The sequence below is a fragment of the Neovison vison genome, chromosome 3 (assembly GCF_020171115.1).
Source record: "Neovison vison isolate M4711 chromosome 3, ASM_NN_V1, whole genome shotgun sequence".
Lineage (NCBI taxonomy): Eukaryota > Metazoa > Chordata > Mammalia > Carnivora > Mustelidae > Neogale > Neogale vison.
This window is the reverse complement of record NC_058093.1, coordinates 13,007,084-13,151,262: the sequence shown is the minus strand read 5'-3', so window position 1 is coordinate 13,151,262 and position 144,179 is coordinate 13,007,084. Positions and strand designations below refer to the sequence as shown.

The 144,179-nt window shown below is 38.9% G+C and overlaps 3 protein-coding genes across 22 annotated transcripts in view; 1 reads left to right on the top strand and 2 right to left on the bottom strand.

Annotated features, from left to right (window-relative positions):
* Positions 1-29,215, bottom strand: part of CFLAR (CASP8 and FADD like apoptosis regulator) — a 46,095-nt gene extending 16,880 nt beyond the window's left edge. For 3 of the 14 annotated variants that reach the window (XM_044241286.1, XM_044241298.1, XM_044241297.1), the window contains exons 1-7: positions 29,033-29,215; positions 26,110-26,158; positions 25,442-25,807; positions 8,203-8,704; positions 5,761-5,866; positions 4,102-4,237; positions 3,202-3,287 (exon numbers count right to left, since the gene is read on the bottom strand). In XM_044241286.1, the coding sequence (XP_044097221.1) occupies positions 3,202-3,287; positions 4,102-4,237; positions 5,761-5,866; positions 8,203-8,483 (609 nt within the window). In that variant the 5' untranslated portion in view covers positions 8,484-8,704; positions 25,442-25,807; positions 26,110-26,158; positions 29,033-29,215. The other 11 variants (XM_044241299.1, XM_044241289.1, XM_044241293.1 and 8 more) reach the window with 11 other exon arrangements.
* Positions 29,216-56,998: 27,783 nt separating this feature from the next.
* Positions 56,999-65,589, bottom strand: NDUFB3 (NADH:ubiquinone oxidoreductase subunit B3). The gene is made up of 3 exons (XM_044241285.1): positions 65,493-65,589; positions 59,352-59,493; positions 56,999-57,286 (listed from the first exon to the last, which is right to left on the bottom strand). Exons 2-3 carry the CDS (start codon positions 59,489-59,491, stop codon positions 57,130-57,132), a joined length of 297 nt encoding a protein of 98 aa, XP_044097220.1. The 5' UTR covers positions 59,492-59,493; positions 65,493-65,589; the 3' UTR covers positions 56,999-57,129.
* A 286-nt stretch (positions 65,590-65,875) lies between these two features.
* FAM126B (family with sequence similarity 126 member B) lies at positions 65,876-143,665 on the top strand. Of its 7 annotated transcripts, XM_044241279.1 has the most exons (15): positions 65,876-65,949; positions 66,719-66,752; positions 69,435-69,482; positions 91,229-91,328; positions 100,104-100,181; positions 101,104-101,205; positions 106,287-106,466; positions 110,297-110,377; positions 111,953-112,068; positions 118,466-118,561; positions 122,927-123,043; positions 126,900-126,987; positions 130,469-130,628; positions 131,380-131,547; positions 135,804-143,665. In XM_044241279.1, exons 5-15 carry the CDS (start codon positions 100,131-100,133, stop codon positions 136,400-136,402), a joined length of 1,758 nt encoding a protein of 585 aa, XP_044097214.1. In that variant the 5' UTR covers positions 65,876-65,949; positions 66,719-66,752; positions 69,435-69,482; positions 91,229-91,328; positions 100,104-100,130; the 3' UTR covers positions 136,403-143,665. The 7 variants fall into 7 exon arrangements, with proteins under 7 accessions (XP_044097214.1, XP_044097213.1, XP_044097217.1 ...); XM_044241278.1 differs by lacking the exon at positions 69,435-69,482; XM_044241282.1 differs by lacking the exons at positions 69,435-69,482; positions 131,380-131,547.
* Positions 143,666-144,179: the final 514 nt, after the last annotated feature.

The window sequence follows — 144,179 nt, the reverse complement described above, 5'->3', positions numbered from 1 at the left end:
AAGGATGAGTCTGTACCATTTGTGACAACACAGATGGACCTAGAAAGTATTAAGTGAAATAAATAAGACTGAGAAAGACAAATATCTTAATATGTGGAAACTTAAAAAAAATGAATGAACAAACAAAAAGCAGGATCAGACCTATAACTACATAGAACACACTGATGGTTGCCAGAGGGGAGGGGGGTGGGAGGATGGGCAGAACGGCTGAAGGCTTCCAGCTACGGAGTGAGTAAGTCACAGGAATAAAAAGCACAGCCCAAGAATACAGTCAATGATATTAGCTTATACGGTGACAGACTGTTGTAGCTACACTTATGGTAAACATAACATAATGTATAAAATTTGTCACATCACTACACTGTACACCTGAAACTAAGGTAACATTTTGTGACAACTACACTAAAAAAAAAGAAAGAAAGAAAAGAAAAAAGACAGTGGGGATTTCTAGACCAGACAAACCTGTATGCTTGAGCAAGTTATCTTAACCTCCATGTCTGTTTCTTTATCTTCAAAATGAGGATAATAATAGTAGCCATCTTACAATTTTTTGTGAAGATTCAATGTACACAAAGCACTTACCACAGTGCTAGTTATTGTTTTTCTATAATGTCTAGTTATTGGGTTTCTTTAATGCCTAGCTGCGCATAGGCCATATGTGAGCTTGGTTCTTAAAAATCAGTTACCAAAAAAAAAAAAAAAAAATCAGACACCAAAAAAAAAAAAAAATCAACTACAATTCTGAGGACTAGAATGAAATTAATCAGAAAACAAAATATTGAACCGACCCTTTCTCTTCTCAGATGACAGGTCCTTTGTAAGGTACATGTACCACATACGGCCAACCATCTGATAGGTTCAGCTTTCAAATGACAGTTCTCCTCTGAAGCTACCCTAGCCGAGAGAGAGAAGTATACTATTCATTAAGCTGTGTCTGTAGCTGTCTTTGTGTCTAAATGAAAGAAAAACATGTAAGTTGCTTTTGGTCACTAATCACAAGTGACTTAGCCAGAAGCTGACAGTACTATACAGAATTTGGAACGCCACGTGGATGTGCCTTCAAATAAACATAGCTACTAAAGAAATATTAACGTCAAATCAAAGCTCGATTTAAAAAGCATCGTGTTGCAGAGTGACGCAACTTTCGTATTCTATAATATGTTGTATCATGTGTCATTTAATGCCACTGCGATTTTTAAAGCACTTTGCATTTTTTTATGTACCTCCTAATTTTATGAGAAATTCACTGAATCCATATGCCACAGTGCCTGCAGACTAATAAGCAAATTAATGACCAGGGTCATCGATCAATAGAGCAAATTAAAGGAGAAATTTAAATACAGAACACTTGGGTTCCCAATAGGCTACATAGACAGTGAATATAATTACTTTCATCAACAAAATTGAAAGGCAGTAGTAAAAATATGGCAAGCTTTTAACCCAGAGTGGCAGTATAATTTGTATCAGATATACGCTAGTAGAAAAAGCTCAGAAAATCTGGATCTTGAATCCTAAACCAATTTTGATTCACGACTTGGTATCACAGAGATTCAGAAGGACAAAAAGGAAGTGTATTTGATTCTTTTTAAAGAAATGACAGATACATTTAAGTTACGGCATGACTGGCACAGAGCTGATTAAACTCAGCATGGTACACAGGGAAGAACAGGGGCTGGGCCCAGTTCTGGTGGTCCACAGAGGTGGGCCATCTCCTAATGCAATTTAGGCTTAAAGTCTCCTTTTTTGTTCGATGAGGGGGTTGGACAGTATAATCCTTAATACCTAATTAGCTCTGAAATTCTAGTGCGCAGCGCTATCTCACAGCTCACATTCTTCGTGGAACTATTTCTATTCAGGGGTAGTTAATGTTTTTCTCACACATGTTTGTGACAGCTTTTGTAATTTGACCGTGAACTTGTACTGTGACCTAAGACCTAACTACACATTCCACAAATCTTTATGAGGATGAGGCTATCCTACTAGGATTAACTTCTCAAGATAAAAAACTAACCAAGGATAATTTTGAGAATACACTACACTCACTTAATAACACAACAGCCCGAAGTTACTATGTGATATTTACGGTCACAAAATCAATTAATCAGTAATAGAACAGAGTAACAAAAATTCTTCTGCTGAAATTGTTAAAATAAGCCCAATAATAAGCAAATGCACAGAGAGGTAAATATGAGATTTATTTATTTTGAATCACTGCTGTAACAATAGGTTGGAAATGATCTAAATATACATGCCCAAGAAAGGGTTATATACAGATATGATTATATAGACATATCAGAAAGTAGATCCATATGAACCCATTAAAAACAATGGCCAAATAGAGGGGATCCCAAATGGTTCATTCATATGGAACAATTTCCAAGAATTCTCAACGCAGGATAATGGGCCCAGTGTTCTCCCATTTGCACAAAAAGAAAAAAAAACAAAAGTGAAATGGTATGCGTAGACTATTTCTGGAGGTTTACAGAAGAAAGTGGTTCACCACAGCGGTCTCTGGGGAAAGGAACTGGGATAAGAGAAAACATACTTTAAGAATCCTTTTAATACACCTTGAAATTTTTGTTCATGAGAATGTGCTACTTACTTATATTTTAAAAAGCTAAATTTTCTAAAGAACAAATGAACAATGATTAAAAATGTTGAGCTATGTATGTGTAGGTACACACACATGCATCAAAAAAAGACTAGAAGGAAATCTGACAAGATATTAACAGTGATTATCTTTAGTAGGACAGAAGTGATTTATTTTCCATCTCTTCTATTTCTCTGCATTTTCCAAATTCTCTCAATGAACATAGGTTGGCTTTGTAATTATAAGAAGGTACACATGTTTTTTTTTAATATTTTATTTATTTAATATTTTATTTATTAAAATATTAAAGAGATCAGAGATCACAAGTAGGCAGAGAGGCAGGCAGAGAGAGAGAGGAGGAAGCAGGCTCCCAACTGAACAGAGAGCCTGACGCGGGGCTCGATCCCAGGACCCTGGGATCATGACCTGGGCCGAAGGCAGTGGCTTAACCCACTGAGCCACGCAGGCGCCCCCACATATTTTTTTTTTAATGTATTTTTCTACCACATTTTTTTCAGACATTAAATGAAGTACATGCTATGAGAACATGCGTACTTTTATCAGCATTCTGAAACCGTTTCTGGAATTCCGTACATTTGCTCCAGACTCACCCTTAAGTTACATGAAGGATCCTTAAGACTCAAATTTGGGAACGATGCCTGGAGTGCATTTGTATAACTTGTTTCAGGTCCCTGAGCTGTAAGCAGAGGAGAGGTATTAACTTAAGATATAAGTTACTATCAAATGACTATTCAACAATGGCTCAGTTTGGTCTATCATCCATCTTTCAGAATACCCTGAACTTTATCTAACTACCTTACCAAATTCAAAAGATCAGATCAGATGATTCCCCCACTGTCATTAAGAAAGGACTAGAAATGCTACACCGACCCTTCCTTGATCTTTTATTGGTTGCCTGGGGGGAGGGGAGGTCTGCAGATCCCTGGGTCTCAGCTATGACCTTGAGGCTGTGACCCTATGGTGGGAGTAGACTGCTAACAGAGCCCAGGGGGGGAGGCTGAGTCTAAAAGACAATGGGGGAGGGGTGGCATGACAAAGCAGGCCACTGTGAGTCTGGTCCCATTTGTGGAGGGAACTGCAGCTAGGGGATCCCAAGGAACAGGATGCCACCCGGAGTTGAATGGGCGTCAGGCCCAACACTGGAACAAGACTGCAGGACTTGGCACGCACTCGGAATCCCTGCATGTCAACAATGCAGCCAGCCTGCGCAGAAAATCACACTCCTTCCTGAAGGCCGGAAAGTTAAGAACTTATTGGCAGCATTCCGCAGAGGGCTGAGACTCTGCGATCATGGGTATGGGCTGATGAAGTCAGCAGATCTGGGACAGGAAAGCTAGAAAGGGGTGTGATCTCTAGCCACAGACTAGTGGGGGCTGTCGACACTCAGGTTCTGCTCCCTCCACTCCACCAACAAAGGAGTCTTTGCCAACCAAACCTCAGAGGCACAGGGTACTTTCCTTAGGCCGCAGAGAGGCCAAAATCCTACTCACCGGACTGCTTGTATTTCTGGATTTTTGTTTTCAGGTCTACTCTGTGGATGTTCTTCAGGCATTTTTCTAGTAAATCCAACTGATCGGGAGCAATCAGATTTAGTTTCTCTAATTCGATCACGAGATCCAGGAAACTCTGAGAGAGCAACCAACAAGAAACAAATGTCAGGAAGGCAGACTCTGAAGCCCCAAGTGCAAAACCTCAGGCTGTGTGATTGTAGCAGCAAGGAACTGTGACAAGGGGAGCCCCTTCTGTGATCTTCGGCGATCCTAAACCAGACTTCTCTGTTTTATAGTCCCTCCAAGGCCAGGAGCAAATGACACTCCTGGATTTTATTGAGAAAGAGGTGGGGAAGTCTTCTAGTGGACAGCCCCTAGGGAGGTTGGGGATAGACACGTGGGCCATATTATGTCATCAAGAAGTACCACGAGGGGGCAGGCCAAAAAAATAAAATACTCCTGACGTTATTCTCTTCCAAAAGGCCTGACGGATATTCTACTGAAAAACTCTAAGGGCTTTCCTAAAAAAGGGGAAGAAAAGATAGCTGGGGGGCCGTTTCTACTAGAAAAATCCCAGTGATGTAATTTTGAAGTTCCTAAAATATTTTAGTCAATGCTGGACATTCCAACTCAAGCTGACTCAGGAGGTGTGAGGGGGTAAAATTTAAAAGTTAGGGTATAAAGCTAGTCACTTGCCCTGGACAAAAGAGATTCAGAAAGAACTCTATTTCAGAAATAGGCACCGCTTTGGGTTTTACTTCCCTTCTGTTTAACATTTGACTACGGAGGCTCTATGTTTATTTTTTTAAATCATCATCAGCATGAAATTGCTATAAATGATTGGTAGGTAAGTTGATTTGGGACACCAAACAAAAGTTCTATTTTTTTCATTTTCTTTCCTATTCAATGCATTTGATGACGGGGGCATCCGGCCACCCCATCTGCCTAGACTTCAGAAACAAAACTACGATGATTCAAGAACATGAGGAAATTCTCAAGCAACACCTCACCAGAGTCCTCAAGGGCAGGTCCTTTAAGAACATATTGTCATAATCTAGAGACCTGAGGTTTTCCTGGCCTGTCCCTAGGCCAACAGGCTCACATAGGGCCACAGGGAATTTAAACACTTTTCCAGCAATTACAACATCCCTGAGATCTTGACTGCTACCTAGCTCCCAGCCCCAAATCTCTCCTTTTGCCACTCCCTGAATACATGAGTCACAAGAACCTTCCCCCACCCCATCTCCATATGGAGCTTAATGACTTCGCACTGACCTCAGGCTTGCTGAGAGGAAGCAGATGCCGTGGGAGGGCAAGACAGGAGTGGACTCATGCTTCCCACTTGTTTGCACTCAGCACGAGCAGATGGACTTCCTAACCCTCCCAGATGGTCTGTCAAACGGGGGAGAGAAACTGATGCCTAAATCAGGCCTCTGACTTTTATAGAAATAAGGATAAAATACAAGGATGAGAGAAACACCCAGGGCCACCCTATTTCCTCTCAACTGAGAAACCAGTTCTCTTCCTATCAACGGTATTAAGGAAATAACTTCCTCTTCTCACTTCCTGCCTTCACCCTCAACTTGGGCCTTCCTATTCAAGGACACCGCACCTTCTGATAGGCTCTTGGGAACATGAACCAAGACAAAGAAAACTTACCTTATCCTTGGCTACCTTTCTCCGACCAAGATAATCCCTCATGAGGAAAAATAATGAGGACAAATCAGAGTTTTCCAAATTGCCACCGATCTCTGTCATCAGCACCCTGTAAACCAGACAAGTTTCTTTTTTAGTAAATTCAGATAGAATCCTAGTAAAAAAAAAAAAAAAAGAAAAGAAAGAAAGAAAGAAACAAGAGCCTATGCCTCCACTATGCCAGTAACTGGTTAAAAGGCTAGTTCAGGCCCCCATTTGATATATACCCCCATAAAACAGAAAGCCTAGGCCACACCAGGAAGATTAGCTTAGGGAACTCAAAAAGGGAATTTGTCCTTTCCCTGCTTTCAATAGGAGAGAGTACCTTTCTTTCCAACTAACTGCTCTAAAAACAACTCGGAGAATAAAAACTTCCCTAAAGAATCCCCTAGTTTCCCCAGACATGAAGATGAAGTAAGTGAAGAACATATATGACTAAGATGGAGACAGAAATAGAATTCTAAGTGATCTCGTCTTCTCTGCTTTACAATCTCCCAGGGGATGCCGATGCCGCAGACCCAGGGACCATACTTTGAGTTGCGAGCTTCTAAAGGAAGTCATCCCTGGGATGTCCTGGCCACTCCTAAACTCGAAGGGTAAAAGGCATCTAGAGCCTGGGGATTGTGACCATAGGTGTCTTGGTCTAGAGAGCTCCACCTGCGTCAGTCACCTCTGTGCTGGGGGGGGCCACCATCTCACTTCGTCTGGGCTCCCAGGACAACCTGTAGTTGGCATTATGGCCTTGACACTGTTCTCATCGCTTCAGAAGGCTGTTTTCCCCATTATGCTTTCAAATTCTTTTTTTTTTTTTAAGATTTTATTTATTTATTTGACAGCGAGAGAGAGAGAGAGATCACAAGTAGGCAGAGAAGCAGGCAGAGGGGGAGGGGGGAGTAGGCTCCCTGCTGAGCAGAGAGCCCGATGTGGGGCTTGATCCCAGGACTCTGGGATCATGACCTGAGCCAAAGGCAGAGGCTTAACCCACTGAGCCACCCAGGTGCCCCACGCTCTTCAATTCTTGACGATAGAAGATGCTTTGTCCATATGGCTCTAGCGCTTACCAAACACCTGGCATGTGCTGACCCAAAAGAAAGGCCACTGAACAGATGCATCGATGAATCTAGCATCCCAATGCCCAATCTCTCCGCCCAGAGGCTCTGAGAACTGTCCATACTCACCATAGCAAGGAGACGGGAAACGGAGAGTGCCCTAACTTGTTCACTGAAACCCAGTGCCTCCGAAAACATGTCAAGAGCATCACAGACGTCATATGATTGTTGAAGAGGAGAAGACAAGGAAGACTAACCAGAGCAGTAATACTGAACATGTGCATCTGGAGGGGGCTGCATAGTTCTAGAAGTACTTCACGAACTCCATTAGTACAAGTGGTCTCCACCAACAAACTTATGAAATCGGGTTGCGTCTTTTTTTTTTTTTTTTTGCTTTACAAGTGGGAAAAGGAAGACCCAACCAATGTCAGTGGCAGGCTCAGCCCATGTGGTCTGTCATTGGGACTTGAAACAGGCCTCTAGACCTCAAGCTGCAGACACTTCCCAAGGCCTAGACCACTTTCAGCTCTCCTTAATAGAGTTCTTGGTAATACACATCTTCTCCAAATAATGTGTCATTGGTACAACTGAAGGCTGGTGGTCTGGAGAAAAAGGAACCGTTAATTTAAGGTTACAGGGTCTCTTCCTTTCTCCAGAAATGCAGCCTTTCTTGTGGCTTCTGTGCTTCTCTGAACCTCCCAAGAGAGTAGAAGGTAAACAGGAGGGAGGAAAAACTAAAGTAAAGGGGACTCCTGGGACCACTCCTCTCAGAACTGAAGGAGGCCTACAGCTGGTTAATGGGGGGGGGATGCTCGTCCTGCACCCCTGGCCCGCTGAGCGTCAGTGGGCAAGGACCTCAGAGGAACTCACAGAAACGGAGCCCACCCCACTAACTACTTCAGCAGGGGAAAGACCAAAGCGGACTCAGGAGGAGGTCACAGACTCTACAAAGGTCAGGAAGATCACTGTCAGATTGTTATTTCCTTTCTCAGAATTTGCCAGTCTGACATCACAGAAAATAACCTAGGAAAGACCACTGCAGATTGCACGTTCAGGGGATGGCAAGAATTACTATCTCTGAGTCATTCTTCTCTCTCATTCTATCCATCAAGCAAACACATGCTACCCAGCCCTTCCACTTTCTTTATGATCTTCTACCCAATTACTTCAAGCAAACATGGTCTAAGGATTTGAAGATGTCAAAGGAATGAAGTAACATCATAAGACAGTTGAATCTGTGGGTCAAGGAGGTGACAATCCCTGCATTTTCTTACGGTCCTCATTCCTCTTGTTCGTAAGCCGGGACCACCTCACTCCCTCTCACCACGTCCAGCCTTGGGAATTGCCGATCAGTTACCTGTAGTCTGAAATAAGGCCAGGGTGCCTGAGCAGGTGGGCCTCCACGGCCCTTTTGTCCATCTTGAAGATCCGCTTGAGCAGGTCAAACCGCCTCACTCTGTAGAGCAGCTCAGCCAAGCCCATGGCAGACAGCACTCCTCGCTCACTTAAAATATCCAGAAGGTCCCTGACATTAAGCGGAGCAACATCGGCAGCCACGTCCCGACACAAAAAAAGCAGCATTTTCTTCTCGTCCTCATCAAGGGCCTCCTCAACCTGATGGATGACCTCAGTAGACATCGTGCACAGTGTCGTTCCAAAAAACTGCCGAAATAAAACTCCACTCTAGTCAGTAAGAGGCCATGAGGCTGCTGACTTCGTTTCTGATGGTTTTCTTCATGTCTTCCAAAACCCTTTCCAATGGAGTTCTGTGGTTGAAAGGCAATCTTTTACGTCCTCGTTACAAAGTAACTTCTGTCTCCAATTCAAGGTAGAGGTTCTTGCTCGCTGGTCTCTCTAACCTAGAGCAGATTAGATAGACCTTGTTAATGTCTATTTAAGGTAGACAGAAGCAACTGATTGAAACACCAAGCCAGACAAAGAAGATAACCTAAATTTTAGAGGAAGTGAAACCAGAAACAGATTATCCTCCAAAAATCCCACAGGCTTTATCAGAATTTATGAGAATGTCAAACACGGTATGAAGAAAATCACAAATGAGAGTGGTTCATCACTAAATGGTATATGAATAATCTTGGTGGGAGGAGGAAGAAGAAAAAGCCCAGTGACTAAGCAGCTCCAACGACTAGAAAAACTGGTGTCACAGGGTTAACTCTCAACTGAAGTGACACGGACCAGGTAGCTTTGAACAAACACGAGTCTTGACAAGAGACCTTCTACAGGGGATCAGAACTACTTCACCCCTCTCCCAGGCTCCTGCTCTAAAACTCCTCCTGAGCAGAAAGAATCTCTGCAGAGTCCAGGGTCATTTTCACAGCTCATCGGGAATGCTCACTGGACGGGGCCCCTTCAGCTGAACGAAGGCCCTTGTCAAGGTTTGATCACGGCTTCAGACCCTGAGCCCCCGGAAGCGGCAGAGGCCCCTCACTCTCAAACAGCGCTTCCGGCCAGCAATGATCCCAGGAGTTCCTGATGGTATTAGCGGAAGGAAGGAAGTAGAATGGAAACTCTGGGGAAGGTTCTCGCTCCCCGGGCTGGACTTGGGTGGGAACAATGGGAGGTAATGCCATAGATGTATTCTTAATTGTCCCATTGAAGCTCAACCTGTTCTTTTTCAAAATTTACATTGCAAATGGAAGCCGCTGTTTATTTTAAAGTTTCATAGCAATAAATAAATAATACATTTTCATTGCTATATTTTATGTTAAATAATCTCTTGTGCTCTGAGTATCTTGTCTATTTCTATCAGAGAATATTTAAAGTTAAAAGTTTATCTTAGCAAAAAATAATAATAATTATTATTATTATTGCCAACAAAACCCCACTGTAAGTTGCTGTTACTACATATTTATTTGTGTACGTGTATTTATGTACACTTGTACATAACTCATACTTATTTATGAGCTATATTTAATGAAAGGAATACTGAAGTTATTCTATTTATTTATGCACAATTCCAATCCACAATAGATTTGAGGCATCTTGTAATAGCAACACTAAATATAAGAAAATTTTTCCATGAGATGAGGGGAAAAAATTAGGCTAAAAAAATCATTAGGTTAGAAAGTCAAAATGGGATGGAAAGATAGAGAAGACAAAGCAAATATGCAGGCCAGAAAGGCCTAAACAAATGTTAGCAGACTATGAATTTGTCCCTGAGTTTCCTGGCAGTCAAAGCAAAAAGTGGTATATGGAACATTAAGTAGTTCTTGCTGTGAAAGATAAAAAGACTAAATAGATTCTTAGAGTAAACACAACTTCCTAGAGATCCACAGTTCCCCATCAATGAAAATATTAATGAGTATTTTAGTGTCTGAAAGTTAACAAAATCAAATTTATTTTAAATTTTATTTTACTTTTCAAAAATAAAAATATTTTATTTTAAAGTAGACCATCTGGGTCACCCGGGTAGCTCAGGTGTTAAACATCTGCCTTCAACTCAGGTCATGATCCCCGGGTCCTGGGATCGAGTCCCTGAATCAGGTTCCCCACTCAGAGGGACGCCTGCTTCTCCCTCTCCCACTCCCCCAGCTTGTGTTTCTCTTGCTGTGTCTCTTGTCAATTAAATAAATAAATAAATAGTTAATAAATAAAGTAGATCATCCATTTATGTCTTTCACATTGGCCTTCCCACAAACAGGTTAAATGGGTGAGTTCTTAATAAAAACAGACATTTTACCTTATGTCTACTTGCTAATCAGTATTGGCGTGTCTTTGCCAATCCGATGCCCACTCATCCAAACCTCACTTCTATACAGCCATTATGAGAAACTGGAGAGAAATGGAATTTACTAAATGACTGCTCAATGAAAGTAGAAAAAGTGGCCCTCAGACTGCTTTTATTTTTTTTAATCTGAAAACTTAGTAACAACTTTATGCATTCTAGAGACCCTACGTTCATACTTTATTCATAGGCTAACGATAATATAAACTATTTCCATGGAAGAAAGTCAAGTACTTATTCTATTGACCACAAGTCACAATTTTGTCAGTAGTCGTTATAAATCCATCTATAAAATATTCATACCCACCAGAAGGTATAAAATAAGAGGTCATTAAACACAAGAGGAATAAATGAGACATTATCCAAATTCACAAGACTTATCTGAAAAAGAACCAAAGAGAAATCAAGTGTTCAATTCCTTATTTTTATTTATTTTTTTTAAAGATCTTATTTTTTTATTTGAGAGAGAGAGAGAGCACAAGCAGGGGGGAGGAGTAGAGGGACAAGGGAGAAGCAGACTCCCCGCTGAACAGGGAGCCTATCTCCCCACAGTGGGACTCGATCCCAGGACATGGAGATTATGACCGGAGCAGAACGCAGACACTTAACGAACTGAGCCACCCAAGCACCCCTAATTACCTATTTTTTTTAAGATTTTATTTATTTATCTGACAGAGATCACAAGCAGGCAGAGAGGCAGGCAGAGAGAGGGGGAAGCAGGCTCCCTCCTGAGCAGAGAGCCCGATGCGGGGCTTGATCCCAGGACTCCGGGATCATGACCTAAGCTGAAGACAGAGGCTTTAACCCACTGAGCCACCCAGGCACCCCCTAATTCCCTATTTTTAAAAAGAGTAGCCAACTTTGGTGATTCATAGTCATCAATGATATAACAATGCCGTCAAGAAGTTAACAACATTAGATAATCATTTTTTAAAAATATTATCTGCTCAAAAAAAGAAAAAAATCATCTGCTCCGTTTGTTCCCTCCAACCATTATACCAGGACTTTCTGCCAGTCACGCACACTCAGCAAGAGAACTGGCATGCTGTCTTCCTCTGTACTAATGGAGGTATAGTTTGGCAGCAAAGTCCAAATTACTCAGTGGTAGCATCTGGCATATTCAGAAAAAATATGAAAAGGAAAACTACAGATCCCGTGCTGAGTCAGTCCAACCTCCAGGCAAATACCAATATCCATGTCAGGGTGCTGTCAAGGCGGTTACTTATAGCTAAGGGTGGCAGGCACTTGAGAAAGGGGAGCATGGAAGGGAGAAGTAGAGTTAGGGTCCAAGGAATCACTACTGTGTTGGGGTTTCTTTCAATCCCAAACCAAGACATTAACATAAAAATCACTCTCAAACTAGGGAAGCCTATAAGACCTTCAGAGGCAAACTCAAAACCACCCCACAAGGCTGCCTTCATAACCCAGGGCACAGAAGACATCCATTCCACAGGAGGCAAGTTCATGCTTAAAAACATGTCACGCCCAAAAATAAAAATCACCATGGCAGTAGACAACACAAATAAATTCCCATCTGAGGAACCTACATCTGAAAGAATTTAAATAAATATGAAAACTTTCCAGAAAATAAGGAAAATTTCTGCAACAGGCCAAATCAATATTTCTGGATCCATGGCAGTTTTGTCCATCAGGGGACATCTGATAAGGACCTGACACATTTTTGGTCATCAGGCCAGGGATGGTGCTGAACATCCTTCAAATGTACATCCTCCACAACAAAGAATCATCCAAGTGCAGACACCAAGAGTGCCAAGATTAAGAAACCCTGCGCTAGATAATCTGAAAAAACTTGCTGTAATAGACACTCACATGAATTTATAAATTTACTAGAAGTCCAATCAAAAACTTAAAAATAATTTGCCATGGACTGTGGCAAGCTGATTTTAAACCTAAGTGAAAGGGGAGGAGAAGGTTCAAAATAGCCAATACAAGATTTGGGTTTTTTAAAGATTTTATTTATTTATTTGACAGAGATCACAAGCAGGCAGAGAGGCAGGCAGAGAGAGAGGAAGGGAAGCAGGCTCCCCACTGAGCAGAGAGCCCGATGTGGAGCTCAATCCCAGGGAAGGCAAAGGCTTTAACCCACTGAGCCACCCAGGCGCTCTGCCAATACAAGTTTTAAGAACAACCAGTTGGAGGAAATTGCCTTACCAGACATGAAGGTTTTATACAAACATAATATGGTACTGGCACACATACTATAGCAGCCAATACACAGGTGAGAACTCAGAAATCAGCCCACACACAGAGGACTGAGGGGGTCCTGCCAATCAACAGAGAAAGGACACTGACATTCAGAAATGGTGCTGGGACAACTGCTTATTCAATACATACAGGGGGGAAATAGGGATCCTTTCCTCACATTATTGGTAAGTCAATTCCACTTGTACTAAAGCTCTGGATATGAAAGTCTAAATGAAAATCTGTAACCTCCAATTACAAAAAGATTTTGTAAGACGTAAAAAGCAGGCATCCTTTTAAAAATGAAAGAGATTAAGGTGCGCCTGGGTGGCTCAGTGGGTTAAGGCTCTGTCTTCAGCCCAGGTCATGATCTCAGGGTCCTAGGATCGAGCCCCACATCGGGGTCTCTGCTCAGCAGGAGCCTGCTTCCCCCTCTCTCTGTCTCTGCCTGCCTCTCTGCCTACTTGTGATCTCTGCCAAATAAATAAATAAATCTTTAAAAAAAAAAAAGAAAGAAAGAAAGATTAAGCACAGACAGAGAAGACAAATGCATCCTATTTACTTAACAAAAAATTTGTATCCAGAGTAGAGACAGCATTTCTGCAGAGGCACCCAGCTGGCTCAGTCAATAGAGCATGTGGCTCTTGATCCAGGGCTGTGGGTTCGAGCCCCTCACTGGGCGTAGAGATTACTTAAAAATAAAATCAGAAAGAAAGGAAGGAAGGAAGGAAGGAAGGAAGGAGTGATAGAAAGAAAAAGGAAGAAAGAATTTCTGCAAATCAATGAGTATAAGACAAGCAACCCAAAGGGAAAACCGGCAACAGGCACTTCCCAGAAGAAAAAAACCCAAATAGCTACTAACAATATGAAAAGATGTTTGAACCATAAGAGTAGTCAGAAAAATGCAAATTTAAACTATAATGAGGTATTATTTCACATCAGTTAAATGCTAGTATCTTTTACCAAATATCAGAGAAATATAAACTCTCCAATGTTACTGGAGGAATCATAAATCAATACAGCTACTTTAAAGAACAACTGGACAATTACCTGATAAAGATAATAAAATGTTCCAGTCTTTAATGAAACACTATACATCCCTGAAAAATGAATGAACTAGAACTACATGGATCTCACAAACACAAAACAAAACAAATATTTTTTCTGAAGCAGAAAGCAAGTTGCTAAAGCATACATACCATGACTAATTTACATTAAAATTCTAAATGTGAAAAATAATAACTATATTGTTTAGCAGTGTGTGTGTTGTGTGTGTGTGTGTGTGTATGTGTGTGGTAAAAATATGAAAACACACATAGTAATAATAAATACTGAATTCAGAAAAGTGGTTTCCATTATAAAATGAAGAGAATATGACTAGATAAAAATGCACAAGGGAAATAACTGAATTTGTAACATCTTACTTTCTAAGCTGAGAAATAGGTATATAGATGTCAAAATAAATGTACCTCATACCACACACTCTGACCATAGTACAATAAAATTTGAAAACTATAATAGGGGCTCCTGGGTGGCTCAGTGGGTTAAGCCTCTGCTCAGGGTATGATCAAGGGTCCGGGGATCGAGCCCTGCATCCGGCTCTCTGCTCAGCAGGGAGCCTGCTTCTTCCTCTCTCTCTGCCTACTTTGATCTGTGTCTGTCAAATAAATGAATAAAATATTTTTAAAGAAAACAATAATAAACCAAAGAGGAACCTTGTCATTTCCTTTTTTTTTTTTTTAAAGATTTTATTTATTTGACAGACAGAGATCACAAGTAGGCAGAGAGTCGCGCAGAGAGAGAGAGGAGGAAGCAGGCTCCCTGCTGTGGGGCTCAATCCCAGACCCTGGAATCATGGCCCAAGCAGAAGGCAGAGGCTTTAACCCACTGAGCAACCCAAATGCCCCATCCTTTTTCTTTTCCTTTTTTAAGATTTTTTAAATTTTTATTTATTTGACAGACAGAGATCACAAGTAGGCAGAGAGGCAGGCAGAGAGAGAGGGAAACAGGCTCCCCAGAGCAGAGAGCCCAATGCGGGGCTTGATCTCAGGGCCCTGGGATCATGACCTGAGCCAAAGGCAGAGGCTTTAACCCACTGAGCCATCCAGGTGCCCCCTTTTTATTTTCTTTTAAAAAGATTTTATTTATTTGAGAGAGAGAACACAAGCAAGGAGGGGCAGAAGGAGAGGAAGAAGCAGAGTTTCTGATAAGCAGGAAGCCAGACATGGGGCTTGAACCCAAGATTCCAGGGTCATGACATGAGCCAAGGGCAGATGCTTAACCGACTGAGCCACCCAGACACCCCCCTCTATAGGTTTTCAAACTAAGAAATTTCACTTGTCTCTTCCACACCCAGCCTTCACCAGGTCAGTTAACAAGTACTGTATAAAGAAAATGCAAGTGTGTGGGAGAAGAGGAGAGGCAGAGCATGTCCAAGAAAGCTTAGAGGCATCCCAAAGTTATCCTCCAAAAGAACACATCAGATTTTATTTAACACGGTTCAAAAGATGGGGCAGAGTGGGTTAGCAGGGGGTAGCAGGTAGAAAGAGTCCTTTAGACATTCTGAGAAAAGACGGTGTCTGCCGCTTCCCAGCACCCCCTCCCTGAGCTGCCCAGCTCTGCACTCCATTCACCTCCTCAGAAGTCACTTGCTTCACCTCCCTCCGCTGAAGGACAAAGGGGTAATCCAAGCCCAACTCTTTTTCTTTTTTGCCTTCAAATACCCAGTCCTCTTGACTGATCGATATTCTGCCAGTTGCGTTTCCCTCTACTGCTTTAAGCAGTTCACCTTCCCTCACCAGATAAAACTGGCATCTGGGTATGTTTTCGAAAGTTTGTAAGCAATCCCCATTTCCTGCCCTCACTGGAAAATTCTAGTTTGATAATTGTCTCCTTTTTCTTTTCCACACCCACACAAACTCTCCACAGTGCTTCAAACTCCCCAATCTTCACAGGCAAAGCAACTAAACCCAAGACCAGTTCTAGTTTCATTTCTCAAGTAGAAGTCATGGAACAGTTGCTATTTAACACCAAAGACAATGTCATCAGTGTTAATATCTATGACACTGTCTAATAAAGGAGCCGTGTCAGGTTCTAGACACAGAAAGCACTCCAGGTATTTTCAACAGAAATAAATTTAATATGGATGCCTACAAAACTGTTCCAAGGGCTGGGCAGAAAGTGTTCTTGCCGGACTTCGAAGAAAAGCTCCTACAGCACCCCAAAAGATCTCGCCTCAGCCAGGGCAATGGGAACAGCACTGACAGTGCTGGGCTCACCTGCATAAAGCGACCCAGAGACCAGAGAGCAGTGGACCATCCCACCTGCTTCCAACAGCTCCAAAGCTGGTGACTGGACACCGTAACACCGCTGCCCAAATCCCTACCTCACCGCCATCACATGTTTCAACAGAGAAACTAAGAAAAGCAGTCAGCTCTTGGCCTCTACCCACTTCTGTGTACAAATCTTACCTGAGTGCACGTCGTTGGCAGAACTTAGGTCACGTGCCAGCTGCAAAGGAGTCTAGGAAACGCAGTTTGTACCTTTCCATCCTCTAGACAAGGATGAGAACAAGTCCTGAGCACCGGCTGACCTTAACCACCAAAGGAGGATAATCTATGCAATTCCTGTGCATGGACCCCAGGGCCTGACTCATAGCTGGCATTTCATGAGTATTTGTTGAATGAATCAATGAATAAACAGAGTTTCACAAGTTGCTACCAGATAATGACCTCGCTTCCTTTTCACGCCAGACTAGACCTAGAGCATGTGGGAACTCTCTCTGGTCAGTGTCTGCAGTGGTCTTGCCCTTTGCCTCCTGACCACCAACTCTGCAAACACCTCCAGTACAGGACTTGTCCTGGCATGCCAGAAGTCCTGTCTGTGTTCTCAGGACACTCCTCGGTCCCAGGAGTCTCAGGATGGTTGGCCACCCCAGCATCCCACCTCTGGGTGGTGAGCCTCCACCACTCATACACTGAGAGAAGCAAGTCACGCTGCGACGAGGGAGAAAGTCACACCAAACACTGGTGGCCTTCAAGCTGAGCCGGCCCCTTATTGCTGCTCCACAATGGCTTTTACACAACCTTGGTCAGCTCCTTCCCATCTCTGCCTGACCACTCCAAGCTTCATGGCTTTTGTGTACCTTACTGGGGCCATTTCTCATGGGTTGAACTTGCCATTTATCAGAAGCAAGTTCCCACAATCTCGCACCTTCCTACCGTGACGCGGGCACCTGCTGCTCCTCGCCTTGCCAGGACCATCCCCTCCCCCTGTGCCCTCCTGTCTCCATGAGCCCCTACGAATACTCTTTCATCAACCCCTCTCTACCTCCAGTTTATCAACATGTCCAAGTCTCTCCTCTCTTAAAAAGAGAAATAAAACGAAAAAAAGGAAAAAAAAAAAGCCCTTAAGCCTGAGATCCGAGGCCAACCACCCTTTCACTTTATTTCGCTTTACATAAAGCTGGACCCTCACGAAGGGAGTCTGCACTCAGTGCCTCAACTCTTACAATTCTGATTCACTCAATATGCCCTTACTGGGTCCTCCCTCTCACCATATCCCTTACAAAATGACACTCAGTATGCAGCCATACTGGAACTGAGGCCAAAGAACCATCTGTAAACTGATGCTAGGTCTATTTTAAATTTTGACAGTTCGTTTGTTGTGAATTTTTTGCATGAATGTCATTTTTTTTTTCAAAATATTGCACTAAAGTATTATTTGTCCTGATGACTGAGTTGAGCACCCCCTTAAATGTTGTGCCTAAGTCGAGTGCCTCACTCTGCCACCCTGGTGTCCCAGTCCTGACGACAGGGCTCTCGTAAGGGGACTTGGTGATCTAGCGGCCTCATCCAAGTGACTTGGCAGTTCTCTTTTACCTAGGCACTCTATCCCATCGGATGCTGCTGATTAATCACTACTGGAAACTCCTTTGGCTCACCTCACACTACCATATCCTACGCAGTCCGTCCCTAACCTTCTCTGACTCCTCAGCACCCTCCTTCTGAACCTGTTCCCTAAATGAGGGTGTCTGGGTGAGAAAAGTCTGGGTGAGAGATAGATGTTAACCCTAACATCACCCAGACTTTTCTCCTGGCCCTTCTGTTTTTCCTGCCTATGGTCTCATCCCTTCCAAATCAATCTTCTATCAGGATGAACTTTCTGAAGTCCATACTTGAACTAAGCCATTTTCCGAATGCAAACCTTCCAATGATTTCTCATCTCCCCTTGAAGGTTCCAATTTTCTTTGCATTCAAGCCTCTCGTGGTCTTTGCAGGAGCACCTGGGTGGCTCAGTGGGTTAAAGCCTCTGCCTTTGGCTCAGTTCATGGTCTCAGGGTCCTGGGATCGAGCCCCGCATCGGGCTCTCTGCTCAGCGGGGAGCCTGCTTCCTCCTCTCTCTCTGCCTGCCTCTCTGCCTACTTGTGATCTCTGTCAAATAAATAAATAAAATCTTTTAACACACACACACACACACACACACACACACACACACTTTGCACATTCAGTTTCAACCTAACCTCAATACAGAGTTCTTTCCCATGCCTCTCTGCCTTTGCTGGGACTACCCTCTTCCACTTACCTGTCCAGAAAAACCCTTCTCAGCTTTTAGGGCCAGCTGAAGCATCTCCGACTGTGTAAAGCTTCCCTGAGAAGAGTCTACACAGACTTGGCCAGTAACTTCTTTCTATCATCACAGCATGATGGCCATACCTCCCTGGGAGCGGGCATCGGCCCCAACAGGTGACAGTAAAATGTGGCTGACCGAAGTCGGATTTCTCAGTCTTTCTCACACAATGTCAACTTTTCCTCCAAACCATCTGGTATCCGAAGCACATGACAGTCTCTGTAATCAGCAACACAGCCACCAGCATGACTGGTTCCTGACACACCTCAACTACTCAAAGATATACTGAACCGCCCATTCTTTGTGTTGCTTCTCTACCTGAAACAAAGTCATGGGGTGGCAGGAAAACAAGCAAGGCCACAGCATGAAAGCAAACGTAACTTTCCAGGACACCACCAAACTCGGGGTGATGGAGGACAGCCTGCCTCGCCAGCTGCAGGAAGCATCAGGCAAAGCCGGAACTTTCAGGTGTCTGGAGATCCTCACTGAAACACGAAGATCAAGTCCCTCAGAGAGTTGCCCAGGCGACTCTGAAAGGATCAGGGAGAAGGGGTTAAGTGATCCTGGGCAAAAGATAATGTGGCCGTCTCACGGGAATTCCAAGAAGCCATCCTGAACCTAAGAAAAGCCGCCTTCCCCCTCCACGCATGCACAAAATCAGTGGAGATGGGCCGTACGTGTAACGATTCAAGCAGCTACTAGAATGAACCCATCTTTCCTCTTCTACCTGAGTGAGGCATTTTAAACCTAAAAGGGTACATGAAGTGACATTTGGCATAACACCCCCCAACCACACACAGATATTTAATGTGAGGTTTATAAATAATCAGTCTATAAATAATAGATCATCCTGTGGCTCCTGATTTCTGGAATGCTGCAGAAACCTACTCAAACATAGTCTAGATGACCGTGTACCCAGGCTGAGCCATAAACACTTTCCGATTGGAGGTGTTACTGACCATTATTATGCACTGGGAGCTAAAAATAGACATTAAAACATCATTTGGCTTCACAAGGCATGCAATTTCAATTGTAGCAAATTGCCCACAAACAGAGATAATCTCAATTATAATATGACATCAAATTTGAAGGTATTTTTATGAAGTTCTTTAATGGGGCTCAGTCCCATGACTCTCAGGGAAACTCCCACAAATGCCAACATAACATCACCTCCCTTCACCTTCCTGGTTCACAACAGTTGCAGAGATGACAGAAAATGAGGGAATGAAAGAGCCACAGAACAAGAAAGGGTCTGGATGGAGAGGAGAGTATAAATCATTTAATTAGATACACAAACATAAGCAGAATCACCAAGGTCAATAAAAGTAAACCCATTCAATGCAATGGCCCACTCCATCTTTTTTATTTTATTTTATTTTACTCATGAGAGACACAGAGAGGCAGAGGGAGAAGCAGGTCCCCCGAGGAGCAGGGAGCCCAATGCGGGACTTGATCCTAGAGGATCCTGGAATTACGACCCAATCAGAAGATAGAGGCTTAACCAACCGAGCCACCTAGGTACCCAATCCTTTTTTTTTTTTTAAGCCTTTATTTATTTATTTATTTGAGAGTGAGAGAGCGCACGAGCAGGAGAAGAGGTAGAGAGAAAGCAGCAGACTCCCCGTTAAGCAGGGAGCCCGACACAAGGCTTGATCCCATGACCCTGGGATCGTGACCTGAGCCAGGACTGAGTTTAATCGACTGAGCCAGCCAGGCACCCCATGGTCCATTCCAGCTTAACCAATGTTAAATTTCCACGAGGGCAAACTTCTCCTACCTAGCCAAGTACCTAGGAGTATCTCCCCAAGAAGACCTGAGAGTTCTCCCCAACTCGTGATTTAACTCATGACAGATAGATATCTCAATGTTCTCTGGACAGGGCTTTTCTGTCCCAGTCTCTTTGCTCAAGTATTTGCCTCCCTTGGAAAAGCTCCTTCCCTCTTCCCAGTCTCTGCCCATCAAAATTCTATCACATCTTCCAAGGCTTCTCTTCCTTAGGCTTATCTTGATCCCTAAGTCAGGGTCATTTTCTGCTGCTTCTTCCTAAGTTAGGGTCATCTCCCACTGCTTCCCAGCACTGTTTGTACTTTCTCCTGACATTTTTCTTACTCTAGTTGGGTATCTGTCACAGGGAGTAAGGACCTTGGAAACAGGTAGGTTCTCACTCACCTTCATTAGGCTGTGGCGAGCCCTGGTCAGGCCTGCCAAGCCCACCGTCCCAAGAACAGCCTGGCCTTCATTACACAACTCCAGCAGGCCCACACATGTGATACCTACTCATCCTTTCCTAAGCAAGGATGAAGCAAGAAGGAGCTGGCGTACATATCATACCAGGAACCTGGTTGGTAGGTCCAGGAAACAGATTGTGAAAGCAAGGTTTTGCAAACATGAAGGATAACAATGCTATTGTTTAAGACTGGCTTACACTGGAACTGTAAGAGGCCTGGTGCCCCTCCATGAAGGGCTTCCTAAGAGCTGGCGGGACCACATCTTGAAAAAGCAAAATACAACATCTCAAGCCAAACTCAGCAGACAAACCCTGGCCTTTTAACATAAGCTCTAGCTCACTGTACCTTTGGCTCAAAATTTGTAAAACCCTAACATTTACGCATCAGGATTTTCATTTTTGCCAAACCTCTAGGCCAGTCCTCTGCACGTGGTATAATTCTCTCAGGATAGCCTCAAAATTGCCTACATTTAAAGAATTATTGTATCCAACAGGACATCATCAAAATTACTGACACCTTGTATGAGGCGGTGTAAGCTTAAGACACAACTAACTGTCTATGAGCCAGTAACATATTCACTCATGTGACTGAGAAATGGGCACAGGACAGTGTGAAACATTTATTGAATTTATCACTTTATCGGAGGTTTCAATTTCCTCAACAACAAAAAGAAACAGGCAAAGCTGAGTTTCAATGCTGCGGCAAAGCCGGAGTTCAAACACCAGATCTTAGTTCCAAGTAGAGCAAAGGAGAGCTGTGACTTAGCCTCGGTTCTTTGTAGTGACGTCATCTTTATCACCAGCAACCACAATAGGAAAATACACAATCCTCAAGGTTTTCACCAAAAGAATCCTAACGGTCTCAAGAAACAACCCTATCTGTCCAAGGTATGCATTATGCCACACTAAAATAAAATATTTAGCAGATATTTCTCTGCACTGAAGTCCATTTATACAAGACGAGTTTGAACTAAAAAGTCAACCCAGCAAGTCTATTTGCTCAGTTCATACATTGGATTTTCCAAGGTTGACCCATTAGGAGAAATGGGTCCTGTTCAAAATCATGAACTGTGCATAATACTGGAGATATAAAGCCCTTGCCATTCTTCCTATATAGCATTCTTTTTTCTAATTATTAAGGCACTCCTTGCATGCTATAGGAAAATCTGGAGAATGGAGAAAAGTAAAGAAGAAAATAAAAATTTCCCATTTGCCTCAGCCCCATCACTATCTCGGTACCTATTTAACTGTTCTGATCTCCTTCCCACTCCCTCTTTCTAGGCTCCTTGACATTCCTGTTGACAATCCAGCTGAAAAAGATAGATTCCGTAAATGCAGGTGCTCCGTACATGCGAATGAAGGGATTTACTTATTACTGATTTATTTTACTCAACTCTGAATCAAGCTTTGGTCATTCTTGCAAGGAATGTGGTTCATTTGCCAGCTAGTATCCAAGCCAGATTTGTCATGTGTCTACTCTTTAAAACAAGTATCACTAATTTTAAAAACTATACTTTTTGAAAGCTTCAAGTAAAATCTAAAACCAAAAACAAACAAAAGACATATAGTAAGCTAAAGGGAAGATCCAAAATATTTTTTAAAAAGGAGAGAAAAGAAAGCTCAAGAATTTATCAAGTAGATGAGGAAGCTTTGGTTCCCACTTGTAAAATCAGATGACAGATTGAAGACAGTAACCTGAGGAACATTTTGAACCTTGGGGCAAGTAGCTGCAAGGGAATTTTTTAAATTATACTGAAAAATTAAGTATATAGATACTAACGTAAATAAAATGGGTTAATTTCTCCACCTGAAGAAGACACAAACCATCTTGAATATACAGATGAAAGTGGTATCCCATGGGTGAAGTTTCGTTCTTTCATAAGCACTGAATTACCAAAGATGACACCCAACCCAATGTACAGAATAAGAGGAAAACAATGAAGAAGCTGTTGGTCTTTTTTGCACAAAAACCTAAATGGCCAAGTAAGGACAAAGTGACTAAAAGCACAGACCAACAGAGAAAGAAGCAGTTTTATCTGGAAAGAAAATTATATATATATATACATATATTCATATGTACATGGGGTCAAAGGAGAACTGAGGGAGAAAAAAACATTGGAAATATATAAACAAGCAAATGAATTAAGTGTAAATTTGGATACACACATTCTCAAAAACAAGAAGAGTGGTCATTAGGAAAAAAATCTTTCATTAGAAACACTAACGCCAGAGTGGAGTGAAATTCAAGCTAAGAAAACAAGAGATGTTAATAGGAAAAAATAAACATTACTGAGATGCAATTGAAGAAACAACACCATACAAAATACATTTCAAAGTCTGTATTTGTGTGCATAAAATGTCTGGAAAAAAAAACATTAAACTTCAATCTTCCACTATCTTAGGGAATGGGGGACTCCTAAGGGCTTTCTCTATTTACTGGGCATATATTTTAACACAGATAATTATATTACAACCTAACTGAAAAGTTTTTTGAAGAAAAGCATTACAATACAGAGTGTTATTTATGGTAAGTGTAAAGACAGCCACCAAGTGTATGAAAGTAGAGAGGAAGGGAACATATGGTTGTGGGTTATTGAAGTCTTCTAGAGTAAGTGGAGCTGAACATAGAGGAGACATAGGGCATTACCCTAATGATAGTTTCTTAACCTCACTCATGTATCTAGTAAGGAAAGCAAAAAGGAGAGTGAGTACACGCTGCTTGTTACCTGTCATTACTTCTCCAACGTGGTCTTCCTCTCATTCTTGGCCGTCACTGGCCCCTGTCTAGGCTGCCTTGAATCTAAGTTACCCTCGGAAGTAACTTTGCTCATCTTCCCCAGCCACTCTGCAGGCTTCTGGGGGAAGGAATCAACTTCAGATGCATCTCTATGTCCCCAGCACCCAGAACTCAGCCTGGCCCATAGGAACTCAATAAATGTTGGCAGGATTACACTGAATCAAAGGAAAGGCAGTCCCCTCCATAAGCATAATTAGCCTTGGCGGCCCTACAGGGAAGAAATAATCAAACGGAGTCCATTCCTGAGATTGAACAAATGACACCCCTGGCGACTTGGGACTGCGGTAGGCAAGTCCCCCAGGGGGCCAGAAGGGCTAAAAGCGGCTCAATCCATTTCTGGTGGCGAGGGGAGGGGGGATGGGGACCGGTGCCCTTACACCCCGGGAGCCCAGGTGCCGGCAGCACCGGGCGCAGGTGGAGAGAAGAGAGACGGACAGGATTCACAGTCTACTCACGCCCGGGCAGCCCCGGCTCTTCCCGCTGGGTCAGGGACGGGAGCGAGACCCACCCGCGAGGGACCTGCAGCTCCAGGAAACCAGCGTTGCGAGTACTTCGGTCACCGGAGGGCAGCGTCGCACCCATCAACAGGTGGACGCTCCAGGTGGCTTCCGGGACGCTCCTCCTGCTAAGCCCCGGAAGCCTCCTCCAGGCAGCCCACCGGAGACTTAAGACTTAAGAACCCTCGGCCCCCGCACCTAAAAAAAACTCCGCAAGGGTACACCCACCACAGTCCCGAAACTCCCCCCTCGGGTAAGCAAAGGACCACGTGGAGCTCGGGGGAATTACGTGCTGCGTGCTGCCAGCGGAGAAGGAGGGGGCGCTGCGAACGCGTCCCCACCTCCGCGCTGCGGGCGAAGCCGCGACTCCAGCTCGCCGCAGAGACGAAAGCTATTTCCGCCGCAGTTTCCAGCAGGGCCCCCTCGCGCCCGAGTCCCACCGCGGGCGGGCGCGACTCCCGGGCCGCAAGGGGCCCCCCACCGCTGCAGACTCACCTTCGAAAGCGGGTGCCAGGCTAGTAAGTAATACAGTGTTAAAGAGAAGAGCAAATGTCCGTTAAAAACAGAAAATAGAAAACGTTTAGTCGTTAGAAAAAGCCACTGTAATCAGGACGTCCATCCAAGAAGCTGTAAGAAAGACAGGTGTTAACATGAACACTACTCTACGGCAAACGTTCAAAATTCCCCTCCAGTCCTGAGGCTTTTCTTTCTTTCTTTCTTTTTTTTTTTTTCCTTTGTAATTTTGGAGTTAAGCCAAATTTTCTCCCAATGTAACTTTTTTTTTTTTAAAGATTTTATTTATTTGACACAGACACAGCGAGAGAGGGGACACAAGCAGGGGGAGTGGGAGAGGGAGAAAAGCAGGCTCTCCGCGGAGCAGGGAGCCGGATACGGGGCTCGATCCCAAGACTCTCCCAGGACTCTGGGATCATGACCTTAGCAAAAGGCAGACGCTTAAGGACTGAGCTACCCAGGCGCCCCCAATAAAACTTTTCTGTAAAATTATTTAGGGGAACCAGTAGAGGGAAAATACCAAAAATTCTGTCTCTCTACTCTGAAATATCTTACCTAAAGTAGGTCAAGCCCACCAGAGCCCAGTCTTAGTTTTAGATTATCCAGGTTTGTCCGTGTCCAAAATGCTCTCTCACACAGCGCTCTCCCTACTGGGACTGAAGTCTCATAGCCTAAATAAATTTCAAATGTCAACAAATGAAAATAATTGGAGAGGGCTTCAGAGCCCTTACTAACCCACGCCCTACTCATTTCCTGTTCTCTAAACAAAAACAGACCTCCCTGGCCTTTGTTCTATTGCATTCCCCTGCTAATGTTTAAAAAGAACATGTCCTGTCCAAATCCGGACACCATCAAGCAGGAACATCTTGAAATTAACTTAAGTTTCCCAAGTTTTTCGGTTTCTGTTTTGAGGTTTGTTTGTTTGTTCTGAAGAAGGGGAAAGGCTGGGAGCCTGAACGAGTCTATGTTAAGGCCTTACAAAACTCTTACCAGTCATTCCAAACTTTAGCAAAGAAGTTTCCCTGCAGTTTGCTGAAATACATCTTACATCTTACACTGCTGTGCAAAACAACCCGGCACTATATGGCCCGGCTACCGCAGCAGAGTAAAAACTGCAGGCCAGGCCAGCTTCCACCGTGGAGCAGCAACAGTCTTCCTTCTCATCAGCTTTTCGAAAGGCCGCTGCCGAACCTTTGAACAGTCTGCCCCAGAAGTGAGGGCGCCCCAGGAACTCTCAGGATGATTTTCAGCAAAGTTTACACGTCTTCCGGAGCTGCAGAAGAGCTGCCCCCGGTGCGCGGGGGCGCGCTGGACAGCATCCGGGCTGCCTGCGGCCTCCCGGGGCCCACCTGAAATCTGGGGTGGGGAGAGCCTGTTTGTCTGGAGGGTTGTCCTGGGGCCGCCCCTCCCTCCGCCTGCACCTGTCCCTGCCCCACAAAGAGCAAATGAGGACCCTAGGGATTGAGTCATCATCTCCTGGAAAGCCCACCTCTCCCCAACCCCGGCCTGGCGCGGCCCGCCCCAGGCCAGTTCCGGGAAGAGTTATTGCAAGAGAAGCTGGGAGGGGCAGGGGAGGCGACGCCAGGGCCCCTCAGCGAAGGTTCTGGGATCGGGGGAGGGTTGGGAGGGGAGCCAAAGGGGCAAGTCTGGGCACATACCGGTCGTGCTCACCGCGGGGCTCCTCTTAAGCTTCGCTGACAGTGACGCCTGAAAAATCCCCGGCAGGATGGGGAAAAGGAAACTGAAAGCCTAAGCTGCTAGGGGACGTGGCGTCCTCTAGCCCAGTCCCGCCTCCCTCGGCCTTTCTCGTTTAAGACTTCGGGTTTACACTGAGAAGTGTTGGATGACCTACCCTTCACTGTGTCAGGCCCACAGATCGCCCCCCACCACCTGATGAGGAAGGAGAAGGCTAGCTGAGGACAAAGTAGAAGGCGACACCCTACAACCCCCTCCCCCAGATAGGATATATGTGACATTACTCAGACTCCTGGCTGCCCTGAAGATAAGGAAAGGAAAAACCAATAGTTGACTTATAGAGATCACAATTCTACTGGACAAGAGTCTCCCTCGCTTTACAGATGTCTTAGCAATCTAGAAGAACAAAGCACTTCTACCAAGAACCTAGTTTCCGGAAGGAAATGTAGCTGCAATTAAACGTCCCCATAACCAGCACCCCATTGGCAGACACTTGAAGTGGGCGAGGCAGAGTGTAAGGTTCCCCAACCTTCTTCCTGTTACTGCCTCGCCAGAGGGTGCCTCGCGAGAGGGAAAAACAACCTTGACTGGACAAGGGCAAGGCCTCCGGGTATCCTGTGAGTCTTCTTTAGCATAGGAAAATCCTTTTATAACCCTCCTTTTCCTTGGTATAGTGTGAGCTCACCAACCTCATAGTATATCATCAGCCGCCCCTCACAACCCCGGGACAGCAGCACTCTCTGCCCACGGGTCCTGTCCCCGGGCTTTAATAAAACCACCATTTTGCTCCAAACACGTCTCAAGAATTCTTTCTTGGCCCTGGGTTCCGGACCCGCACTCTGCTGAACCTCACCTACATTCCAAAACCCCATCCCTCCCACTCACCAAATGAGTCCCTTTGAATTAAAACACTCCTGTGCCACAGCCTCACTACTCTGTAGGGAAGAACCCCAAAATGTGTCCCTTTAGCATGTGGATTACTTTAGGTGATTTTTAAATTTTTTTAAATTATTTTTTATTTTTATTTTTTTGGCTCTGAACATTTTAGGTCCCTGTAACTGTGTATTAGAACGTAGGTCTAGGACATGCTCTGGGCAGGAAGATGTCTGACCCTAGTCAACTAAGGTATAATATGAACTAGGTGTTTTAGACAGGGAAGAATTTAGCAAAGTCTGTTTGTTAAAATTCCTCTCTAGGTCCCATTGTTTCCGTGCAACCTGCAAACATTTGTTTACCAAACATTTACTCTTTCAACTTCCTGGGAACCATCTTCCTTCCCTTTGAAGTCTCAGACCTCTGACCCCTGCTCCTGACCTCTGGATAGCAGATAAGCCTCAAATGCCTGATTGCCTGATACGAAGGCAAATAAATTTTATATTCTCCTGTTAATTTGTCATGTGTCCATTTAATTCCTAGACCAGACAAAAGAACGCCTAAGGGTAAAGTGAAATTGTCCTCTTTCTCAGTAACTGGATATGTTCTGAACTCAGGACGTTTGTTTGAAGTAGTTGTGATTGTCAGGCAAGTACTGCTAGTGTTTGTTATCAATGCATGGGAATAAGAATAGCAAAAAGGGGCGCCTGGGTGGCTCAGTGGGTTAAGGCCTCTGCCTTCAGCTCAGGTCATGATCCCGGGGTCCTCGGATCTAGCCCTGCATCAGGCTCTCTGCTCAGCGGGGAGCCTGCTTCCTCCTCTCTCTGCCTGCCTCTGTCTACGTGTAATCTGTCTGTCAAATAAGTAAAATCTTAAAAAAAAAAATTAAAAAAAGAATAAATAGCAAATGTAAAAGCACTTTACATTTTAATCTATTTATTCCTAATAACCATTTTCTTGCCTTTTTCAAAATTTCTTAAGTTTTCAATTCAATTTAAGCTCATGGGAAACTTACAAGAATACCGCCAAGAGATTAACTACGGGCATGACAACATGAGGAGCTCAGATGCCCTACTCCCTAGTGAAACTGATGAAAATATTTGTTTTTTATTTTTTTTAAGATTTTATTTATTTATTTATTTGGCAGACAGAGATTACAAGAAGGCAGAGAAGCAGACAGAGAGAGGTGGGGAAGCAGGCTCCCCGCTGAGCAGAGAGCCAGATGCTGGCCTCCATCCCAGGACCCTGGGATCATAACCCTCTGAGCCACTCAGGCGCCCCTGTTTTTTACTTTTTAGAGCCAGAGCTTGCATATGCGTGGGGCCGGAGCGGGTAGTGGGAGAGAGAGAATCCCAAGAGAGAGTCCCATCTTGGGGCTCCATCTCATGATGCCAACTGAGATCATGACCTGAGCCAAAATCAAGAGTCCTACTACACTCTACCAACTGAACCACCCAGACGCTCCTAATGATCATTTTAAAACAAGCAAGCAAGCAACAATCATTTAAAGCCTTGGAAATAGTCCTAAGAGAGAAAAGCAAATGAAAAAACATCTATTTAAGAAAATCTATGGGGCGCCTGAGTGGCTCAGTGGGTTAAAGCCTCTGCCTTCGGCTCAGGTCAGGATCTCTGGGTGCTGGAATCAAGTCCCGCATTGGGCCTTCTGCTCAGCGGGGAGCCTGCTTCCTCTTCTCTCTCTGCCTGCCTCTCTGCCTACTTGTGATCTCTGTCAAATAAATAAATAAATCTTTTTTTAAAAATCTATGAACATTTGATAAGAAAAGTGAGTGAGAATCTGCGGTATTTCGATCAAGACCACCTGACACCCCACCCCAACTCAGCAGAGACCCATCTACTGCAATCAAGAACACAGGGACTCCTCTCCCCACCATCCCAGTGGGAGAAGCAGGATGTCCGCAATTCTCACCCTGCCCCTAGCTGCCTGATACTGAAGCTAAATCCAAGGTTAAGTGCGGTTCAGAGATGGAGGATCCTTTTTCCCAGAGGACCTACCTTGGCCAGGAGTGCTGGAATACTAGGGTCCTAAATCACCCTTAAATCGGCTTCTGAGGTAGTAGTTCTGTTGCAGGATTTCTTTTCCTTCGGTGCCCTAGGTTCTTGCTCCTGCCCATTGTAAGAATAAAGAGGTAGACCAGGGAAAGAGCACCGGGCAGCAAAGCCAAGTTTATTGACGGTAAGAAGCTCACGAATAGGTAGGGAACCTGAGAACTCTTTGGTATTGGCTGTTTTGATCTGATAAGCCCCTCCCCCACACTCCTGTCACCCAATCAGACTTCTTTTATCCACGTGCCCATCTACCTATCAGGTAGATGTTCACGTGAGAAAAGGTAGTGGGCTCCTCCCAAACCTGTGCTTGGGGGACCAAGAGGCCTGTAGGACCCCAGATCTAGCTCCTTATTTAAATATCCCACGGCTAATGAGCTGCTCCCCCCACCGCTCACCTGGGTTAAAAGGAGCCTGGGTGGCTCAGTCAGTTAAGTGTGTCTGCCTTTGGCTTAGGCCATGACCCCAGAGTGCTGGGATCGAGCCCCGCATTCTGGGATGGAGTCCCACGTTGGGCTCCCTGCTCAGCAGGAATCCTGCTTCTCCCCCGGCTCCTCTCCCCTCTCGTGCTCCCTCTCTCATAAATAAATGAAACCTTCAAAAAATAAAATAGCCTCAGAAAAACATCAGTTTTCTTTTTTTTTTTTTTTGTAAAGATTTTATTTATTTATTTGTCAGAGAGAGAGGGAGAGAGAGCGAGCACAGGCAGACAGAGAGGCAGAAGCAGAGGCAGAGAGAGAAGCAGGCTCCCCGCCGAGCAAGGAGCCCAACGCGGGACTCGATCCCAGGACACTGGGACCACGACCTGAGCCAAAGTCAGCTGCCCAACCAACTGAGCCACCCAGGCGTCCCAAAAGCTACGCATAGGAATGGTTCACCAAACCCTGCAGCTATATCCCGGATACTAGATGGTATCTGTCTTGCGTAGTCCTAAACTGGTTCAAGTAAAACAGCTCTAGGGTCCCAAAGGCGCCGCAGCGGATACTGCACGTTCTGCCGCTGCTCTTCAAACCGGATGTGTATTCACTGGGTGTTAGAAAACTCCTGATTCCTTCCCCCGAGCCCAACATGCCTAGTCCATCCTTTTTTCTCCAGTCACTTCCTGGGATCCAATGCATAAATTCAATATTGCATCTATTGTACCAAACTGGGCTAAAGGATCTGATTCTGTGTACTATCTATGTCAGGATACAGTGTATATTGCCATACAATGTAACAAAACTATGCAACAAACTAAGTATCGTACCAGCTAAAATACCGAAAAAACTATGAACAGTGGAAAAAAATAGAAATACCATAACATCCAATAATTCTGATGAAGTTCTTGAACCTAGATGAGGTTCGGTGGGGTGAGGTTCGGAGCCGACAGCTAAGAAAGAATTCTTAAGACGTCTTTGGTGCAAAAGGTGGTTTATTAGAGCACGGGGACAGGACCGGTGGGCGGACGGAGATGCTGCTGCGCCGGGCATGTGAGGAGTGGCTGATTATATACGCAGGAGTTGGGTAGGTGAAGACAAAGGGGTGTTCAGAAGGGCTAATGGGGCAAAGAAGACTATGAGGATATTGAAGGCCTGGTTCTATCAAGCCAAGGCCACTTTCCCTCTAATGAGGCACTAACATAAAGACAGTTGGGAGTCTCCTGGTGGAATGTGACATTCCTGCTATCAAGCGTCCTTGTTAGTGAGATTTAGGTTTAGAAGAAATTTAACTTTATTTACTTTTCCTTCTACCTCAGCCTCCTTCAGTTTTTATGGAGGGGAGAGTGACATTAGGGCTTGAGGAACTGAGTTATATGCCTTTGGAAATTGGGCTATTGATAAAGTAACTTCTTTGTTGTAAATCTCAAGGACATTTGTAAACCAAGGGAGACTCCTGCCTTGCAGGATTGTGATCTCTGCAAGTTAACTATTTGTTTTCCTTCTAGGGTAGTCAGGGGTGCCTGAGGAATGTGACACATATTACTGAGGGGAGTGAGTGGAGAGGGGTGCAAGGTGCCAGCTTTTGCTTTGTCCTCAGCCAGCCTCCTGCTCCCTCATCAATTCCACTGCTGGGTAGTTACTTAAAGAAAATGAAAACACGGGGCGCCTGGGTGGCTCAGTGGGTTAAGCCGCTGCCTGCGGCTCAGGTCACGATCTCAGGGTCCTGGGATCGAGCCCCGCATCCGGCTCTCTGCTCAGCAGAGAGCCTGCTTCCCTTCCTCTCTCTGCCTGCTTCTCTGCCTACTTGTGATCTCTGTCTGTCGGATAAATAAATAAAATCTTAAAAAAAAAAAATGAAAATGAAAACACTAATTCAAAAAGATATATATATATTTATATATTAGTTGCAGCATTATTTGCAACAGTGAAGATATGGAAGCAACTCAAGTGTCCGTCAATACATGAATGGATAAAGAAGGTGTGATACACACATACATACACGTTTATACACAAAATGGAATACTACTAAATCATAACAAAAGAATGAAATCTTACCATCTGGGACAACATAGATGGACCTAGAGGGTATTGTGCTGACATAACTCAGTTGGTAAATATGCTTATCATGGTGAGCATTTCATAGTGCATATGATTGTCAAGTCACTATGCTGTACACCTGAAGCAAATATAATATATGTGAACTATAATTCAATTAAAAACAGAAAATAAAAAATAGAGAAAGCAAAAACAGTATAAATTATTTTTCTCTTCCTTCTAATGGATTTGAGAAGTAATTGCATAAAGTAATATAATTGTTGTGACTATAACAATAGAAATTAAAGTATGTGAAATATATCTGCCATAATAGCACAAAGGAGGTGGGTAGAAGCCAAGATATACCAGGATAAGGAAATTACTACAGATGGTAAAGCAATAGTTGTACCAATGTACTTTGGGATGTGTAACATTAATTGATGCAATACATATAACAAAATACCACAAAGGGGGGAAAGAAGAAATACAGCTCTGTAAGAGTAACATTTCTACGTATCATTGGAACTATCTAGTATAAATCCCAGCTGCTTCTGATAAGTTAAGATGTATATGGTATAGCCGAGAGAAATCACTAAAACAATAACTCAAAAACATATGTTGAAAAATCATTAAAGAAATTAAGATGCTGCATTAAAAAATGTTCACTTAATGCAAAAGGAGACAGTAAAAGAAAAATAGAGGGACAGAAAAGACACAAGGCATATAGAAAACGAAAAGTAAAAGTAAAATGCTCATGCAAATCCAGCTGTATCAATAAATGGAAATGCATTAAATAATCCAGTCAAAAGGAAAGCTTGTGGGATGCCTGGGTGGCTCAGTTGGTTGAGCAGCTGCCTTCGGCTCAGGTCATGATCCCAGCATCCTGGGATCGAGTTCCACATCGGGCTCCTTGCTCAGCAGGGAGCCTGCTTCTCCCTCTGCCTCTGCCTGCCATTCTGTCTGCCTGTGCTCGCTCTCGCTCCCTCTCTCTCTCTGACAAATTAAAAAAAAAAAAGGAAAGCTTGTTAGACTGGACTAAGACTCCAACTAGAACTGTCTATAGGGAAAACACTTTAGACTCGAAGATACAAGTAGACTGAAAATAAAAATATGGAAAAACCATAGGGCGCCCGGGTGGCTCAGTGGTTTAAAGCCTCTGCCTTTCGGCTCAGAGTCCTGGGATCGAGGCCCGCATCGGGCTCTCTGCTCAGTAGGGAGCCTGCTTCCCCCTCTCTCTCTGTCTGCCTCTCTGTCTACTTGTGATTTCTGTCTGTCAAATAAATAAATAAAATCTTAAAAAAAAAAAAAAAACCACAGACCAAGGGAAAATATTTCCAATATAGATCTCGCCATGGACATAAAACTTGAATATATGAACAATAATAATAAAATAAATAACCCATTTTTAAAACGTGCCAACTATTTGAACAGACACATTTACAAAATAGGATACACAATGGCCAACAAGTACAGGAAATGATACGTGATATTAATAGTTATTAGGGAAATGCAAATTAAAAGCCTACCAGAGAGGTACCTGGATGGCTCAGTAGGTTAAGCATCTGCCTTCTGCTCAGATCATGATCCCAGGGTTCTGGGATCAAGCCCAGAATTGGGCTCCCTGCTTGGAGGGAAGCCTGCTTCTCCTTCTCCCACTCCCCCTGCTTGTGTTCCCTTTCCCGCGGTCTCTTGTCAAATAAATACATAAAATCTCTAAAATCAATAAATAAACGCTTACTGGAAGGGCTAAAATCAAAAGAACTAATAATATAAAGTATCAGTGAAAATAGAGACCAACCACAACTTTTTTTTAAAGATTTTATTTATTTATTTGATAGAAAGAGATCACGGATAGGCAGAAAGGAAGGCAGAGAGGGAGAAGCAGACTCCCCGCCAAGCAGAGAGCCCGATGTGGGGCTTGATCCCAGGACCCTGAGATCATGACCTGAGCTGAAGGCAGAGGCTTAACCCACTGAACCATCCAGGTGCCCCAGATCAACTGCAACTTTAAAACAGTGCTAGCAGAAATGCAAAATGATACCACCTGGGAAACAGTTTGGCTATTTATCATAACGTATACTTACCGAATGACCCAACATATGTACTCTTCAGTACTTACTCAAAATAAATGAAAGCATATATCTCTACAAGCTTGTATATGAACGGTCATAGCAGCTTTACTCGTAATAACCCCAAACTGGGAATAACTTAAATATCCATCAACAGGTAAATGGATAAACCACTGTGCTGTATCCATGCAATGGAATACTACTCAGTAGTAAAAAGGAACAAGCAACAGTTTCTTGCAATAATCAATTATTGCATAATCAATTATGTCTGATATGCATGCTGAAGTATTTAGGGGAAATGTACTGAGGTCTTTAAAATACACAAAAAAATAAGATGGGTTGATAAATGGACACAAGGATGTATGAAGCAAGGATAGTAGACTCTAATACAGTAAACCCTTGAACAACACCTTTGAACTATGCAGGTTCACTCTTATGCAGAGTTTTTACAGTACTGTAAGTGTATTTCTCTTCCTTATGATTTTCTTAATAAGATTTTCTTTTCTCTTACTTTTTAGAAAGAATACAGCCTATAATACATATAACATACAAACTCTGTGTTAATCACTATTTATTTTATTAGTAAGGCCTCTGGTCAGCAGTAGACTATTAGTAGTTAAGCTTTTGGGGAGCCAAAAGTTATACATGGAGGCACCTGGCTGGCTAAGCTGGTGGAGCATGTGACTCTTGATCTCAGGGTTGTGCGTTCGAGCCCCATGGTGGGTATAGAGATTACTTTAAAAAAAAAAAGTATTTAAGTGCCTGGGTGGCTCAGTGGGTTGAGCCGCTGCCTTCGGCTCGGGTCATGATCTCAGAGTCCTGGGATCGAGTCCCGCGTCAGGCTCTCTGCTCAGCGGGGAGCCTGCTTCCCTCTCTCTCTCTCTGCCTGCCTCTCTGTCTACTTGTGATTTCTCTCTGTCAAATAAATAAATAAAATCTTTAAAAAAAAAAAAGTATTTAAGAAAAGAAGTTGTGCATGGATTTTTGACTATACAGGTGATTGACATCCCTAATCCCCCAATTATTCAAGGGTCAACTGTAGTATAATCTAGCCGTAAGTATATGGGTGTTTACTATAAAATTCTTTCAGTTTTGTTCTATGATTGAACATTTTTATAACTAAAGGTTTGGGAAGAAAACATAGTGCTGAGTGAAAGAATCCAGACACACAAAAATTATAAATATAGTTTATTTTACAGTACACAAAGTACTGTATAGTTTATTTATATGACATTCTAGAACACAAAACTAATCTATAGTGACAGAAAGTAAACTAGTGTTTGCCTGAGAAAAAAGTGTTGATTGTAAAGGAGCACAAGAAAAATTTTGGGGTGATGGAAATATTCTGTACACTGATTAGATGGTAGTTACATGGGCGTATATATTTGTCAAAAGTCACTGAACCATACAATTTAAATGATTGCATTTATCTATGCAAATTATACACTGATAAGGTTGTTTTTAAAACAAACAGGCGGGGACGCTCAGTTGGTTAAACATCTGCCTTTGGCTCAGGTCATGATCCCAGGATCCTGGGATTGAGTCCCACATCAGGCTCCTTGCTTAGTGGGGACCCTGCTTGTCCTCTCTGTCTCTCTGCCAAATAAAAAAAAATATTTTTTTAAATAATTTTTAAAAAACAAAAACAAAACAAAAAACAGGCAAACAAAAGTGGAGTGGAAGCTTTGACCTTCTAAATAGGTCTAATCCGTTCTGAACATCTCAGGGGAGGATCTGGTTGAGCTATTTCCTGGGGAAAATGCCATTGTCAGTACATTCAGTTTTCCTTTAAATTGCTCAGATTTCTCAGGGATGACTCTTTTAATCTCTCACCTACAAAAGAAAGGCCTGGCTGCCAGAGCTTCCCAAGTGGAATGGAAAAAGTTTGTTGAGGTTTCCTAATCTGATAGGCATACCACATCTTAGTTGGTCACATTTGATCTGCCCCCTTCCCACTTATTGAAACCCTTTGTTCCTTTCTTTCACTTTTCTTCCTTTCTTTTTTCTTCCTTGCTTTCCCCCTTTCTTTCCTTTCTTCCTTTGCTTCTAGGAGCCAACTCTCTCCAGATTAACTTCCCATCTCTCTGGTCATTCCTGGTCTCTTTATAGATAGACTTCCTTTCTTTCGTTTGCTCCTTAAGTGTTGGCTCAGTCCTTGACCCTCTTCTTTTTGTTAACCAGGATTTAATTATCTTTTGTTGCAGTGATCACGCATCCCTCTACTGTATTTCACTAGTTTCCATGTCCATCTGATTTCTCCTTTGGTCCGTTGGAGTTCTATCTGTTATCTGCCTTCATGAAGGACTAAAGGAATATGTTGAGTACAGAGTGTGACAGAGTAAGATAGTCAAGGGCAGAGGAAAGAGAAATCATCAGAGCCCAAGGCCACCGGCTGGTTCAGTGATGTCCCAGGCCTGGAGGGAGATGCTAACACCGATGCGGGCCAAGCCTAGGTACAGATGTGGCTATTTCCATGCTGCTCTTCCTTACTTGCGATGACCTACTTCCATTTGTTGCCCCACGGTGAGGAGCCCTTTCCTAACACAAAGTAAATGTTCAGACACTCTGGTTTTCCTTTTTTATGAATGAACATTTTATGACAAAATGTTAGGAAGCAAAACATTATGCTGAGTGCAAGAATTCAGACATTGATGAGTGCACACAGTTTCAGGGTCTAACACTGAAGTTAAAAATAGGGCTAGCCCCCATGGCTCAGAGCAGACTCCAGTGGAGAAACTGATATGTCCATATGCCCTCCTGGGGCCTGCAAAATTACTTTGACAAGGGGAACTGCCATTGGAAAATAGGCATGCAGTATGCGATAGCTATGATTTTATCCTGGGCACATTAATATGCTCTTTATACACATCAATTCATGTAATTCTATGTCGGAACTATAGTCCTCATTTTACTAATCAAAATAACAGAGGCTTAGAGAGGTGGAATGAGTAAGTAACCCGAGTTCAAACAATTGGCAGGGCTTTTTAGTTCAAAAGCAGGGTCTAACTCTAGAGCCCAGGCGGTCAGGCTTGTTGACTGTTGCTAACTAGAGGTAGCTAGAATAGAATACAGTAGAAATAGAATGCCTGGGATGCCTGGGTGGCTCAGAGGGTTAAAGCCTCTGCCTTCGACTCAGGTCATGATCCCAGAGTCCTGTGATCAAGCCTCAGCCCCACATCGGGCTCCCCTCAGCAGGGAGCCTGCTTCCCCCTCTCTCTCTGCCTGCCTCTCTGCCTAGTTGTGATCCCTGTCTGTCAAATAAATAAATAAAAAAGAAATAGAATGCCCCCTCCTCCCACTTTATATGGAGATAGTACTACCACTGGTCTACCATCTCCATAGTTTTGTCCTTTCTAGACTGTCACATATTTGGGATCATACAGTATACAGTCATTTCAGATTGGCTTCCTTCACTTAGTAATATGCAGTCAAGTTTCCTGCATGTCTTTTCATGACTTGATAGTTCATTTCTTTTTAGCACAGAAAAATATCCCCTTGTTCAGATGTACCACAGTTTATTTATCCATTCCTTTACCAAAGAACATGTTGTTAGTTCCAAGTTTTGGCAACTATGAATAAAGCTGTTATGGACATCTATGTGCAGATTTTTGTGTGGACGTAAAATTTCAACTCCTTTGCATAAATACCAAGAAAAAGGATTTCTGATAGTATGGCAGGAGTATGTTTATTTTTATAAGAAGCCACCAAACTGTCTTCTGTATTGCTGGTATCTTGCATTCCCACCGGCAATGTAGGTGAGTTTCTGTTGCTCCACATCCTTGCCAACATTGGGTGTTGTCATCGCTTCAGATTTTGGCCATTCTAATCAAAGTGTAGTGGCATCTCTTTGTTGGCCTAATTTGCAGTTCCCTGATGATATATGTTGGAGAGCATCTTTTCATGTACTTATTTCCATCTGTATGCCATCTTTGATAAGATGCCCTTGAAGGTCTTTGGCCCATTTTTAAATGAGATGGTTTTCTTATTAAGTTTTAAATTTTCTTTTTTCTTTAAAGATTTTATTTATTTATTTGACAGAGAGTGAAAGAGAGAGATCACAAGTAGGCAGAGAGGCAGGCCAAGAGAGGGTGGGAAGCAGGATTCCCACTTAGCAGGAAGCCGGACATGGGACTTGATCCCAGGACCCTGAGATCATGACCTGAGCCAAAGGCAGAGGCTTAACCCACTGAGCCACTCAGGTGCTCCAAGTTTTAAGATATGTTTTTTTACATTTTGAATAAAAGTGTTTTATCAGATGTGGGGGTTTTTTTTTTGCAAATATTCTCTCTCATTCTGTGACTTCTCTTCTCAGTCTCTTGGCATTGTTTTTCACAGGAAGAAATTTTTAATTTTAGTGAAGTTCATCTTATCACTTATTTATCTTATAAATTGTGTCTTTGGTCTTGTATCTAAAAAGTGATAGCCAAACCCAATGTCACCTAAGTTTTCTCTGATGTTTTCTTCTAGGAGTTTCATAATTTTGCATTTTACATTTAAGTCTATGACCCATCTTGAGTTAATTTTTGTGAACAGTGCAAGATCTATGTCTAGACTTAATTTTTGCCTGTATATGATCCAGTTGTCTCAGCATCATTTGTTGAAAGGACTAACTGGTCCATTGCATTATCTTTGCTCCTTTGTCAACAATCAGTTGACTGTCTTTTTTTAAAGATTTTATTTATTTATTTAACTGAGAGAGAGAGCGTGAGAGAGGGAACATAGGCAGGGGAAGTGGGAGATGGAGAAGCAAGCGTCCCACTTAGCAGAAAGCCGATGCAGGGCTTGATCCCAGGAACCTGCGATCATGACCTGAGCAGAAGGCAGACACTTAATGACTGAGCCACCCAGGAGCTCCCAGTTGACTGTCTTTTTGGGGATTTGTTTCTGGGCACTCTATTTTCTTCCATTGATCTATTATTGCCAATACCACACTGTATTGATTACTGTGGCTTTATAGTAAATCTTGAAGTCAGATAACATCAGTCTCCCAACTTTGTTCTTCTTCAATATTATGTTGGCTATTCTGGGTCTTTTGGCTCCCCATATGAACTTTAGAATCAGCTTATCAATATCTGTAAAGTAATATGAGCTGGGATTTTGTTTGAAATTGCACAGAGTCTATGGATTAAGTTAAGATTGGTTTAGGTTTGGAGAGGACTTATAATTATTAGGGAGCAGAAGTATTATTTTGGAGATAAAGGGATAATAAATAAGTTAATAAAAATCAGCTATAAGCAAATGGGATTTTAGCATAGGTTGTATAATAGATAATATTGTATATTTATCTTAAATTTCTTGGGTATGATACTGGTATTATGATCATGTAGGAAAATGTTCTTGGAGATAAATACTGAGGAATTTAGGGGTAAAGTATCATCATGCCTGCAAATTACTTTCGAATGGTTCAGCAAAGTGTGTGTGTGTGTATTCTCGCACATGCCTGCATGTTTAGAGAGAGAGATATAGGGGCGCCTGCGTGGCTCAGTGGGTTAAAGCCTCTGCCTTTGGCCCGGGTCATGATCCCAGGGTCCTGGGATCGAGCCCTGCATCAGGCTCTCTGCTCAGCGGGGAGCCTGCTTTCCTTCCTCTCTCTGCCTGCCTCTCTGCCTACTTGTGATCTCTGTCTATCAAATAAATAAATAACAAAAAGAAAGAAAGAAAGATGTAACAAATATGTCTGATTGTTACCAGTTGGTCACTCTGGATGAAGGTACATGTGTTCTTTAAACTTTTCTGGTCTTCAGACTTGAAACGTTTGAAAATTAAAAGTTGAAAAAAATACCTATTTGTGATTCTGATATTTTACCAATTGTATTTGAAATAAAATGCAGGATATTTTATACACATCATTTTGTCTTAAAATGTATTGTGGGTATTATGGAGGGCACATATTGCATGGAGCACTGGGTGTGGTGCATAAACAATGAATTCTGGAACACTGAAAAGAAATTTAAAAAAATAAATAAAAATTTAAAAAAATAAAAAAGTATTGACTTTGGAGGAAGGATATAAATATAAACATTTCCTATACAAATATTAGTTAAACACTGTATCAGGAGAAAAATATGTTCTCTGAAGTTTGGTTATTAAAAAGCAAGATACATGGGGCGCCTAAGTGGCTCAGTGGGTTAAAGCCTCTGCCTTTGGCTTGGGTCATGATCCTGGGATCCTGGGATCGAGCCCCGAATCGGGGTCTCTGCTCCACAGGGAGCCTGCTTCCCTTCCTCCCTCTCTCTGCCTGCCTCTCTGCCTACTTCTGATCTCTGTCATATAAATAAATAAATTTAATAAATAAATAAATAAATAAAATAAAAAGCAAGATACAGGGTGCCTAGGTGGCTCAGTCATTAGGAGACTGCTTTCAGCTCGGGTCATGATCCTGGAGTCCTGAGATCAAGCCCTGCATGGGGCTTCCTGCTCAGCGAGAGGCCTGCTTCTCCCTCTCCCACTCCCCCTGCCTGTGTTCCCTCTCTTGCTGTCTCTCTCACTCTTTCTGTCAAGTAAATAAATAAAATCTTAAAAAAAAAAAAAAAGCAAGATATATTCTACAGGGAAGACAGGAATCAGGGAGGTGTCCTACAGGAAGTGACTGTATATATATTTTTTTCTTGTTTATTTTTATCCTTCATGACTAACTTTTTTTAAGACTCATGAACCAGGGACACCTGGGTGGCTCAGTTGGTTAAGTGTCTGCCTTCAGCTCAGGTCACGATCTCTGGGTCCTGGGATCAAGTTCAGCATCAGGCTCCTTGCTCAGAGGGGAGCCTGCTTCTCCCTCTGCCTGCCGTTTCCCCTGCTTGTGGACACTCTCTCTCTCCTGACAAATTTTTTTAAAAAAATCTTTAAAAAATAAAATAAAAAGACTCATGAACCAGGGACCATGATTCCTTTGCTTCTCATCATATATCTAGCACTTAGCACAGTGCTTGGATATAGTGGGCCTCTGTCTAAGCTAGGTAACACTCACTGGTTTAACGAAGTAGTCCCAAAATAGTAGCGGTTTAGTACCATAGAAATTTAATTCGTCATCCCCTTGCTAAACAACGCAGGTATTTCTGGCAGGCAGCTTCCTGCCATGCAGTGATTTCAGAGATAAGACTGAGACTCCTTTCATATTTTGGCTTCATCATTCCCGAGGGATTTGTTATCCTCAGCAGTCAGTCAATAGAAGGGGAAAGAGCGTGAAGAAGGCATACCTGCTTCTTAAAATCCTTGTCCTAGAAATCATACATCTCATTTTCACTCACGTTCCGTTGGTGAATACTAAACATATGGCCATACTGAGAGGCAAGATGTGTATGTCTGTGGGTGGAGGGTAGGGGGTGTCTGGAAAACCACAGTGCCTGAGCTGGCAACCACGTCCCAAGGACAATTCTATAATATGGAAAGGAAGTGGATTTTAGTAGACAGCTAACCATTTCTGCCATAGTGTTTGAATGTTTGTTGAGTGAATGAATAATGTTTCCTGGACTGAGTTATTCTTGCCAATATACGACCATCTAAATCTCAGAATGTGGAGCTCAGATGCAGTTCAAGCAACACCTGCTGGTTCTGTTGATTCTATAGTTCTTCTCCGGCAAGATGTAGTAGGAGGGCCTAGAGTACCCTCCCATCTCAAACAACTTAAAAACCAGACGAACAGGAGCACCTGGGTGGCTCAGTGGGTTAAAGCCTCTGCCTTGAGCTCGGGTCATGATCTCGGGGTCCTGAGATCAAGCCCTGCATCTGGCTCTCTGCTCAGCAGGGAGCCTGCTTCCTCCTCTCTCTCTCTCTCTGCCTGCCTCTCTGCCTACTTGTGATCTCTGTCTGTCAAGTAAATAAATAAAATCTTTTTTTAAAAAATTACAAAAACATAAAGAACCACGACAATACAACCCATAATGAGGATAGCAATCACTCAATAGAATAACTCGAGAAATGTCACAGATGATAGAACTAGTAGACAAGTATATTAATATATGTGCTGCTGAAGCGAGCATGACAAGTATATTAAGATGAAACTATAACCATATCTCATATGTTCAAAAAGACAGAGGTAACAAAGAGGCAACCCATGGAATGGGAGAAGATATTTGCAAATGATAGTACAGACAAAAGGTTGATATCCAGGATCTATAAAGAACTCCTCAAACTCAACACACACAAAACAGACAATCATATCAAAAAATGGGCAGAAGATATGAACAGACACTTCTCCAATCAAGACATACAAATGACTATCAGACACATGAAAAAATGTTCATCATCACTAGCCCTCAGGGAGATTCAAATTAAAACCACATTGAGATACCACCTTACACCAGTTAGAATGGCCAAAATTAACAAGACAGGAAACAACATGTGTTGAAGGGGATGTTGAGAAAGGGGAACCCTCTTCCACTGTTGGTGGGAATGCAAGTTGGTGCAGCCACTTTGGAGAACAGTGTGGAGATTCCTCAAGAAATTAAAAATAGAACTTCCCTATGACCCTGCCATTGCACTACTGGGTATTTACCCCAAAGATACAGATGTAGTGAAAAGAATGGCCATCTGTACCCCAATGTTTATAGCAGCAATGGCCACGGTCGCCAAACTGTGGAAAGACCCAAGATGCCCTTCAACGGACAAATGGATAAGGAAGATGTGGTCCATATACACTATGGAGTATTATGCCTCCATCAGAAAGGACGAATACCCAACTTTTGTAGCAACATGGATGGAACTGGAAGAGATTATGCTGAGTGAAATAAGTCAAGCAGAGAGAGTCAATTATCATATGGTTTCACTTATTTGTGGAGCATAACAAATAGCATGGAGGACAAGGGGCGTTAGAGAGGAGAAGGGAGTTGGAGGAAATTGGAAGAGGAGGTGAACCATGAGAGACTATGGACTCTGAAAAACAATCTGAGGGGTTTGAAGTGGCGGGGGGGTGGGAGGTCAGGGTACCAGGTGGTGGGTATTATAGAGGGCACGGATTGCATGGAGCACTGGGTGTGGTGCAAAAAATAATGATACTGTTATGCTGAAAATAAATAAAAAATAAATTAAAAAAAAAGACAGAGGTAAGATTGAGCATATTAAGCCAAAACATGGAAGATATAAAAAGATCCACAATAAATTCTAGAGGAAAACTTCAACGTCTGAGGTAAAAAATGCACTGTATGAGGGTAGCAGTAGATTAGCTACTAAAGAAGAAACGACCACTGAATCTGAAGGCATTGCAATAGAAACTAGGCTAAGTGAAACACAGAGAGGAAAAACACCAAAAGAAAAAAATAAACACTATCAGGACGCCTGTGTGGCTCAGTGGGTTAAGCCCTGCCTTTGGCTCAGGTCATGCTCTCAGGGTCCTCTGCTCAGCAGGGAGCTTGCTTCCCCTCCTCTCTCTATCTGCCTCTCTGCCTACTTGTGATCTCTCTCTGTCAAATAAATAAATAAAGTCTTTTAATAAAATTTAAAAAATAAACACTATCAGGAAAACTTTTTTGTTTTATTTATTTATTTGACAGAGAGAGACACAGTGAGAGAGGGAACACAAGCAGGGGGAGTGGGAGAGGGAGAAGCAGGCTTCCTGCAAAGCAGGGAGCCTGATTCGGGGCTCAATCCCAGGATCCTGGGATCGTGACCTGAGCCAAAGGGAGATGCTTAACAACTGAGCCACCCAGGTGGCTATCAAGAAAACTTTAATATAATTTTAATCAGTCTGGTATATATGTCATTGGAGGCCCTGGTGAAATATGTGAGGGACAGAAGAAATAATGAAAGAATAAGAAATAAGAAAGAAATACACTTGAAGAAATAATGGCTGAAAACTCCAAAGTAGATAAAAACTTCAAATCCATAGATGAAAGAAGCTCAATGAATCCCAAGTACAAGAAGCATGATAAAAGTACACAAAATACGGTTGCCTGGGTGGCTTAGTCATTAAGCGTCTGCCTTTGGCTCAGATCATGATCCCAGGGTCCTGGGATCAAGCCCCGCATCAGGCTCCCTGCTCAGTGGGAAGCCTGCTTCTCCCTCTCCCACTCCTCCTACTTGTGTTCCCTCCCTCTCTATGTCTCGCTCTGTCAAATAAATAAATAAATAAATAAAATCTTTTAAAAAAGTACGTAAAATAACATGATAAATTGCCTAAGGCCAGTGATATGCTCCTGGATATGACTGATCTCTCAATCTATCCCATAACTTGCCCTTTGGACAGGAACTGAGCTAAAGACACAGTATCTCTAGAACATTGCCAGAATATGAATTCTAGTATCTTCTCCATTCCAGAATCCTTAAATGCATCAGAACAGCCCTAAAATGTGAGATCCAGCCCCAGGCGAGACCAGCTGTCACTAGTGTTCTTCTAGATAGCAGCCATTTGCTGCCCAGAATTGTTTCATTTATCTTCTTTGCCTACCTAGCCTGGTGGTTCCCTTGAGTTTTAATCTATCCTCACATCGTTTTTACTTGCACAATTCATTTGGACAGGATTTTTTGGCTTTGGCTTTCAGTACTCCTTCCAGACCTGATTGGGTAAATGCCCTCTGCCCCAGCCCTTAAGGGCCAGATAGATCAAATGCCAACCTACCAGTTTTCCTGTGAATATTTCAAAGAGTAGATCTTAAAATTTCTCATCACCAGAAAAAAAAAAATTAGCTATGTGATAGGATGATTCTGGTGATCATTTTTTTTTTAAAGATTTTATTTATTTATTTGACAGACAGAGATCACAAGTAGGCAGAGAGGCAGGCAGAGAGAGAGGAGGAAGCAGGCTCCCTGCCGAGCAGAGAGCCCGATGCGGGGCACGATCCCAGGACCCTGAGATCATGACCTGAGCCGAAGGCAGCAGCTTAACCCACTGAGCCACCCAGGCGCCCCTGGTGATCATTTTATAGTATATGCATATTGTAAATCATTATTTCATATACTTAAAAAATACCATGTTCTATATCAATTATATCTCAGTTAAAAATTTTCCAAAAATAACTTAAACTTTCTGACTATGTGGTCAAACTCTAGGTAAAGTTGGGATCTACCTGCGTGCTATGGAAGTTTTATCAAGTTGAAAATTGAGAATTTCAATTGTATAAATATGCAGCCTGAATTAAAATAGGCCTTCAGATCGGTTATGTCCTAAGACAAATAGCTATATTCTTACTGCCTCAGTCAAAATTGAGTGATAACCACCATGGCTAATGACACAAATACTAACTCTATAACAAGATGCTTTTATGTAAATAAAGTTGAATAAAGTATTTTTTAAAGGTTTTTTACTTATTTATTTGACACAGAGAGATCGCAAGTAGGCAGAGAGGCAGGCAGAGAGAGAGGAGGAAGTGGGCTCCCTGCTGAGCAGAAAGCCCGATAGGGGGCTTGATCACAGGACCCTGAGATCATGACCTGAGCCAAAGGCAGAGGCTTAACCCACTGAGCCACCCAGGCACCCCAAATAAAGTATTTTTTGATACCTTTTGTATTACTGCAAAAATTTAATTTTGGGGGCGCCTGGGTGGCTCAGTGGGTTAAAGCCTCTGCCTTCGGCTCAGGTCATGATCTCAGGGTCCTGGGATCGAGTCCCGCATCAGGCTCTCTGCTCAGCAGGGAGCCCACTTCCCTCTCTCTCTCTGCCTGCCTCTCTGTCTACTTGTGATCTCTGTCTGTCAAATAAATAAATAAAATCTTTAAAAAAAAACTATAAAAAAATTTAATTTTGGGGCGATTGTTTGCTTCTGATTGAAACCTAACCTACATACATGGCTATCGGATCATATTGTTCTTTGTTAAAAACACTGGGACACACTTTTGCTGTACAAACAATGTTCAAGTATTACTGTAGAGTTGTATGTGGCTTATGTGTACAATCCTAATATAAACCAGAATGGATGGGGTGAAAAGGAGTGTGGGAATTCAGAGAATATAGCCTGACCTTCAACAAGTTGCTACATGGTGAGCTTTGGAATTCTTATGGCATTGCAGCTAAACCTGTGTGATTTGTGGGTTAGTCAATGGATGTAATTATGCACAAGAAGTTTAGTGAGGATTAATAATCTTCATTTGAAAAGCAAAACTGATGCATAAACATTTTTTAAAGAAGACATACAGATGGGGCGCCTGGGTGGCTCAGTGGGTTAAGCCGCTGCCTTCGGCTCGGGTCATGATCTCAGGGTCCTGGGATCGAGTCCCGCGTCTGGCTCTCTGCTCAGCGGGGAGCCTGCTTCCTCCTCTCTCTCTGCCTGCCTCTCTGCCTACTTGTGATCTCTCTCTGTCAAATAAGTAAATAAATAAATAATATTAAAAAAAAAAAGAAGAAGAAATACAGATGGCCAACAGGTACATGAAAAGATGCTCAACATCGCTAATCATCAAGGAAATGTAAATCAAAACTACAGTGAGAAATCCACCTCATACCTGCTAAAAAGGCTATTATCAAAAAGACCAAAGGTAACAAGTGTTGGTGAGAATGTGGAAGAAAGGGAACCCTTGTACACTGTTGATGGGAATATAGATTGGTGCAACCACTGTGGAAAACAGTATGGAGGTTTCTCAAAAAACTACAAGTAGAACTACCATATGATCCAGCAATTCTCCTTCTGGGTGTTTGTCTGAAGAAAATGAAAACACAACTTGAAAAGATATGTGCACCCCCATGTTTATTACAGCCTTATTTACAATAGCCAAGGTGTACAAACAACCTATGTCCATCAGCAGATGAATGGATAAAGAAGATGTGGGGTGTGTGTGTGTGTGTGTGTATTTAAATAATTCACTAAATATTTAAGTGAATGAACAGAATTAAAAAATATGAAACTGAGATATCTGCCTCTTTTTTGTTGCAACTCTTGTTGACTTGGATCTTCAAGGAAGCTTGAACAAGAATCCCCCATTATTTGCACTCAGGAGTTCTGTTTCTTGTGATTCTGATGAAAGAAAGCAAATGACCATGTGTTAAAGGAGAAATGTTTATTCCACACAATGGTCAGAGAATTTGGTTGCAAGCAACAGAAATTGGTCTTGATCTCTTTTGGTTAATATCTGTATCACCAACTCAACAAATAAGAAAAGATTATACAGCATGTGTCAGAAATCTTAGCCCTAGCTCAGTTCTAAGGTCCTTGCCATGGGTTTGGGGAAGGGCCTTCTAATCCCAGAACACATGCCCAGGTCACCATCACAGGTTTCTTGTGAATAATGTGAGTTTTCTGATAGGCAGCTGGAATCCTGGAAGCCTCTTAGACATTGGAAAATAGGTGAGTCTCCCCATTTTCATTCCCTAAACCTTTATAGACTCATAAATGAGGTGTTACTCTGTGACGAATCACTCCATCACATCACTTGTATTTTTGGATCTCTAATGAATTCATTCACTCAACAGATATTTCCTAAACACCTATCACACAGGTATAGTCCTTGTCTTCAAGGAGGCCATGGTTTAATGAGGGAGTCAGGCAAGTAAGTGAATAATTATGATGCATTTTAAGTGCTATGATAGAAGTATACATAAGGTTTAGGCTATGAAAGATTTCTTTCATTGTCATAAATTTAGAAATTGATAGACTAGACTTATAATTCCTGAAAAACCCAGATGAAATATAAGGAAGCATTTACAGGTTATGAATTAAGGAATTAACACCTTGAGTTTAATCCCTATTTTGTTAAATATATGGATTGTTGCTGGGTTTGGCCAGCAAACCGTGAGGCAGTGAATGAAAAGATGACTCCAGACATCTAAGTAGGTGAAAGGAGAAGGTGAGGGGGGACCAGATGCTCTAGTGGAAAAAGCTCGTCTGCCCTACTTTGCCTCCACTTTCATTGTGAATGTTATCAGTACCACAATTGAAAAAGAAAGACAAAAGGGGGGTGCCTGGGTGGCTCAGTTGGTCAAGCAATTGCCTCCGGCTCAAGTCATGACTGTGGAGTACCAGGATTGAGCTCCACATCGGGCTCACAGCTCCACGGGGAGCCTGCTTCTCCCTCTGACCTTCTGCTCTCTCATGGTCTTCCTCACTGTCTCTCTCTCAAATAAATAAATAGAATCTTAAAAAAAAAAAAAAAAAGGAGGGAGAGGCCTTAATAATCAGGACAGTGACAGCGGGAGTAAAGTGCGATTGAGGAAGCTGTGTTCATGAGACGTGTACAGGCAAGGGGAGTACATGTTGTACGTGATGGCCCAAGATAAATGTTTCTCCCCTGGATGAGTACATTGGGCCATTATGAGGTCCTGTTTTCAGCCCAGAAACGACAAAGGAGGCCCTGTTTTCTGGATACTCCTTCTTGGCTTTTCAATTAGTCTCACCCAGGGAGGCATGTGTTTATTAAATCTTATTTAGCCCGGCATTATGAATTCCCATAAATTGTGACATGTTTCTTTGTTAGAATTTAATCAGCATCTACAGATAAGAGTTTTAGTTTTAATTTTGTTTCACTAGGAAGTCCGGTCTCCACATAAGATCTAATTTTAAGACTTTCTATCTGTGTTAAACCCTCACGCTTTTATGTGACTCTGATGCGGGATTCCCAGGCCTAGGTGCTACCCCTGTCTGTGGACTTGATTCTTCCTTGGTGAAATGATCCCACGTGTGCTATCACAGGCATTCTTTTTTTTTTTTTTTTTTAAAGATTTTATTTATTTTTTGACAGAGATCACAAGTAGATGGAGAGGCAGGCAGAGAGAGAGAGAGAGAGAGAGGCTCCCCGCTGAGCAGAGAGCCCCATGCGGGACTCGATCCCAGAACCCTGAGATCATGACCTGAGCCGAAGGCAGCGGCTTAACCCACTGAGCCACCCAGGCGCCCCACAGGCATTCTTTATTTTCAGGACTCTTAGAGTTACTGTGAACCACAAAGTTGGCCTTCAGTACTACATCCCTGAACAGTTAGTATTTCCCACAGAAATTTGGTAGCAATAAATGAAATAAAATATACCATACGTAAAGCACAAGAAGAGCTACAATCACACAACATTCACTTAGTTGTGTAATTCATTGAAGTGGATAATGCAGGGGCACTTGGGGGGCTCAGTGGGAAGATCTTGGGGTTGTGAGTTCCAGCCCCATGTTGGGTGTAGAATGACTTAAATAAAACTTAAAAAAATTAATGTATGAAGCAAACATTTTTTCCCCAATCTCTTTGCTCTTTTACAATAAGGTAAAAATGTCTAATTAATGCATTTAAATAACTAAATTTAGAGAGATGTTGGATTATTACCAGATCAACAGGAAGACGTAGGCTTAATGCCCTTATTATTTCCAAATTCAGTTTGGGAATTGAGTAATTAAAATTAGAGTAGGTGGAACATTTGTAGGAGATATAAATGCTTTATTTATAATGAGATTTAATTAATTTATAACTAATGTAATTGGTAAAAATCTAAAAGCAAAATATTTTTTAACCATAATTTGCTTTGAAGAGAACTGTTTGGAATATTACTAAAAATTATTACTGGTGTGCTGGCTGGCTTAGTCAGTAGAGTCTGAACTCTTGATCTTGGGGTTATGATGTTAGAGCCCCATGTTAGGGGTAGAGTTAACTAGAAAAAAAAAAAAACTTATTCTTTCAGCTTTAAAACACAGGATTAAAAATGTGTGACTTTTCCAAATGGCAGAAAACCTGATTTACATTACATGTGAAGTGTATGTAGTCTTCTTATTTTGTAATAAATTCTCAGAAACAGAAGTCTTTTGCAAAGACCAAAATTCTTTTCAATTAGTTTTTTAATTTGAGGGCACATATCAAACGTCACTTCATTTTCTTTTCTTTCTTTCTTTCTTTCTTTCTCTTTCTTTCTTTCTTTCTTTCTTTCTTTCTTTCTTTCTTTCTTTCTTTCTTCCATGCAAGATTAAACAGAAAAACACACAGATCTTGAGACAAGAGTTTTTTTTTCTTTTTTCTAAGATTGATTTGTTTACTTTATCTTTTTTTTTCCTTTTTTAAAAAATATTTTATTTTTTTATTTGGCAGACAGAGATCACAAGTAGGCAGAGAAAGAAGAGGAAGCAGACTCCCTACAGAGCAGACTCCCTACAGAAGAGGAAGCAGACTCCCTACAGAGCAGAGAAGAGGAAGCAGACTCCCTACAGACTCCCTACAGACTCCCCCCTGATGTGGGGCTTGATCCCAGGATCCTGGGATCATGACCTGAGCCGAAGGCAGAGGCTTTACCCACTGAGCCACCCAGGCACCCCTGAATGCTATTTTTTAATGACAATGACTATTAGAAGGAGAAATCACATTAAACGCCAATCTTTGTCTTAACATTTTATGCGTAATATGTCAATATTATCATCTATGTACTTTAAAAATACACAAATGTAGAAGTTAAAGTTAAGGCAAAGATCAGGGGCTCCTGGGTGGCTCAGTTGGTTAAGTGTCTGCCTTAGGCTCAGGGTCATGATCTCAGGGTACTGGGATCGAGACTCACTTCAGGATCCCTGCTCAGCTGGGAAACTGCTTCTCTCTCTGCCCCTCTCCCCAGCTCGTTCTCTGTCTGAAATAAACAATTTTTTTAAAATAAAAGATTAAGCATTTAAAAATATGTGCTTATCATGATAACTATGTGTTATCATTAGTTAATATATCAGATCAGAGTGTTCCTCATGTTTCAAGTTTTTACTTAAATTTTAGTTAGTTAACATACAGTGCAATATTAGTTTCAGGAGTAGAATTTAGTGATTCATTACTTACATACAACACTCAGTGCTCATTATGACAAGTGCCCTCCCTAATACCCATCACCCATTTAGCTCATCCCCCTGCGTCTCCCCTCCACAACCCTCATTTTGTTCTCTGGTTAAGAGTCTCTTGTACTCTGTCTTCTTTCCTCTCCCTCTCTCTTTTTTTCTTTCAGATCAATGTACTCTTAGGGCAAGGTCCATTGTACTGATAGTGGGTCCAAGTCCATATTTCAGTCTTCTTGCTTTTTTTTTGTTTTTTTTTTTTTTTTGGTTGGCTATTTTCATGATTAGATCACTGTATTTACCTAGTAATGTTGCTGACAAGAGTTCATAGCTCTGTTACTTTCTTCTTGTCTCTTGTTTTTGCATTATCGGTATTAGCTTCAATCAGCACTTTCTTTGTAAAAATCTTTCTAAGCCACTTATCTACTTCATGAAGATTAGTTGAGTTAAAACTAGTAGATAGTAAATTCCACAAACCAAGCACATACAACGTACAGTCTGTAGCAAGTTGGTGAAAAGTTCCTTTATTCTCTCCTTTGGAGAGTAGAGCTCCTGCTTTCCCTTCAAGATACCCTATTTACTATAAATTCTACGTGACCACTTGGAATCCACCAAATAAGGGAAAATCTCACTGTCAATCTGTACAATAAACTTCAGCAAAATTGAATTTATTTTTATTAAACATGAAAAAAATATATATATATAAGTTTAAATATTTTCTCTTCTCTCCCTGAGTTTTATGCATCCCATTTGGGGGCCATCATGTTAGAAAATAAGTCTATTCTCTGATAACCAAATTTTTAAAGGAAAAATGGTAAATATTACCAGAAACAGGGAAGAGAAAGAGAAGAATGAAGGGTGGGACTCAAATTATTTTTCCTAGAATACTTCTCTCTACCCCCTAATTAAGTGGGCCTTGCCAATGTTTTATGTCTCTATGAAGCTAAACAAATTTTCTTTAATATGCAGACTGTGCATTTCCTTTAAAACCCAGTATAAAGCATATTCCTTTGGGGGTGCCTGGGTGACTCGGTTAGTTAAGAGTCTGACTCTTGATTCCTGCTCTGGTCATAATCTCAGGGTCATGAGATGGGGCCTGGCCTCAGGTCACCAGTGCTGGAGTCTGCTAGAGATTCTGTCCCTCTCCTCCTCCCCCTTCCCCATTCACATGCGCTCTCCCTCTAAAATTAAAAACGTAAACAAACAAAAAAGGAAAGCATCTTCCTTTCCACAGTATCATTAAAATATACATTTGACTGAAGCAGCAAGTGGGTACTGTAAACGCACCCTATGGCTGTAAATATACACTGAAGAATAAGTTCTGCTTGTCTCTTCTGCTTTCATCCTGCCGATATGCTGCAACCCCTTCTTTACCTTTTTTGTTTTCTTCTAATTTGTTTCTTCTATCATATTGACCATTCATGTGTATAAATACTAATTGTTCCCATGTTTTTGTCTTTATGCACATTTTCTATACCACCTTGTCCCCTGATATCCTCTATGTTACTTTCTTTTCCTCTCATGTTTTTAAAAAATGTCTGAATCTTTTTCAGTAACTGTATCAAAATAGTTCTGTTCAAAGTACAGAAAGACTATGAAATTACTGTAAAATTAGATAGTTTTGACATAAGATCTAAAAGAATAATTTTATGGCATCTTATAGTACTTATTACATACAACATGTTAGGTAATTCAATATGGTGGTTACTATGGAGTCAGACCTGGATTGAAAATCTAACTCTGGAATTTACTAGCTGTGCCATCTTAAGATTTGTTGCTTTACCGAGGACATGCCCTACATACAAAATGGAGCTAATAATATTTTTACATGTAATCATCTATAGTGTTTATTTATGAGGCTAGCAAACACATAATTAACATTATTTCCAATTGTGCTTTGGTCATACATTTTAAGAATGAATATTACATTTAACTGGTTCTAATCCAAGTAATGGCAAGAGCTAAGATGACAGTGGTTTGTATTCTCTGCAGCTCCCAAGGAATTCAGGCAATAGTTTTCAAATAAAGAAAATATAAGGAAAAACTTTACTCCTTGCTTCCAGAAAAAATTATGATGGATAAGAAATACTCTAAAATAGAAGAGAAAAATAATTGTTATTCTCTGTTATAAACATGTCAGGCACTGCACTTTCCATCTTTTTTCACCTAACCGAACAAATGAATTTACTTATGGGTATTCAGAATATCTACTGTTTTTATTTAATGTTTTAACTAAGTTCTATACCTAATATGGGGCTTAAACTCATGACTCTGAGATCAAGAGTCACACTCTGCTGACTGAGTCAGTCAGGCATTCTGGGTTATCTACTTCTTGAGTGAGCTTTGGTAGTTTTGTCTTTCTAAGGCCATTGCCAATTTCATAAAAATTTATTCACATAAAGTTGTTTGCAAAATGCTTTTATTGTTTTAATGTCTCTAGGATCTGTAGTAATGTCTCTACTTTCATTACTAATATTCTTTTTTTTTTTTATCAGTTTGGGTAGAGTTTAAGTCTTATTAGTTGCATCCCACACATTTTGGTATTTGCGTTTTCATTTTATTCAGTTAAGAATTTCTAAATTCCTGAGATGTCTGGGCGGCTCAGTCAGTTAAGCGTCTGCCTTAGGCTCAGGTCATAATCCTAGGGTTCTGGGGATCAGTCCCACATGGGGCTTCCTGCATTGCTGGGAGTCTGCTTCTCCCTTTGCCCCTCCCTCTCCACTCTTGCACTCTTGCTCTCTTTCTCTCAAATCAATAAAAAAAAAATAATATCTTAAAAAAAAAAAAAGGAAAAAAAGAATTTCTAGTTTCCCTCGACCTCTTTTTTGAGCAGGGGGTATTCTAAGTGTGCCATCCAATTTCCAAATATGGATGGATTTTTCAGATACTTTTAGCCTCATTTCTTTATGATCTGAGAATATGTTCTGTGTAATTTCAGTCCTCCTAATTATATTGTTTTATGGCCCAGAATATCGTCTGTTGTGATAAATGGTCCATGTGCCCTTGAAAAGAATGAATGTTCTGTTTTGGAGAAGAATGGTCTATAAATATTATATCAAGCTATAGAGTTATTCAGGTTTTCTATAGGCTAGATAATTTTCTACTTTTTCTATCAATTTCTGAGAAAGGAGTGTTGAAACCGTCAACTTAATTGTGGATTTGCCTATTTTCCCCTTTAGTTCTATTTGTTTCATATAATTTAAAGCTCTGTGCAACTTCAGGAACCCCTTCTATCCTTTACTTCAAAACTCCTGTTGGCTGTCATACTTTACTGTGATGGCCTGGTTTCAGATTACTAATAAACAAATCTGGACATATTTATAAAAAAATAAAGCTCTGTGCATATACATTTCTGATTTTTATGTCTTTTTTTTTTAAGATTTTATTTATTTATTTGACAGACAGAGATCACAAGCAGGCAGAGAGGCAGACAGAGAGAGAGAGGAGGAAGCAGGCTCCCTGCTGAGCAGAGAGCCCGACGTGGGACTCGATCCCAGGACCCCGAGATCATGACCCGAGCCGAAGGCAGCGGCTTAACCCACTGAGCCACCCAGGTGCCCTGATTTTTATGTCTTAATGGACTGAATCCTCCATTATTGAGAATAGTCTTTATTCTGAAATTTATTTTGTCAATATTCTTTTTTTTAAAAAGATATTTATTTATTTATTTGAGAGAGAGAGTGGGAGAGAGCTTGAGATGGGAGCAGCAGACTCCCCATGGAGCTGGGAGCCCAGTGTGGAACTCGATCCTGGGACTCCAGGATCATGACCTGAGCAGAAGGCAGTTGCTTAACCAATTGAGCCACCCAGGTGCCCTATTTTGTCAATATTCTTTTCACTACTGTTTGCACAGTGTATTTTTTCTATTACCCTATGTTTTAAAGGAGTTTTCATGTAAAGAGTTTATAGTTGGGTCTCACTTTTTTGCCAAGCTGAAAATTTAATTGAAAGATTTTAGAGTTTCACTTTGACCATTCTATATTTAATGTAATTACTCATATGATCAAATTTAAATCTAGCATCTTGCTATTTGTATTCTCACATTGTTCTTTATCGCCTGTCAAACCCTTTCCTTATCATTTGCAGTCTTTTTTATTATTCCATTTTACCACAGCCCATTTATCACTATTAGGAATTCTTGTCTCATGTATTTAGCGATTTCTCAAGTCTATGTTTACAAAGAAATTTATAAAGAAAAAGAAATCACTCTAGAGTTTTGTATTAACTTTGTTATTCAAGCAATAATATTACCACTTCAAGAAGTTGAGTTTATGCTTCAACTTAACTTATAAATTAATTAATCAAAATTTAAAAATCTGGGGCGGGGCGCCTGGGTGGCTCAGTGGATTAAGCCGCTGCCTTCGGCTCAGGTCATGATCTCAGGGTCCTGGGATCGAGTCCCGCATCGGGCTCTCTGCTTGGCAGGGAGCCTGCTTCCTCCTCTCTCTCTGCCTGCCTCTCTGCCTACTTGTGATCTCTCTCTGTCAAATAAATAAATAAAATATTTAAAAAAAAAATAAAAAAAAAAAATAAAAATCTGGGGCAACTAGGTGGCTCTTGTCAGTTAAGTCTTCAGCTCAGGTAATAATATCAGGGTCCTGGGATAGGATCCCACACTGGGCTCTCTGCTTAGCAGGGATCCTGCTTCTCCCTCCCTCTCTGCCCTTCCCCCCCCCCCCCGCTTGTCCTCACACACTCACTCTCTCTAGTAAATAAATACCAAAAATCATTTTTTTTTAAGTTTTATTTATTTATTTGATAGAGAGATCACAAGCAGGCAGAGAGGCAGACAGAGAGAGAGGGGGAAGCAGGCTCCCAGCTGAGTAGAGAGCCTGATGCCCTGGGATCATGACCTAAGCCAAACGCAGAGGCTTAACCCACTCAGCCACCCAGGCGCCCCCCAAAAATATTTTTTAAAAAATTTAAAAATTTGGGGCGCCTGGGTGGCTCAGTGGGTTAGGCCTCTGCCTTCGGCTCAGGTCATGATCCCAGGGTGCTGGGATCGAGCCCCGCATTGGGCCCTCTGCTCAGCGAGGAGCCTGCTTCCTCCTCTCTCTCTGCCTGCCTCTCTGCCTACTTGTGATCTCTCTCTCTGTCCAATAAATAAATAAAAATCTTAAAAAAAAATTTAAAAATTCAATGTGGAATGTGTAGTTTGTTGTTAGAGATACAGAAAAAAATGTCAAACTTCTCAAATCATTGGGATAATGAGGACTTTAATGTAAGAGTAGATAATATCACAATAAAGACAAATGAACATGATATATGGATATGTCAGTCAGAGCTGGGCAGCAAGTGTTTTACAGCATAATCTAAAGGACTTGCAGAGGACGGTTAAAAACAGCAAGGCTGGGGCGCCTGGGTGGCTCAGTGGGTTAAAGCCTCTGCTTTTGGCTCAGGTCATGATCCCAGAACCCTGGGATGGAGCCCCACATTGGGCTTTCTTCTCAGCGGGGAGCCTGCTTTCCTTCCTCTCTCTGCCTGCCTCTTTGCCTACTTGTGATCTCTGTCTGTCAAATAAATAAATAAAATCTTAAAAAAAAAAAAAACAAAACAGCAAGGCTAATTCCCATTTAAAATTCAGAGTTCATCCATGTTCATAGTGGCATTATTCACAATAGTTAAAATGTGGAAGCAAACCAAGTGGTCACCAATGGATGAATGGAAAGACAAAATGTAGTATATACATACAATGGAATACTATTCAGATTTAATAAGAAATTCTGGCCATGCTACCGTATGGATGAAACTTGAGGATATTGTGATAAGTAAAATAAGCTAATCACAAAGAGATAAATACTGTATGATTCCATTTATATGAGGTACTTTTGAGTAGTCAAAATCAGAGAAAAAAAGTATAATGGTGGCTGCCAAGGGCTGGGAGAAGGGGTAATGAGGACTTATTGTTTAATGACATAGACTTTCAGTTTTATTTTTATTTTACTTATTTATTTTTAAAGATTATTTATTTATTTGACAGGCAGAGATCACAAGTAGGCAGAGAGGCAGGCAGAGAGAGAAGAAGGGTAGAAGCAGGCTCCCCAGTTCCCTGGGATCATGACCTGAGCTGAAGGCAGAGGCTTTAACCCACTGAGCCACCCAGGTGCCCCGGATTTTCAGTTTTTTTGTTTTTTTTTTTCTTTTAAAACTTTTTTTTTTTTTTTAAGATTTTATTTATTTATTTGAGAGAGAGAGACAGTGAGAGAGAGCATGAGCGAGGAGAAGGTCAGAGAGCGAAGCAGACTCCCCATGGAGCTGGGAGCCTGATGCGGGACTCGATCCCGGGACTCCAGGATCACGCCCTGAGCCGAAGGCAGTCGTCCAACCAACTGAGCCACCCAGGCATCCCCGGATTTTCAGTTTTAAAAGGGGGTGAACGGTGGTGATTGTTGCACATTTGAATGTATTTAGTACCACAGACTGCACACTTAAAAACAGTTAAGATGACAAACTTTACCACACTAAAAAAAACTTGAAAAAGTACAAACAAAACCTTTTTGAACATACCCACTTGTTCAAATACATGCTGGCCTTCTGCCAAATGCAGAATGCACTACCGCTGGTACTAAGTCTCCCCACATATTTCAAACCGAATCTTACATGGATTAACACATTTTTTAAAAAGTAATCCCCACAGCTAACATGGGGCATGAACCCATAACCTCACGATCAAAAGTCTCATGCTCTGCCAACTGAGCCAGCCATGTGCCCCGAGACTATTTTTTTTTTTTAAAAGAATGACAAAAACAGACTAGCACATTGTATTCTTACTTTATTAAATCTTACTTGTATTTTTTAAGGGAAAAACACACAGAGTAGGCTATATTGAAGAAAGCTTATTTTTGTAAGAGAGTTAAGAAGCCTTTAAGATACTTCCAGGTACTATCTTCAGTGATGCTTCTTTTCTTTATTCTGGGACTCCAGGTAATATTCAGCCCCTACAGCTACCACAAATGCTGCAAATCCCCATTTGAATCCTTTTAATATTGCACCAACAAAGGAAACATTGTGTGCAAAGCCACCCATGTATCTCCAAGCTTCATTGCTAGAGGGGAAAAAAAGGGCAAAATTATAATCACATAAAAATTACATACATTCACTAAAACAGATTTAATTTTCGTCTTTCTAACAGACTTAAATGTAACCTTATATAAGATAATCTAAGTGGATCATGGTATGAATCTTTCTGTGACATAATATAATTAGGTCTATATGCCCACATTTCACACATAAACAGAAGAAAAAGACTTGATGGTTTCACAGTCATTAATACCTAGGATTTTACAGTATTCCTAAATGCAAGACTCACTTCAGGCTACTCATGAGAGGTCGGCTGTGTGACTTTGCCCGTACCAGTCATTACAGTAACATTTAAAGAGGAAGTTAGAAACTTGGGTATTAAACCTTGCTCTGTCACTTACATTCACAACTTTTTAGGGTAGTCAAATTTCTTAACCTGTCAGGGCTTGCTTCCTCTTTTACTCAATGGTGATTACTATCTACCTTATAGTGTTGTTATAAAGATTCAACAGGGTAATGTATGATATATTTTGGCACAGAAGGGTATGTAACACTTAATATTACTATTCTTCCAGAGAATCAAGGGCTTTTCCCTGTCATAGCTGCCTGAGCTTTAGATGACTTCTTAATAAAACAAAAAGAGGACTGACTTTCTGCTCTGGCAATCATTCTTCTGAGTATCCTGAACAGAGAGGTAAACAGAATTCAGAGATCTGTAGTAAAAAAAAAAAAAAAAGTCTACTCTCACAGGTAGGGATAAATGAGTGGAAAAAATTATGTTATATGGAAAAACCCCCCACTTAACTCTAAAAATCTGACTTACTAGAAAATATGAGAGTTAATCAAATCTAATTTGATACCAAAAGCAAAGACATTAGAAGAAAACTACAGGGTAATATCCTTCATGAACACAGATATAAATATTCTCAATAGAATTTTAGAAAAATTGATTCTAGCAACATATAAAAGGATAATATATTATGATGAAGGGTTTCCCTTAGGAATGCAAAACTGAAAAAAAAAAGGAATGCAAGATTGGTTTGATATTTTAAAATCAGTAAGAGTAATTCATCATATTAACAGAATGAAAAAACTATGTGAGCTTCTCAATAGATGCAGAAAAAGCATTTAAAAAAATTCAACACTCAAGAGAAACTCCACAACGCCCTACAACGAATATACTTAGTGGTAAAAGACTGAATGCTTTCCCCCATTTAGGAACAAGGCAAGGGCTCCTGGTTGGATCGATCAGTTGATAGAGCATGTGACTTTTGATCTCAGGGTCCCATACTGGGAGCAGAGATTACTTGAAGAGATAAATTAAAAAAAAAAAAAAAAAAAAAAAAAAAAAAGGAACAAGGCATGGATGTCAGCTAATGCTTTTATCCAACATTATACTAGTAGTATATAGTACTAGTAGCCAGTGTAATAAATGCAAGAAAGAAAAAGTTTATGAATTGAAAAGGAAGAACACTGATTTTAGACAAAATGATCATCTATTAAGGAAACTCTAAGAAATTTATAAAAAAAAAATCGGCTAGAACAAAAATGTGAATTTACCCAAGTAACAAGATACAAAGTAGATGTATAGAACTCCACTGTATTTTCATATATTAGCAGAGAAAATTGGCAATTTAACACTACCATTTACAACAGCATAAAATATGGAATAATTTGGGATAAATTTAACGAAATAGATTGGTTTTTTAAAGCAATAAAACACTACTGAGAAAATTCAACAGAATCTGAACTGTCCATAGACTGGAAGGGTCAATATTGTTAAGACGTGAATTGTTTTAAGTTTTTATTTAAATTCCAGTTAGTTAACATACAGTGTAATATTAGTTTCAGGTATACAATATAATGATTTAACTTGTTAAGACATCAATTATCCTCAGTTCAGCTCTGAGTTAATGTGATCCTAATTGAAATTCGAGCAGCTTTTTTGTAGAAACTGAAAAGCTTGTTTTAACATTCAAATGTAAATACAAAAAAACCTAGAATAGCTAAAACAATTAAAAAAAAAAAAAAGGAACACAGATACTGATCCTTTAGACTAAATTCTATCTAAATTACTTAATTATTCTTACCGGCCCCATGGGTCCCTTAGCCCTCGTGCGGCCAGCCTCTCCTGGACAGTTTCTAATGGCGTCCCTTCTATCTTCCATTGTCTATAATCTGGAAGTTCCAGTTTACTATGGCCATGTTCATGCCCATGTCCGTGGGCCATACCTAAAGGATAAGATTAACACAAAAGAAAACTATGCCAATCGTAGATATTAAATACCCCAATACTGTTAATGTTTTAAAAGGAGAGCCAATAAATACTTGAAAATTCTGAGTTAACAGGTTTTTTTTTTTTAATTTTTTTAAGATTATTTATTTATTTATTTGACAGAGAGAAATCACAAGTAGATGGAGAGGCAGGCAGAGAGAGAGAGAGAGGGAAGCAGGCTCCCTGCTGAGCAGAGAGCCCGATGCGGGACTCGATCCCAGGACCCTGAGATCATGACCTGAGCCGAAGGCAGCGGCTTAACCCACTGAGCCACCCAGGCGCCCAGGTTTTATAAAACAGTATCCTATCACATAACTAGTGTATATTCACAGAGAATATACATATACAAAATATAAAAAAAGAAAAAAATCAATAATCCTACCACTTGGGACACCTGGATGGCTCGGTTGGTTAAACATCTGCCTTTGGCTCAGGTCATGATCTCAGTGTCCAGGAATCGAGTCCCACATGGGGCTCCTTGCTCAGTAGGGAGCCTGCTTCTTCCTCTACCTGCCTCTCCCCCTGCTTGTGTTCTCTTTCTGACAAATAAATAAAATCTTTTAAAAAAATAATCCCACCACTCAGAGTTAACCATTTACTGTTTTGTTCCTTTCTTCATTGTAAGGAGAGCTAATATTTATTGTGCCCTATGTGCCAGGTGCACCAGAGTGCTTTAACATGTATTAAATCTATTACTCCTAAAACAACTCTTTGAACTTAAATTACAGTTATGATCACCATTTTACACATGAAGACAATGAAGCTCCAACAAGGTAAGGAACTTTTTGAAGGTAAAAAAACAGTAAATGGTACAATTGATTTTTTTTTAAAGATTTTATTTATTTATTTGACAGAGAGAGATCACAGTAGACAGAGAGGCAGGCAGAGAGAGAGAGGGAAGCAGGCTCCCTGCTGAGCAGAGAGCCCGATGTGGAACTCGATCCCAGGACCCTGAGATCATGACCTGAGCCGAAGGCAGCGATCTAACCCACTGAGCCACCCAGGTGCTCCGGTACAATTGATTTTGAACTTCGTAGTTTGGTTTCAGAGCCCTTGCTCCTAACTTCTTTTCTCCCCAAAGATTCTATTTTTTTATTTATTTGGCAGAGAGAAAGACAGAAAGCAATCACAAGCAAGGGAAGGAGCAGATAGAGGCAGAGAGAGAAGCAGACTCCCCAATGAGAAGGAGCCGAATGTGGGGCTCCATCCCAGGACCATGAGATCATGACCCAAGCTTAAGGCAGATGTGTAACCAACTGAGCCACCCAGACACACCTGCTCCTAACTTCTAAGCAATACGGTTTCCTTCGCTTTAGTCCTTTCACAATGTGTAAATATGCATAATGAAAAGGTACATACTATTTTGTTGCCTGCATTGTTCAGAAGGTTCTTTTAAAATGCAGTGTTACTGTGTTTAAATATCTATGATCACAAAAACTTTTTCTGTAAAGAGCCAGATCGTAAATATCCTGGGCTTTGTGGACCAAGAGGTAAAATCAAGGATATCTTGTAGGTAGTTATATAATAAGAGAAAAAAACTTTACTGATAAATTCAAGATATAATAATAAGTGAGTACAATTTTTTTGTAATATAGGTCAGATGAAACAAATGAAATTCCTTTTTCTGGGGATAACATTTTGCTTAACTGGGGCTCAAAGTTAGGGTTCTTTAGTTAGCAAATTCATTCCAAATGTTCATCTGTAAAAACCATTCTTAGCTCATGGGCAGTATAAAAACAGACAATACGCTGGATTTGGCCAGCAGGCTATATGTTTTGCTGACTCCTGAACTATACCAACAGAGACCTTAGGACCCCTAAGGCTCCTTAAATAAAATATACCTGTAACGGTTACAATAAAGACTTCCGTTTGATTAAGTGTTATTTTTTAAAGTTTATTTATTCATAATCTCTACATCCAACACAGGGCTTGAACTCACAACCCAGGGATCAGTAGTTACATGCTCTACCGACTGAGCCAGCCAGGCACCCCACTAGTGTTATTTGCATAGATAATGTAAAAATAAACTTCAGTTCAGTCCTGAGTTAAATTGCTATGAATTTCAAATTAAGGAGGTATGAATTAATACCCCTTTTGTATAAGGTTAGCAGTAGCAAGTCTATAATCACTGCTCTCCAGAAATAAAACCAAACCAAATAATTATTACCATTATGCCTGCATTTATAACTCTGAGCAGGCCCAATAATAAGGCAGGGATCTTACACTGCATTTTAGAAGACAGAGGTAATTATTAGACAATGTATACTAAAGTTATATCATGTGAAATGTTCATTCCATTAAACAATAGTTCCCAGAATATTGGAGGGGGGATTATACATAGTAATTCTGACAAATTAACCAACACTTTATATTTAAATATATTAAGATAATCACAAAACATTATTTTGATGTTTTTTACTTTTAAAAAAGAATGAAAACCAATTCTCACCAAACGCAAGTTAAAACAATATTCACAATTTCAGTGAAACATTTTATTATTATCTGGTGGATTCAATAATAGAGGAAAAAAATTACCATTTCAGATTTCAAGCTGATTTTGAGATTCAATACATTATTATAAAAGAAATACTTTAAGAAGTGTTTAATTAGGATATCTTGGTTTCTTCATACCATGTTTACAAAAAAAATTTTTTTTTAATGTTTCATTTCAAAAGTCTTTCAAGAGATTTTAAGACAAACCCCGATTTTGGCAAATGTCAGTTCTAGAATGCTAACCCTAATTGAATATCAACATACCTGGAAAAGAATACAAAACAAATGTCAAAATCTTTTGGTGAAATAGTTTGATTTTGAGAATAAAAATGAAGGGGCTCCTGGGTGGCTCAGCTGTTAAGCATCTGACTCTTGATTTCAGTTCAGGTCATGATCTTAGGATTGTGAGATGATGCCCTGCAACGGGCTCTGTGCTGGGCCTGGAGCCTGCTTAAGATTCTCTCTCTAACCCTCCCACCCACATTAAAAACAAAACAAAACAAAACAAAACAAAAAACAGAAAAATGGATGCAATACCATATATGAAGGCTATTTTTAAATTATAATATTACTATCTTCAAAACATTAAGTAATCTGGGAGAAATTTTTGAAAAAAAAAAGAAAGTATATATATTAATTTCTCTTCATTTCCTTTAATAAATTCAATGCATTTCCTCTCCTACCTCATTAAAATATTTCAGAAAGCGTCCCTTTAAAGGCATTTACTAAGTAGAATATTTCAATGACTTTTCAAAGAGCGGAACAACACAATTTCTAGGGAACTTTTCATTTTCTTTTAAAAATTATTTCTATTTCAAAATAGCCATACATCAAACAATGATATCCTGATCACTTGAAGGAAGTTTGGAGTTCTACTTCAGTGCAGACTTTGGTGCTATACAGACTGAATCCTGGATGCACCACTGATAGCTATAAACTTCTGGGCAAATAATTTTATCTCTCTGAACTTGTTTTCTCATATAACATGAGGATAAAACCTACCTTGCAAGATTGTGAGATTTGTAGGAAACACATCACATTGTGTTTTTACACCCAGGTGATGAGAGTGTGACTTAGCACAACCACTGTGAAAAACTGGTCTGAACTAGAAACGTCCAACAACTGAATACCTTATGGTCTAGATCTGCACTATTCAATATGGTTTTCACTAGCACTCTAAGTTTGACTAGTGCAACTGGGAATCACAACTTTTATTTAATTTTATTTAATTTAAATTTTAAGTTGGATTCTCAAATCAGTTACTGGAAAATTTTAGTGTGTTTGGAACAATTAAGGTATGTGGATTTATTTTTTTAGTTGTAAATTTTGCAAAATATAAACATAGATCAAGTGTTTATATTTATGAAAACTTACCATACAAACATATTTAAGTGTAAAATATATCAATTTTGAGAAAGTATAAAGAAAATATAAAACATTTCATTAATAACTTTCAATACTGATTACATCTTGAAATAATACTTTGAATATGCAGGCTTAGACAAAATATATAACTAAATTAACTTTGTTTCTTTTTACCTTTGTAATAGCTACTAGAAAACTGTAAATTACCTATGAGTCTTGCATTATATTTCCATTGGACAGCACTGTTATTAAAAATTTATGTGTGTAACTATATACACACACATACATATATTTTAACAATAGATCTATTTTATAAGAATCTTCTTAGGTTTATGTGGCTAACCCCAAATTGTAAACAATTCAAATATCCAACAATAATAATGCATCATTTATGGAAGTCACGCTATGGAGTACACAATGAAGAACCACATGCAAAAGTATAAACAAATCTCACAAATAATGAACAAGGTTTGAGTTTCAAAAATACATACACTTTCATCCTATTTATATAAACTGAAAAGCCAGACAATTCATTTTTTTTAAAGAAATGCAACATAGATGGAAAATTTAAAGCAAAAAAAGTGAATGTTTATCACAAGTTAGGATGGTGGTTACTCTTGGTGGAAGAGACAGAATCACAGAAGCTCATACAGGGAGCATCTAAGGTAGTACTTTTCAGTCTATTTTTAATTCTTGCACCCCAAAGGAGTTTTTTCAGATATTTTTTTCCTTATCACATTCTCACCCCTCTGCCCTCGTGAAATTTTAATACCACGGATATACCATACTTATCTGCTAAGGTACCATGGCTCTTTGGAGGGCCACAAACTATAGCAGTCTTTTAAGATTTTTTTCACCTTTCCTCCAAGAGCCAATTTTCATCTCTTTGAAGGATAATCTCGTCTGCTGAGAATGCAAGTTCTAAGTTACTGGCAATGTTTTATTTTCTAACGTGAGGGGTTTGCTTAATTGTAACTCTTTAAACATATTTATATTTTATACACCCTTCTGCTATGGATATTTCACAATAAAAACTAAAATCAGATAAACGACAGATCATGCCAAGGATTCAACATCAGATAATTATTTTAGTTTCAGAACGGTTCAGACAAAAAACAGTAAGTTTATTAGTTCAACCAAGAAAACACCTATAATCATGAAACTTTTAAAAAAGCTAGCTACCTGTGTTTGGAGTGAATCTCTACTTTCGTGGAGATCGACTCCACCTCCACTAGGGGGGCTGGCATACCTTCCCTAACTAGAAAATAAGAGGATAGGGGCGCCTGGGTGGCTCAGTGGGTTAAGCTGCTGCCTTTGGCTTGGGTCATGATCTCGGGGTCCTGGGATCGAGTCCCGCATCAGGCTCTCTGCTCAGCAGGGGGCCTACTTCCCTTCCTCTCTGTCTGCCTGCTTCTCTGCCTACTTGTGATCTCTGTCTGTCAAATAAATAAATAAAATCTTAAAAAAAAAAAAAAAGAAAAGAAGAGGATAATGTCACTCACAGTACATGTAATTTTATGGTTTACCAACGACCTTCAAGTAGATAACCCAACGAGCCCTCATTTTTAAAATTGTGACTAAGGGCATTAAAAAAATAAAAGACAAGTGACCTTTTAGTGTCTCCTCCAGTCTCTGCGCCTACTTATGTGCAATTTAAAAACAGTAATCACTCTAAAAATGGATGGGATTTTGTACCCTGCTTTTCTCACTTTAACGGTATCATAAACATTCACACCAGAAAAGCCTTACTTGAAACCATACAGCAGTGTTGTGAGGCAGGCATTGCAATTATTCTCATTTTAGGACTTTTCGATTTGGAGCTGTTCTGCCTTTATTCAATTCGGAGGTAAACCAGAAAACACAGGGCGGGGATTTGCAGGTGGGAAAGGAGGGGAAAAGCGTCTGGACCGAACCACAGTAACTCTCACCGCATCCTTCTACAAAGTACCCCTCACTACTGCTACTTCTTCGATCCCCTTCCCTCGAGGTACATACGCTCAAGGCCATTCTCCATTTAGCCTCACCCTTTTCTACAATCCCCAGAACAGAGTGTCACTCTTATTCCTGACCAAGAGGCCTCCCACCAACTCTAATTTACCTGACAGCAATCTGACCTCTCACGACACTCAAGAGTCAATCTTCCAGCCGGCGCCAAGCGGAAACGGAAGTTGTCCCCTGCAGTGCCTTACGGCAGGAAAGCGGAGCGGCCGTTTAACGTTCCGCACTAGGTCACGGATTCCTGGACCGAGGGCGGAGGACATGAAGGGTGCTGGAAGTCGACATATTTTCCCGCGCATCTGTGCATAGGGGGTCCGACTGAGGTAAGAATAATTGTAGAGGAGAGAATGGGAGGGAAGAGGTGATGTTTTCCTTGCTGGAGACCGGAATCCTTAGACACTGCACAGAGGGGAGGGCCGCGAAGATGCTCCAGCCAGTAAGGGAGGCAGTTGTTAGAGCGTGGAAGCGGCCAATGGGAAGGCTGGTTGTTGCGCTGCAGTTGGCAGGCTGCTGCGGGAGGCGGTGGCGGTGAGAAGCCGGAGGCAGCGGGGTGACAGGTAGGCGGCGGCGCTGTCTTTGGGGGACGCGGAGTGCTAGATCAGGAGGGATTTTCTCCTCGGGCTGCGGGAACCGTGGAGAGGATGTGACGAGGGTGGTCTTGGAAGGCGGTAGCTGGAGAGTTGGTGGTTCCGGAACCTCGCGTAGACCAGGTAGCAGCTTGGGAGGGTCGTGAGGAGAAAGCCGCTGAGGCTGGTGGAGGCTGAACCTTGCGGGGCGACGTGGGGGCCTAGGGCGTGAGGGGCTGCGGTGGCAGTGGCACAGAGAGGAGAGAGGCGGGAGCCAGACGACATCGTGAGGGATGGAGGAGTTCCTTGCACGAAGCTCTAAGAAAAGGACGCGGCATTGCAGGCACCGGAGAGAAATCCTGGAATTGCTTCTTAGGGCCATTTCTTGGGGTGGGAAGGGTGTGTGGAGAAGAAACCTAATTTACTGGCGGTCAGATCCTTCGAACTCTTTATAGCTATACATTATGTAACCCTTGGCTGTTATTTACCCAAACAACTAGGTTGTCGCCCTTGGAAGAGGAGGTCTTGGAACCTAGTGATGTGTTAGAATAGTTTTTTCCTCGGTTTGAGCGCTTACTACGTCGGCAGGCTCCTATCGGTGAAGAAGCATGAAGGATAGTCAGGAAGCTTATCCCAAATACGGACTTGGGTTGAGAGAAATGTTAGTTTGAGACTAGTAGCCAGGTTCATATTTTGTAGTTCATGAATTTGTTTTGAGGGTGACGGCTGATTATAAATATATATATATTTTAATCTTCAGGAAAGTGGAGAGCCTCAAAAATCTATTGTAAGAGGTAAGTGCAAGTTGGAAAATGACTAGAAAATTAGTTGTTAGACCCCCCCCCCATATTGTGGATGTTAGGGACTGTGAAAATAATGTGGTGGTTTGAAGGGGGATAGGGTGGGGAGAAGAAGTGATCTTTTAAGTAATTTGCTTACTAGGTCTGATAAACTAGTTAAGAATTATTTCTTAGGTTTAGGAAGTATGCTCTTTGAACCTCTCCCGCTGAGGTAAAACGTATTTACAGACACAATGAACTGTAAATTATTATCTTTTGTCTGAGTTTTTATAATTGTTTGCACAATACAATGTAGAGTAAAACAGGAATTTCATTCAGCATTTGTACGGAAGGATGAACTACATTTAAAATTAGATTTTATAACACACTGGAAAACTTTAAAAGAAGCATTATAAATTGATAACATGTAAGCTGATTGAAATGTAGCCTTTACCTGAGAAGATGAGGACTAATGTAGTAGAGCAAGTGTGTAATTTTCCTTTTTGTATTAATGATAATTTATAGTAGTATATCCCAGAACCTAAATTAAAAGGTTCATTTTGTTGTAAGTATCATTTGGCAAAAAGAGGTGGAGTTTGTTCTGAAATGTTAGTACGGAGATATTTATTAAGACTTAAGTTAAAAATTTTGATACTTGGTGTTTCACTCTTTGTCTTCCTATCTTTTTTGCAAGAGTGATACTATCTAGTCACAAAGAATACTTTCTGTTTTAGGTAGAATTCTGTAGTGTGAGTACCTGTGAACAAATCTCTGCTTTTGTGCAGGGTGGGGTGTGTGTGTGTGTGTGTGTGTTTTCCTGTGTGTATGTGTTTCTTCTTCTTATGTAACCAGCCTACTAGGGCTGTCTTAGAGAACTAATGGCTGATTTTGAATGGCCAGTAGGTGTCATTGTAGAATGCAATGAAGTTGCACATTGAGTGGGAAATTACCCAGTGATTTAAGAAACACTAGTCTTAATTAGAATATAATAATAATTGGCTTATTATTTATGCATCATTAGAAACCCAGTTTTTTGACATACTTAAGTATTGGAGTTGTTTATAAGGAATTTGAAACACTGGCTGTAAAGAAGTATCATTTTTGCTTTAAAATAGACCTTATTCAGAGCTTCTTAAATCCACCTCTTAAGCCATCTTGACATGCAGTAGGGACTTAAGATTGATTGTTTTTAATTCTCAGCTTTGGTGTTTAACAGTAGTTTATTAAATTCTATAATGATTAAGATTTTCAGCTTGACTGAGCTTTATAATAGAAAAACCAATGCTGTTACATAATAAAAAGCTAAAATGATAAAACATGGACAGAAAGTCTCTAAACAAGTTATCAGCTGGACCAAAAAAAGTACTTTGCCGTTGTTCTTTTAATTCAAGAACAGAGGAATTTCTGTCTTTCATTCCCTGTGGTTTCTTAGTTTTTTTGATGTCCAAAATAGCTTTTTTATATTTTTATCTGGCTAGTAGACTATGTGCCTTTCTCAGGATGATGAACTGAGTATTTGTCATTGTCTAAAATATAACATCATGAATTCTGGAGGGAGCTGACACAGAAAGCTCTGAAGGTGGCTTACAACTGGTGTGAATATAGCCCTTAACCTGCAGAGCCTTCTAAGCTCTTAGCTCTTTGTAGCTCTGGTCCTTTGTCTGCTGTTGATACAATGTTAAAAAATAGTTGGACCTAATTCACAAATTCTCCTGAAGGTGGAGAGTTACATATGTATCAGAATAACCTGGGAGTTAAAAAAAAAATAGGCATACACATATACCTATTTTATCACCTCCACTTCCCTTCAGAATCTTAGTGGTAGGAGGAATGTGAAGGGAGGTAGATATATCGTGAAGGAAAAAAAGATCTCCTAGGTAATATGGTTCATCACTGGCTTCCACTTTAGAATTAGTGATCTAATTTATGGCTCTCATGTTTGTGGGATGAAATAGCAACAGTATTCACTTGAAAGAAGCTACTAAATCTACCAGTATTTTTATAGTTCAATAAAATTCCACCATTTTAATATCATGGCCAGGCTAGATTTTCTGACCAGCAGCTAAAGTTGTCAAAATAAAAATTGTCCTGAATGTTTTGGATTAGTTTTTTCTAATTAGCTGCTTTCCATAAACCAAAATAATTTCTTCCACAATTCAGACTTGTGCTAATTTGTACAGATGTTGAGTCATATCTTGTTCTCTTAATATCTCTGAAAGGCATCTAGTTTTAGAATTAAATAGCACTGGAAAATACAAATTGGAAGTTTTCTTGATTAAAGTTCTTTTGGGATATTGCTATGATACAATGAAAATGCACATTTATCTTTTGTGTAAATATTTACTAATATATATGTTAATATATGTTAAAACTTGAAACTGTGAGTGTGTTGAATATAGGCCCTTTTTAGAAATTCATGATCCAGTTGGGAAGGGTATGTGCTGTGGTGAGTGCTGTGAATTGTGTAAGACTGATTCATAGACCTGTACCCCTGAAGCAAATAATACATTATATGTTAATTAAAAAAATGAAAGAAATTCATGGTCTATCTTAAGTCTAAACTTTTCTGTTTGGGTCTCGGCCGTGGAGACAAGTATAAGAAAAAGTAGATGAGTAGACTAATTTTGGAGAAAGATGTAAAAACTCAATTATGTAATGTATTAAGAGGTATGACTTTGATCACTTACAGAATTATAGTTCTTTCTAGGTTTGAAATATAACTGCTAAAAAAATTCATATGCTATGGTAAGTGACACCAATTTATTGAATGGCAAAGCATGGGTTACAAAATATTTATTTTGTTTTATGTAAAACACTTAACTCCCAGAAGTGTTTCAATTCAGTTTATCTGTCACTTTTGTTATTACGGCCCCTTAACTCTTTTTTTAAAAATTGAGGTATAATTGACATAATCCTTGATTCCTGATAATGCTTTGTCTTAATTTAGACTTTTGTTAGTTACCAAGATTTGTTATTTACTTCTTTAAATTCTTTTCCCCATATATTTTTTGAAAAAATGTGTGGAGGGAGTTGTATGCTGAGTGGCAAATGAAACTAATCTTTTTATATGTCCTTTTGTATGGAGGATTAAAAACACTTTTTTAATCAGACTTTATATTTTAGAGCAGTTTTAGGTTAACAGTAAAATTGAGTGGGAGGTACAACAATATACCACATACGCACCCCACACACATGTATAGCCTCCTCCAGTTACCAGTCTACCCCATAGAGTGGTACATTTGTTACAATTGATGAACCTAAATTGATACATAATTATCACCCAAAGTCCATAGCTTACAGTAGGGTTTGGTCTTGGCCTTGTACATTGGACAAATGAAATGTACAAATGAATGGTTAAATGAAAAGTGACATGTATCCACCATTATGATATTCAACAGAGTTAGTAGTGAGGCTTTTTAACCAGCAAATACTCCTTTTGTAGTTTTTTTCTTTCTAAATGAAAAAGGGAGTGGGGAGTATACCTCTGTTCTTTCTACTTGATGATTGTAAAATCTAAAGTTAGTATGAACTTGCAGTCTGTCACAGCACTTACTATTTATTGTTTGTGGAAAAAAAACTAGAAGGAACAAATGTTTCTGTTCAAAATTCTGTGGTCAAATCTCTTCTCATTATGTACCTTGTTCCTCTGATTTTATTTGCTCAGTTTGCATCTAAATGTGATGATACTTAGGTCTGTCTTTAATCCAGAGCTTTTCCTTGATCTCAGGTTCCTGTTTTATAATCTAATTGCCTGCTAGATGAGGATGACTTGCAGGTCCCTCAAATACAGTATGTCTTAAAGTGAATTCATATTTTTATCTTTTATCATCTCATGTGCTGAAGCTGGAACCTGGTATTATCTTTGACACTTTATTCATGTCTCCTTCATCTCAACAATGCTGGCTTCTGATGACTGTACCTTTTACTACTTTTTAAATTTCATTTACTTCTTTCAATTTCTACAGTCTTTAGAAGTACGAAGAGGGCGCCTGGGTGGCTCAGTGGGTTAAAGCCTCTGCCTTTGGCTCAGGTCATGATCCCAGGGCCCTGGGATCGAGCCCCACATCGGGCTCTCTGCTCTGCAGGGAGCCTGCTTCCTCCTCTCTCTCTGCCTGTCTCTCTGCCTCCTTGTGATCTCTGTCTGTCAAATAAATAAATAAAATCTTTAAAAAAAAAAAAAAGAAATACGAAGAGTTAGGACTTAGAGGTGTACTCTCTGGATTAGAATTCTGACTTCACATTTGTAGCCTCAATTTCTTTGTCGTTAAAAACAGAGTAGTACAACTGCACAGTTGCATTCTTGGGTATTTATTCCAGAGAAATTGAAAGTTATATTCACATAAAAATCTGTACATGAATGTTCATAGCAACTTAATTCCTAATAACCCTAAACTGGAAACAATTCAGATGTTCTTCAAGGGAATGGTTAAATAAACTGGCGCATTTTATACCGTGGACCACTATGCAGCAATAAAAAAGAAGGAACTGTTGATACATGCAATTTGGAAGAGTCTTAAGTGAAAAAAAGCCACTCTCAAAAGGTTATATACTCTATGATTCCATTTATATAATGTTCTTAAAATAACAAAATGATAGGCATGAAGAGTAGATTAGTGATTACTGGGAGTTAAAGATCAGGGAGAGGGGAGCCTCTTGATAGAACAGTCTGTATCTTGATTGTGGCAACAGTTACACAAATTATATAAATATATATATGATAAAATTGTATAAAATTGCACACACAAGTGAGTGGTTTTATAACTGCTGATATCTGAATAAAGTCTGTAGACTGCGCCAGTGTAAATTTCCTGATATTTTACCATATTTATGCAAGATGTTGTCATTGGGGGAAATTGAACCAAAGGTACCTGGGACTTCCTGGCACATATTTTGGGAACTTCTTGTGAGTCTTTTTATTTAAAAAAAAAATTAAAAATTTAAAGGGTAATTAGATTAAGTGAGCAAATGTAAGTACGGTTCTTATTGCAGTATTTAGTGCATCATAAATACATAGTAAATGTAGTAGTAGTGGCCCCAGCAGCATAATAGTTCAGGCCTCTCATCTCTTTCTAGGCCTTTCACTAGGACCATTCCAACAGTCTTATGGGTCATCCTTGAGTCAGTCTTACCTCCTGCCAGTCCATTCTAGAGTGCAGCCAGAGTGTTCTTTCTGAAGTACCCATCACATATTACTTACTTCATGCAAAATACTTCAGTGGCTCCCTGTTGTACTTTCATACATTAATTTCTTTTCTTTTCTTTTTTTTAAGATTCTTTATTTATTTATTTGACAGAGAGAAACGCAGTGAGAGAGGGAACACAAGCAGGGGGAGTGGGAGAGGGAGAAGAACGCTTCCCGCGGAGCAGGTAGCCTGATGCGGGGCTCCATCCCAGGACCCTGGGATCATGACCCGAGCTGAAGGCAGACGCTTAACGACCGAGCCACCCATGTGCCCCTAATTTTATTTTTTTAATCATAGTGGAATGAAGCATTGGAATCAGCATTACCTTGGGGATACTACAATAGGTGAATTGAAGATAAAAACAGAAAAATCTTGAGTGATTTTTCTCATCTTAAGGAACTATTAAGTGTTGTTATTTTATTTTATTTTTAAAGATTTTATTTATTTATTTGACAGAGAGAAATCACAAATAGATGGAGAGGCAGGCAGAGAGAGAGGGAAGCAGGCTCCCTGCTGAGCAGAGAGCCCGATGTGGGACTCGATCCCAGGACCCCGAGATCATGACCTGAGCTGAAGGCAGTGGCTTAACCCACTGAGCCACCCAGGCGCCCCAAGTGTTGTTATTTTAAAGTTGGGATTTTGTTTGTTTTAGTTTTTTGTGGTTTTTGGTATTGGTGCCCAACACACTACACCAAAACTTAATGGCTTAGGGCAAAGAGATTTATTGTTTTTCATCGTCTTTAGGTTGACTGAGGAGTTCCTCTGTTGGTTTCACTTGGCTCTCTCATGTAGTTGACTCTGCCTGGAGAATTGACTGAGTTGGAAGGTCCAGGGTGTCCTCACTCACATGTTTGCACTTGGTGCTAGCTGTCGTTAAATTGTGGCTTCTTATTCTCTAGTAGGCTAGTCTGGCAATCTTACATGGCATTTTCAGGGTAGCATTCTTTTTTTTTTTAATCTTTTTAAAGCTTTTATTAATTTATTTGACACACAGAGAAAAATCACAAGTAGGCAGAGAAGCAGGCAGAGAGATGGGGGGAAGCAGGCTCCTTGCTAAGCAGAGAGCCTGACGCAGGCCTCGATTCCAGGACTCTGAGATCACGACCTGAGCCAAAAACAGAGGCTTAACCCACTGAGCCACCCAGGCCCCCCCCCCTTTTTAAAGATTTTATTTATTTATTTGAGAGAGAGGGAGCACAAGCAGAAGGAGCAGCAGAGGGAGAGGGAGAAGTAGGCTCGCTGCTGAGCAGGGAGCCCAATGTGGGGCTCGATCCCAGGACCCTGGGATCTTGACCTGAGCCAAAGGCATACGCTTAATTGACTGAGCCACCCAGGCACCCCTCAGGGTAGCATTCTGAAAAGGTGAAGGTAGAAGCTGCAGGGCTCCAACTCTTTAGGGCTTAGCCTCTGGAACTTACATGATGTCCCTTCCATCACATTCTGTTGGTTAAAGCAACTCGCAAAGCTAGCCTAAATTCAGGGGAATGGAGAAATAGAAAAAGAACTCTGTCTCTCTAAGTTTGGGCCGCTATAATAAAGTATGATAGACTAGGTGGCTTAAACAACAATTTATTTCTCACAGTTCTGGAGGCTGGGAAGTCCAAGATCAATGTGCCAGCAAATTGTTTTTCTACTGAGAGCTCACTTCCTGGTTCAGAGATGGCTGTCCTCTCATTGAGTTATCAGATGGCAAAAGGGGTAAGAGAGCTCTCTGGGGTCTCTTTTCTAAGTGTATACATCCCATTTATGAGTGCTCTACCCCTGTGATCTAATCACATCCCAAAGGCCCCACCTCTTAATACCATTATATTGAGGGTTAGTTAGTATTTCAATATATAAATTTTGGTGAGACACAGACATTCAAATTATTTCCTATTTTGATGTAAGGATGGAAAATAGTCCAAAGAAAATGGTACATTCACTAAGAATTTGAAACATTGAGACTTAACAAGTACAAATAACATAAGTATAATATAAAGTTGTTAAATGGCAAGCGAGGTAGGGCAGGTTCAAAATATTTATGAGGTACAGTAGTCTGTATAATATATGGGAAATCAACCTTATTTGATTGTTGTGCATACAGCAATATTACCTGAAAACTTGAAGGGTTATTCTATAGAAAGGTTACTGAACAGTTTTTAAACAGCCGATTTAACATCTTTCATCAAAATATTTATTTTTCCTAACCTCTTATTTTCATATAATTTGGTCTTGGCAGTGACAGTTTTATAAGTCACGTTACTTTTCTAGAACATAACTCCTAAATGTTGGCAAGAAATTACAGTACTGCATTATGAAATCTTGTCACTGTACCAAACTACTATAAACACCCCTCCAGCTGAGCTATAATGGTGCATAGAGTATAGGCTCCTTGTTTTATCTTGCTTCCTAGTCTGTCCCGTTTCTGTGGAAATGTCTTACATTTTATCATCAAGTTGAAGCAGAGCTGAGATGGCTGTTGGCATCTTGGACCGCAGATTGTTGCTGAGTCTCTTTTTCACCTTATCAATGAGGAATTGTGTTTAGCTGCTAGAAACAGATAAACAATCATTGCTTAAACAAGATAGAAGTTCATTTCTTTGTCTTGTGGAAAAAAAACCCAGAAATTGACAGTTTAAGACTAATAAGGCACGTCCATAAAGTTATCAAGAATCCAGGCTCCTCCTGTCTTTTTCCTGTGCCATTTTTAGCATGTGGCTTCCATTCTCAAGGACGCAGGATGGTTACTGGATATCCTGTCATCACATCCAAGTTCATGGCAAAAGGAAGGAAGAAGAAAGGCAGAGAACAAAAGGGCACACCTCTCATCTTTTAAGAAGCCTTTCTAGGATTATTCACACAGTACTTCCTCTGATCTCATTTACCAGAACTTAGTCATTTGGCCATATTTGGTTACAAGTGAGGTTCAGAAATAGTTGAGCATTTAGACTGTATCAGTGGGGGCGCAGGTAGGCATCTGTATTGGGTGGGAACTAGGAGTCTGCCGTGCTTGCTTCTCTCTCTGCCGAGTCTGCTGCTGACTGCCCTGTTGTTGCTGTTAAGGGGTTCATCCAGTATACTTGAATAAGTGCTATGTGCTAGGCCTTGTTAGGAACTGGAAATGCAAACACAACGGAGGAGTAGTCCCTGCCCTAGAGAAGCTGTAGTTTAAGAATAGGACTAATAAGCCTGTACACATGTTTCTGGGAATGAAAAGTATTAAGTACTGTTATGTAATTAAGTAATGAAAAGTATTAAGTACTATTCTGCCTACTGCATCGATTTACAAGGGGCTTAAGATGGAGAGGGAGAGGTCATTGCTTTGAAAGAGTAATAGTAATGAAAAGAAATCAGCTGTTCTCTGCTTCCTAGGGGAGAGGAATGAGGGCTGTTTTCCTTCTCCACACGCCAGAGAAAGAGGTCCTAAAGGAATCACTCTAGGGACACCTGGGTGGCTTAGTTGGTTAAGCATCTGCCTTCAGCACTGGTCATGATCCCAGGGTCCTAGGATTGAGCCCCATGTCGAGTTTCTTGCCCAGCAGGGAGCCTTTCTCCCTCTGCTTGCTACTCCCCCGACTTTTGTGCTCTCTCTCTCTCCCTGACAAATGGATGAATAAAATCTTTTTTAAAGAAATTAAAAAATATTAGAATCACTCTTGTGTGCTTAATCACACTTAGAATCACACTTTGTGTGCTTAAGAAGAGAGACTGTTGTTGGAAACTTTTATTTTTCCAGCATGAGGCAGAAGCTCTTTAGCCAGAGATATGTGGCATGAAGTAGTGATGAGTATCAATGATTTTGGTGTCTGCAACAACTGTAATTTGATGTGAAACCACCTGTGATACCTGTTTGTGACCCAAGACACAGAAAATGCTGTGCATTTTTTTGTTTTGTTGTTTTGCTTACATTTATAATAAAATGAAATGATAAATTTTAGAGATTAATAATAAGAATGATATGGGGTGCTTGGGTGGCTCAGTTTGGTTAGTGACCAACTTTTGGTTTTGGCTAGGGTCATGATCTCTGGATTGGTGAGATGGAGCCCCATGTCAGGCTCCATGCTCAGTGGGGAGTCTGCTTGAAGAGTCTCTCCCTCTGCCCCTCCCCCTTCTCATGCATGCTCTCTCTCTAAAATTAATACATAAATCTTTAAAAAACATATAAAAATAGAAAGAATGATACAGTTTTCTTCCTATCAAAGTTTATGAGTTTGATTCACAGTTTCCAGGGGGTCTGTGGATTCTAGGTTGAGAATTTGTGAATGAGGGGGAAAGAAGGGCTTTGAATGGATACTGGGTTGTATGCTAAGAAAGGCTTTGAAGAGAAAGTGACTATCTGAGTCTTAAAAGAGTAAGGTGGTTGGCTAGAGGGTAGTTGAAAGGCATTCTAGAGAGGAGGAGAGTAGCTTAAGAAAATGCATGGAGGTGTGCGATAGCTTGCCATGTCATGGAATTGTAGGTTAACATTGATGAAGGACATCTTTGTCGAGCCAGGGCATAATTTCTGTTCCTACTGACTGGGTCAGTTTTTTCATGAGCAGATTAAGCAAGTACAGTGACAGAGCCTGTGTAGCCAGTCCTTAGATAGGTACCTCTGTTCGTCTTTCTGCTCAGGTATGGTGAACATGTAAATCTGCCTACTGGGAGGATTTCCTTTTTCTCATGTGTTTCAGGACCACCTCTGTGCCAGGGTAATGCCTGCATCTCCTGTGAAACCATGTGTAAACCAGGCCAGAATTTTTCTTTCTTGATCATACGGGACTCTGCAAGTTCATAGATTAAGGGAATGTTGACATTTAATAGGGTATTTAAGCCATTTGTGTGCCATGGGTATTTGAGTAGGGTATTTGCTATTTGTTTTTAAGGTTTTTTGTGCTTTCAGGGCCATGCTAACCTTATATGTAACCTTTCATAGTCAGAACCAGCAACTTCTGTAGTGGTAATAACCGGTTTCAAATAATGATTTTAAAATTTTAAAAAAAGAAAAAAGATTTGTGTTTTCTCATGTAAAGCGTTGCAAGTCTGGGTGACTGCAGGACAGCTATTTTCTATATGATGGGTCTGCAGTACATCTTTGTATTTTTCTCTGCTTCTGTTGTCATAGTGGCAAGGGAAGAACAAGCTGGAGAGTACCTACTGGCAATTAAATGCTTCCCCAGGGATCATTTCTGCTCTCTGGTCAGAGCAAGTCATGGGGTCACATCTGACTTAAAGAAGGTAGAGAACTATCATCTCATGTGCCCTAAAGGATAGCAAGAGCTAATGTCTGGTACAGTGTCACTTCCACTTAATGATGGAGATGCTGCTAGCACATTCCACTTTATGGCTTGGTGGGTTAGAACACCCAGTTCTTTAGGATAGATCAGGTCATACGGCCACTTTGGTGCCCCATGGTCATTCTCTATCAGGACCCAAAAGCCAGGCAAGGAGTTCTTTCTCAAAAGTAGCATAATCATCTGTAGAAGGGGGCAAAGCTTTATTCTTTCAGAATCACAAAGCAGTGATTCTCAGGGCGCCGGGGTGGCTCAGTTGGTTAAGTGTCCAACTCTTGGTTTTTGGCTCAGGTCATGATCTCAGGGTCATGGGATTGAGCCCCTGTCAGGCTCCACACACAGCATGGAGTTGACTTGGGATTCTCCTTCTTCACTTGCTCATGCTATCCGTCTCTCTCCCTCTCTCTCTTTCTCTCTCTCTAATATTTTTAAAGCAGTGATTCTCAGCCAGGGGCAATACTGTTTCCGAAGAGATATTTGGCGATGTTTGTAGACATTTTATCACACCTTGGGAGTGGTGCTACTTGTATCGAGTGGGGGAAAAGCCAGAGATGCTGCTAAACATCCCGCCACAGGACAGCCCCTTACAACGTCAGGAGTGACCAGTCTGCTAATTGTACCAGTGTTGAAAAACCCTCTTCTCTGTGGGGCTTTATGCCTAGTGGTTTGTGTTGTGATTCTCTTATCAGGGCCTGTTGGTAGCTTTATATAGCTGCTTTATCATCTACCAGAGACATTTCAGACACCACTGAGTTTGCTGGATCTTAAGGCCCAAATAACAGAGTGTCTTGCCCTGCCACATTGGCCTGCGTCACTGCCTTGTCACATCCTGGGCCTCATTTAAAGCTAGCAGCTTATTGGCTGTTCAAGAAATGGGACAGAGCAGCGCATTAAAATAATGGTTTATTTCCAGAATTTAAAGAGGTCCACCAAGGACCATGTTTTTTTCTAAGTGGTGGTGATGGACTAAGTCATGGCAGCATGTCCTTAATTTTGAAGAGAATGTCTTGGCATATTCTAGACACTAGATCCCTAGAGATTTCATCAAGGTCTCAGGTTCTTAAATTATTGTGTGATTCTCCACTCTCTGGCATGCCTGTATCTTTCCAAGGTATCTTACTAACCAGGTAAAATAAGCATGATGTTCTCAGTGTAATGAACAAGTATAATATCCTGTGGGTTCGTGAGATGTTCAGAGTTCTTGTAGTCTAGACTGATAAGACATGGCTTCACCACTACTAGCCAAGTGACCTTGTGCAAGTGATTTAACCTGTCAGTGACAGTTTCTTCATCTAGAAGTTGGGGATAAGGACAGTGCCAACCATATGGGGTTTTTCTAAACAGATGAATTTTTAAAAATGCTTAGAGGATGCCTGGCTGGCTCAGTCAGTAGGGCATGTGACTCTGGATCTCAGGGTTCTGAGTTTGAGCCCCACATTGGGTCTAGAGATTACTTAAAAATAAAATCTCCTGGGATGCCTGGGTGTCTCAGTGGGTTAAAGCCTCTGCCTTCTGCTCAGGTCATGATCCCAGGGTCCTGGGATCAACCCCACGTCCGGCTCTCTGCTCAGCAGGGAGCCTGCTTCCTCCTCTCTGCCTGCCTCTCCGCCTACTTGTGATCTCTGTCTGTCAAATAAATAAAATCTTAAAAAACAAAACAAAAAAAAGCATAATGCTATTAAGAAAAAAAGATTGACAGATGTGACTGTTTTCTTAATTTGTAAATCTAAAGTTTAAAGATAAACTCCTTTGTATACATTTAATTATATTTAAAATTAGAAACAGTACATCTGTTTTCTTGTAGTATTCCAAAAGAAGTAATGGTCATGATAAGAAGAAAGGAAGAAATATTTAGGCACTTAGATGCCCACCTCTATTCTCTCCTCCTTTATCCAATTTCCTGCTTTCTCTTTTTCCTGATAGCTCTGGATTATAGTTAAAAATGTTTAACTCATGGGGTGCCTGGGTGGCTCGGTCTGGTAAGCCTCTGCCTTGAGCTCAGGGTCCTAATTCCAGGGTCCTGGGATCAGGTCCCACATTGGGCTCCTTGCTCAGTGAGGAGCGTGCCTCTCCCTCAAATATTTTTTGCCTTCAGGAAGAGCTTGTCCTGAACTTTGTCAGTTAACTAGGTAAGGAAGAGAATTATTTAGAAGAATGCCACCAAACCTAGATACTGCTGCCTTCCTTGACTCTTTAAATACCAAGTATTTTTAAAAGTTATTTGTTATTTGAAAGATTTTTTCAAAAATTCATCGTAATTTCCTGGAATAAGTTGTATTTAAGGCATGCCATCTTTACACCCAGAATATGGTCTCTATTAGTTCCCACTGAAAGGAGCAAGGCTTCCGTAGAGAAGTGTTTGATCCTAAGTCTAGGGCAAGAACTGTACAAGATGAGCCTGTGACTTCTAGTTGTATCAGGAAGTTAGAAGACTATTGTCATTTACTAGGTTTATGTCAAAAGAGCTTTTGAGCTATGTTGGGGGTTCCCATGACCAGTTCCAAGTTTCATGATTTGTTAGAATCACTGAAGAGTCATTATACTCAGTTATACTTTATTACTGTGAAATGACAAAAATTAGCAAAACAAAAGACATACAAGGTGAAATCTGGAGGAAACCAGGTGCAAGCTTAACAAGAGTCCTTTCCCAGTGGAGTTGACCAGGATGCTCTTAATTTCTCCAGTAATGAGTTGTGACAACATGTGTAAGATGTTGCCTACTAGGGAAGATCTTTTGAGCCTAGATGTCTGTGGTTTTTATTGGCATCAGTTATACATACTATAATTAATGAAGTTTCAGACCTCCTAAAGAAAACCTGATTTTACCATAGTCCTGTTGTTCATATAGACTACTTCGACAGACTGATGCAGTTTGATTCAAGGCCACAAGAATGCAAAACACTTACCAGAACGTTTCAGGAGTTCATTTTCCAGGAGCTGTTAGAGTTGAATGTGTTGACCCAAAATTAGGTTGAAGGCTAACCCCCATTCCCTCAGAATTTGACCCTATTTGGAAATAGGGTCATTGCAAATGTAATTAGATAAGATGAAGTCATACTGGAGGAGGGTGGACCTTTAATCCAGTATGAGTGGTGTCTTTCTAAGAAGAGGAGAGAAGACACAGGCACAGTAAGAAGATAGCAGTGTAACAACAGAGACAGCCGTTAGCCTGGGAATACCGAGGATTGCTGGCAACTCCAGAACCTGAAAAGACAAGGAAGGATTCTCTGCAAGTTTCAGAGGAAGTATGGCCCTGCTGACATCTTGATTTTAGACTTCTAGAGCCCAGGAGAACTGTGAGATAATAAATTTATGCTGTTTTAATCCATGCAGTTTATGGTATGGTGTTATGGCAGCCTTAGGAAAATAATACACTAACCAGTGGCCACAGTAACAAACCCTTTTTGGGAATGTGCAAGGTTTGAACGGTAGGCTTGCTGAATTAACTATTGCCTTGACAGGAGTCAAGCATGAAAAGGCTTCCACTGGGCAAAGATGGGACAGTTTGAGTATTGGTAAGAATAATACTGTTTTTCTGAAAATAAATAAATTGGAAAAAAAAAAGAATCTATAGAAGATTTACTATAATTAATAAGTGTACTTACCAAGTTACCTAGATAAAAGGTTAATATAAAAATTAATTGCAATATTAATTCTATGTATGAGAAAATGAAAAATAATATTTTAATGTTTTCTGCATTTAAAAAATTTAAGATCCCATGAATGGAGCTAGAGTGTATTATGTTAAGTAAAATAAATCAGCCCAACAAACACAAAAAATATAAAATAAAATAATTTTTAAAATAACAACAACAACAACAAAAAAGAATAATAACTATAGTGGGTTGAAACATACCAAGTATATTTAGCCCATGAGTTTATAATGATACTTAAAGCAAAACTAATTTCCTACCAGTAGAGGATCCTTGTTAACCAACTCATTTTGGAAGCTGGTTAAAAAAAAAGGTGGGGGGAAACATTAAGCATTTATCCCATCTTTCTTGTAAAAAGGCTATCTATTACTAAGTAACCAAATACTAGATAGAGAAATTTCTCTTTCTAGAAATATTCCAGCTAGTTAAGAAAGAATAATAGAATTAGGTAGTTATTTATAACCATTTGGTAATCTCTAAGGAACCTTAGGCTGCTAATATCACAGAAAGTGACAACCAGATGTTATAAAGCTACAGACAATATGAATGGTTCCCACTCCCCAAAAATAAACCTAATCTGTCAAACTGCTATATTGAACCACAATCTAGAAGAGCTACAGAAGACAGAGGAATATATTAAATCATCATAAGGGTGTAGTCAGCCAAATCCAGACATGTGAAAAATGGTAAATAACTGTTTTCTTCAACAAATAAATTACAAGATAGATACACACAACTGTAGATTAAAAGAGATTTAAGAGATGTCATCCAGGGTCGTTAAACTTGTCTGACTTCAGCTCAGGGTCCTGGGATCCAGCCCCGAATCAGGCTCTCTGCTTGGCGGGAGGCCTGCTCCTCCTTCTCCCACTCACCCTGCTTGTGTTCTCTCTCTCTCAAATAATAAATAAAATCTTAAAAAAAAAAAAAAAAGATGTTATCCAGTCCTGATATGTGAACTTCATTTGGATACTGATTCAGTGTTTTTAAAAATTGGCATAATTGTAAATTGGAACATCAGTTGGGTATATTTGATTATATTAAGGAATTACTTTAAAATTTCTTATATATGGATGCCTGGGTGGCTCAATTGGTTAAGCCTGCCTTTGGCTCAGGTCATGATCCCAGGGTCCTGGAATCGAGTCCCACATCTGGCTCCTTGCTCAGCGGGGAGCCTCCTTCTCTCTCTGCCTCTGCTCTGCCGCTCTGCCTGCTTGTATTCTCCCTGTCCCTCTCTCTCTCTCTCTCTCTGACAAATAAATAAATAAATAAAATCAAAAAATTAAAATTTCTTAAATGTAATGATATTGTGGCTATTTTAAAAAAAATTTTTTTAAAGATTTTATTTATTTATTTGACAGGCAGAGATCACAAGTAGGCAGAGAGGCAGGCAGAGAGAGAGAGGAGGAAGCAGGCTCCCCGCCGAGCAGAGAGCCCGATGCGGGACTCGATCCCAGGACCCTGAGATCATGACCTGAGCCGAAGGCAGCGGCTTAACCCACTGAGCCACCTTATTTGAGAGTGCATGTGAGAAAGCAGAATTTGTGGGGAGGGAGACAGAGGAAGAAGAGTAAATCGGGCTTCCCACTGAGCAGGGAGCCTAACATGGGGCTAAATCCCAGGGACCTGAGCCGAAGGCAGACGCTTAACCAACTGAGCCACCTAGGCATCCCTCTTTTTTTTTCCCCCTCATTTTTTACTGTAAGCATTTATAACTCCAGATTTCCTTGTTAGCACCACTTTTGTTGCATCTCATAAGTTTTGTATATTAGGTGTTTATTTTCATTTGTCTCAAATATTTTGCAAGTTATTTTGTGATTTCTTCTTTGACTTCTTGGTTGTTTTAAAGTGTGTTGTTTAATTTGCACAATTCTGTGGATTTTCCCAATTCTCTTCATTTCTAACTTCTTCCTATTATGATCACAGGAAGTACTGTGTGTGATACCTGTTTTTCTTAAATCTACTGAAACTTAACTTGTGGCCTAGCATGTGATCCATCCTGGAAAATGACCCAGTTATACTTGGAGAATATATCTGCTTTTGTTGGGTAGAGTGTTCTGTATACATGTGTTAGATCTTGTTGGATTATTGTGTTGTTTATATCCTCTGTTTGCCTTATTTCTTTTTGTGGGGTACTGAAGTCTCCAGATATTATAGAACTATTTCTCTCTTTACTTCTGTCAGATTTGTCTCATATATTTTGATGGTCTCTCATTAGGTGCATAAATATTTGTTATGTCTTCTTGCTGTATTGATCTTTTATAAGTCCTCCTTTGTCTCTTTTTTGAATTAAAGGTTATTTTATCAGTTAGTAGTATAGCTATCTTTGATCTCTTTTAGTTACTATTTGCATGGATTATCTTTTTGTAGTCTTCTACTTTCAATCTGTTTGTGTCCTTGGATCTCAAGTGACTCTTGTAGACAGCATATTGTTGGATCATGTGTTTTTATTGTTCTGTAAAACTTCTTAGTCTTTTTGAAGAATTTAATCCATTTACATTGATTGTAATTACTGATAAGGATTTCTATAGTTTTGCTATTTGTTTTCTGTTTATTTTATCACTTTTTTCCCTCATTTTGTATTACTTTTGCATTTAGTTGATTTTCTTAGTGAAATGTATACATTTCTCATTTTCTTTTGTGTATATTCTGCAGCTGTGTGTGTGTGTTTGTGGTTACTATGGGGATTGCATTTAACATCCTAAAGTTAAAACACTGTAATTTGAATTTATACTAACTTCCATAACATACAAAAATTCTGCTTCTTTGCTGGTCTGTTCCTACCCCTTTCAGTTGTTGATTGTATCTTTGTACATTGTGTGCTCCAAAACATAGGAATTCTTTTACTCCATGCAGTTGACAACAAAGTAAAGGTCAAGGTTGGTAACTGTACATTACCTCTGAAATTACTCATATCAGAGAGATCCTATGATAATTGTCTTTATCTGATTGACTTATTTCGCTAGCAACATACCCTCTAGTTCTGTCCATATTGTTGCAAATGGCAACATTCCTTTTTTTTTGGATGGCTGTGTAACATTCCATTGTGTATATACCACATCTTTATCCATTTCTCTCTTGATGGACATCTGGGTTCTTTCCATAGTTTGGCTATTGTGGACATTGCTGGGTACAAGTGCTCCTTCAAAGCAAAGATACAAATGTTGTATCTTTGGGGTAAATACTTAGTAGTGCTAATGCTAAGTTGCACTATTTTCAACTTTTTGAGGAAGCTCCATGCTGTTTTTCAGAGTGGTACACCAGCTTGCAGTCCCATCAACAGTGTAGGAGGAATCCCCTTTCTCCACATCCTGACCAACATCTTTCATTCCCTGAGTGGCTAATTTTAGTCATTCTTACAGGTATGAGGTGGTATCTCATTGTGGTTTTGATTTTTATTTCCCTGATGCCAAACGATGAGCATTTTTTCATGTGTTTGTTGACTGTTTGTATGTCTTCTTTGGAGAAATGTCTGTTCGGGTCTTCTACCCATTTCTGGATTGGATTATTTGTTCATGGGGTGTTGAGTTAGATAAAATATAGATTTTGCATACTAGCCCTTTATCCGATAAGACATTTGCAAATATCTTCTCCCATTCCACTGGTTGTCTTTTGATTTTGTTGACTGTTTCCTTTGCTGTGCAGAAGATTTTTTTTTTAAGATTTTATTTATTTATTTGAGAACGAGAAAGAGAGAACATGAGATGGGAGAAGGCCAGGGGGGAGAATCAGACTCCCTGTGGAGCTGGGAGCCCGATGTGGGACTCGATCCCAGGACTCTGGGATCATGACCCGAACTGAAGGCAGTTGCTCAACCAACTGAGCCACCCAGGCGCCCTTCGTGTGGAAGCTTTTTACCCTGATGAGGTCCTAATAGTTCATTTTTGCCTCTGTCTCCCTTGCCTTTGAAGATGTGTCTATCAAGAAGTTGCTGCAGCCACAGTCACAGAGGTTGCTGCCTGTGTTCTCCTCTAGGATTTTGATGGATTCCTGTCTCATGTTTAGGTCTTTCATCCATTTTAAGTCTATAAAGCATATGATGTAAGGAAATGGTCCAGTTTCGTTTTTCTGCATGTGGCTATCTGAATTTCCCCAACATCACTTGTTGAAAAGATTGTCTTTTTTCCACTGGATATTGTTTCCTCCTTTGTCAAAGATTAGTTGGTTGAATAGGTGAGGGTCCATTTCTGAGTTCTGTATTCTGTTCCATTGATTTAATGTGTCTGCTTTTGATCCAGTACAATACTGTCTTGATGATTACAGCTTTGTAATAGAGGCTGAAATCCAGAATTGTGGTGCCATCAGCTTTGGTTTTCTTTTTCAACATTCCTTTGGCTATTCAGGATCTTTTCTGGTTCCATACAGATTTTAGGATTATTTGTTCCAGCTCTGTGAAAAAAGTGGATGGTATTTTGATGGGGATTGTATTGAATGTATAGATTGCTCTGGGTAGTATAGACATTTTAACAATATTTTTTCTTCCAATCCATGAGCATGGAACGTTTTTCCATATTTGTGTCTTCAATATCTTTCATGACTGTTCAATAGTTTTCTCAGTACAGATCCTTTGCCTCTTCGGTTAGGTTTATTCTTAGGTGTCTTACGGTTTTTCGTGTGATTGTAAGTGGGATTGACTCCTTAGTTTCTCTTCTCCCTCATTGTTAGTGTGTATAAGTGCAACTGATTCCTGTGCATTGATTTTATATCCTGCCACTTGCTGAATTACTGTATGAGTCCTAACAATTTTGGGGTGTTGCCTTTTGGGTTTTCCACACAAAGTAACATGTCATCTGCAAAGAGTGAGAGTTTGACTTCTTTGCTGATTTGGATGCCTTTTATTTATTTTTGTTGTCTGATTGCTGAGCCTAGGATTTCTGGTACTATGTTGAACAACAGTGGTGTTAGTGGACATCCCTGCATTGTTCCTGATCTTAGGGAAAAGCTCTCAGCCTTTCCCCATCGAGAATGATATTTGCTATGGGCTTTTTGTAGATGGCTTTTATGATATTGAGGTATGTTCCCTCTGTCCCTATACTGTGAGGAGTTTTAATCAAGAAAGGATCGTGTACTTTGTCAAATGCTTTTTCTGCATCAATTGAGTGGTTCATATAGTTCTTGTCCTTTCTTTTATTAATGTAGTGTATCTCATTGATTGATTTGTGGATGTTGAACCACCCTTGCAGCCCAGGAATAAATCCCATGTGGTGGTGGTGAATAATCCCTTTAATATGTTGTTGGATCCTATTGGCTAGTATCTTGTAAGAATTTTTGTATCCATGTTCATCAGTGCTGTTGTTCTGTAATTCTCCTTTTTGATGGGGTCTTTGTCTGGTTTTGGAATCAAGGTGATGCTGGGCTCATAGGGAGAGTTCGGAGTTTTTCTTCCATTTCTATTTTTGAAACAGCTTCAGAAGAATAGATATTAGTTCTTTTTTTTTTAAGATTTTATTTATTTATTTGAAAGACTGAGATCACAAGTAGGCAAAGAGGCAGGCAGAGAGAAAGAGGGGGAAGCAGTCTTCCTGCTGAGCAGAGAGCCCCATATGGGGTTCGATCCCAGGACCCTGGGATCATGACCTGAGCTAAAGGCAGAGGCTTTAACCCACTCAGCCACCCAGGTACCCTCAGGTATTAGTTCTTCTTTAAATGTTTGTTAGAATTCCCCCTTGGAAGCCATCCAGCCCTAACTCTTCTTTGTTAGGAGATTTTTGATTACTGCTTCAGTGTCCTTGCTGGTTTTGGGTCTGTTCAGGTTTTCTTTTTCTTCCTGTTTCAGTTCAGGTAGTTTATATGTCTCTAAGAATACATCTATTTCTTCCAGATTGCCTAGTTTGTTGGCATATATTTGCTCATGATATATTCTTATAGTTGTTTGTATTTCTTTGGTGTTGGTTGTGATCTCTCCTCCTTGATTCATGATTTTATTTATTCGAGTCCTTTCTCTTTTCTTCTTGATCTTGTTAAGTCTGGATAGGGGTTTATCAATCTTATTCTTTCAAAGAACCAGCTCCTAGTTTTGTTGATCTGTTCCACTGGCCTTTGGCTTCTGTTTCATTGATTTCTACACTGATATTTATTCATTCATTCATTCATTCATTTAAAAGATTTTATTTATTTACTTATTTGACATAGAGAGAGAGAGAGATCACACGTAGGCAGAGAGGCAGGCAGGGAGGGAGGGGGAAGCAGGCCCCTTGCTGAGCAGAGAGCCTGATGTGGGACTCCATTCCAAGGCCCTGACATCGTGACCTGAGGTGAAGGCAGAGGCTTAACCCATTAAGCCACCCAGGCACCCCTCTGCTCTGATCTTTATTATTTCTCTTTCCCTTCTGGTTTTAGGCTTTATTTGCTGTTCTTTCTCCAGCCCCTTTAGGTATAATTTTAGGTTGTGTATTTGAGACCTTTTTTGATCTTGACAGATGTTTGTATTGCCATATGCTTCCCCCTTAGGACTGTCTTTGCTGTATTCCAAAGGTTTTGAACAGTTGTGTTTTCATTTTTACTTCCATTATTTTTTTAAATTCTTTAACTTTCTGGTTGACCCATTCATTCTTTAGTAGGATGCTCTTTAACCTCTATGTATTTGAGTTCTTTCCAAATTTCCTCTTGTGATTGAGTTCAAGTTTCAAAGCATTGTGGTCTGAAAATATGCAGGGAGTGATCCCAGTCTTTTTATTCTGATAGAGATCTGATTTGTGATCCTGTATGTGATCTGTTCTGGAGAATGTTCCCTGTGCACTTGAGAAGAATGGGGATTCCGTTGCTTTTCGATGGAATGCTCCGAATATATCTCTGAAGTCCATCTGGTCCAATGTGTCATTCAAAGCCCTTGTTTCCTTGTGATCTGCTTAGATGATCTGTCCATTGCAGTGAGGGGGTTTTTTAAGTCCCCTATTATTGTATTATAATCAGTGTGTTTCTTTAATTTTGTTAGTAATTGATTTATATAATTGCTCCCATGTTAAGGGCATAAATAGTTAGGATCTTCTTGTTGGATAGATCCGCTAATTATGATATAATGTTCTTCCTCATCTCTTGTTACAGTCTTTGGTTTAAAATCTAATTTGTCCAATATAAAGATTGCCACCCCAGTTTTCTTTTGGTGTCCATTAGCATGATACATGGCTTTCCACCCACTCACTTTCAATCTGGAGATGTCTCTTTGGGTCTAAAATGAGTCTCTTGCAGACGGCATACCTATGGGTCTTGCTTTTTTATCCAGTCTGATACCCTTTATCTTTTGATTGGGGCATTTAGCCCATTTACATTCAGAGTTACTATTGAAAGATGGGAATTTAGTGCCATTGTATTACCTTTGAAGTCACCATTTCTGTATATTGTCTATGTTCCTTTCTGGTCTGTGTTATTTTTGGGGTCTCTCTTCTCTTAAGGGTTCCCCTTTAATATTACTTGCAGGGCTGGTTTAGTGATCACAAATTCTTTTAGTTCTTTTTTGTCCTGGAAGGTTTTTATTCTCTCCTTCTATTTTGAATGACAGCCTTGCTGGATCAAATATTCTTGGCTGCATATTTTTCTCATTAGGACCCCTCCACCTAGATTTTTTTTTTTTAAGATTTTATTTATTTATTTGAGGGAGAGTGAGAGAGACTATGAGAGGGGAGACGGTCAGAAGGAGAAGCAGACTCCCCATGGAGCTGGGAGCCCAATGCGGGACTCAATCCCAGGACTCTGGGATCACAACGTGAGCCGAAGGCAGTGTCTTAATCAACTGAGCCAAGCAGGCGCCCCCCACGCCCTAAATTTTTAAAGGATGTTTTTGCTAGGTAGTTAGAGGATATTTACTGTATTCTATATTAGTAATTATTTTCTTTTGTCCCTTAACTGTCATTCTGTTATGTGCTGGTTTCTTTTGTTTCTGTTGAGAAATTTGCTGTCAGTCTTACTGTTTCTTTGAAGGTCAACTAAATTTTTTCTTGAATTTCTATGAATTTTTCTTTTCCTTCACTCCTTCCTTTCATAGTTTAATTATGATATTGTAGGCATGGTTTTCCTTGAGTATATTCTGCTTGAGGTTGGCAGAGTATCTTGAATCTCTGAATTGATTTCTTTCATCAGTTTTGTAAAATTCTGTTATTCCCTCTTTGAATATTGGTTATATCTCCTCTCTTGTCTGGGACCTCGGTTGTATGTATATTAGACATTTTGATCATGTCTTCCATTTCTCTTAAACCTCTCCTCTAACTTTTCCCCTAACTTCTACTCTTCTTTCTGTCTTCTTTCCTACTTTCTTTCTCTAGCTATAGTTCAGTATTTCTTTTTTTTTTTTTTTTTTTAAAGATTTATTTATTTATTTATTTGAGAGAGAGAGACAGTGAGAGAGCGCATGAGCGAGGAGAAGGTCAGAGAGCGAAGCAGACTCCCCATGGAGCTGGGAGCCTGATGTGGGACTCGATCCCGGGACTCCAGGATCACGCCCTGAGCCGAAGGCAGTCGTCCAACCAACTGAGCCACCCAGGCGTCCCAATAGTTCAGTATTTCTTACTGACTTAGTCTAATAATTGTATGGTCTGCTGTGTCCAGTTTGCTATAAATCCAATATATTGAGTTCTTAATTACATATATTCTGTTTTTCAGTTCTACAGTGTACATTTAATTATTTCTATATATCCTAATTCATTGGTGAAATTTTTCACTTCATCAGTTTTGTCCATTTTCTCCTCTATTTACTTTAGTATGTTATTCAGAATTATTTACAGTTGTTGTCCTTGTGTGTTAAATCTTACTCGATTATCTGTGGATCTGACTCTCTGTAGTTTTCTCTTAATTATTGGTCATATATTTATGACTTAGCATATTTAGTAATTTTTTATTGTATGTCAGACCTTATGTATGAAAGAACATTGAATATGAAAGAACATATTTAGTAATTTTTTGAAAGTAATTCAAAAGAATATGAAAGAACATATTTAGTAATTTTTTATTGTATCCCAGACCTTATGTATGAAAGAACAGAAGAGGCTTCAGATAGTGTTACCTTCCTGATATGTTTTTTTCTGTTGTTAAATGACTGAGGGACTTATTTTTTTCCAGTTTATCAGGAGTTGAGCTGTGTTAAAGTATAATAAAACTCCATTTCCTATACTTTTTTTTCTTTCTTAAATTGAGAACCTAGTGAATAACTGTTTCATTAACCCTGAAAGATTGTTGGAGACCCATCTCTACAGAGATTCACAGTATAGCTTTCAAGACTGCCAGCTTACATTGCTTCAAAATCTTACAATTGTTTTGGTGGCTCAGTATTCCCAAGGTACAAAAAGAGTTTCCTTGGGGTTCCTGGCTGGCTCAGTTGGTAAAGCATGCGACTCTTGATCCTCAGAGTTGAGTTCAAGCCCCATGTTGGGTGTAGAGATTACTTAAAAATAAAATATTAAGAAAAGGGAGACAGTGAGTTTCCTTGAAATCAAATATCCCTTCTCAAAGTATGACCAGCTCCTGGTGTATCTTTCCAGAGATATTATGTTAGTCCTTTTCAAGTTTTTTAACCCACAGAAATCAGGAAATGAAAATCTTATGTGACAGTCAGTAGATAAGAGCTAACAAATCAGCTGCTAGCATTCTATTAGGAGGCCCTAATGCATCTTTAGTTTGAAAAACATCAGAGACTTTGCAGATGATAATGTAACTTAACTCCAGAGAATTTTATTGCATTATTTGTATTTTTTAAATCACATTTTGTTAATGAACATTTTGGGGTATTTTAGAATTTAAAGTTGTGATACAGTTCTGAATCAAAATGGTAGAGCATAATGTCAGCAACTACTTTAAAATTGTTTTTACTTTATGAGGAAACTATACTTTTAGCAATTTGAAAAGGATTCCTCTGATCAAAAAGCTTTTATATGTTTTGTACTCAAATTTCAAGTAATAGCATTTTCTGTGTTCTTTTAAAAAAATGATAAAATTTCAGTTCTGTAGTAATCTTACCCAAAATGATTTTGTAGCCATTGATACTTCTTTAAGTTTGATGTTATACTGCATATTGAAATTTTAATGAGTGTTTGTACATGTATGTATGAGAGTGATATCACTGTAACATGTTTCAAAAGTTGGATTCATAGAATTTTTGACTGAAAAGGACTTAATTTTATAGATAATTCAAGTGAAGCTCCAGAATATTTAGGTTACCTACTAAAGGTCTTATGAATAATTAATGGGAAATTTGAAACTAAAAGTGAGACTCCTTTTCCCCAAATCTAGTATTTTTAAAATTAGGTTTGATGATGGTACATAAGTATATGCTGGTTATTATAGAAAGTTTTTTAATCCCTCATTATTTCTAAAAATAGATAATTGTGTTATAAATGTTTTTTATTAAAGTTGTTTTTGTTACATTTCTAAGAATACCATCTCAGTATTTCATAGTTTTCAATTTTTTTTTTTTATAGCGCTGGAAAATATTTAAGTCTCAACAAATGAATTCCACACTTGAATTCTGCCGCATTCCTGTGCCACCTCCTCCTTTAGAAAACTGATCTTAGAACAGAGGTAAAATTATGGAATTTAACTTTTTAAAGGGTAAAGAATGAGTTTTCCACACAATTAGACGTGTTAGAAATTTTGGTTATCTTTGGTGCGTAGCTTCTACTTATTTAGCAGTTTTACCTAAGAGACTTGAAATAATCGCATCTTAATTATTGCCCTGAGTTTTACTTTTGAAAGTGTTTCCTTTTTAATAGTTGTGCCTTTTAACCTTGTTGCCAGATCTTTATAGTTATTGAATAATTGAATATATTCTGCAAAATCATCTTATGTAGGTACACTGAGGTAAGTGCTGTCCAATAGAATTTCTGTGATGATGTCCATGTTCTATGTCTGTGCTCTCCAGTATGGGAGACAGTCGCCACATGTAGCTCCTGAGCACTTGAAATGTAGCTAGTGCAACGAAGGAATTGAATCTTTAGATACTATTTTATTTAAATTCATTTAAATTTAAATAGCCACATGTAGCTATTGATATATATATCAATATATCATATCATCAATATGAATATCAATATATTCATATTGAATGGTGCACTGTAGGTTTTTTCTTAAAGAAGTTGTTATTTATAATAGTCATGTGTCTTTGAATGCTTAAATTTCAGAATTATACCTTGAAATATTTTCATAGTTGTTGGCCTCGTTTGTAAAACCACTTTTTACTATTTCATATATTTCGCTGATAATTGTATAGCTTTGTTTATCCAATAACATTGGTCTACTAGAAATGCTTGAGAGCAGTTTTCATAATTAGTTTTTCTCACTGATGTATTATTTAATCTTTAAAAAAAAAACCTTTGAGAAAAATAAAATATGATGAAAATAGGGAGGAAGGCAAACCATAAGAGACGCTGAAGTCTAGGAAATGCACTGAGGTTTGTTGGAGGGGAGGTAGGTGGGGGAGAAGAGGTAATTGGATGATGCACATTAAGGAGGGCACTTGATATAATGAACACTGGGCGTTATATGCACTGATGAATCACTAAATTCTACCCTGGTAACTAGTAATAGACTATATGTTAACTAAATCGCATTTAAGGAAAGAAAAAAAAAACCTTTGATGTAGGTACTTCTATTATTCCCTCTTTATTATTTATTTTTTTGTTGTTGTTAAAATTTTATTTATTTTTTTGACAGAGAGAGACACAGCGAGAGAGGGAACACAAGCAGGGGGAGTGGGAGAGGGAGAAGCAGTCTCCCCGCTGAGCAGGGAGCCCAGTCCAGGGCTTGATCCCAGGGTCCTGGGTCATCACATGAGCCGAAGGCAGATGCTTAATGACTAAGCCACCCAGATGCCCCATTATCCCCTTTTTATAAATGAGGAATCTGAGGCCATAAATCAGTAAAATTAATATAATTAATAAGTTACTTCTCCTCTGATACATAGTTTGTAGGTCATAGAATTGGAATTCAAACTCAGGCAATCTAGTGCCCATACTGTAACCATTAGGCTCTACTGCCTCTTATAATCTCATTTTCTGTAAATTGACAGTTTGTTGGGGAGGAAAAAAAAAAAATACATGCTTACTGACAGCTAAGACATAGTCTCTACACATGTAGGCAGTGGAAAGCTTATTATTCTTGGATGAGTTCTGTGATTTTGCTTTCTGGCAAATAGTTACTGACTTCTTTCAGATCATGTTCCAGCAGTTTATTATTTTGCTCATTATGGTGTCTTCAGGGCTTGCTAATAAAAGTTGCCATTAGTGTGGTCACCAAAAGGATAACTATTTTCTGTGATATCTTTTTGCTTTTAAGATTTTATTATTTTTTTAAGTAATCTCTAGGCCCAACATGGAGCTCAAATTTGTGACTCTGAGATTGAGTTGCATGCTTTACTGACTGCACCAGTCAGGCAGCCCTTAATGTTTGCTTTTAAATGTAGTTTTTATGGGACGCCTGGGTGGCTCAGTTGGTTGGACGACTGCCTTCGGCTCAGGGCGTGATCCTGGAGTCCCGGGATCGAGTCCCACATCGGGCTCCCAGCTCCATGGGGAGTCTGCTTCGCTCTCTGACCTTCTCCTCGATCATGCTCTCTCTCACTGTCTCTCTCTCTCAAATAAATAAATAAAATTTTTAAAAAAAATGTAGTTTTTATATCCCAGGTAAGGGGATGGATATAATATGTAACAGAAAAAAACTTCAGAATTATGTATTGTATGGATAAGTAAAGAGAAAACCTGAAGTACATCTGTAACTGTATTCACAACTACCTCTAGATACTAAGATACTGGGAATAGTTCAGAAATCCATATTTACAAATTTCTCCGTAACTATACAATTCTGTTTTCAAATAAAGGTACTATTTTTAGGATTTTAAATGTAGTAAGTAACTTACCCTTGTAGAAAACTGAAGCCGAGAGGGTTTAAGTGATTTGTCCAAAGTCATATAAGCCATGTGGTTCATTGATTAAATGAACACGCATAATTATCTGCCATAAGTCCAGATACCTTACTGTGCTTGTTAGCTTTGAGTACATAGTGAACATTCAGATGTGAGTGAAACCAACGGATCCTGTTTTCATATAACTTGTTATCTATCTTGTTGGGGAAGACAGATAATAACTAATAAGTAATAAGATCTAAGAAGCAAGGTATAAAATCCAAAGCACTAGGAAATGAACATATTTGTTGGAATGGAAAATACTAGAAAAGGGAGAAAGGAATGCTGTTTAGATAAAGTTGTTAAGACTGGCTGGCTGAGACTGTCAGGACTGGAAGAAACCAGCTATGTAAATAACAGTAGTAGGATGGCATTCTAGGCTGGCACAGTCTATACAGAATCCCTGTGGTAAAGGGTTGCACCAAGCTATGGACAAAATGGAAAGGTGAGTATGGCCAGGATATAGAAGGCTGTGTGGGGAATAGTATGAGCTATAAGAAAGGACCAAGGTACATTTTCAACTGTTGGTTTTAGAGTAGACATTAAATTAAAATCTGAGTTCTGCCAGTTAAACCGTGTTACCTTGTTTGGGTCATTTGACCTCTTTACACTTTAATTTTCTTGTCTATTATTTGGAAATAACAAAGGCCATATTAATAGTAGCATATAGTATCAGGAAAGTATATAAGTGTATATATAATACTTGTAGCAAACATTTATAGTGGTTATTTTGTGATAAGAACTGTTCTAAGTGTGTAATAATTGTATGAAATTAGTACTGTGCTGCTGTTTTCCTTTTCAAACTGAGAGAAAGGAGGCTAGAGGAATTAAGTATAGCTAGGAAGGGGGTAAGAGGGCTTACACATAGCTGTAGTAAGTGACCTTAAACTTAGACAGTCGGCTTCCAGAGTCCATGCTCAAAGTGTGTTCTAGAGATCCCTTAAGTAGGTTTGTAGGGTCAAACAGTATTTGTTGCTTTCATTGTCATTCTCTGATAAATATAGAGTGAAGGTTTTCATCGGCCAGTAAAATGCAGAAGTAATTATGAGATTTGCAAAATATGTAAAACAATAAACACTACTTTCCTTACCAAATTTGTTTTTTTGGGTTTTTTTTTTTTTAAGATTTTATTTATTTGTCAGAGAGAGAGAGAGAGCACAAGCAGGCAGAGTGGCAGGCAGAGGCAGAGAGAGAAGCAGGCTCCCCTCTGAGGAAGGAACCCGATACAGGATTTGATTATAGGACCCTGGGATCATGACCTGAGCTGAAGGCAGCAGCTTAACCCACTGAGCCACCCAGACATCCCACCAAATTTGTTTTTGCTATGGAAAAATAAAATTTTGATTTAAAACATTTTGTAAAAAAAATATGGGGCACCTGGATGGCTCAGTGGGTTAAGCCTCTGCCGTTGGCTCAGGTCATGATCTCAGGGATTGAGCCCTGAGCCCTGCATCGGACTCTCTGTTCGGCCGGAAGCCTGCTTCCCCTCCTCTCTCTTTTCCTGCCTCTCTGCCTACTTGCGATCTCTGTCTGTCAAATAAAATCTTTAAAAGAATAAAAAAGAGAAATCCAGTAATAGAGATACAAGAGTTTATTTTTCAGTTCCATTTTGTCTATTGGAAATAAGTCCTTTTTGTCACCACTAAATGAAATTATGCTTTTCTTCCTTACATGTTAATAAATTTATCATTAAGTATTTACCTCCTTTTCTGGAGCACTCTTCAGAGAATGTGTAAAGTTCTGTTTTTCCCCTTAATCTTGTGGTCCACTGAGTTTGTTAGAAATAATGAAGTGATAAAGAGACGTTACAAGTTATGTTAACAAAACAACCCCTTTTGTTTATACCTTCATAAGAGACTTGAGAGGAATGGAGATGTTAGCGGGAGAAACTAGCATAGGTTTTGCTTTATATACTTCATTTGAAGCTTAATAAAAATGTAACCCAATTTACTTATCTTCCAGGTGCTTTGTAAGTAAAAAACATTTTTATTGTCAGTTGCTGTTCAGGTGTTTTAATTTCCAGAGACTTGGTAGGAACTCTCAGAGCAAATACTGTAGCAAGCCTGGAATTTTTAGTTTTCATACTATTGGGAAATGTGTATCTAGCTTTGAAAAGGTATGCCAGTCATTTCTCTGCATTGTAGCCAGATGAGCTTTTCTTTTCTTTCTTTCTTTCTTTTTTTTTTTTTTTAAGATTTTATTTATTTGACAGAGAGAGAGAGAAAAAACAGGCAGGCAGAGGGAAGGAAAGAAGCAGGCTCCCTGCTAAGCAAGGAGCCCAATGCAGGACTTGATCCCAGGACCCTGGGATTATGAACTGGGCCACAGACAGCTGCTTAAGCGAGTGAGCCACCCAGGCATCCCAGATGAGTTTTTCAAGCCTTGAATCTTATTATTCATCTGCTTAATAATGCTTAATAATTATCTGCTTAGCCCTTTCCACACTTAATGCAGACTACAAATTCCCATTTATACCATTTTCCCACCTTCAACTCTTGTCCCTTGCTTTCTGTGTTCCTGGTCTTCTTTTAGATTCTATAACTTCTAGGTTTCTTCTCGTGACAGGGCCTGTATATAGGTCATTGCCTTTTTCTAAATGTTCTTTTCCAAATTCCTTAACTCTATTGATCTTTGTTACCTCAACTTACCTTAGAGAAGTCTTTTTTGATTCCTTCATCAATATTAGGTTCCTTTTATTATGCTTTTGTGTGTCTTTTCTTTTTACTCTTCATCCCATTCCAAAATTTGTGTTTAGTCTCCTACACTAGATAAATGATCTGTTATATAGTAAAACTATGTCTGGTTTTGTTTATCATTGTATTACCAACTATTAGCATAATGGCTGTTATAGTTGGTGTTTAAGAAATATTTATGTTTTGGATCAATAAATTTCTGACCGACTCTTGCCTTTGCTTTTTAGTCAGTTGCTTCCTTGAGTTCTGAGAAGCTATCAGAGGCAGCTGCCTTAGGATATTTAGACAGTTGTTCATAAAAATTTTTTTATTGAGGTATAATTTGCATAGAGTAAGAAGCACATTAATCATAGTCATATAGTGGAATACATTTTTAGGTGAAGAACTAGGTTTCAGAAAGTATTTACTACCACTTAGTTGGTATAAAAGAAAAAAAGGAGTTCTGACATTGATTTGAATAATCATTGTAATAAATGTATGAAACTTAGAAAATGATTCTTTTGGAGGGCATTGTCTTTTTTTTTTTTTTAAGAATTTATTTATTTGACAGAAATCACAAGTAGGCAGAGAGGCAGGCAGAGAGAGGAGGGAAGCAGGCTCCCCGCTGAGCAGAGAGCCTGACGTGGGGCTCGATCCCAGGACCCTGAGATCATGACCTGAGCCGAAGGCAGAGGCTTTAACCCACTGAGCCACCCAGGCGCCCCTGAAGGGCATTATCTTTTGGATGTATGGTTGTGCTCTATTTTGCAAAGTTATTTTTTTATTATAATTTTGTATTTTTTTATTAATGCATAATGTATTATTAGCCCCAGGGGTACAGGTCTGTGAATCGCCAGGTCTACACATTTCACAGCACTCACCATAGCACATACCCTCCCCAGTGTCCATAACTGCTTCCCCCCGCCCCGCCCCGCCCCTGCAACCCTCTGTTTAGGTTTTGTGAGATTGAGAGTCTCTTTTGGTTTTTCTCCCTCCAGATCCCATCTTCTTTCATTTCTTTTTTTCCTACCCCCCAAATCTCCCATGTTGCCTCTCTACTTCCTCATATCAGGGAGATCATATGATCATTTTTTCTCTCTGATTGACTTATTTCACTAAGCATAATACCCTCTAGTTCCATCCACGTCGTTGCAAAGTTATTTTTTTTTCCAATTTATTTATTTTCAGAAAAACAGTATTCATGCAAAGTTATTTTTTTTTATTTTATTTTTTTTAAAGATTTTATTTATTTATTTGACAGAGAGAGATCACAAGCAGGCAGAGAGGCAGGCAGAGAGAGAGAGGAGGAAGCAGGCTCCCCGCTGAGCAGAGAGCCCGATGCGGGACTCGATCCGAGGACCCTGAGATCATGACCCGAGCCGAAGGCAGCGGCTTAACCCACTGAGCCACCCAGGCGCCCTGCAAAGTTATTTTTAAGAGTCTCATTTCTTCAGCAAGAGTCTGTAATTTGGGTGTCCATGTCTATTAATAATGGGCTTTAGTTGATCTGAGCTCCCAGAAATTGCTTGCAAAATTGAGTATGTGTAGGTATGGCATTTTAATTTTTATGTAGTGTTCATTAATCCTTTTTGTCTTAAAGCTTGTTGTGGAACATTTCAAACTTATAACAAAGTGATGATAATAGTGCAGTGAAATTTGTGTACCAGTTATTCAGCTTGAGTGGGTATTAATTCATGGCCAGTCGTATTTCATCTATACCTAAGACATTTCCTTACTTGGTTCCCTCTGTCCCTGCCCTGATTATTTTAAGGCAAATCCCAGACATTATTTCACCAGTAAATAGGTTAGTATGTAACTCTAAGAGACAAGCACTATTTAAAAAAAAAAAAAAGTAACTATAATACCATTATCAAATATAAAATAGCCTATAATATTTCCTTAATATAATCAAATAACCAGTCATGTTCAGCTTTTTCCAGTCGTGTCATGTTCTTTTTAATTGTTTGAATCAGAATCCAAAGGAGATTCATTCTTTGGCTATTGATTTTTTTTTTAATCTCTCTTAATCTATAGGTTTCCCTACTGTCTCTTTTTTCTCTGGCAATTTATTTTGACTAAATTCATCAGTCTATCTTTACAACATTTGCTACTTGAAAATAAGGGACATGTCTTACTCTTTGTATTCCTCCCTTATACTTGATATAGTGCATTATATAGAAACATTGAAGAATCCTTTTCGAATTGAAGGGTAGAATAAGGAAATCTGATTCCTTTTTTTTAAGGTAGAAATTCAGTGTGAAATTTGACACAGTCTCAGGAAATATTATCTTTTTAATAAAGAAACTTTTATTTCAGTTGCTTTGAGGATGTTTCCTTCCCCCTCAAAGAAGTTCTTTATTTCATCTAGTTCTTTTGAGCCTTTAAATTTAATTAAAAACGAAGACCTTTTAATTGTCTTCCTCACTTTAAAAATAATACATGCTATTTTTTTTCTATAATTCAAGGTTACCTGATTAGAATATCCTCAATATTCCTTCTCTCAGAGGTAGACAGTTTAATTTATTATATATGTGCCAAGCTTTTTTCACATTTTCACATTTTATTTGTATTTTTAATGGAATTATAGTTTACATAATTGTACAACTTGCTTTTTGTACTTGGACATCTTTCCGTTATAGAAAACATATAAATCCATTTTCTTCAAAGGCCTTATTCGCATAGTACATATACATTTATAATCAGTTTGCTGAATATGTGACCCTTGATTTCTAGCTTTTCTGTCTTTGTCATTCATAATCTGTCACATGGTTTGTTCTGTGATATGTAACTAATTCCAGTTGTGTATTTGGTAGAGGCTCTCTAAAGTTAGACTTTTCATTTGTCTTAGGTAACATGTAGTTTGATTTCACTAAACTTGTTTTAGCCACTTTGAAATATGATTGTCGAGGAGAATATAAACGTATTAGGGACAGGGTGCTTGGGTGACTCGGTTGTTAGGTGTCTGCCTTCAGCTCAGGTCATGATCTCAGTGTCCTGGGATTGAGCCTTGCATAGGGCTCCCTGCTTAGTGAAGAGTCTGCTTCCCCGTCTCTGCCTGCTTGTGATCTTTCTCTCTGTGTCAAATAAATAAATAAAATCTTAAAAGTATTAGGGAAATCGGTTTCAAATGTACCACTAAAAATAGAATTTATTTCTTAAATACAAATTTGTTTTAATTAAGCTCCAGTCTGAAGTATGTGCTAGGTTAGTTTCTTTGTTTAAGAAAAGTGCATATCGGGCGCCTGGGTGGCTCAGTGGGTTGGGCTGCTGCCTTCCGCTCAGGTCATGATCTCAGGATCCTGGGATGGAGTCCCGCATCGGGCTCTCTGCTCAGCAGGGAGCCTGCTTCCTCCTCTTTCTCTCTCTGCCTGCCTCTCTGCCTGCTTGTGATCTCTCTCTGTCAATAAATCAATAAAAATCTTTAAAAAAAAAAAAAAAAGAAAAGTGCATATCGGGGCGCCTGGGTGGCTCAGTGGGTTAAAGCCTCTGCCTTCGGCTCGGGTCATGATCCCAGGATCCTGGGATCGAGCCCCATGTGGGGCTCTCTGCTCAGCGGGGAGCCTGCTTCCCCTCCTCTCTCTGCCTGCTTCTCTGCTTGCTTGTACTCTCTCTCTCTGTCAAATAAATAAATAAAATCTTAAAAAGAAAAAGAAAAGTGCATATCGTTTACCTTTGGTAGTTTAAGTACCCAATGCTGTACTCAAGTTCAGTGCTTTTTTCTTTCAGAAATAAAAGAGGAATAGAGGGTAGAAGATGCTGGGATCTGAACGTGGTGTTGTGGAAGAATGGTTATCAGAATTCAAGGTAAGTTGGGGCGCCTGGGTGGCTCAGTGGGTTGAGCCGCTGCCTTCGGCTCAGGTCATGGTCTCAGGGTCCTGGGATCGAGTCCCGCATCGGGCTCTCTGCTCAGCGGGGAGCCTGCTTCCCTCTCTCTCTCTCTGCCTGCCTCTCCGACTACTTGTGATTTCTCTCTGTCAAATAAATAAATAAAATCTTAAAAAAAAAAAAAAAAAAGAATTCAAGGTAAGTTGGATTGAGGATAGGAATGTGTCATATGATTCTGTATGTCAGTAATTCAAACAATAAATACAAGTGTTCTGTGGAGAAACTGAAGTAAATGCTCTGATATGAAGTAGAAATGGCACAATATGAAATAATGTGTTTCTGTATTTGTAATTCTTTAAAAAGGCACTAAGGTGAATAATGACTAGAAGGTAATATATAAAAATGTAAATAGGATTGCTGAGAGGTTATATGAATTTTTAAATACATTCAGTAAAAGGGGAAGCTTCCAAGCTTTAATAAGGCACAGATGTAGGATTTCCTGTATTTCCTGTAATTAAAAATCACCCATTGATTTGATTTAAAACTGTAATTTCTGAATACTACAGTAATAAATGTTTTGTAAACATAAAATCCAAGAATTAAAATATATCCTATACTTATTTTTTTTTAGAGTAGATTATTTTGGGTGACCTATTTCAGCAAATCTTGATAGAATGTGTGATTTCTAATCATTTTTCTTGGTTAAGTAGTTTGAAGAACTATATACTATAACATTCTAAGTTAATTTGTTTTATTAATTCTCGTGGCTATTTCTTGTGTTATTTTTACTTTTCTTAGTTGACTCTATCATAAATCTTTTCAAGAGGAACTGAGGATAAACAGATTTCCTCATTTTCCAAATACTAAGTTTGCTTTTGATTTCCTTTGATGTTTCTTTCAGGCATTACCTGACACTCAGATCACCAATTATGCAGCAACTTTACACCGGAAAAAAACGCTGGTACCAGCCCTCTATAAAGTTATTCAAGATTCAAATAATGAGGTAGGAAAGTTTGTAAGAAAAACAGTTTTAACATAGTAAGATGAAATATGTGTACTAAAATGCATATGTAAGTTTTGTAGTTCTCACTTTTCTTTTTAAAAATCCTTCTTATGGGACTGGAAAACCTTCTGCTGTGTTTCATTCTGATAGTTGCTTTGGCTTCCCTTTGCCCTCCCTCTTACTATTTTAAATGTTTTGATCAGGTTTGTTTCTGTTCAGGACTGTATGTTTTGATTCTTGATTTGAATGACCATCATCTCATTGGGTTACTTATTTAATTTGAAACTTCTCTGTTTCCTGTTTGGAATGCTTCCTTTTCTGGAATCCGAATTTTAGCCATACACTGATTCAAAATTTTTTATTTTAAGTATTGTTTGCAGTTGTTCTATTGATGATACAGAACTGTGTATATTTCTCCTATCTGTGAACTCAAGCTGGTGACTTGAAATGATGCTGCTAGTAAATTAGCTTGAAATGATTGGAGAAGCACTATTTAGCGTAAGTAGTAAAGATCAGTAAACTTAGAAAAAGAGTTTCCTATTACTCAACTTTTCGATTGAAGGGGGAAGTGCAGCTATTTTATCTATATGTTAAATTATGCAAAATACACACATTATGTTTCCATTAACACAATAGTATGACACAGTTTTATCACCACTGGATTCTGTATGCTTTAAAATGAAAATGAAAGGAACACACAGGAAAGTAGCTTCTTATCTTCCCAGATACAGCCTCCAAGAGTGCCTCTGCTGTGTACTGGAATGAGTTTGAAGAAGTTCAGGTAATCATTTCCTAACCAGCAGCTTAATTTAAAGTGCATCTTAATTTTTGTCCTACCACTAAAAGCTTGCTTATTGACCTCCTTCTTTCCTGTCTCCTAAACTTGGATTGGCTCTCAGTTAGGCTTGCATCTGTTGCTATTTGTAGCAGCAACTGCAGGATTCATTTGCTTCTTTTTCTCTTGCTGTGTATTTATGAATGTTTTATAACTTTAGGTATGGTAATATGTATTATATATATATTCATCTCCTTTTTGGTTAGGAGTTTTCAAAATTCTGTTTGAATAATGAATGTGTGTATTTCCTGCCCCTTGTTTTGCACTGTCTTAACATTTAAGCTTTGCTTGTTAAAATTTGTTTTATGCTTTCTCTTTAGATTGTAAGCTCTTCACGGGCAGTGGTCTCATATTCTATATTTATTACTTTCCTAGAATATATTTTGTCATGTACATGATAAACGCTTAAATATTAATTAGAAGAATAGTAAAACAAAATGACTTTCTGAAATGCTATCATATTCGTTAGGACTCATAAGTATATAAAAAGGATTGGTTTCCTTTTGTCCTTTATACTTTAGAAGATAGAAAGTTATCACATTTCTTTATAATGTAATACTTTGCAATACTTATGTGGGAGACCTCGTCATGGCTAGAACTGGGAAAAATTACAGCTTTGAGCAGTTCAGGCTCAAAACAGCAGTCACTGTAATCATCCAGTTACCAGAGCAGATCTGTTTTTCCATGTCTTCTCTTGTCAGTTCATTAAGTTCGTCATCCTATTTCAGAAAAGCAGAATGTTTAGCTCTATAGCATCACAAACCCTTTCTGGACCTTAGTCCTAAAAGGAAGCCCTTTTAGTCTTGATTTTGTTATATTCTGAAACACAATCATCTGTTTTATTTAGTTAACAGGAAATTATTTCACAAAATTATCACATGCCATATATAATATTAATTGAAACATATGACAGTCTTATGAACAGTTTTGCTTTAAAGACCTTTAAAGTTCTTCAGAGGGGCTCCTGGGTGGCTCAGTGGGTTAAAGCCTCTGTCTTTGGCTCAGGTCATGATGCCCCATATTGGGCTCTCTGCCTCTCTCTCTGCCTATTTGTGATCTCTGTCTGTCAAATAAATAAAATCTTTAAAAAAAAAGTTCTTCAGAAAGTGAATTTCCTAGTTTGGTATATATATCATATCCAACCTGTACTATAGCTGAAGTTTCAATCTCTAGACTAATGTATTGCATAGTTTTTCTCCTTTCCCTTGTTCCAGATCCTTCGGACACTCTAGCAGTTCTTCCATTTCAAGGAGCTCTCCGTCCAGTCTGTTAATCCTATCACTTTTTCCTGATTTGATTGCCTTTCCTTCTTCCCTCACATATTTCACTTCTCTCTTCACCCAGCTAAATTTTCGTGGTACATCATAGTCTGTTTTCCTTGCAAACATTCTTAGCTCCTTTGCTTCTCATTCCATTAATTTTTCTTCTTTGGGAAAATCTCAACACTGGATAAAACCCAGCTGTTCATCTTCATGCTTGTACCTGAGCAGCTGAACATACTTGGAGAAATCAGCTGCAACAACAACTTTGTTGACTTTCTCCACTTTTATCTTTTATTTATTTAGTTTTTGAGAGAGAGAGAGAGAGAGAGAAGAGAAGCAGACTCTGGCTCAGCAGGGAGCCTGCCACAGAGCAGATACGGGTCTCAAGACCTGAGCTGAAATTAAGAGTCAGATGCTTAACCAACTGAGCCACCCAGGCGCCCCTAGTCCTGCATTTAAAGTGCATAAAGTCAGGGCATCTGGGTGGCTCAGTTGGTTAAGTGTCCTAACTCTTGATTTTGGTTGAAGTTATGATCTCAGGGTGCTGGGATTGAGGCTCCCCATTGGACCCCGTGCTCAGCGGGGAGTTTGCTTGAGGATTCTCTCTTTCCATTTCCCTCTCTCTAAAATAAATCTTTTTTTTTTTTTTTTTTTAAATGTAGAACTAAAAATCTCAGTCACATAATACTGTCCTGCAGTCTTGCTTCACCTTCTTGGTACACTGTCCCCACTGTGGATTTTACACATTTCCTTTCCTCATTAGTCTTACCCTCCTTTCCATCATCTTCAGCTTGCTTTCTATAGCATTAAAAAAGAAGGAGGTAATTGGGAACTCTCTTTTCATATCTACCACTTTACCAGCTTCTCCACCTACATTCTCCTGCCTTTTCTGCTGCGATGGATGAAGTGTCCCAGTTTGCATCGAAGACTGTTTTCCACTTAGGCCTGGTTCACAGCTTCTCTGGATTCCTCAAAGATTGTTCCTGCAATTACACCTTTTCTTTCCCTCATCATTGATTTCTCACCAAAAGTTATTGGATTGCCAGCTACTACTCCTCCCCCTTTAAAAAAAAAAAAAAGGCAGAGTAAAAATTTTGGTTTTGCTATGCCTAATTAAAATGTGGTTTCTTACATGCCACTGTGGTTCTTGCTACTGAGGAAGGGAACTTAAGGTCTTTATAACAGAAGCAAATTGTAATTGGGGTGACTGGCTGACTCATTTGGTCATGTGTGTGACTCTTCATCTCAGGGTCATGAGTTTGAGCCCCATGTGTGGTGTAGAGCTTACTTAAAATAAAAAGGAAAAAAATTGTAGTTGTACCATGGCTAATAAAATTTAGAGACAGCGATTTTGGAGTCTCTACTGAAGAGAAAAATAGTTTGAAACACGGATATATATTTTTAATAAATAAATTTATGAGAACAGTGATCTTTAATTCCCCCAAAGAGCTGATTGTTTTTGTCAGTACTTTAAAAAGATGTCAGCAGTTGACTATTTTCAGAAATTACTTCATCACTGACACTATGTGGAATATGCTATCTGTAATTAAACAATCTTCCACCTTCTACCCTCCACCTTTATTCTAGTATAAGAAATGTGGTGTAGTGGGAGTCAGCTTGGTGTCAGAAGACCTGAATTTTAAGTGTCTTCTTCTACCACTACTTCTGTGACTTTGGGCAAATTGTCTGACTGGTCAAGATTTCTGTGTAAAGGGAAACTTGGAATTTTTAAAAGAGTTTAAATATTACTCGGGTGCCTGGCTGGCTCAGTTGGAAGAGTATGTGACTCTTGAAGTTGGGGCTGTAAGTTCAAGCCCATGTTGGATGTAGAGATTACTTAAAAATAAAAAAATCTTTAAAAATATACTATAGTAGTGATTTCAAATAAAGAGCCTTAGTAGTTACTAGATACTAGGGTGTGTATATTTGTAAATTTTTTTAAGCTTTCCTTAAGAGCTAAGCTTATTTCCTTTAAATACATTAACTGTATGATTAACATTGGATTTGTTTACTTTTAATTTACAGTTGTGAAAATATTGACTTATTCTAGAGTGTTACAGACATATATAACTACCTTTAAGCAGATTTCCAAATGTGTATGCATTATTTAATCATTCAGAGTTAAGCATATAAATAGTTAAGCATATAAATACTGAATGATACATTTTTAAAATTAAAATTTAAACATAATTTTATAGTTTCCTGTCAGTGTTTTGTTTGCACTGTAAAATCGTATCCAGTTTTGTATAGACTAGTTATTTCAACAAAACCATCTAGATTGGTAGTAGGAAAAAGGGAGAGGTTTATTTAAACGACTTGTTTTCTTTAGTTTTCAAGGTGATGAAGATCTTCATAAGTCATAGGGAAACTATGAAAAATTAAACACTGGAAAAGCTGTTTCTCTATACTTGCCTTCTTTTCAAAAATCTTTCAAATACATGTAATTAAAATTTAAGTAAGTCTTAAAACATAAAAGTAATATGTTTGTTTTACTTGTATTTAAAAATATTAGCTAGCATTTTGGATGTCTAAATATTATATTTTGCAAAATCCCTTTCTTGATTTTATTTAAATCATAGTCTGTGTTGAGATTTAAAGATTATTTCCAACAAGAGCATTTGAAGTTATTTTCTTCCAATATGGAATATCTTCCAAATGGAGGATAGGAAGGGCTAGTAATAATAGAAAAGGAAACTTATAAATACAAATGTGTAGTACATTGGTGAAATAATTAATAAATTTAATGATACAGTGTATTGAAAAATATGTTGATATGGGCACAAAATTCTTATAGCTAGTAGATTGGTCAGTTTAATATGTAGTCTGTACATAGAGATTAAGGTTTGGGTTCCATTGATTCAACAATGCAAAAATTAATATTGAGAATTTATTTTTAAAATATACATGTATCTATGCATCAAAAACAAAAACACAGTGACAGCCAAAAGAATGGAAATACCTAATGCACTTTATTTTTCTTTTAGCTTCTGGAGCCTGTCTGCCACCAGCTGTTTGAGCTCTATCGTAGCTCTGAAGTTCGACTTAAGAGGTTCACACTGCAATTCTTGCCAGAATTGATGTGGGTTTATTTACGGCTCACGGTTAGCCGAGACAGACAGAGTAATGGTTGCATTGAAGCACTTCTGTTAGGAATTTATAATTTGGTAAGTTGAAAATGATAGTTTGGGAAATTTTAAGTATATTTTATTTAAAGTCTTCTGAGGTAATACTTTAATACTTTTAGGCACCTGGGAGGCTCAGTGGGTTGAACATCTGACTCTTGATTTTGGCTCAGGTGATGATCTCAGGGTCATGACATCAAGCCCCACGTCTCAGATTCTCTCCCTCTCCCGTTGTCCCTCACCTCCTCACTTATGTACATGCACTCTCTGTCTGTCTCTCTCAAAAAAAAAACAGACACCAAAAGAATACTTAACAAAAAAAATGAATTGAGAGGTTTACTGAATAATTTATTTAAGTTAATATAATTGAGTCTAGAAAGACTTAATAAGTATTTGCTGATAATGGTATTTTATAAAGTAGGTGAAATTATAGAATTGATAGCGTTAATATTTTGTGACTTTAAGTTTCTTTATTTGACCAATGTTTCTGAAAGTGCTGTGTTTAAAATTTTTGAAATTATTTCTAATAATCATTTGATAATATATGTTTTTGATACTTTACTGTTTGAAACTCTTTTTCTAAGAGAGTCTTAATTGCCATAAACCTTATTCTTCAAGTGTCCAGTTAGAACATTGGTATTGAAATTCCTGCTCTTTTTCTCTGTATTCAGTACTCATGGTAAATAAGCACTCCACATAATAAAATTAAGTTTACTAGTTGAGAGGTAATAAAGAACCTCACTAAACATTGAGTCTCCCAGTAAATAAATACTCTTCTATACCACTTCTACCACTGCTTAGTCTTCAAAGTATTATCCCTTAAAAAGTCATTAGAAAACATTTCTCTCACTGTAACATATATCTGGAGGAAGCAGTATGGCCTTTGGAATCACTTGTATTTTGTTTAAAACCAGACCTAGCCATTTATTGGCTGCATTAAATTTGGGCATGCTACTTAATATCTTTACTTCAGTTGCCTCATCTGTAAAACAGAAATAAAACATTGTTAGTTGAATTAAAAACAAATAGAATCTGCATGTTGCCTGAGGAATTTAATAAATGTCATTAGCAGCAGGAGTAGTAGTATTAGAATGAAAATTAAGGGTGAGATTTTTTAACATGAAAAACTAGTCTAGGTATAAAAGTCTGTTTCTAACTTTCCTGATTGTTTTTTTCTTTTAAAGCAGGAAGTTTAGGGGTGCCTGGGTGGCTCAGTTCTTAAGAGTATGCCTTTGGCTTGGGTCATGATCCCAGGGTCCTGGGATTGATCCCTGCTTAGGGCTCCCTGCTTGGTGGGAGGTCTACTTTTTCCTCTCCCACTCCCCCTGCTTCTGTTCTGTTTGTCTCTCTTTCCCTCTGTCAAATAAATAAATAAAATCTTTAAAATAAATAAATAAATCAGGAAATTTGTTTCATATATTACCCACTCCTTTAGTGTTTAGCACAGGCACTTAATAGATGTTTATTGATTTAATAATTAAATTTAGTGTTTTAGATGATGCTGAAAATTAAGTTATCCTTTAATTTGTTAGTGTACTAAAATCACTAGTGGGACAAATGAAGCAAATATTTTTATAGCAGAATACTAACAAGTTCTTGACAGTGCTTGTTGGTGCTATGGTTTAATTATCTTTTAGCATCTTAGAAATAGGTACTATAAAGTAAATGCTCAGTTATATCTCAGAACTGTAACCAGGCTTCCTTCTATTTTCCTTTCTGTCTGTGTTCTGTCTCCCCTGTGGCCCACCTGGTTTCTTTCATATATTTCTTTCTTCTCCTGCCCTCCCCAGAACTTCTCCCTTGCTTCACATAGCCCCAGGGGAAGTTTTATATTGCCCTCAGCTTAAACAAATTTCAGAACATCCTTCTTCAGAGATATATGTAAATATAAATTAAAATTATTTGGTTTAATTTGAAATTTAGGAGTAAAAATTAAAGTTTTATTGCCCAACTTAAATTAGGTCCATTCACCTTACTGTAGACTTCCTCTGAGTCATAATGGCCCAATTGTGGTAGTAACTAGTTTGACTATACAGTCATAAAATGACCTCCCTAAGGAATTTTTAAACCCATTTTCCTGCCAAAATTGGAGGTATGGCCATTGTTCACATATAATTGGTACTCTCCTGTGACATATTAAACTCAGAAATGAGTCCTACAGGGACTCATGGGTTTGTGTTTTGTTGACTAGTTTTTATTGTTGTTTCTTCTTTTTGTGCTGTGTAACTGCTCAGGCTCTCTCTAACTTCTAGGTACACTGTGGGGGGCAGCCTTCTCTCTCTGGGTTTTATGTTAATTATGTATACTAATAAGAGTTGTCAAAAAAACAGACTAATAGGAGGCAGTGGAGAAAAGGAGTGATGCCAGAGGATTTCAGCCCTCTATTTGCTAGCTTCTGTAGGCAGATCTTTATTGATACCTGTAGAAAGCTGGAAGTGCCAGAGACTGTAGAAATGAAGGACACCATTGTCCTTTTCATTGAATGATAAAATGCTTTTTTTTTTTTTTTAAGATTTTATTTATTTGTCAGAGAGAGTGAGCACAAGCAGGGGTAGCAGCAGTTAGAGGGAGAGGCAGGCTCCCGGCTGAGCAGGGAACCCGATACAGATCTTGATCCCAGGACCCAGGGGTCATGACCTGAGCCAAAGGCAAACACTTAAATGACTGAGCTACCCAGTTGTCCCAGATAAAATGCTTTTAAAAGAAAGCACAAGAAATTTTTTGCAGTTCAGTAGAAATTACCTAATTATGAACTTAATCTCAGGGACTAATATTCATTATGTTAATATTTAACTTAATTCAGGTCATTAGTCTTTTGCTAAATAATTGTGACAGTTTCTTTTAGTTGGGATTCATCCTATGTTAAAATATTAATGTTTTTCTCATTTATAAGTGTATTTCTTGGCTAAAACATATAATCTGTTTTGACTCAGATCTAATCACTTAATCTCCCTGTCCTGTCTGTATATTTAACATGAAAATTGATTTGTGTACCTGCTTCATGTCTTTGCTGTCACATTGCATTTGATTTAGCTATAGTATTGTGCTCCATATCTCTCAAAGGGTAACTCAACTACTAAACTGTGTAAATTTGATTAGAAAAGATACACTAGGGTAGTAATAGTCTTTTTTTTTTTTTTTTTAAGATTTTGTTTATTTGTCAGAGAAAGGGTGTGAGCACAAGCAGGGGGAGTGTCAGGCAAGGGGAGAAGCAGACTGCCCACTGAGCAAGGAGCTCAATGTGGGACTTGATCCCAGGATCCTGGGATCATGACCTGAGCCAAAGGCAGATGCTTAATCTACTGAGCCACCCAGACACCCCAAGCCTGAGTATTTTTATACTAGGTTTGATGAAGAGTGGAAAGTTGTGGGAAAATATGATAGGACATAAAGGGAATGATTAAGGGTAAACTTGGGAGAAACTTAGTAAGGCCTATTTGTTTGGATTCCTCTTAAAAGTTTTTTGTTCTTCAGAGAAAAGGATGCATCTTTCTTCTTGGGGGGCACCTCTCAAATGAGGGTCTTTTTTTTTTTTTTTTTAATTTATATGAGAGAAGATGGGGGTGGGGGGAAGGGCAATGGGAGAGGAAGAAGTAGGCTCCTTGCTGACCAAGGAGCACCCCCCCCCCATGCAGGCTCGATGCAGGCTCCATCCCGGGGCTCCATCCTAGCACCCTGGGATCTGGACCTGAGCCGAAGGCAGATGCTTAACCAACTGAGCCACCTAGGTGTCCCTATTCTTTATATACTACTGTTTCTAAAAATTTTCCTTAGTTGCCAATGATATATTAGGTAAATTAAGAAAGAAGTTATTATTTTTTACAATATAGTCCTGTGATTATTTATCTTTGTATATTATTTTTTAACTATAGGAAATTGCTGATAAAGATGGAAACAATAAAGTTCTATCTTTTACTATCCCTTCTTTATCCAAGCCTTCAATATACCATGAGGTAAGTAAGATTAGAAAGGTAGAATTATTTAAAATTATATTGAGTAAGAGAGGAAGGTCAATTTTTTACCAGAGATAAATGCTCCTAACACATCTTTATGAATTTGCTTTTTTTTAAAGTAGTTGTTTATAACTAGTGATCTAAAGCCAAGCTCTTATCAAGAGAGGTAGAAAGTAATTATTGGAAAAATTTTCCTCTAGTTCTTATTTCTTTCTTATTCTTCCACCGCTGTCATTTTCACTTTTTTATTAGTCTTTTATGAATTCTTAAAAGTATTCTCTCAGTTTTTAAAGACCCCCATAATTGGAAATTTGTTTTAGATTAATTTTTTATTATTTTTTAGGAAAATGTCTACTTAGGATATTAACACTATAATTTTTTATATATATATAATTGTAGCTATTCATTAACATTATACATTATACTTCTGAGTTTTGCTTATATTTATTTGGTTGAAGAATGAGAGAATACTAATAATCACATAGGTAGGAGACTCCTGTTGAACTGAAATCCCAGATCTAAGGGTGTATGTTTATATTTAAGGATATATGTTATGAATCAAGGTTCTGGTCTATAGTGACCTTTAGTGTATAAAGTATAAGGAAAGCATTTAAAGAAACTTTACCAGCAATTCAAAAATTATATTCCGTTTTCTTACTAACAGTACCAGACAGTATCCAGTTGTCTTACAGCTCCATGCAGCTATTTATTTTCTTAATTAATTCTCCTGGGACTTCATTTTGTATTGGAAATAGAATGCCTCCAATAGAATGGGCTTGTTTTAGCATAGAATATTTCTGAGTCATAGATTTTAATTAAGTTCTGTGTATCATGTTATGTAATAAAATGGAGGATAGTGAAACAGTTATGAATGGATGCTTCTGACCTCAGAAACATGAAATCAGTTATGTCACTATTAAACATTTGATTATAGTCTTCATTATTGTTTGTGTTAAATAACTCTGTGCTTTTCTTTTTTCTTTCAAGTTTTGATTTTAACTCCAGTTAGTTAACATACTGTGTTACTAGTTTGAGGTGTACAATATAATGACTTAGCAGTTCCGTACTGCCCTCCGTGCTCGTCATGATGAGTGTACTCCTTAATCCCCTTCACCCGTTTAACCCATGCGCCTTTCTTTTTCATTATTGAATGGGATTAATAAGAATATCCACCTACCTGAAGTTAGATAAACTACAGAATTTAAATGCACAGTCTCAGAACTGCTGTGTGCTTTTGGGGTACAGACAAAATTGATCTATTTGAGAAAAATAAAAAATAACAAAAGTGGTATATTTGTAACCTTCAGTCTTTCCAGCAACTTTTCTTATTCTTTGTCCTAAATATAGATTGATCCTGTAATCTTTCAAAAAATAAGGCAGTATATTTTTAGTTTTATATATTAAATACAATTTCCAAAAAGAACTATAGAATGTATGCAATTGAAAAATGGAAAGGTTTTGAACAAGAAATGGGCTCCATGTTAAAGCAAAATTAAATATCCTTACATGATACAGATTTTTACTTCATTTTAGAAATACTGTGTCTCTTAAAGATACTTTATCTTTTTTTTGTAGCCCTCAACAATTGGATCCATGGCTTTGACAGAAGGGGCTTTGTGTCAGCATGATCTCATCAGGGTTGTTTATAGTGATCTTCATCCTCAAAGGGAAACATTCACTGCACAAAACCGGTAATGGTCAAAACTATAGACAGTTATAATTATTAATCTGTGCTTAATAGTTAACTCTATTTTGGTTCAGGTTTGATGAGATAAGAGGCAAGGGGTTTAAGATGTCATACTAGATAAAATCTTTAAAAAAATAAGATGTCATTATAGTGAAATACATTATAGTGGTTAAGTACCTGTCCATCTAATGCATGGTACTGTGTGTGATCATTTTGCATAAGGTAATGTAAAAACTGAAACTGGGGGCATAAAGTCAGCTAAGCCAAGGTTTGTTTTCTAGCCCTACAGCTTAGAAGCTTGTCCTCGCAGGCAGTGTACCTACTTTCTACACTTTGCTTTCTTCGTTGCAGAATGGGTGAATGAGAGTACCTGCCTTCCTGAAGTTAGATAAACTGCAAAGTTTGAATGCGTGGGCCCCAAGACTGCCCTCAGTTCTGACACCAACTGCAGGTTTGGGGAGTTCCCATAACCACACCTAGGTTTGATAACTTGCTAGGACTCGAAACTCACTGAATGAAAGCTGTTATATTCAGATTTAAGGTTTATTACAAGGAAAGGATATGGATTAAAATAAACCAAAGGGAGAGATGCATAGGACAGAATCTGGAGGGTTCCAAATGCAGAGCTTCTGTTGTCCTCACCACCTCCTCACTGCCCTCCCAGCATCAGCATGTGACAGTATGGCTCGAGTCAGGTTCAGTGTCCAGAGTTCTCACTGTGCTCCATTATTGTAAGTACGACTGATTAGACTGATTGCTTGCAAGGTTGATCTCAGCCTCCCGGTTGGTTGAAGCTGTATGACCCATGACCCACCCTAAATCACATGGTGATTTGTTGGTTGTTAGTTTGTTTCAAAGATTTATTTACTTGAGAGAGAGAGCACATGCACACAGGGTGGGGGGCTGGTGTAGAAGGAGAGAGAGAGAGAAAATCCTAAGCAGACTCTTCCCTGAGCCCTGGGCTCAATCCCAGGACCCTGAGATCATGACCTGAGCCGAAATCAGGAACTGGCCACTTAACCAGTCAACTGACTGAGCCACCCAGGCACTCCATGGTGGTTGTTTCTAGTGTGGCTAGTCCTTACCCTAAACAAAGACACTTCTGTCAGGTATGACATAGGTTTCTTCCTAGCAAGGGGGCAAAGGCCAGACTTCTTTGGGAAAAGCCAAATTCTTTACTATACAAATAATGCCTTGGCTTTTGACCTGGGCTCTTTTAAACAAAAACAATTATGTTTACCTGGGCATCTACTTTTAGTATAGCATTTCTGTGACAGATAACAGACATCAGTATGATCCTTATGAATGTGCCCAACATTTGAAGAGCCAGTGTATGTTAGGAAAAGATCTGAAGAAGCAATTAATTTGTTCTATAAAGCCACTATGTACATTTTCATATTTTTGTATCATTTTGATTCTTTCCCACCCCATCCTATCCCCTCATCTACTACTATTTGTACCTTATGATCAACTTGAGCAGAAATACTGATCATAGAAATTAGCTGATGATAAACTAGGTCCAGTCCCTCAAGCCAGTCATTTTCTTAGCTTTCATCCTAAAGAGGCTTTAACTCAATTTACTAGTACATTAATGTGAGCATTAAAGCTTACCAACTATGCCAGTGTTACAGTGTGTCACAGAATATCAGTAGGTGTGACCTGAAGAATGAGACAGAGACACTGGCACATAACTGAAGTCGCAGTCATTAACTGTTGTTGCAGTTTGTGCTTATCTCAGATTACCACAATGTCTTATAGAACAGTGCCCCTCAGATCTGCAGGCTTCTGTTCAACTTTATCAGGTTTAAAAGCAGGAGTGGTCTCACCAACAAATGGTTTCATCCTTTTAAGAATCTGACTTGGAGGGGGGCGCCTGGGTGGCTCAGTGGGTTAAAGCCTCTGCCTTCGGCTCAGGTCATGATCCCAGGTTCCTGGGATCGAGCCCCACATCGGGCTCTCTGCTCAGCGGGGAGCCTGCTTCCCCCTCTCTCTCTGCCTGCCCTTGCCTACTTGTGATCTCTGTCTGTCAAATAAATAAATAAATAATCTTTGGGGTGCCTGGGTGGCTCAGTGGGTTAAGCTTGCTGCTTTCGGCTCAGGTCATGATCTCAGGGTCCTGGGATGGAGTCCCGCATCGGGCTCTCTGCTTAACAGGGAGTCTGCTTCCTCTCTCTCTCTCTCTGCTTGCCTCTCTGTCTACTGTGATCTCTCTCTGTCAAATAAATAAATAAAATCTTAAAAAAAAAAATCTTAAAAAAAAAAAAAAGAATCTGACATAGGGGCGCCTGGATAGCTCAGTCCTCCCCTTGTTCTGTGCTCTAGCTTGCTCTCTCTCTCTCCCCTCTCTCAAATAAATAAAAATAAAATCTTTAGGGGCGCCTGGGTGGCTCAGTGGGTTAGGCTGCTGCCTTCCGCTCGGGTCTTGATCTCAGGGTCCTGAGATCAAGTCCCGCATCGGGCTCTCTGCTCAGCGGGGAGCCTGCTTCCCTCTCTCTCTCTCTGCCTGCCTCTCCATCTACTTGTGATTTCTCTCTGTCAAATAAATAAAATCTTTAAAAAAAATTTAAAAAAATAAAAAATAAATAAAATCTTTAAAAAATTTTTTTAATTTATTTAAGAGATAGCATGAATAGGGGGAAGGGGAAATGGGACGAGCAGATTCCCCACTGAGCAGGGAGCCTGACTCAGGCTTGATCCCAGGACTCTGAGATCATGACCTGAGCCAAAGGCAGAGGTTTAACCTGCTGAGCCACCCAGGCGCCCCTCTAGGTAGACCCATTTTTTTTTTCTTTCTTTCTTTTCAGCGTAACAGTATTCATTGTTTTTGCACCACACCCAGTGCTCCATACAATTCGTGTCCTCCTTAATACCCACCACCTCTCACCCCCTGAGGTAGACCCATTTTTGATTTAGAAACTCATGTCTTTTAGATGGGAAAATTTTCTTGAATTGTTTTGTTAATTAGTTCATCCTCTCCGTTTTATCTGATCTATTTTTTTTTATTTTTTTTTCCAATTTATTTATTTTCAGAAAAACAGTATTCATTATTTTTTCACCACACCCAGTGCTCCATGCAAGCCGTGCCCTCTATATTATCTGATCTATTATTTGTCTCTCTCTCTCTTTTTTTTTAAAGATTTTATTTATTTATTTGACAGAGATCACAAGTAGGCAGAGAGAGAGAGAGAGAGATGAGGAAGCAGGTTCCCTGCTGAGCAGAGAGCCCGATGTGGGACTCGATCCCAGGACCCTGAGATCATGACCTGAGCCGAAGGCAGCGGCTTAACCCACTGAGCCACCCAGGCGCCCTATTTGTCTCTTTTTATTTGTTTGGTCTTACACTATCTGTCTTCTGGTGGTTTTATTATTTGGATGTTAGAACTCTTGGAGTGGTCCTCTTTTCTCTCCTGTCTGCTATATTTTTTTCCACTTGCTTTATTTTCTATATTTCCTCAACTTCGTCCACCAGTCTTCTTGAGTTCTTAATTTTTAACATTAATATTTTATATATCTAGCTTTTTTGGTTTTCTAAGTGCTCTTTTAAAATAGATCCTGGTTGGGGCGCCTGGGTGGCTCAGTGGGTTAAAGCCTCTGCCTTCAGCTCAGGTCATGATCCCAGGGTCCTGGGATCGAGCCCCGCATCGGCCTCTCTGCTGAGCGGGGAGCCTGCTTCCTCCTCTCTCTCTGCCTGCCTCTCTGCCTACTTGTGATCTCTGTCAAATAAATAAATAAAAATCTTTAAAAATAAATAAATAAATAAATAAAATAGATCCTGGTTGTTGTTTTCCCCCAAAACAACGTCTCTTATATTTTTGAGACTATTAATGATAATTTACTTTGTTTAAAGTTTTTTTTTTTTTTTTTTAAATTTACATACCTGACAGCAAGAGAACACAGCAGGGGGAGCAGGAAGCAGTAGGAGAGAGAGAAGCAGGCTCACTCTAAGCAGGAAGCCCAACACAGGGCAATCCCAGGATCCTGGGATCATGACTTGAGCTGAAGGCAGATGCTTAACTGACTGAGCCACCCAAGCACCCTGTTGAAAGTTTTTTCCCCCTTTTTGTATTTCTTTATTTTGATCTCATTTTCATGTTAGTAGGGTTCCTCAGATGTCTGATAATCTTCCCCAGACATCCCCAGAAGATGAAGGAAAGGAAATAAAATATGCACAGCTCTGACCTTGTGAGTAGGGACAGTCGACCGTAAACTTCACTGAGCCATTCCGTTGGAGAACTTCCCAAATCTCTGCCTCTTAAGTCTTTCCTCTTAGGGTGGTCAAATTCCCGAGAGAGAACTCTTTCTGGTCTCTCAGAGGGCTTGCCTAGCATTCTGGTGGTCAAGAAGGAAAGAAGAGCTTCAGGTTTTTGGGTTTTTTTTGTTGTTGTTTTTTAAAGATTTTATTTATTTATTTGACAGACAGATCACAAGCAGGCAGAGAGGCAGGCAGAAAGAGGAGAAAGCAGGCTCCCCTTGGAGCAGAGAGCCCGATGTGGGGCTCGGTCCTGAGCTGAAGGTAGAGGCTTTAACCTACTGAGCCACCCAGGCACCCCAGGTTTCAATATCCAGTAAGAAATATTTAATTTTACTATTTTCAGTATGGTATCCCTTCCCCCAACCCTCACTCCAAACCACAATTGTGCTTGGTGGTTCTCAAGTAGAAACTTCTTTTATCCTTTAAAAAAATAAATCTTCAGTAAATTTTACAGCATAGAGGAGAAGAGATCTGAAGATATGACTGCTTCCAAGTCAGACTTTGAACTCAGTTTTTAACTTTTGATTTTGAAATAATTTCAGACTTAAAAAAATGTTTCAAAAATAGTACAAAGAGTTTCCTTTTACTCTTTACCGCCTATGGGAGGCTTTTTAGAAGAACAACTTTCCTGGGTCATGCCCTCAAAGATTCTAATTGGGTCAGTCTGGGTTGAGGCACAGGAATATATCATTCCAGAATACCCTTAAGTAAGTAACAGTAGTGTGCATCCAGGTTAAGGAATCACTTCCTTAGAGACTGTATAGATTAAGAAATCTTTACTGGGGACACCTGGGTGGCTCAGTCAGTTAAGCATCTAACTTCAGCTCAGTTCATGGTCTCGGGGTCCCTGCTCAGGCCTAGGCTCCCTGCTAAGCAGGGAGTCGGCTTCTTCCTCTCCCCTCTGCTTCTTGCCCCTGCTAATGTGTGCATGTGCGCTCTCTCTTTCTGTGTCTCAAATAAGAAGAAATATCCCTGGTTAAAAAAAAAAAAAAAAGAAGAGAGGGGTGCCTGGGTGGCTCAGTGGGTTAAGCCTCTGCCTTCAGCTCAGGTCATGATCCCAGGGTCCTGGGATCGAGCCCCACATCGGGCTCTCCGCTCAGCAGGGAGCCTGCTTCCTCCTCCCTCTCTGCCTGCCTCTCTGCCTACTTACGATCTGTGTCTGTCACATAAATAAATAAAATCTTTACCAAAAAAAGTAATAAAAATAAATAAAAAAAGAAATCTTTACTCATTAAATACTCATTAGTAAAGTTGCTTGTTATTAAATAGGTAAAACATCAGTTAAGACAAAGATAATGATTCCCTGCCATAAATGCTGTATCTAATACACATTAGATACACAACAAAGGGATCCCTTCCCTTTAGTCAGGAAAATTAAGAATGATATTGTGTCTAAGTTAAGAATTTGAGCCAACACTTAAAACCTTAGCCAGAATGTCCTAAGTGAAAAATTAAGTTCTAGTAAGAAAGGGCAGCCTCCATAAAAGCAAGGAGTTATGAAAAGTTATGATATATTCAAGGAGTGGTAAGAAGATTGAGGTAGTATGGTGTATGTGGGAGGCAGTGGAGGGAAGTAAGGTTGGAGAGGTAGGTTGAGGGTGGATTTTATATTTTTAAAAGATTTATTTACTTATTTTTAGAGAGTACAAGGAAGAGGGCAAGGGAGAGAGAACCTCAAGCAGACTGCGTGCTGAACACGGAACCTGATATGGGGCTCAAGCTTACTCCCCCAAGGCCATGACCCAAGCCAAAATCAAAGAGTTGGACGCCCAACCAGCTGAGTTGGCACAGCTCAGTCCAGGCACTCACAAACAGTCCAGGCACCCCAAGGCTGGAATTTAAAGGCCTTCTATGCCATGATGAGTTTGGATTTTATCATGTAGTCAATGGGAACAGTGAATTAATGTAATAAGGAGTCATCTGTTGAAGCACAATGGTTTATTTTTGGTTGTAGAAAATCTAGATGGTACCAAGGAATGTGATCTTTAATAAGGAAAATGAAAACAGAGAAATCATTGAGGAGGATATCATAGCAATCTGATTGAGAACTCAGGAAGGGCACTGTTACGTGCATTCTTGTTAAAACTACCCAACAAAGAAATCAGTTTCCAGTAGAAATAAAATTTTCCTTTGTTTTATTTTTTTCTAGGTTTGAAGTCTTGAGTTTCCTCATGTTGTGTTACAATTCTGCTATTGTATATATGCCTGCTTCATCTTACCAGTCTCTTTGTCGGATGGGCTCCAGGTGAGAAGAATAATTATCATCAGCTTTCATATTAATTTATTTGACAAATAGTTATTGAGCACATATTCTGTGGTTAAGTGTTATTCTAATTTGTTGTGATATAATAGTAAACAAAACTCTGGAAGCTTACATTCCTGTAGGAATCCTTATCATTCCTCATGTATCATGACTTTTGAAAATATTTCAGCATTAAAAAAGTATTTTCTAGCTGAACATCAATCCAAGATGTTGTAAGTTTAGGGTGGTTGAGTGATACACCTAATCATTGCCTGTATGCCAAGTTTTATAAATCACTTTGAGTGTTTTGAATAAATAGTTCTATATATGGAGAAAGTCTAAAGGAATGTGAATTTTTTCATTTATGTATTTCATAAATAACAATGCTTTGGATAAGATTAGCAATAGCACCAATTATCTTTATGTCTCACTTGTATTTGTGTATTCTAGTCATTCCTAAATCAGAATTTCTAATAATTTGGACAGAGCTAAGCTGAGCTGAAAAGTAAACATCCACTATAGGAAAAAAAAAGTTAAGTAATATAAATTAGTTTGGAGTCAGTAGCATTTGAGTTAGAGAATTTCAGTTATTGAAGGAACCTTTAGTTCATTCCGTCCAGTTGGGTTTTTTAATTAACATATAATGTATTATTTGCCGCAGGGGTACCGGTCTGTGAATCATGTGAATCATCAGGCTTACACATTTCACAGCACTCACTGCAGCATATGCCCTTCCCAGTGTCCATAACCCAGCCACCCTATCCCTACCCCACCACCCGCCAGCAACCCTCAGTTTGTTTTGTGAGTTTAAGAGTCTCTTATGGTTTGTCTCCCTCTGGATCCTGTTTCATTTTATCCCTCCCTACCCCCCAGGACCTCCTGTCCTGCTTCTCAAATTCCTCATATCAGAGAGGTCATTTGATAATTGTCTTTCTCTGATTGACTGATTTCGCTTAGCATAATACCCTCTAGTCACTTCCATGTCGTTGCAAATGGCAAGATTTCATTTCTTTGGATGGCTGCATAGTATTCCATTGTGTATATATGTACCACATCTTCTTTATCCATTCATCTGTTGATCATCCCGTTGATTTTTACTTGAGGAAACTGAGCCCCTCAAAAAAGGTCAAATGCTGTATTAGTTTCCTATTGCCTCCTAACAGGTTGCCACATACCATGAACTTAGCAGCTCACATAGCGTGTATTTATTATTTCCATAGTTTCTGTGGGTGAGGAGTCTAGGCATGCATTAGCTGGGTCCTCTGCTTAGGGTATTAGAAAGCTGTGGTTAAGGTGTCAGTAAGAAGTGCAGTTTTATCCGAGGCTCAGTTGAGGTGTTTATATGCTTAGGTTAACAGAACTCAGTTCTTTTAGTTGTAGGTTGGCTGTCTGCTGAAGGCCAGCCTCAGTTCTTTGTCTTCCCAGCATAGGCAACCTACAATGACTCCAGTTTTTAAGACCTGGCAGTACAATCTTGTTATATAACATAATCATATAATCATGTTCATGTATTCATGGAAATCCCATTATGTTTGCCATATTCTGGCTGGAAGCAAGTCATAGTTCCCACCCATACTCAATACTAGGGGATATACAGAGTATGAATACCAGGACAGAGGGATCATAGGGATTCATGGCCACCCTAGGAGATTGTCCACCCATAAATGCTTTGTTCAAGTTCATGCTGTTGTGTTAACTGGGAAGAGAATATGGTCCTATTTATAATAAAACTGTTTTTGCTAATTGGGGAAAAGCCAATTTAATTAGCTAAAAGTTTGGTTTTATTGATTCTCTTAAAATAGCTGTATTATTTTCACTTGCCTATAATAACATGATGAATGACTAACAAAATTTTTTCTCTAACCTGGTTACTGTTATCAAGAGAGTACACTATTTAAGCACTTACTGCCTATCTACAATTAGGTCTATAAGGGACTCTTGTTGATTCATTAAAACAAAACCTGCCAAATCTATAATTTTTGTGGCACTTAATAGACTTTTAAAAATAGATTTTCTTTTTTTTTTTTTTTAAAGATTTTATTTATTTATTTGACAGAGAGATCACAAGTAGGCAGAGAGGCAGGCAGAGAGAGAGAGAGAGGAGGAAGCAGGCTCACTGCTGAGCAGAGAGCCCGATGCGGGACTTGATCCCAGGACCCTGAGATCATGACCCAAGCCGAAGGCAGCGGCTCAACCCACTGAGCCACCCAGGCGCCCCAAAATAGATTTTCTTAATAGGAAAAATGATGATAGAGTTTAGTGATCCTCCCACATTTGTTCATATATCCCGTAAAGAATTTTAAAAATCTGTATAGCTCTCACACATTTTAAGTTAACATTTAAATTTTTCATTTTATCTTAACTAGTTGCAAATGGTATGATTGCTAGTATGTAAATATTGACATAATAAAATAATTGCTAGGTTAGTATTTTAAATGTGTATAATGTAAATTCCAACCATCATCCATATGAAGAATAGGTGAACAGGCTTTGAATAGTCTGACATTATATTTTCTTTTTCTCCTTGAAATTGAATTCCCTACCACTTTACTCACATTTTATCTTAATGCTTTACAAGTCTTTTTTTTTCCTTCTTCAACTTAACCATTGTTGTAGGTTTTATTTGTACCTTTGGGGTTTTTTGTGTGTTTTTTGGTTGGTTTGGTTTGGTTTGGTTTGGTTCAGTTAGTGTTGTTTTTAAGTAGACTCCACATCCAACATGGAGCTTGAACTCACAACCCTAGGATCAAGAGTCACATGGTCTACTGACTATGCCAGCCAGATGCCCCTATGCTTCCAAGTCTTTTATCGATCTTTTCATTGAATATTTCTGCTACAAAAATATATATATATATTGATATTTTAATCTTATTTATTTATTATTTGACAGATAGAGATCACAAGTAGGCAGAGAGGCAGGCAGAGAGAGAGGGGGAAAACAGGCTCCCCGCTGAGCAGAGAGCCTGATGCGGGGCTCAATCTCAGGACACCAGGATCATGACCTGAACTGAGGGTAGAGGCTTTAACCCATTGAGCCATCCAGGTGCCCTGTAAATTGAGATTTTTAAAAAATTTCCAGAGGGGCACATGGGTGGCTCAGTGGGTTAAAGCCTCTGCCTTCGGCTCAGGTCATGATCCCAGGGTCCTGGGATTGAGCCCCACATCAGGCTCTCTGCTCAGCGGGGAGCCTGCTTCCCCCACCCCCCGCCTGCCTCTGTGTTTACTTGTGATCTCCCTCTCTCTCTGTCAAATAAATAAATAATTAATTTAAAAAGTTTGAGATTGTAATGCACTAAACTTTGGACTCACCATATAATTTTTCAAACAAATTAATTGATTAAAATAATATAGGTACATTACAACTTTTGATAATTACTCAACATAACTTTTTTAGAAGCATCTCTTTTTTTTTTTTTTTTTTGAAAGATTTTATTTGAGAGAGCGAGAGAGCGAGCATAAAGGGGTGAGGGGCAGAGGGAGAAGCCAGCTCCCCAATGAGCAGAGGGCCTGATGTGGGACTTGATCCCAGGACTCCAGGATCATGGCCTGAGCTGAAGGCAGTTGCTTAACCAACTGAGCCACCCAGGTGCCCCACTTTTTTAGAAGCATCTCTTAATGAGATGAAGACCAAGAATTGTTGTGGCACTTTAATTTCAAAATGGCCTCACTGGGCTCCTGGCTGGCTCAGTTGGTATAGCATGCAACTCTTGATCTTCGGGTTTTGAATTCAAGCCCTATGTTAGGTATAGAATTACTTAAAAATAAAATCTTTTAAAAAATGGCCTCATAGGGGCGCCTGGGTGGCTCAGTGGGTTAAGCCGCTGCCTTAGGCTCAGGTCATGATCTCAGGGTCCTGGGATCGAGTCCCGCATCGGGCTCTCTGCTCAGCGGGTAGCTTGCTTCCTCCTCTCTCTTCCTGCCTCTCTGCCTACTTGTGATCTCTCTCTGTCTAATAAATAAATAAAATCTTTTAAAAAAAAAAATGACCTCATAGACATCAGGTATTTTGAAATGTCCCTTTATTTGTTTTGAGATTTCTGTATCTCCCACTCATTCATCCTGATGAAATTTGGGATGTATAAAAGTTACACATTTTTAAGAGGGAGAAAGATGACAGACACAGCTATTTGAGAAAAATTATTGCTTTTATTGATATAGTTCTTTAGAGTGTATACTTTGTGAGGGCACCGATTTTATTTTTATCTTTTTGCCTGTTGATAACTATCTGCCTAGGCCCAGGACAGTGACTGGTACATAAGCAGGTAGTCAATAAATATGAGGAATGAATAACTGAATGAATGAATTTATGAAAGGAAAAATGTTTAATGAATCGGGAAATCACACATGGCAAATGCCGTATTTTCCTAGGGTTTGTGTGAGTGGGTTTCCACGGCAACACGAAAAACACTGGAAAGAACTCTGTGGTCGAATAGTATTGGATCCTGAATTCATGGTGCAACTTCTCACAGGGGTTTATTATGCCATGTAAGTAGATAGACTATGAAACTGAGTGAATTCTTGTAATGTTTGGAAACTTACTGTTTCTCTTTTTCCTTATCAGCTGCACAACACTGAATCTTGTTCTATGGTGGACCAGTTATCTTCTATTTCCAATATGTATTCCTTTTAGTATTTTTTTAATGAATATATACTTGTTATTTGAAAGCAGTATGATGATGATTAAAAAACAGTTTTTGAATTGAGATATAATTGACATATAAGACTGTTAATTTTGGGTGTACAATATAATGATTAGATAATTTTATGTTGTGAAATGATCACCACAATAAGTTTAATTAGGATCCATCACTACGTATAGTTAAAAACTTTTTCTTGTGATGAGAACTTTTTAAGATTTTTTTTTTAAATTCATTTGTCATAGAGAGAGCGCAAGCAGGGGAGAAGCAGGCTCCCTGTTGAGCAAGGAGCTTGATGCAGGACTTGATCCCAGGACTCTGGGACCATCACCTGAGCTGAAGGCAGATGCTCAACCTACTGAGCCACCCAGACATCCCGAGAACTTTTTAAAATCTACTCTTTTAGCAGCTTCAAATACACAGTACAGTATGGTTAACTCTAGTTACCATACCATATATTACATCCCCAGACTGATTTATTTTACATCTAGAAGTTTGTACCTTTTCACCACTTTCACTCTTTGTACCACCCCCATCCCCACCTCTGGCAGCCACCAGTCTGTTTTCTGTATCTGTGATTTTGGTTTTTTTTTTCTTTCAGATTTCACATATAAGTGAGCTCTGATAGTATTTGTCTTTCTGTTTGACCTACTATACTTAGCATAATGCCCTCGAAATCTGTCTATGTTGTTGCAAATGGCAGGATTTCTTTCTTTTTTTATGGCTGAATAATACTCATGTGTGTTTGTACACAACTTATTTTCTTTATCCATTCATCTGTCAGTGAACACTTGTTTCCATGTCTTGGTTACTGTAAATAATGCTGCAGTGAATGGACTGCAGATCTTTTAGAGTTAGTGATTTTGTTTCCTTTGGATGTATACCAGAAGTGGAATTGCTAGATCATACGGTAATTTCATTTTTAATTTTTTGAGGGACCTGTATACTGTTTGCCATACTGTCTATACCAATTTACATTTTCACCAGTAGTGCACAGGATTTCCTCTTTCCACATCTTCGGCATCACTTATTTCTTGTCTTTTTGATAAAAGCCATTCTTACGGGTATGAGATAATATCTCGTCGTGGTTTTGCTTTGCATTTTCCTGATGATTAGTAATGTCAATTACATTTTCATGTACTTGTTAGTCATCTGTATGTGCTCTTTGGAAAATGTCTATTTGGGTCCTCTGCCCATTTTTTAATAATCAGACTGTTTTTTTAAATGTTAAGTACTACAAGTTCTTTATATATTTTGGATATTGACCCATTATTGGATATACATTACAAATACTTCTCCATTAGTAGATTGCCTTTTTGTTTTGTTGGTGTTTTCCTTTTCTGTACAAAAGCTTTTTTATTTTGGTGTAGTCCCAGTAGTTTATTTTTGCTTTTGTTTCTCTTGCCTGAGGAGAGTCATAGAGTGTTGCTAAGGCTGGTATCTGAGAAATTACTGCCTGTGTTTCTTCTTAGAGTTTTATGGTTTCAGGTCTCACATTTAGGTTTTTAATCCATGTTAGGTTGATTTTTGTTTGTGATACAAAATAGGGTCCAGTTTCATTCTTTTGTATGTAGCTTTTCAGTTTCCCAATACCATTTATTGAAGAGACTCTCCTTTCCTGGTTGTATAATCTTGGTTCCTTTGTTGTAAATTCACTGACCATGTATGTGTGGATTTATTTCTTGGCTTCTGTTCTATCTGATCTACCTGTGTTTTATATGTCAGCACTATACTGTTTTGATACTATAGCTTTGTAATATAGTTTGAGATCAGGAAACGTGATGCCTCCAACTGTGTTCTTTTTTCTCAAGTTTATTTTCATTATTCAGGGTCTTATGTGGTTCCATACAAATTTTAAGATTATTTCTATTTCTGGGAAAAATACCATTGGAATTTTGATGGGGATTACTGTGAATCTGTATATTGCTTTGGGTAGTGTGGACATTTTAACGTTATTATTTCTTCCCGCCCATGAGTACACAGTCTCTTTCCATTTATTTGTGTGTTTTTCTATTTCTTTCATCAGTGTCTTTATGAAAACTTCAGGTGTACAGTACATGATCTTTCATCTTCTTGTTGAAATTTATTCCTAGGTGTTATTTTAATGCAATTGTGAATGGAATTTTTTTCTTAATTTCTCTTTCTAATAGTTTACTATTAGTGTATAGAAATGCCACAGATTTTTGTGTATTGATTTTTCTGTTCTGCAACTTTATGTATTAGTTCTAATAGTTTTTTTGTGACATTGTTAAGGTCCTGTAAATATCATATTATCTGCAAATAGAGACAGTTTTACTCTTTTCTATTCTGATTTTGGTGCCTTTCCCCTCGCCCCTTTGGCCTAATTTGCTCTGGCTAGAATTTCTAGTACTATGTTGAATTTTTAGAAGTGGGAGAGTAGGCATCCTTGTCTTGTTCCTGATCTTAGAGAACCTTTCAGGTTTTCACCACTGAGTATGATGTTTGCTGTGGGCTTGTCATATATGACTTTTATTATGTCAAGATATGTCCCCTCTACACCCACTTCACTGAGTTTTTATCATGAATAGATGTTGAATTTTGTCAAAAATGTTTTTTTTATCTGTTGAGATATATGCTTTTTATCCTTCATTTTGTTAAAATGGTGTATCATATTGATTGAATTGCAGATTTTGAACCATACTTGCAACCCAAGGGTAAATCCCACTTGATCATCGTGTATAATCATTTTAAAGTATTGTGGAATTTGATTTGCTTATATTTTGTTGAGGATTTTGCATCTATGTTCACCAGGGATATTGGCCTATATTTATTTTCTTGTAGTGTTCTTTTCTGGTTTGGTATCAGGATAATGCTGACCTTGAAAAATGAATGTGGAAGTGTTCCCTCCTCTTCTATTGTTTGGAAGAGTTTGAGAAGAATTGGTATCGATTCTTCTTTAAATGTTGATAGAATTCACCTGTAAAGCCTTCTAGTCTTCTGGACTTCTGTTTGTTGGTAGGTTTTTGGTCAGTGCTTCAGTTTCCTTACCAGTAATTGGTCCATTCAGATTTTCTGTTTCTTCATGATTCAGTCCTGCTAGGTGGTATGTTTCTAGGAATTAATCCTTCTTCTATGTTGTCCAGTCTGTTGGTGTATAATTATTCATATTCCTTTTAGTACTTTTAAAAATAGCAAAAATATAACTAGTCAATAAATTGGAGTCTGGAAATTGGTCAGGCTTTCTTTCTGGAAAACTGTCTTTCTACATAGTTCATAACATTTCTACATAGTTCATCTACATAGTTTATAACAAGTTTTCATGAATGCATTTAAGTAGATTACCCTAAATATCAACACATGATAAAAACTAGTTTGTGAAGAGACATTTGTAAACAATTTTAAACATTAGTATTTGAAATCTTCACTTTGTTGTTTTTGTGTATGCGGGTTTTTTGTTTGTTGTTTGTTTTTAAGTATGCTCCACACTCAATGTGGAGCCCAGCAGGGGCTTGAACTCATGACCCTGAGATCAAGAGTTGAGCTATTACACGACAGAGCCACCCAGGATGCCCTTCTTCATTTGTTCTTGTAACCAAAAGTGGGATAGTTTAGAAATGAAATGATGCAAAACTTAATGTGAAAATCTCATTTTAGAACCAAAATAGTAGGACTTGAAACAATGAAAACGTTATTGTTAAATATTAGAATTTGCTAAAGATAATAAACAGTTGGCTTCTCCACAGGTATAATGGGCAGTGGGACCTTGGCCAAGAAGTCCTTGATGACATCATTTATAGAGCTCAGCTAGAACTCTTTTCCCAACCACTGTTGGTAAGTTATTATATTTATTCTTTATTAAACATACCTGTGCCTGAAAGTGGCACTAGTGAGTGAAAATATTCAGTATATAACATATGAGGCAATCTAAATCATTGAGGGACAAAGGTTTATTCCATAACAATTGGTTAACTGTTGGAGATAACACAAAATTGATTTAGATCCTCTACTACCACATATAAAAATAAAAATAAAGTTCAGATAAATTAAAGAATTAAATGTTTTAAAATCCTTTAAGAAAAGAAGGAGGAAAAGGTTAGAAGCATTTACTCAAATTTCTAAAGATGGAAGGATTTTCTAAGCTTAAGTGATAGGACAAGTCACCATAAAAGGGTTGGGCTCTTTTTTTTTTTATCAAATCAGCATCTAAATTCAAAACCTCCAGTTTGTTTGTTTTTTTTTAGACCTCCAGTTTTTTAATTTATTTTGTTCTGTTTTTTAAAAGATTATTTATTTATTTGACAGAGAGATCACAAGTAGGCAGAGGCAGGGAGAGAGGGAAGGAGGCTCCCAGCTGAGCAGAGAGCTCCATGCGGGGCTGGATCCCAGGACCCTGAAACCATGACCTGAACAAAAGGCAGAAGCCTAATCCACTGAGCCACCCAGGCGCCCTAAACCTCCAGATTTTTTAAAAACAAAATTAATATGTATTGCAAAAACTGAGAAAAAGATTCTCAATAGGTATGACAAGAAGGCCAATTAATATTTTGTTCTAAATAAAAAGATTTTGTACTCTTCCACAAAATAAATATATTTCTAAAAAAATCTATTACCAGTAGCAGTATAACAACTCTGAACATTCCTTTGCAGAAGCATTTCAGTAATGTGTTTTTTTTCCTTTAATCTGCGCCCCCCATGTCTAGCAACACATCCCAGAAAACTACTTTGAATTTTTTAAAATGTATTATAAGCACAACATTAGTGTTATTTCTAATTGCAGAGGAATCAAAACAAAAGGTGTTTCACAGCAGAGAATGATTATGTTTACTTGATGAAATTCTATATTCAAAAATTTTGTGCTAAAGAGAAATGCTAGCTTATGTTAAGTGGTCAAGCAGTTTACAACTATTTTTTAATCTGGACAAGACAGAAGCAACATACAAAGGCTTATGGTTATCTTGGTGGTTCAACTCTGGATGGTTTTTCTTTGTAAGTTTTTTATTTTCTAAGGTTTTTATAGTAGTATAATGGTATTTTAAGAATATTTATGTTTTTTCATTTGTAAACTTTTTTTTTTTTTTAAAGATTTTATTTATTTATTTGACAGAGAGAAATCACAAATAGATGGAGAGGCAGGCAGAGACATTTGTAAACTTTTAAGAGTACAATTTTTTAATCAAGTTTTTTTTCTAGATTTTAATTGCAATTTTATTAGTTTACACTTTTTTAAAAGATTTATTCACTTATTTCAGAGGGAGCACAAGCGGGAGGGTCAGAAGGAGAGGGTGATGGATTTTTAGGCACGCTCTGTGCTGAGTGCAGAGCCATGAGATTGTGACCTGAGCTGAAACCAAGAGTTGGGCACTCAACCAAGTATGTCACCCAGGTGCCCCAAGAGTACAAGGGTTTTTTCTTGTTTTGTTTTAAAGATTTTATTTATTTACTTGTCAGAGAGAGAGCACAAGCAGGCAGAGTGGCAGGCAGAGGCAGAGAGAGAAGCAGGCTCCCCAGTGAGCAAGGAGCCTGATGGCAAGACTTAATTCCAGGACCCTGGGATCATGACCTGAGCCAAAGGCAGTGTCTTAACTGACTGTGCCACCCAGGCGTCCCCAGGAGTACAAGTTTTAAAGCCATTTTCTTTTTATTGTTTTTTATACTTTAACTATTAATTTATCGAGGTAGCATTTACAATAATTTGTTAACAACACTCCTTTCTTAAAATCTAGAGCAGGTGATAACAGCTAAAATAGTTGGCAGGTAGAGAAACAGGCTTCATCTTTATTCCTGATGAAAGCTAAATTGAAAGACTTACCTCCCCACCTCTTGGTCTGTATGTTGGAACAGACCTCTGGAGAAGTTTGAGTTGGCAGAGCTGGCACACTTGTCCAGGTTGCTGCATTTTACTTGTCCTTTCCAAGTGGAGAGGAAAGGAGAAGGTTCTTCAGCTCAAGATCTTTGCTAGATTAACACTACCCAATTAAGAAACATGCATCAGGGGCACCTGGGTGGCTCAGTGGGTTAAGCCGCTGCCTTCGGCTCGGGTCATGATCCCAGGGTCCTGGGATCGAGCCCCGCATCGGGCTCTCTGCTCAGCCGGGAGCCTGCTTCCTTCTCTCTCTCTCTGCCTGCCTCTCTGCCTGCTTGTGATCTCTCTCTACCAAATAAATAAATAAAATCTTTAAAAAAAAAAAAAAGAAACATGCATCAGTCAATGATAGTTACTTTCCAGCCAGATATTTTCCCTTTTTTGTGGATGGAGCAGAAAGCAAAATCCCAGACATGTTCAGGGAAAATTTCTCCTTTTGGAAACAAAGGAGTGGAAAGAAGGCTAATTTCTTTTTAAGAGAAATAAAATTTTGCATGTTATTTTTCATTTGAAGAATCAGAAACGTCTAAATTATCTTTAACAGGGTTCAGATGTTAGATAATTTTTCTTTCTTTGGAATGCCTTTTCTCTTTGAAGATTTTGTTTATTTACTTGACAGACAGAAATCACAAGTAGGCAGAGAGGCAGGCAGAGAGAGAGGAGAAAGCAGGCTCTTTGCTGAGCAGTGAGCCCAGTGTGGGGCTCGATCCCAGGACTCTGGGATCATGACCTGAGCCAGAGGCAGAGGCTTTAACCCACAAGCCACCCAGGCACCCCAGAATGCCTTCTGTCTTTGAAAGTGAACAAGTTTAAGGAATCTGTGGGGTGTGTGACTCCAAATTTTAAAAGTAAATACTCATTTTAAAAGCCTGCCTGAAGGAATACAGAACAGGGGTGTGTGGGTGGCTCACTTGATTAAGCTCTCTCTTTTTTTTTTTTTTTTAAAGATTTTATTTATTTATTTGGCATGCAGAGATCACAAGTAGGCAGGGAGGCAGGCAGAGAGAGGAGGAAGCAGGCCCCCTGCAGAGCAGAGAGCCCGATGCGGGGGCTTGATCCCAGGACCCTGGGATCATGACCTGAGCCAAAGGCAGAGGCTTTAACCCACTGAGCCACCCAGGCGCCCCTTGATTAAGCTCTCTTGATTAAATGTCCAATTCCTGATTTTGGCTCAGGACATCAGGGTTGTAAGGTTGAGCGCTGTGTCTGGCTCACGTGCTGGGCATGGAACCTGCTTAAGATTCTCTCTCTCCCTGCCCATCTCCCCCCCGTAAAAAACAAAAACAAAGGAACAATGGAGGTACCTACTTTTCTAACACATTGTGTACTTTTATATTTTATAGGACCATTTTATATACATACTCAAAAAATTATGGAAACGTGAGGTATAAAATAAGCATAAATTATGTATTTGGTGTAAATATGTATAGACTTTATATTATATTTTAGGTTGCCAATGCCATGAAGAATTCATTACCATTTGATGCTCCTGATTCTTCACAAGAAGGCCAGAAGGTACTTAAAGTGGAAGTCACTCCAACAGTGCCGAGGATTTCTCGGACTGCGATTACAACAGCTTCAATCCGTCGTCATAGATGGAGGAGAGAAGGTGAGTATAAAATCCTATGGCCCATTCATGGATTCTAGCAAATTTATCACTGTTTTTATAAACCAAGTTAACACATGATTTTTAGTACTCTGTATAATTAAAGTAAAATTTAATTTTTCAATATAGTGCTAGAAATGTGTTTAAATGCCTGAATTTATTTTGATACAGATACATTTTTTTTTATAAAGTAGAAAGATGTTATTTAGACTGCTCTGGGAATGTTAAAACAAAAAGTAAGATCAAGTTAATTTTTGTCTTTTTTTGAACTAGGAATAAGAATAGGGAAGAAATTTCTTTAAGCCTTTATCGTAATGGGAAAAAAGGTGCATGTATGAGCACTGTGGGAAAAAAAACATATAACTGACCAAACCAATAGTGAAATACAAGCTATCTATAAAAGAGTTGATTATTGTATTTTCGATCTTTATCTTTGCTTTTCCTTTTTTTGGAGGTGCTGAATCCAGCAGTATTTCATAGGCATATGGTACTTGAATAGTCAAGCTGTCTTGCCTAAGATCTATTAATTGCCACTTTAATGATCCCTATTCTCCTGTGCTATTCATTTGCGAACCGCACATTGTTCATCTGCCGCCTTATGTGTGTGCATGCTGGGCACACACATGTAACTATATAAATAGTGTTTGTGTTTTTATCATATCCATATATACATTCTCTTATCTGCCTGGGTCAAAATGCTCAGAAAAGAATAGAGCAGCACAAAAGCACTAAAATTTTATATGTTGAATCCCAGATGGCTTTGACTTCTCAAACGAGGCTGACTCGAGTATTCCTGGCTCCCCGATCCAACACGGCTCCACTGACCTAGGGATCAAACGTGTTCAAGAGGGGGAGGTGCTGGTGCGCAGGACCCCTGAGCACGGCTCACCGGAGCCCAACTCAGCAGCAGCCACAACAGAGGGTAGGACAGAGATGAGGAGGCAGAAGTCAGTGAGGCAGTTGCTGGAGAAGGATCCTGGCTCTCTATCCCCAAGCAGAACATCTTTTCATTCTAGTGTGTGTTTCCACTATCCTAGGGTGTATTAGCTCCTCCTTGCAAAGCACACCTCCCCATATGCCTAGCGCCAGGTCAAGTACGATCTTTAGTTACCATTTGTGCTGGCCTAGAGTCTGCATTCTGTGTAATCAAAGAGCAGCTTGGCATGGCTACTAACAAGGCAGAGGCCTGTCTCCAAAAGGTCTGCAAATGCTTGGGATTTTTTCATTACTGAGCATGTTTATTCTAACATTAGGAAAGGAAAAATGCACCCAATGGACATGAGCCTTTAGTCAATATAAATTGATTTCAATTATATAATAATTTATTCCTTAAAAATACGTGAAGAAAGTTTTAAAACATAAATACATTATCTTTGAGAAATTGGATTAAAGTGGAGCTGGCCGATTTATCTCTAATTCCAAGTTGGTCAGTTAACAAGAAGTTACTTCTTTGACAGAGTAAACCAGTATTTATCACTTTTTATAATCTGTAGGTCAAGTTACTTGGGTCTGACTAACAACTACTAGCTTCTTCCCTCTATAAATATACTATACTGGTCCGCACTACATTTTGTCATTTATTGTAAATAATGATTGTTTTCTATAGCTCTCAAACAGAGTTGAAATATATTAGAGTTCAGGTATCCTACTAGATCCTTGTTTCTACAATGTAGGTATCTCAAAACGAGAATTTTTTTTTTATCCCCAAATCACCACCATCACCACCACCATCTGTAAAAGAAGACTTCTCTCCAACAGAAAACTATTTGCTGTTTTACATGTGATGCCCATAGGAGTTGACTTTGTGAAAGAGCGAACTGTGGCCTAATGGTTTTTCATTATTTAATGTATTGCTACTATGGAAACTTCATACTAATTAATAAAATATAGCCAATAGTTTAAAAATAGATTATATATTTTTACATAAGACCAAACATACATGAAGCAGTTACCTTCCACCTTAAAGGAAGTATCTTACTCTTTGGTGCATTGGAAATTTGAGCATGCTCAGTAAGAATCTAAATCTACCTTCTGTTCCCTTGCCCATTTGCCCACATTGACCTTAACTTCATTTAACAGTGTTGCATGTGCATGATCGAGGGATGCAAAGGAGTTGATGCTGTTTTACAAGATCCTGTGAAAGATGTAACCTTCCCTTTTCATTTTCTGTCTTTCTCTGAGGTAGTCAGAAGGCATAAAAATAAGTATATGAATAGATGCCAAACCCAGAGTTGGCCTAAATTGAACAAAAGCCTGTTTCTCAACATTACTGGTGACTACCATTATTAGAATGTTGGATTATTTGTGCTAAATGTAGTACTATGTTATGATAATTAAGACTTGATAAAACTCGAGAGTGTGGGATTAGGTTGAAACATTTCTTCCAATTCATCAAAAGTTATATAGTTTGAAAAAGGAACCAAAATAATAGTTCTTTTAAAATCTCCTATTAAGGGGTGCCCGACTGGCTCATTGGTAGAGCTGTGCAACTCTTGATCTCGGGGTTGTGAGTTCAAGCCCCACATTGGGTGTAGAGATCACTTAATAAAATCCTTAAAAAAATGAAAAGTAAAATATCAAATTTAATATTAAAATACCATATTTTAATATCTCCTATCACTCATAAAAATTTCAGTTTGTGAGGGTGGGGTATCACTACAAGGAAGAAGGAGTAGTTTCTTTCAGTGTGTTTAAAATTTCTCAAAAATTGGGGCGCCTGGGTGGCTCAGTGGGTTAAAATTTCTCAAAAATTACTTTTACTTTTAATCTGGATTAATTATATCATTAAATCAATATTAAGAGGGGCTAAATTTATAAGGAAAGGCTAACTGAAAGAAAAGTTCACTACAGGGGTGCACGGTGGCTCAGTTGGTTGAGCACCTGGCTCTTAATTTTGGCTCAGGTCATGATCTCAAGGTCCTGAGAACGAGCTCTATATCAGGCTTCCCATTTCGTGGGGAGTCTGCTTATCTCTCTCTCTCTCCTTTTGCCTCTCCCTCCACTCACACACTTTCTCTTTCAAATAAATAAATCTTTAAAAAGAAAGAATGAAACTAAGTTCATTAAAGATCCTTTTTTGTTACCTTCCCTATAGATCATGAGTAGTAGTATCACCCAGGGAGAAAATTAGAAAGGAAAAAAAAGTTGTAAGACATAATTGCCTTTTTATTCCTTGAGGTTTTTTAAATGGAAGGAAATTACTAAAACCTATGAAAAGTTTTAGTGATTCTGAAGTCAGCTGGAGCTTTTGTATTGACATTAATATTTGGTCTTTTAAAATAATTTTCTAGTATGATAATTTTAAATCAGTTTACAATTAAAATTTATTTGTAAATGTTGAAATTGAAGGGGAAGCTATAAGCCTATCACCTACCCTTATCCTGATGGTCGAGTAACGTTTTATTTGTGACTTTTAGGATTTAAAATTATTGCTAAACTGAGGACAATGCCTGTGATTAAAGTATAGTCAGTATTCCTCTGTATTGAAACAACATTACTGAGTGTATAAATATCAGTAGGTTCTTTTGCATGGTGGCTTTTATGTTACTGTCATCTCTTCTATGGCCATACTGCTTGGGCATCAGACCTGCATGAGGCAAGATTTAGACGCTAGCACTAAGTCTCTCAGTCGCCTTTCCTCAGTATGTGTAGATAATATATCTGATGACACATTTGTGTTCACTCCAGTTTTCTATTACTCATGCCAGTTGTGAACCAGTAAATATCTTTTCTTGGGCATTTCGGAGTTCTTTATAGTAACTGTAAGTAAATTGCTAAGATGATAACATGTAAATATAATTAGAGTTTCATTTTGAGTTACATTATATACTGTTTCGAAGAAGGGGTTGAGAGAAGTGGTGTCGGCTGCATTTTCATATGGCTTTGCATGATGGGTGAAGATTTTAAACTGCTGGATATAATAACATGCCTTTTGCTTTAAAGATAGCCTATTTTGTTCTTTTGAAGGAAGGAAATAACTAATCCATATAAGAAAGTATTTTTATTTTCCAGGTACTGTGTTAAATAAAGATTGTGTTTAAATATTTTATGTATATATTACTTAGATAACCTGTATCTCAAAGTAGTATTTGTTTAGAATTCTTTCCTAATATTTTACCTTAACTGTAATATTGATATCTGTATGTGGATTCAGATTAAACTTTCTTGCTGTCTGGCAAACATACATGATAATATAGTGAACTGCTATCCATTTTGAAAGAAGCAAGTGTATTACTTTCCAAGAGAGTGTTGATCATACTTTCAATAAGAGAATTAGGCTTTCTGAAAAACCCAAATTGAATGTATTAGATATGCTTCTCCCCTTCTAACAAAAATCCCAAGATAAAGATTATTTCATTAACTGTAGTTTCTGCATAAAATGTAATGGGACACCATTGTATTTTGTAATCCTGACAATAATGCATCTCAAGATGAAAAACCCAAATTATTACAGCTGCATAATATAGAAAGTAAAAACTCTTCTTAACTATCCCTGCTAGTTACTCTCTGATAATCAGATATTTTCTTCACATTAATTGGTTGAGAAAAAATAGAAACAAGTTGAGTAGATACCTCCAAAAGACAAAATATAAGTATGAAATTACTAGAAGTGATATACAGTTTTTTGAGTTAGAAAATCTAGTAATTCAATGTTAAAGGTTTTTAAGCCATGTAGAAGCACTTGGTGGTTGAGTAAATGTAAAATTGTACTATACTTAAAAAGGGTTTGGCATTATTCTGGGTGACTGTAGTCAGAAGGGGGTCTCTTTTGTATGGTCTTTTTTATGGTAGGCAAAGGAAAATATGAGGAAAATTTTTGATTTTTTTTTTAAATAGATATGGTCACCTCAGACAAGGGTATATTATAAAGATTTTGTAACGAATTGTACTTCACCTAAAGTTGTCTTATATGCCTAAATATTGCGATACTAAGTCCGTTTATGGATAGTCTTACAAATGCTGGACTAATTAAAGCTGAACGAACACAGTGAATAACATACTAGGATTCTGTGTAGATGAAGCTTTCTTCCCCTAAGTTATTTAGGAGAAGCGTTGACAACAGGGCCCTTGCCAAACTATAGCGAAGATTACCCAAGAGATAAGGTCAGTTGAGTTTTTATTCACAGTTCATTCTCTTTTAATTTAGCTATTGCTGAGTCTGTCTGATTTGTTTTTTAGGTGCTGAGGGTGTAAATGGAGAAGAGTCGGTAAACCTAAATGATGCAGATGAAGGATTTTCATCAGGGGCTTCCCTCAGCAGTCAGCCATTTGGGACCAAACCATCCTCCTCTTCTCAGAGGGGAAGCTTAAGGAAAGTAGCAACGGGGCGTTCAGCTAAGGATAAAGAAACAGCTTCTGTCATCAAATCCAGTGAGAGCCCTCGAGATGCAGTCATTCGCAGGCAGTATGTACAGCAACCAACTGATCTTAGTGTAGATTCAATCGAGCTGACACCGATGAAGAAACACCTGAGCTTGCCTGCTGGCCAGGTGGTGCCAAAAACCAATAGTATAAGTCTAATCCGGACAGCCAGTGCTTCCTCAAGCAAATCATTTGACTATGTAAATGGCAGTCAAGCAAGTACCAGCATTGGGGTTGGCACTGAGGGAGTTACTAATTTAGCAGCTAACAAGGTTAATCGATACTCAACTATCAGTCTACAGGAAGACCGGCTAGGTCAAGCTGGAGAAGGTAAAGAGCTCCTCAGCCCAGGAGCCCCCTTAACCAAGCAGTCTCGATCCCCAAGTTTCAATATGCAGCTAATATCCCAGGTGTAGTTCTGACCTCCTCTCTCATCTTTCTGCTTACCCTTTAAACTGAACATTTCATTGTATAAGAAGACACTTCATCCCACATTGTGAAAATATTGGTCATCGTAATCAGATCTGATTTAGTTTAGGTATCTTCATACTGTATTTTGTATGGAAACAGCAATAAGGTTTTCTTTTTCCTCCTTCCTATATCTTCTCTTCACCTTATTCCTTGTAAATGCGTTTGTGAAGCAGTATAAAATGTATGCATTTTCCATGCCTTCCTTTCTTCTTGGGTGATGTGCAATCCATCGTAGGCTGATCGGTCCCATTTCAACACTGTGAGACTGAGGATATGTTAGAGGAAATGGTGTATATGATCCCTATGAAATGATTCTTTGACTTTCGTTTTTAAAAAAAACAAAACGGGTTTGTTCTCATAATCTATAGAATTATGGAGATTACTGGATCATATTTTTTTCTCTTTTAACCAGGAGTGCCTCAGAGATTCTGCTATGACTTTGGACTTCTCTGAGTCTGTGCAATCATTTTCTTGAGAAGCATGGGGAAAGGTGGTAGACTGCTGCACTTTTTCATTAAAATGTGGGTGGTCCTCCCCCCCCATCTCCTTTATTTCGAGGACACAAATGTTTAGTTACTGAGGCATTTAAATCAAGTTGTAGCCCCCTCCTTTGGAGGACAGAGCTCAAAGTTGTTTGTGTAATTGATAATGCACTTTCTCAATGGCTCTACAGTCATTATTAACATGTCTTCCCTCCTCCCCTCAAGGACATAGGTCATTTCTGTCCTTAAAGTTTGAACAACTAACAAATCAGAGAATCCAAGGGGCATGTTCTATTTCCCAGGAATGATTGACACTTTGGTGCTGGGGTTTTGTGGCGGGGGGGAGGGGGTGGTTTTTGTTTAGCTTGTGTGGGACTGTGTGAGGGGAAGTTTTGATAGGTTTTTTTTCTTTTCCTTTGTGAGCTGATGATGACTGAAGTAGTACAAGTACGTCTTCAGGTAAAGAGAGGGATTTCTCAACCCACTTTCTGTGATGTCAGACTATTGGAGAAACCCTTTCAGCTGCTTTCTAGATGTACCTAAATTCAGTCAGATATTTTGGATTAAGAAACCTGAAGTCCTGATAGATCATATACTCCAAGGAAACACATCAGGGACAGATAATTGGCTGAAAACACTGATGCTTCAACGTGACACAATTTTTTAGAACATTTCTACCAGGAGGTACTGACTTGATTTCTCCTACAAGGACCACACTGCCTTTGTGTTTAATGTAATGCAATTTGTGTACCTTCTAATCATATATCTGCAGAAGTTTCTCATTTTTATAAAACTTTGAAATCATGCCAGTAAGCTAGATGTTGAATGTATGTAAGTAGCATTTGGTAACTGTGCTAAGAGGCTACAAAAATGCATTACTAGTAAAATTTTTTTTTAGTTCTGATTTGGTTGGGTAAGATTTCATTAAGTTCTTTTGGGTCTCAGGCTCTAATGCTTGATTGAAAAAAAGAAAATATATCGGTTTTTGAAAATCATTTTATGACTTGAACTGCTATTCGTTATCCTTCCACAAAATCAGAGGTATTCGTGCTTTGTACATTTAGACATTTTTATTTTATTATTGTGAAAGAAAAATATACTGAATTTATAGAAAGCAAGTATTCTCCTAATTAACAAAGTTTAAAATATTATCTCTATCAATTACAATTACAATAGATTTTGATAAATAAAATAACCAGAAAAATGCCTCTTGCTTTTTTCCACATCGAGAACCTGCCCTCTCCTCCTCTTATTTTATTGTAAGAGGGTTTGTTTTGTTTTGTTTTGTTTTGGAGGGGATTTTCTTTAGAATCTTTTTAAGAATAATGAGATGCTTATTTGAATTTGGTGGTCTGTAACACTTTTCAGCTCTTAGAAAATGGAAAACTAGAACCTGAGCTAGTACAACTAGTACTACTACTACAGCATTGCCAAAGTCTGGGATAAAGTGAAAAGTTTATAAATAGAAATGTATTGGAGTGTGTGTGTGTGTGTGTTTGTGCATGGACACGCGTACACATGCGTGTGCAGGGTGTGTATATGTATATATCACAAAAACATATATTAGATGTCCCTTTTAATTTAAGGGATGTCAGATAAATGAGTTTGAAAGCAGCCAAAATAAATGAGGTCTGGAAATCTCTAACATATTGAGAAAAGGAAAGTTTCAGGTAGAAAAAGAAAAGAGCATTGTTCTTACCAAGGGGTAAGAGCTTGGCCATGGCTGGAGGTCATTCATTTTATGGCAGAAATGCCTGGTTCATTTAGGAGGCTGGCAGGTTGTTTTGAATTCAAATTGTGCGTTTATTGGCATCTAAATCTAACATGATTTAGTTAAAGCACACCCAAAAACCACCTAAAATAGTACCAAATTCAGCAAAAGCTGTAATAAATAAAATAAATCTCTCGTTTTGTTAAAAATCTTAAACTTGAAAAGTTGGTTTTGGAGAACTTTCAACTTAGAGGATATCATTTATCTGTGTATATACATACATATTTTGTATGTATGCATACCCATTAATGTTTCATAACCTTGTAACATTTTGTTCTTTTAAGTTATGTGATTTGGCCTTAATGAAGTAACATTTCATTTAGCTCAAACTGTGCATTCAGGGTCTTAGAACAGGTTTCCTGTATAAGATATGTTAAAATTTAGTTCAGTGAATCATAAGTCAAATTTTTAAAGAATTTTTTAATATTCATTTGTGTTATTGTTATTCAAAATAGTTTTCAGATCTATAACAGCTATTACAAATATATATCAGCAATATTCATACTTTATTCTGTAACAACCTGTTCTATACCTATAAGAAAAGGTCTTTCCCTCTATGGAAAAGCTTATTACAGAGAAAATACTTGTTTTCTATAATAAATCAATTTGATTGATGCCATCTATGCCAGGTTGAATTAAGAAATACAAAGAAATACCTGAAGCTTTTGGTAACTCTTTCTCTATTACATTAATTTTAAATTATGTTACTAGAAATCAACCTAAAGGGTAAAGTGTGCAAAGCTAACCTAAAAGTAAGATTTTTAAATATAAAAATATTTTGAGAAGCTGAAGGGGGAAGTGATAACTTATAATTTAAAACCCTGACCCTTGCCCCCACTCTTACTCTCCCAATTACTCTTCTGTGCCTGTTTATTATAGAGTCAGAATTTTTGTGCTAGATGAGACCCTATAAATAATCTAGCTAGTCGCCCAGTGCTCCCTCCCCAAATAGCTGTCCTCAGGAAGCTGAGGCTCAAAAGGTTGTGACATGATCAAAATCACATAACTAAGAAGCAGAGCCAGAATAGAACTCCTGTCTCCCGTCAAATGCATATTAACACCCCACTGCCTCCCTGTACTCGTATTATGGTACATGTGGTATGTAACACTCTCCATTTCTGCAGTTTCTTTACAGTTCTGGTCTAGTAGTTGGTGAATACAGCACATTAAGAAAAGTACTTAATCCAGAAAAAATGTAGAGTAATGAACAGATGGGGGAAGTGTTAGAAATGTAGGTATCTATACCACAGATGTAAGGATAGATACATTTTTCTTATTCTAATTTATGCCTTACTATTTTCTGCCACATAACAGTTGTATGCTGCCATTTTGTAGTTGATTATATTTCTGGGGATTTATTTAAATGCAAAAATAAACCCAAAGAAATGGCTTTGATCAGTGTTTCTAGCTATTTTAAAAGTAATTGAATCAGCCAGCTTTCACAGTCACCTGGGTAGCAAGTTAATTGTGTTGCACAGTGGAATATTGCAAAGTAAAGATTAAATGAATTTTACTCCATTAATTTCTAATGTTGAAAAAAATTGAACATTACTTGTTCTTTAGAATAGATAGATACAAGCAATATTTCCTTATGTGGTTGATAAAGGTTTATAGTGTGAAGCTTATGATTCCAAAATGGAATGCTGACCATTATGTCATTTCAAGTGTATATACCATATAAACTGTCTTAAATGGGGTAGTCTCAGCTATATAAGCTCAATATTTCCAATGTATATTCTCAAATTCCACTTAATAGCTTTAAATTAATTGTAACTATTTATTAGACACTGGAATACTGAGAATAACTTTCAGATTTTTTTTGCACTATTTTTGTGACTATTTTAATGAAGTGAGATGTTTTCTGCTACCTCACTTTGTGAGGTTCGTATGGGTCCATTTTTGAGTACTTCAGTTGACAATCAGTTGTCTCATTTAATTCTCTGCATGTTCATTTGTAAATTTAAAAAATTAGTATCTGTCATTAGGGGGTAGTTATACTATTTATATAAACACTGGCAAGGAGGAGCTCTCCATTTCTGATCTTGGATTACAAAGTAAGTTTTTATTTTAATCAGTATTCCAGTTATATATTTGTTTTTCAGGTTAAAAATGTTTAATAGGTCATACCAGTGGTCAGAACATCTGTAAGAATTTTAGAGCAACTTTTCTATAATATGGCTGTGTTAAAGTCTGAATATGAAACTTTCTATCTTTCAAGTTGAATGATTATTGTCATGTTTCAAACCACTAAGTTGGTTGCGACACTTATTTCTAATGCTTTAATTTTTTTAAAGTGCTTTCTAGAAACAAGTTATTTGAAAACCTACTAGAAGTTACCGATAACTTAAACTCTCAAAAATTAGAATATTTGCCAGATTATAAGATGGGATGCAGTGTAAAATTGTTGACAGTGCTCATAAAATCGTGAGTCACCAGATTGGTACAATTTTCCATTTCTAGTTGGTCATGTTGATACTACAAGGCATAAATTTTAGTATTACCTGCATTGTGTACCTAATGGGTAGGTTGTATTGGCACTGAATATACATAGGAAATAAATTCATCAAATCAACCAATGTGCACTTAAACTATATTAGATATTTGGTGGTGCCAGAAATCTGTATGATGATCCTGCCATTAGAATTAGAGTTGCCCTCATTATCCAAGCCTTCCCTACCCGTATAGTCACATTCCTTCCCAACCTGTCCACACAACTACAGACTTTTGGAAACTTCAATCACTTCAGTATTTCTTAACCACTAGTCACATGAGAAATACACACAAGAGCAAACAGTTCAGAATAGAAGTTAGCAGATAGCTGGGAATGATGTGAAATAACTGGCAGCATAGTACAGAAATGTAGGTTCTGTTTTGTTTTGGATTTGAGAAAATGTTTACAAATTAAGGCACATACAGATGTCTGCTATTATGCTATTAGGCTTATAGGTTTTTACAAAAAAAGAAAGTTTAGTGTCACAGTATATAGGAGTCTTTTTTTTTTTTAATAATTGTGTATCTGGAGGTAGGTTCAATAAGGAAATTCTTTTATTTTCAAAGAGAAATGAACTTAATTGGACAATCCATCCCCAACTACAGAATTGATATCAAACTGGTTTACTGTATTTGAGTGTCAACAGCTCAGTGTTAATTGTATCAGAGAAAATTCTTTACAACTTTGTTGATTATAAAATTTACCAAAGAAAATGTCTCAACCAAATATAATTTTTAAAGTACCTAACCGCGAAAGAGTGAGGTCCCTTTAACATAAGATTGCTTTCTAGTCCTAGGGGAAATAAATACTGTAAGATTCTTTGCTCTGCAACATAGGTATACAGTTCCTACAAGATTCCATTTGAGGTTTTCTTACATCAACATTTTGTACTTCCAGCTAAAGTACCAGTTGAGAAGGCCAAATATTATTCCTTATGGCACATTTTTCAGGTCTCCTTAACTCAAATTAAGGGTTCTACTCATCAGTATTGAATTAAAAAGAGGGGGAAACTCCTAAAATTGGTATAATGTATGTATGAGATCATGGATTTTTAAAAATAAAATTGAGGGGGAAGTTATGGAACTGCACCTTTTAAGTAATGGCAGTTATTACCAGTAAGTATGATATTGGCTAAAATGGTATGTTTTTACATAACTTATGTACATGATCACTCTGGGTGTTTTTTTTCTTTGCAGAAAACAGCTAAAATACTCATTTTCTAGATATATAGACCAATAAGAACAGTGGATTTACTTAAACTATTAAGTAATGATTTTGGGGGGGGAACAAAATGCAACCAATGTTGCAAACATTTTTTTTGTGTGTGATTTTTGTGTTTTATGATTTTTTTTCTTTCATATCAGGTGATAGTTAAAAAGTAATGAATGTATTGATCAGCTATCTTGGAAAGAGAAGATTGGCAGATTGGCTAACAATTACTAATGTAGGTTTTGGATTTTTTTTTTTTTAAGTTTTATCATCCAGACTGAATTGAGAGATAAGCTCAATGCTCCATATGTTGTTTAAAAATATTTGTGGGGTGCCTGGCTGGCGCAGTTCTTAGAGCATGTGATTCTTGTAAGTCCAAGCCCCACATTGGGTGTAGAGATTACTTAAAAACTATTTTAAAATGAATAAATACTTATAATAAATTCAACTACTTTCAATGAATCTTTTTGATTCTCATTCTAAAAATTATGCTGACTCTACGTTCATTGTAACTGGGTAAGAGAAATCATTTTTATGATGCAAGGATTATTTTCCCACTATTTTTTTCATAATTTGGCTCTTCTTAGCTACAATTTCTGAGGGGTTTTTATTATAGCATTATACAGTCTGATCTCTGTCACAGTGGACAAGAAAACAGGAGATATCCCACTTTCACATATTTGCTTATGAAAGGATATGGAATGTATAGATCAGCTCTTGTTTTGTTTTGTTTTGTTTTGTTTTGTTGTTCTTAAAGACCAGCATCAGCCTGCAGCTTGGTATAAATGTCCCAAGCACTCAGAGAATTGTGCTGGTGAATATTTAAATAGGAGAGACATGAGAAAAATATGATTTCTATTGACTGATGTCCTTTCAACCTAGGACTAGTGAAAACTTTCATTTTTTCAGAGCTGAAGAAAAAAAACGCACATTTAAGATCATATTTATTGGTGCATGTAAGCCATTATCTTAACTGTCTTACTGAATTGGTTAATGCTGTTGATTGTTGAAATGTGAAATGTAGTCCTTGTTGACCTTGTAAATACCTGCCAGAGATAAAAAACTATTTTAATTTATTGTAAATAAAGATGTACAAAATTCATTATCAGTCTGCAATGCAGAAACATATCTAAGATGTTAAATATTGTGTTTCTTGAGAGATGTGTAATTTTCCCCTAGATGTATCTAGTTACATTGAGAATGTAAATTTTCTTTTGTACAGTATAAAAATACAGCTTTATTTGGCTTTTGACCGGATTCCCCTGAGTTAATTTTATATCTTACCTGAATTTTATACCTTAAAATGGTCCTTTGTTATATTTTTTTCAAAGCATGCCATTTTATTTATGTATGTCTGAACTTTTTGTTTATAGGACACCCTACTAAGGTAATTTATAGAACTAATTAAAGCAATATATAAAATTACATATACTCCCGTAAAATAATAAATAACATGAAGGCAGAAGTGAAATTAATACATAAAATATGTGCCATATGTTTCTGTATGTTACTGTTGAGATATGAATTTATCTCTGAACTTTAAAGCAGCCAAATGTATAGAGAGATTAGTTACATGCCCTTCAGAATCCTTAATATAAAACAAATTAGTTTCTCAGGTGAAGCACAACTGTTTCTAAAACTGAAATGCTAGAAAACTTTCTCTCCTAAGGTCCTTCTAAAGAGGAGCCAGCATTACTGCTGTCATTTACACTCTTCAGCAATGTGTGAAAGTGCCTGTTTCCCCTGTCATCCTACCAATAGTTAGTTCT

Excerpts from the sequence above, each read along its gene's own strand:
- NDUFB3 (XM_044241285.1), bottom strand. The coding sequence starts at position 59,491 with ATGGCCCACGGACATGGGCATGAACATGGCCATAGTAAACTGGAACTT. Across the intron at positions 57,287-59,351 it reads CTAAGGGACCCATGGGGCCG|CAATGAAGCTTGGAGATACA; the intron begins GTAAGAATAATT and ends TTTCCCCTCTAG.
- FAM126B (XM_044241278.1), top strand. The coding sequence starts at position 100,131 with ATGCTGGGATCTGAACGTGGTGTTGTGGAAGAATGGTTATCAGAATTC. Across the intron at positions 101,206-106,286 it reads TTCAAGATTCAAATAATGAG|CTTCTGGAGCCTGTCTGCCA; the intron begins GTAGGAAAGTTT and ends TTTTTCTTTTAG. Across the intron at positions 123,044-126,899 it reads ACAGGGGTTTATTATGCCAT|GTATAATGGGCAGTGGGACC; the intron begins GTAAGTAGATAG and ends GCTTCTCCACAG.